At 37.4% G+C, this 144,179-nt stretch overlaps 1 protein-coding gene and 1 pseudogene across 1 annotated transcript; one reads left to right on the top strand and one right to left on the bottom strand.

Moving 5' to 3' along the window:
• Positions 1–13,183: 13,183 nt before the first annotated feature.
• LOC149238509 (protein EXORDIUM-like 3) lies at positions 13,184–14,933 on the bottom strand. Its single transcript, XM_089373056.1, has 2 exons — positions 14,786–14,933; positions 13,184–14,634 (listed from the first exon to the last, which is right to left on the bottom strand). Exons 1-2 carry the CDS (start codon positions 14,800–14,802, stop codon positions 13,593–13,595), a joined length of 1,059 nt encoding a protein of 352 aa, XP_089229182.1. The 5' UTR covers positions 14,803–14,933; the 3' UTR covers positions 13,184–13,592.
• A 10,184-nt stretch (positions 14,934–25,117) lies between these two features.
• On the top strand, positions 25,118–136,167 carry LOC149238508 (chromatin-remodeling ATPase INO80-like; annotated as a pseudogene).
• The last annotated feature ends 8,012 nt before the right edge of the window (positions 136,168–144,179 follow it).

The following is a 144,179-nucleotide window of genomic DNA, read 5'->3' as shown; positions in this document are numbered from 1 at the left end:
AGTAACCCAGACAATCAGATCCACAGATCTGAACATGCGCCAAGAGATCTCGGTCCATTAATAGATTCGCCTTCATTAGATCTAGACCAGATCTTACCTCATAAGATATTCAACCCAAGACTTGCCAAATCCAAATGATCTCCTTTGCTTTATATAGGCAAGCTCCTCCTTAAAACATGGAACAATACCACGAGCCGACACCATAGAAACACAAAACCGTCGGCTAGATACCACACAAGAAACCCCCACGTGCTTTTCTCTGCCTTGAAATGTGTGCACTGGGTAGACGCACCCCCTGAACGGCTGGCCGGCGTCCCTGGACGCGGGTTCTGCTTGGTATACCTGCGGGGACGCACTTTCTGAACCGATTTCCTGCGTCCTTCTTAATTTTTCAACAAACTGAGAGCCTTACCACTGGAGTTGCCATCAAGTACAACACTTTAGCCATAATGCCAACAAAAGGGAGAATAGGAAGAAATAAAAAAATTGTACCACTTGAGAACTCATGTAAAATATTAAGTAGATAATGTACATAAGTTTTTGAATTAGTAAAAAATGGGGAGAGAGACATAGAGTTAATTATAGAGATTAATCCTAAAATAGTTAAACTTCGTTAAAAAAAGAGGGTGGTGAATAAAAATAAAGATTAATATATTAAATTAAAGAAATTTAGAGAACCTTCATGTAATAAGAGCCAACATAAGAATATCCATCTAAGAAGCAAATTGAGTTAAATTAAGATGCAGTTAAGGAACCAAATTTGAGACTTATCAGTTGACTTTAGTAATGAACACAAACTAAGGAGTAGAAAAAGGGGATCAAGAGACAACTAAGAGAAGAAATATGGAGTCTTGTTAGGAAAAATATTATTTATTGAATTAAATTTTAAGTAAATAATTTTGGAGAGCCTTGGTGAGAGGGTGACACATGGGTGGGTGAACAATCAAACCTTTGGATTAATAAAAATAATTAATTATGCATGAAGTGTCAAGTATCAAGTGTCACCTATGAAGCCTCCTATAAAAAAAAGGAAAAGATATGGGAGGAGGAATCTTTTTTCCCTATTGTTGGATGGATGAGAGAATGTCATTGTGAGTAACTATGAACTATAATGAGTTTGGCGAGGTGGAGAACATTCGAGAGGGGGCTCTTGAGCCAAGACTTCTCTTCTCCATCAGCTATCTTTATTCCTCTATTACACCGCCCCATTGCAACATGGTGGTTCACAAGGAAGAAGAGTGCCTAAGGAGTGGGCTAGGAGGTTAACTAATGGGTCACAAACATTCATTCAGAGCATATCATCATTCACACTTGGACATTGGTGACAACAAGAGAGTGCAAGTAGCAGCAAGGCCAACATCGAATATCCACTCCAGGGTGAATGGTACTCATTGTATTCATGATGTTTTATTGCATGATTTTGTTGTATCTATAGTTATCAGAATGTGAAAAAAAAAAATTATGTGGAATGCATTGTAAATTATGGATGTTTGATGTGAATGCCTTAATACCTATGTGTTTCCAATGTTGGTGGGTGTTTAAAGTATTATGTGATCTTGGTATGGATGTTGCCAACAAATTATTAATTAAATTGAAAATACTTATTTGTTTATGGTTGCATTCCAATTTGACTAAATTATTTAAATTTTTAGATAATAATAATAATAGTGGCATAAGGACGGTCCCTTCATCGTCTGCAGTCGTGTGGTGTAGGTGGATGTAGGAATCTTGTGGGATAGGGATCGGGCTATTGTCAAATATGCTTTTTCAAAGAGGGAGGCCTAGAGGGGGTGGGCCCACTAGGTCAAGGTATCAGCGACCCAATTGCTCAATTAGACGAGGAAGATATGGTGCAACCATAAGAGGCATCTCTGGGGCCTGTGGACCTTCCACCACCATTTGACTCTTCAGAGGCCCAAAATCGAGTTGTAACAAGGGCAGTGGAACAATTGGAAAGAGACTGGCAACATGATCATAATGAGGTAATACGTTTTCCGCATGATATATTGCACAATCAACAACAAATCTTGGATCGATAAATTTTCCTTCGTAGAGCCCAGAAGCATCTTTAAGAGCAGACAGATGCTTACGCAAGAAGAATGGCATATATGGAATCACATGTGCACGAATCTTATCGATGCCCTGGAGGTGGAGATCCTAATCACCCAAATCGAGGTAACATGGTTGGTTAACTATGATTTTGGGACACTTCTTGCTTTGTGGACAGTTCTAGTCACTATGGGTTATTAATTTTTGATCTTCTTGTTTTATCTAGTTCTTCTCTATGTTTTTTTTATTGTACCTAAAGGCCAATAAATCTAGGAGTGAGGCCTCAGAGATTTTGATATGGTGTCATACACGATGTAATCTTCTTATAAATTAATAAAAAATAATTAATTTACAAAAAAAATAGTATTCTCTCTTATTATTTTATTCTACCTTGATTAATTTATGTTCAATTATGTTTAATTTATTTTAATAACTATTTATTTATTTATTTTTACATAACAACTAATTCTTTTCTCGAAATTCTTCTCACAATGGCCTTTAAATTTTACTTCATGAATTCAAAGTCCCTACACCATTAAATTTTACTTTATAAATTCCAACTCAGATTTAAAAAACCAAATAAGTTGGATCTATCTTCAACCCAGAATCTATGAAGCACCAAGATGCATCAAATTTGTTAATGTGTAAGTTCTTTTTATATGAAGAGATTAAATGATAAAAATATTTATACATTAAGAAATTTAATATTTCTTGCAGATTATGATTTTAAATGGATATAAGATACTTATAGCACTTAATACAATAAGAAATCATAAATTAATGGTGACAATGATGATAATTGATGTTCATTAGGACCAAGTTTAGTTTATTAAGGAAACAGATTACTTAGATTTCTTTAACCTTCTATATCCATTATCTAAAATCTTTAAAAGATAACATATCTAAATCACCATAATTTTAATAAAAAAATGTTTAGAAAAATCAATACTATAATAAATATCTGGAAATCATAATTTAAAGGGAAAAATGACTTGGATTTCTTTAACCTTCTATATATATTATCTAAAATCTTTAAAAGATAGCATATCTAAATCACCATAATTTTAATAAAAATATGTTTAGAAAAATCAATGCTATAATCAATATTTGGAATTATAATTTAAATAGAAAAATAATGTACGTATCATATTAAAGGTATGCACTAAACTATACTATTAAGGAAATGAAATGGGACTTTTTATAATAGCAAAAGATGATGTTCGAGAGATTGCGTGTCATGCCCATGAGTCGGCGTTGGATATGTGTGACGAGTTGGGGGACATGACTCTCGATTAAATGCGACAAGTCGTGTGCGACGAAAGCACGAGTCATGTGCAACGAAATGCGACGAAGGCACGAGTCGTGTGTGACGAAAATGTGACGATGGACGAGTTTATATGAGAGGCGGAAAACCGCACAGTTGAGTGCATGTTAGGCCCCTACACTAGTAGTATAGGGGCCTAACAGTGCAGCCAACTCATGAGTTGGGTGAGCCAACTTGAGGAGAGGGCAAACCGACATGTTGGTGGCCGAATTGTATGGTCGACCTAGGCAGGCTGACCCATCGTTATTCATGGTGGAACCGTATATATGGGTGGAGGACACATGGAGGAAGTGACATCAAGCATCAATGCAAATCATCCAAAGCACACCAAGCGAACTTGGCAAGCAAAGGAAGAGGAGCATAAGGTGCAGGCGGACGGGTCGTGCCGGAGCATAAGGCCAAAAATGCAGAAAATCGAACAGCAGGTTGGCCGGTGAACCAGGGCGAGGCTACCTGGGTGAGTCAAGCGGACTGCCGCAGGGCGAGGCTACCTGGGCGAGTCGGGTGGACTATCGCAGGGTGAGATGCCAAGGGTGCACCTGCTCGGAGACCTGCACGGAGTTTGAACGGGAGTTTACCACCGGGAAAATGGGGAAACAATCGGCGTACAGTTCGGGGGATAACAGTCGGGCGAGTGGAGGTTGGGCACGTGCAAATTTGGGTGAGTCGAACCCGAGTTACGGGTGGACTGCACGAAGAAGCGAGCCCCCTGCCCACACGCTGGGGCGGTGTGACACGGTCCACGGAGCTACGAACACAATGAACCGGGGAGCTGGGCACGACGAAACAATGTTTGGGCGTGACAGGCAAACACATAGTGGGCATTACTTCCCAACCCGCAACAAGTTGTGCAAAGACATTGGGCAGAGTTGCATGACAAGCAAGTACGAGTCTACACAACAAGCCAGGGCGAGTTTGAACGACGAGCCAGGGCGGGCCTAAACAATAGGTTGGGGCAAGCCTAAACGATAACCAGGGGCAAGGTTGAACGACGAGCTGGGGCGAGGCTGAACAACAACCGAGTTGGAAAGCGAAGTTTGGTAGTTTTGCCAAGGTAATTTTGGGGTTGCCTTGTAAAGGCTGATCATTGTATAAACTTGTAAAAATTGGATTATTATATATTGTTGGGCAAACTCTAATCAGGGAGTTTCCCCTCCCTTTGAAGAAATATTGTACTGTTTTACTTTTATATGAATGATGATAAAGATGAATGTTTCCGTTGTGTAAAAGAATGATGAATGCTTAGTGAAGTTGAAAAATATTCTAAGTATTGAATGTTAGGCGTAGTCCGTACTTGAAAGTATTGCTGAAAAGAAATCGAGTAGCGGTGCCTTACCTACCTATGTGCGTTGAAATACCATCACCAGGATAGGGGCATGACAAATGGTATTAGAGGATAGTCCTTTGATCGAATTACAGAAGTTTGACAGGGGCAAGTAAAGGGCCAAGTTGAACAATAGAAGAAGTATATGGCCGCTACTAGATCACAAAGGAAGCTAATGGCGAGTCAAGCAGAGGAACCTCAAGTTATGACAAGGGAATCTATCAGGGATGTTGAACCAAATCTTATGGATCAAGTGGTGGATAGGATTGAGGAATTGGCTTCTGACTTAGCTTCGGTGAACTCTGAATATTCCGAACATCGGGATATGGCAGCAAGGTTGCAGGTTGAACACATGTAGTTGAAGAAAGATTTTGAAGACCTCAAAATCCGATACGAGTATACGGAGTGGTTGTATACACAAGCAGAGAAAGAAGTCAAAGATTGGAGCTGCAAGGGACCAAGGTTTGGCAGAAATCTTGAAGTTGCAGAAAGATCTTGGAGATGCTCGAAATGAGATAGCAGTTCTGAAGAAGGAAATTGGGCAAAGTTCTGGTGGAGGAGTTTCTCATGTGAAGGTCAAAGAACCCGATTCTTATGACGAGACAAGAAGTGCGAAAACTCTTGATAACTTTCTATGGGATATGGAGCAATACTTGGAGCGTTTGGGTATGTCTGATGATGAGGCCAAAGTGAAGGTAGCTGCTCAATTCTTGACGAAGGATGCTAAGATGTGGTGGTGAAGGAAGATGGACCAGATTGCTAATGGCGATGTTGTGGAAATCACTTCGTGGGATGACATGAAGAAAACTATGCAAGCTCATTTTAGTCCACAAGACGAGACATGGGATGCAAGAATGAAGATAAAATACATAAAGCAAACAAGGAGTCTACAAACATATCAACGAGAGTTGTCAAGTGCAGTTTTGGAATTACCTGATATGGCAGAAAGGGACAAGGTGTTCAATTTCATTATGTTGAAAATGCAACAAGATGATGGAGCTTAGTGAAAAGAAGTCGCCTTCACTAAGTGGGCCCGCAGGCTATTTTTGGCGCAAAGTCTATTTTTAGACATATGGATCATGGTCTATGAGTTGCAGGATGCTATTTATGGATGATTGGTCATGTTGGTAAAAATATATGGACCTCTATTTTTAGACATATGGGCGGAGTCTATTTTTAGACTACCAGTCTAAAAATAGAACAGTCGAATATTATTAGCTCTTAATAATATTTGGACTATAAACATTATCTTATCCTCTTGCAACGCCTCAGTTCGAGCTACAGATGTGGCACATGCAACTGCCAGAAGGAAATACGTTTTTCCTATGGGTTAGTTGAGCTATTGCATGATGGACTTCAGTTAGAACTCAAGTGATTGAGTTTGGTGGAGTTGATTGAGGAGTTGATGGAGTTGTGTTCAATTTGACTTAGTCGAACTAGTTGTATTTAGTCTAACTGCCAAATACACTAGTGATGAGTGATGTGAATTAATTATTAATTAATTCACTAATTATTAACTCATAAATCAACTAAAGAATACATCAGTTAACTCAGTGCATGGACGGTTCAGTGGAGACAAGTGTTAGAGGTGGGTGAAAGGGTGAGACTACTATCAGTTGTGACTATAGCTGTGCATGAGATTTGCACAATCATTGATTTGAGATTGCCAATGAGGATTACGCAGTACATGCCAAGGGAATTCGAACTTGGATCTGATCTATTCTCAACTTGGATTGCGCAGTAGAGGTAGGCAAACAGTGGAGGAGATTTGAACCCGTGACTTGTTCAGATCTGAGCTAGTTTGTGTGTAGCATGTGGAGATAGTACTGAGTACTTGTGAGGAGTATTGTACTATGTATTGTTACATGTTCTCTATCATTATAATATACAGATAGTTGGGGGTTTTCAACTGTATGCTTTCCCCATTACATACTGTGTTGATATGTGTGATTGATGTTTCAATGTGCGCATGCGATTGTTTTTAATTCCGCAAATTGATGATCAATGGTAGAGGAGGTTATGTATTATGCATGCATTCCGCAAATAGTGTATAATCAGGATAATCTCTATGAATAAGTGTTATATTATTCAAGTTTCTACACATTATAGGATTGAAACCTTGGGCACGCAATGAGATGAAGAGGCAAAATATTAAGACACTTGAAGAAGCTTTTGCAGCGATTGATCGCTTGGTAGAAAATTATGATGAAGGAACCGAAGAGAGAAAGAACACTGTTAAGCCGAAAGAGAAGTCTACGAAAGAAGATCCTTCGAGATCGTATGACAAGACGAAGACGAAGAAGCCCTTGAAGTGTTGGATATGTGAAGAACCACATACGGTGAAGAATTGTCCTTCAAGACCAAAAGTGGCAGCGATGGCACAATCCGATGCAAAGAATAAGAAAGAAGAAAATTTTGTTGGAGTTGTGCAGATTTTAGGAGATGAAGTAGCTATGGAAGCGATCTCACGAATAGATCCCAAAAGGAACCAATTGGAATAAGTGGAGATGAAGGTTGGAAAAGGCACTATTCTCACTATGGTGGATAGTGGTGCAACTCATAACTTCATGAGTGAAGATACTGCAAAGAAGATTGAGCTGAAATTTATACCAGTTCAAGCACAATTGAAAGCGATGAATTCTCCACCTAATTCTTTGATTGGTGTAGCTGAGAAGGTCGATGTGACACTAGGTGAATGGACAGGGAAGGTCGATTTCACAATGGTGCGGATAGATGACTATGAAGTTGTACTGGGCATGGAATTTATGAAGCAATTTGAAGCTATGATAGTTCCACACATGAAGAAGTTGTACATTTATGACGGGCGTGAGGAAGTACCCATTGGTGTACCAACCATAGGGGCTACGACAGCCGAATGTAAGTTGACAACGATGAATGTGGAAGGATTCAAGCGAGATGAGGAAGTATATAAGAGGTTGTCTTCTACATAGGCAAAACTTATGGAGCAATCACAAGTGATTAGAGCGTTGTCTGATAGTATCTTGGATCTATCAAGCAGACTAGAGGCAATGGAGAAGGATGAGGATGCTAGACCGGATGATCAGATGGAGAGTTGAGAAGCATACTTGCAGAGATTAGAGGTGGAAGATCCTGATAGATGGATTGAGCTGATATGTGAGGAAGAAGGAGAGCCTTCGGGCTCCACTTCCTCCCCCTTTTCTTAGACTATCATGGAGATGAGGCTCATTGTTAGTTGCTCAAGGTAGTGAGTCTCCAACATTTTGAGTAGACATCTGGGGTGAGATGGACATGATTGGCAGCAGTGTGCAGTGATGAGTCATGATGATATAGGGGCATGTGTTCTTATGGAGGCGATACATGGTTGGATTAGCTACCCAACTAGTCACCGACATGAGGGGTACCAACATATGATTTTCTTGCAGAATTTGGCATATCTTTGGAAAGAGTCAGGTCAAAGGAGGACACATCTGGATTACCCATACACATATTTGCGTGGATTGGAGTCTTGGCGATGGTGGTTGCCAGGATGATGTTGTCGAGGATGACAACCGTTTAAAGTGGGGGAGTATGCCACGCCCACAAATCGGCATTGGAGATGTGCGACGAGCTGGGGCACACAACTCTCGGTTAAATGCGACGAGTCATGTGTGACGAAATGCGACAAAGGCACGAGTCGTGTGCGACGAAATGCGACGCATAAGTTGTGTGCGACGAAAATGTGATGATGGGACGAGTTTATATGAGAGGCGGAAAATCACACGATTGAGTGGAACCAACCCATGAGTTGGGTGAGTCGACTTGAGGAGAGGGCAAACCGACGTGTTGGTGGCCGAATTGTATGGTCGGCCTAGGCAAGGCGACCCATTGTTATTCATGGTGGAACCGTATATATGGGCGGAGGACACATGGAGGAAGTGACATCAAGCATCAACGCAAATCATCCAAAGCACACTAAGTGAACTTGGCGAGCAAAGGGAGAGGAGCATAAGGTGCAGGCCGAGGTGCAAGCGGGCGAGTCGAGCTGAAGCACAAGGCCGAACACGCAGAAAACCGAACCGCAGGTTGGAGGGTGAATCAGGGCGAGGCTGCCTAGGTGAGTCAAGCGGACTGTCGCAGGGCGAGTTACCGAGGGCGCACCTGCCCGAAGTCTGAACGAGAGTTTACAGCGGGGCGAATAGGTGAACAGTGGACAGACAATTCGGGGGATAACAGTCGGGTGAGTGGTGGCTGGGCGCGTGAAGAGTTGGGCAAGTCGGACCCAAGTTATAGGTGCGCTACACAAAGATGCGGGCGCCCTGCCCACGAGCTGGGGCGATGTGACACATTGTTGCGGAAACGATGAACCAAGTAGCTAGGTGTGACAAAACGAAGGTTGGGCGTGGCAGGCAAACACACGATGGACGCTACTGCCCGACCCATGACGAGTTGTGCGAAGACGCCGGGCAGACTTGCACGACGAGCCGGGGTGAGTCTGAACAATGAGTCGAGGCAAGTCTAAACGACGAGCCAAGGCGAGCCTGAACGACGAGCCGGAGCGGGCCTGAACAATAAGTTGGGGTGAGCCTAAACGATAACCAAGGGCAAGGCTAAATGACGAGCTAGGGTGAGGTTGAACGATAGCGAAGTTGGAAAGCGAAGTTTGGTAGTTTTGCCAAGGTAATTCTGGGGTTGTCTTGTAAACACTAATCATTGTATAAACTTGTAAAAATTGGATTATTACATGTTATTGGGCAAGTTCTAATCAAGGAGTTGCCCCTACCTTTAAAGAATTATTGTACTGTTGTACTTTTATATGAATGATAATAAAGATGAATGTTTTTGTGTAAAAGAATGATGAATGCTTAGTGAAGTTGAAAAATATTCTTAAGTATTAAATATTAGGCGTAGTCCATACTTAAAAGTATTGATGAAAAAATCGAATAACGGTGTCGCACTTGCCAATGTGTGGTTGAAAGACCAACGCCAAAATAAAAAGCGTGACATTGCAAAACCTGAGTACCTCGAAATATATATAACCGAACAAAAAAATATATAATTATCCATTATAATTTATTTATTAATTAAAATATCTTATTAATAATATATTACACTAAATTCCATACATATATTTTTCTTAATAAATAATAATGATATAACAATGTTATTTTATCATCTTAAAAATAATATATCAAAACCTTTCCTCGTAACATTATTAATATATCAATATTATTAAAATATATATACATATATAATTTTAAAAATATCGAATAAACTAGTAGTTATCATACACTAACAATATTATATAATCAACTAAAATATAAATTATAGGAATATTATATAATCAACTATAATATAAATTATAGGAATATTATTTATATTTTTATTATAGGCGCAAAAAAATACTAATTAAAATATTTATTAATAATATATAATAATGATATCATTACAATTTTATCATTTAAAAAATAATATCTCAAAACCAAAGTCAAAAACACATCCAATAAATTATTAAATTATTAGCCACTTCATAAATTTGAAAATATATTTATGATTAAGAAAATACATTAAAATAAATAAATAAATATTTTTAAAATCATCTATCAAAAGCTGAGCTCAATTTAAAAAATATATAACAATTTACTATCTAATAAATTAGCCACCCAAGTTCGAATCCTGCGAGGTTGTAAAAAGTGGAAAATGAGAAATTGTAAAAAAGTGTAAAATGAATGGGTCCTACCGAAGCTTACAAAAAAAAAAATTAGTAAATTATTAGGCACATTCATAAATTTGAATATACTTTTATAACCAAAAAAATACATTAAAATAAATAAATATTTTTAAAATAAAATTACTAGCCACATTCATACATTTGAATATATTTTTATAACCAAAAAAACATTAAAATAAATAAATATTTTTAAAATAAAATTACTAGCCACATTCATACATTTGATATATTTTTATAACCAAAAAAATACATTAAAATAAATAAATAAATATCTTTAAAATAAAAGATCAAAACCAAAGCCAAATTTAAAATTGGTGTAGTATTATTTGTATCCGCAAAGATCGCATTGATAAGTTTTCATGGATTCATTGATAAATATATGTTTAACCTTAATAAAGTCTTTATGTTAAACATATATTTATCAATGAATCCATGCATTAATACAAATAATATGACATCAACTTTATTATGGTGTTAAAAAAAAAATTAAGCATGCCAAACGTACTTTTTGAACGATCACTAATGTTCAGAGTCGACCAAAGTTTAAAGTAAAAAATGACAGTTTATAGTCCCCAGGAAAAAAAGGCAAATGCTCTTTTTAATGATGAAAGAGAATCCTGTATTAACTAATATAAGAGAACCTGCATAAATGGATTATGAGATAGATTAAATTGATTTTCTATTGAAGATCAGATAGTTTGAATTAATTATTTGTCATTCATTAATCAATTAGGTCAGAATAGGATAATTGTTGAGTAGAGGTGGGTTTCTGGACTATAAACTATTTGTTATTCATTAATCAATTATGTCAGAACGTGAAAACGTGAAAATTTAGAGGTTGGATTTTCGACTAAAAACCAAAAAAAAATCATACATGGGCATTAAACATTTTTTCTTTTCAAATTAAATTATTATTATTTTATTTTAAAATAGAAAAACAGGAATACGTATTTTATTTTAAATCATTAAAATAACAAAAAAAATTAAAAAATTAAAAAAAACATAAATAAAAACAACATAATTGCGTATGAAGATGAGCAAAAATATGGATCAAAGAAATATGAGTAAAATATTGTAAAAACATGGATGGAAACAAAAACATAAAGACAACCCCGAAAAGATATTAGATGAAAACAATACAAATGTGTATGAAGATGAGCAAAAACATGAATCCAAGAAACATAACTAAAATTGCAGAGCAAAGCAATGTAAATAGAAAAAGGAAATGTAAAAATTTTGGTGTTTGGAATTGATTTGTAAGAATTTTATCTGTCTTCAAATTTTTGGAGGTGTTGGAGGTGTCATTTATACGCCGGTAGTGGAGGAAGATATAAGCAATAAGAAAGGAGGTGTCATTTATACGCCGGTAGTGGAGGAAGATATAAGCAATAAGAAAGTAATCTATACACGGATAGTATAGGAAGATACAAGTAATAAGAAAGCAAGTCCCATCACCAACTCCAGTTTCTGGAGTTTTAGTGTTTGAAATCGAAAGTAAGTCCCATCACCAATTCCAGTTTTTAGAGTTTCGGTGTTTGAAATCAAAATTAACTCCCATCACCAATTGCAGCCTCTAGAATTCTGGCGTTTGAAATCAATTTACAAAAGTCCTACCAGTAAGCTTCTGATTTAATATGATTTAATATATAAAATTCTGATATGAAATGAAAAAGACATAGATGGAAACAGCACAACTGTGTATAAAGATGAGCAAAAACATGAATCCCGTCATATTGCAAAAACATGGATGGAAGCAAAAACATAAAGATTCCCCAAAGATAGATGTGAGAAAAAATATGGATCCAAGAAATATAACTAATATTGCAGAACAAGGTGAACAGAAAAAAGAAATGCGAGGCAGCAACATATTAAAAGAATGAGCTTCTCATTTGAAATAAAATGAAAATCGGAGCTGGCACCTCTTCCAACTTATTAAGTGAATGATTCGTTTAAAACCCATTCTGATTTGAAACCCATTCTAATTTGAAATGAGAATGAGCTTCTCATTTGAAATGAAATGAAAATCGGAGCTGGCACCTCTTCCAACTTATTAAGTGAATGATTCGTTTAAAACCCATTCTGCTTTGAAATGAAAATCGGAGCTGGCATCTCTTCCAACTTATTAGTAAATGTTCTTACAAAAGTGTTGCCTGTCATTAACTGATATAAAACACACTCCTTTGATACAAAACCTACTCTACGCTGCTGCTTCATGTTTCTGTAATGCAACATGTTTTAGTCATTCATGGAATATTATTAAACAAGCATTTCATTTAACATTATTAAACAGAAATTTCATGGACTTGGAAAGCTTTTACTGCTATAATCTGGAAATTTGGGTGCTCTAGGAAACTAGAAGAGAACAGACTTCGTTGCCTCTCAGATATTTAAGAATCAGAAAATCAAATGGAGCTCTTAATGATTCAATCCATTTAGCCATTTAGATCTTATATGTCAAACAGCTATCCACTATATCTACTAAAAAATTATGCACTATATCTACTAAAAGTTTATGCAGATGTTGAGGGGCTTAAAACACCATTCAAAACAACAAATGCCATTTCTAAATTCTTGGATATGTATCCAAGAGAGTCTTGACTAGTGAAAAAGACACAGCATTGACATCATTCTAGAATCCTGTCACCATAAATGGAAATTCTAGTCATGTGCATAAGGAATTACTCCTCTACTTAATCAAAATAGATCTGAAAAATTCAACAGACATGTGGAAGTACTCCTCTACTTAATCAAAATAGATCTTAAAAATTCAACAGACATGAATGCTCATTGCTCAAGATTTCTCTGAATAGTCTAAATATATAAAGCTGTGTAAACAAATGCTCTCTGTTCAAGATTTCTCTGAATAGTCTAAATAGATATTTCTCTGAATAGTCTAAATAGATAAAGCTGTATAGACACACGCAAGCACACAGAGTGAGATGACTGTTAAAAGAAGAACAGTCACTACATACTGTCAAGAAATAAAAATGGGATTAGAGCCTCCAGTGTTCCAAAACACTTTTCTGCATTATTGGGTACAGTAATCCTAAGGCATATTGAGGTCTATACCAATAAGAAGCCATGAATAAGCTGTCTAGATCCAACCCACAAATAGAATTTGTGATAGTAAGGCTTGAGAAAAACCCCCGAGTCTGACCATAACACTAGCAAACCCATTTTCCACTAACAAGAGCACTAGAGCACCTTCAGCTATCCAATGCATTTGGTCCCGAGCAGGCATTCAAAATAGGACTCCATATCCATTGCACTAAATACTTCCTCCTAATGCCATTGACATTGTAATTAGCCCCAAATTTGTCTGTCAGGACTTGTCCAGTGTAAGATCCACCGCCTCCAGTCCCATAAAGACCTTCACAGAGATCTGCAATCTCAGTAGGAGAAGTAGGATCCTCACCAGCATACCAGGCATTGATCAGGGGATTCGACGAAAGCTCAGCCAATTCATGGGCAATCACACTTATCATCCCATCGATACCAACATCCCCATTAGGTGCCTTGAATGCCTTCATTCCAGTCATGTAACTTGGCACTGCAAAAGGATAAGCACAGACTTCCGGGCACTGTTTTCCAGAATGCCCAACCCATGCATAAGGCAGTGTGTATCCTACAATGGATGGGAATGTAAAATAATGAAATCCACAGACTGCTCTGCAGAAGTCCTGGACAGCAACATCACTAGAAGTGAGGAGGAGGTAAAGACCATTCTTGGGATCAATGGGAAGGGGACTACTCTTGGCGGTTATGGCATTCTTTATCACTTCCTGAACAGTAAGCCTACTCAGTACCTTACCATGGGAGTAGTAATCTTCGTGCTGACTAGTAATCACTATGTTTCTACTAATATTGGCACCAGTCTGATCAGTATATAGCTGCACTGTTTGCCACCACTGACCCACAGAAGGGCTCTTTGTATTATTAGAGATAGATAGCAGAAACTCATTGATAACCCTCTTCTCCTTCTTACTCCACCTGCCATACCAAATTGTATGGACATTGATAGCAGAAGTCAGCACAGGCCCCATGTGGTACTTCATATTCACATATGGTGAGGACCCTTCATTCTTCTTCGAAGTCCCAAACTGCAAATCTGCCTTATTGGGCTGTTGTCCCAGTCCCAAAGCAGTAGTATTCTGATTGAAATATTGAGGCCATGGCCTCCATGCTTCAACTGAGGATAATACAATGAACAAAAACAAACCCACACATGCAAACACACCCATTTTCTCTCTGGAACAACACACAGCAACAATGCAATGGATACAATGCAATGAGATTCAAACCCTTTATATAATACTCAAATGCTTGAGGAATAGAGTGTTCATGTGACTGTTGTTATGGGGAATACAAAACAAGACTAAAAACATAAATCCTGACTCACAGAGCAGAGCGCGCCATTCAGTGGGGGTTAGCGGAGATTGTAGACAGTAAAGCCAAACCCACCCTCCTCCTCATAATGCTCGTGGACTGCAGTTGGACAGACAGCACATGTTGTATTGGGTCCCCTTGATATCGTTTGATGTTCGCTGTTTTGAAAGGTATGGACAAAATTTCGGTAGATTACAGCTGGGGGCACTGCCTCCTGATACGGACAAAGACAGCTTGCAGGCGATGCCCGTGGAAAGGAGGGACCAACTTGCAGGTGCCATCCAACTTTCCCAACCCACCAAGTTAAACGGAACAGTGCGGTTCGTTACCCCTAGGTCCGCATCGATTTTCTTGATTGTATTTTATTTTCCCCACCCACCAAGAGAAAACAAAACAGTGCGATGCGTGACCCGTAAGTCGGCATCCATTTTCTTCCCCATTGACGTGTATTTTAATGGAAAAAGCGTTAAAGCGCGTACGTGACAAAAGTGGGAGTAGTTGAAATCAGAGGTTCAGAAACTGGGCGGTTTAGTTTGTTCCAGGCAGTATTCATCCAATCTTCTGTGCAAAGTTTGCCAAACCGTTCAAATCCCACTTTTGCTTTGGGAAGTGTGCAAGATATCCGAATTTAACTCGTTAAAAATCATTTTCTCCCAACTCAATGGATTTGAGGTTCGTCTGGAAGTGCCCGATTATATTAAGTAAATGGGAACATTGAATGGAATTTGAAACGGAGTAAAATAGTCTTTTAATTTAAAGAATATCGTACTTTTTATTATTATTTAAATTTTATGTATAATAAAATGATGTATTTAGAGTTTTGTTTCATTTTTAATCATTTAGTTTATTAAAAATTTGATGGCAAGGGTTTTAAATATTAAAAAAAAATATTAGGCCAGGTGTTAAAAAGAAAAGGAAGAGAAGTTATTATTAAAGGGAAGTTTGCAACAAAATTAAATGGCCAAGAATTAGGAATGGGTATGGAGAATTATGTGAGCCAGCATGGGCTTAATTTTTTGCATCTTAGGAAGGGGGACTACGAACTAGTCGTAACTAAATTAGGAGCTTATTGTAAAACCCTTGATCTCTTTTTCATAGTTTGTGATAGCATTGAATTTAACTTGAATAGGACTCGAGTTTATAATGGTTTTCATAGTTTTAGAGCTTCTATATGAATCAGTTACGTGTTGGTTAATTTTTTTGCATATATTTTTATGATTTGTTAGACATGCAATATCACTAAATTTGTAATCTATATAATAATTCCCTAAAATAAGTAATGTTGGTTAAGTTTTTGCATATATATTTTATGTAACGATTTGTTAGACATGCAATATCACTAAATTTGTAATTTCCTAAATTTGATCATTTGGTTTTACTTCAACATGGGTATTTTATTATTGTATCATTGTTATCTAGATATATTTAATATTGTATATATTTATTTTTCAATTAATGAAGAAATCAAACAACTAATTGAATGCAAGTGCCTATAAGAGTTATGATACCATGAGTGGAGAAAAGTGAATAGGCCTAAAACAAGTTTCTACACGTCAAAATCTCTAGCCACCTTGTTAAATTAATTTTGTAATTAACCATCTATTTTTCCCTAAGGCAATCATTGAATACATGTAAGGGGTTTGTGGAACAAGTCACCTCCCTAAGTTATAAGGACATGGGAAAAGTACCTTCATGATAATAATTCCATCATTGAATGCATGTAAGAGGTAGGTGAAAGAGTGACCTCACCAAGCCATGAAGGTATGGAGTGACTATAATCAATCTAGGGAATTGTCAGAGTCAAACATGCTTGGGAAAAAAGGAGAGGAAAGTCAACTAGAGGGGAGACCTAAGTTAAAGAAAAATTGACGAAGAGAAAGGAATCCAAAGAACAACCATAAAAGCAAGTGTTTAGAACATAGAGAAGAGCAAGAAACTTGGATGAAACTAATGGAGTTACGGGAGTGGAATTGGGACCTTATTGAGCACACATTGAAGAGCACTAAAGAGAGAAAATTTTAAGGGATTGTGGAGTAGAGGAGGGACTTCTCTCCTTGTGTTATGTGGGGAAAGCATTTGGGGTACCCAAGAGTTTATTTTGTTCCTAAGAAATTAGTCGTAAGATTTCTAGCAATTAAAATTGTTACTTCAAGTTAGATAAACTACCCAGAAATCCCTAAGATTGCCAATTTCTCTCTTGTGTTATCATGGCCTATGTATGGGGTAGCCCATTGTAGAGAGATTAAAGTGCAATAAAGCCTATGGCTATGTGAAAATTTGCTCACCCTAAGTGAGTTGTTGGACAACTTATAAATAGCAGGGTCTCTCATTTATGTTACGTAAATTCATAGGCATGTTTAGTTTATGAAAATATGCATGGTTATGAAGAGAAATATGGTTCCTTGGTTGGAATGTATGTTTTATATATGCAACAATGATTTATTCAATAGCTATATCTCTTCAAATTTATGCTACAACAAAACTCAAAATAGAATTATGAAAAGAAACTAGGTTTAAAACTTATGGAAATACGAATTGTCACCAATGTCCTTCCCCCCTTCTAAAAATAAAAATGCGTTAAATTTATGGTGTCCTATATATGGAATTGTTATAGTTTTGGGTATGCTTTGTTGTGAATTCGTAAACTTAGAAAGTAGATAGTTATTCCCGCACATACACCATGTACATTAGCATGTATCCCCTTTAATTTGATGATGCCACCCCTTTACTTATATTTTTAGTGATTTGATTATGGGATGTATGGTTCATTGGATGAAATGAGTTATTTTGGCCATAAAACGATACAACTATAGTCACAGACTTATATAGAGTATAAGCTCAGGCCTAAGGATTTTAAGCATCTGGCTATGAAAATGCTCTTGAAACCATTGTATATTTTCCTTATAGAGTTGTTTTTAATCCATAATGTATTGTAAATTCACTATGTTTTTGCTTGAATGGAAGCTAATGAAGAAATGAAATAATTATTTTTACTCTAATTTCTTTATAAAATTTAGCGCCCCCTTTTTTTTAGTGATACAAGGTGTATCATATCAAAAATAAAATGATTGCAAAAGGAAATTTTTGTTAAGGTTTTTACTATATTTCCTGCTAAATATTAGAATAATTTTATTTTAGTAATCAAACAAGAATGATACAAGCTAGTGTTAGGGCTAATCATTGAATTAGTGAAGACAAAAACTTTGCACCTCATTACTTCAATATTGTATAGGGTGATTGGGTACGTAAGAAAATTGATATGTAAATTAGGTTAGTTTGCCAAAAAAATATCTAAATATAAACAGCTATGCTCATTGTGTGAGTATTTTTTTGTATTTTTAATGCTTTAACAAAAATAAAAATACATAATTAGGATTCTTTAAATACCATGACATATGAAATCGACTACAATAACATGGAACACACAATGAAAAATTTAATATTCCTTAGAAAGACATACAAGAAAACCAACATTCATTAGAGTATTGTGCCTTCCATCCTCTTATTTTATGGAGATTACAATACATAACATAAAGTTGTCCAAGTTTTTAATGAAATTATGGGATACTATGATCTTCTATAACTCTCTACAATATGTTTTTGTCTCTCTACTATGTTAGCATCTCCTCCACACCCTGCACATACTTTGGAATAATAGGCAGTAGGTAGAAAAATTATCCCTTTGCTAGGATTTTGATAGTGAGATTAAGATTATGGTTTTGAAACCCTTATTATGCTTCAAGAAGCATTTACCTGATTTCCACACATTACTAACTCCCCATATTTGAATTATGGTGCATGACATGGTTGTGAGTTAGATATGCAAAAATATTTGGACCATTGCTTAAGCCACAACTTTTGATATGAAATCTATTTTAGGAACATGATAGCTCATTGGAAAGATTTTAATAAAGCAACCAATTTCCATCTTGAATAAAGGTCCTAAAAGCACTACTTAATGCCCTAAAAGCACTACTTAATGCCCTAAAAGCACAAGGTCCTAAAAGCATTACTTAAGGTCTAAAAACACGTTAATTTAATGACCTAGGTTTTGACAACCCAACTCCATATCTTAAATGCCCCAAATCCTAATATCCTCTATCTACCACAAAAAATATATATACTTATTTAGATTGTTTTTAGATCCTAATAAATTGTATAATTAAAAAACTCACTTAATGCAAATTAAAAAATATTCTAGAGATGAATTTAAATGTATTCCTATAAAATAAAAATAAAACTATCAAATTCACCATATAATTATATCTACACATCATGATTTACGTTTAAAAAAACTAATTATGATATTCCCTATTAAAGTGGCCCTAATAAGTGGCATCGCATGACCAACTTAAATCCCGGACACACCTATTTAACTTGAAGATGCACACCGCATATACCAAGTAATGAAGTGTAACCAAAGGCCAAAGAATTCGGCCATCCACCTTTCAGTCTTGAAGGGACTCAAACTATAGCGCAACGAGGAATCACAATAAAAGATAATCATAAAGATATGCTACTCAATAAAAATACCAAGTAAGAACCTTCATTCATTAGAGTAATGATGCTCTATGGCTTCCCAAACTAATTGCTATCAAGTGTGTGAAGGATGAGCTCTCAACTATTGCCATCACTACCGACAACTCTTTTTTAGGGAAATGCGTAGTTTACAATCATAACTATTAAAATTTGTTTGAGAGGTAGACGATGAAGGAAATGTGTACTTTATAGTTGAAAATTGTTTTTAAAGGTAGACTAGGGAAAGAAAGAATATATACGTAGTTACATGTCTTTTTGTTACTCACTTTTTTGCAATTGCAAAGTGGATTATCACCTAATTAGTTTATGGAGTTTAGAGTTAATTGAATTTAAAGATTTATTTGATAATTCACAATAAAGGTGATGTCTAATTCTATCTATGTTTAATGATGTAGAGTTGACACATGTTTTTTTCTAAATATAAATAAAATATTTTTAAATAGAAAAGTAATATCAGTGATAATAAATAACAAAAATAAATTTGTTATTCATGTTTAGTTAGTTGTTCATATGATGTAATTGTGATGTCTTGTCCTGTAAACATTTTGATTCGGTCCAAATACATAAAAACTAGTACAACCACATTAAAAATATTAATGTGGTTGATATAGTCGAAAGCTTCATTTATATCTACCATTAATAAATATATAACAAAATAATTATTGCAATAAAAATATTATTATTAATTTTGACTTTACTTAACCTTTAAGAATCCCAGGCCATGATAAAAAATAGAAGCGTTGAAGAGTTTCTATCCTTTACAACCAAAATATAATGCAATTTTTCTAAAATTAGGTATGCTTTGAAAATTCCTAGGAAATTGGTGGGTGGGGAGTCACGTGCCACAAATCTAATTTTTTAGAGTGCAACCTAACAAAGTGTGTAACACACTACAACGGTTGATAAGCATTTAGACGAAACATATTCCCTTGAGAATCAATCTAGGTCATCAATTAAAAAATAAAATTAAAAAAGTCAACAAATCTACATGCACCTTAAGTTGAAATAAGAAGCTTTCAGCAATTAACGTATGTAGGGACCATAATGCATGCTTATTATGTCCATAGGCATATATATATTAGACATGTATATTTTGGAATAGGTCTTTCAAAATTTTGATTTAATTAAATTTAATCTCTACATAACACTAGTACAACCACATTAAAAATATTAATGTGGTTAATATAGCCGAAGGCTTCATTTGTATCTACCATTAATAAATATATAAAAAAAAAACTATTGCAACAAAAATATTATTATTAACTTTGATTTTACTTAACCCTTAAGAATCTCACGTCATGATTAAAAAACAAGTGTTGAAGAGTTTATATCCTTTACAACCAAGATATAAGGCAACTTTTCTAAAATTAGGTATGCTTTGAAAATCCATAGGAAAATGCTAAGCATATTCCCTTAAGACTCAATCTAGGTCGTAAAAAAATAAAAATAAAAAATCAAGGGGTCCTCATCCACCTTAAGTTGAAATAAGAAGTTTTCGGCATTAAAATTAGAATTAAAATTAAATAAAAAAATTAATGTAAACATTTTCACTCCATCAAAATAAAATAAAAATAATCCTATGTTAAAATATAAATTCTAGTTTATTATTATTTATTATTAATTTTTGTCGAGTAGTTAAGGTAAACTTGACTTGGTCAAGTTACCAATGGTTTTTTAGCTCCAAGTTTATGAGAACCTGTGGTATTCATGTGGATTCTAGCCTATTTAAAGGGGGGGATTAAACCACCCTAGATCCATCTTAACTATGGATCTACCAAGCCACCAAAGGGATAAAATCTCTTGAGATGGAAATATCTTAAGATGCAAAGACATTTGATCCCTCTAGGTGTTTGGTAGATCCGGAGTTAAGATAGATCTAGCCGGGTATAATTTCATGTAAAGTAATTAGAAGCAAAAAAAAATGTGAGTAAGATGTTTAAACCTTATACTTTGCAAAAATATTATGTAATACCCCTCGTTGCATAAAAGATTACTGAGATCATTAGGTGAATGTTTTACTAAAAGACATTCTAAATATTATTATATTTTGATGAATAATATAGATGGTAATTACATAGATTATAGTTAGAAATACTTTATAAAAAATAAAACTATTTTTTTATTTAAAAGAAATAGTGACCCTCTGCCTGAGAAGGGTAATATAGAGAGGGAAGAAGAGCAAAAAATGGTCCTAGAGTTGGGTGGAACAAACTAGTGGGAAATTTGCTCAGTACAATCGACCAGAGAGTACAGAGATAGTGGCTAGACAGAAGTCCTGAGGCCCATAGTACTGACTATGACTGGACCAAATCCAGCGTAAATAATAGAAGGTGCTCGAGGGAGATTCTGGACATGATTGCTAGACTCGTGGTTGGGAGGAGAGACCTTTCGAATACAATTACATTACAGGTTTTTCAAATAACTGAGATATCAAACTTTTAAGGAATTTATTGCTGAACTATAACTATGGTTTTGTAGAAGAAATATAAAATGTAATGTCCAGTAGTTATGCATATCTATTTTACAGGTTAGCAGTTGTTGAATAGTAGCTTTTAACAGTTAAATTATAGGTAATACATAATGTAGATGTTAATTGTTGCACGAATAATGAGAGGGTGATTCGGCAACCAATAACGACAAGACAATTACACCTATATTCGAAGTATCCATCTATCGCATGAATGAAATTAAGAAAAGGTCTTGTGTGCGATTAAGAGCAGCATACTGATATAGAACCCCCTACTTGAATGCAGTCATTTGCATTTAATCTATTGTTGCAGTATTACAACCTATCTGTAGAATATGTAAAAGTTGTAACTATTAACGAAAACAGAAGAAAATAGCCATTAATCATCATTGTATGGTGGCATTGATAGATGACATCATAAGTAATCCATATACATATATATAAATATATTGAAACTTGTGAATCCTGTAGGAATCTGTTGTAGAAATTAATACAGTAACACAAATAAGAATCGCAGTAACTATTTATAACACAGTAAGGCCAAAAAGAATACAGGAGTTTATAATTGTTTAAACATAATAGACTAGACAGTAATGAAGCCATAAGGACAGCCGAATTAACGGCCTTATCGGCCTCCTTACAAACCTAACGAAAACAACCATTATAGTCTCTACTCAGCATAATCAGAAGCAGGCTCGAAGGCCCTTAAACCGTTGCAAATTACATATCAAAAACTGGAGAAAAGATGACAGTCGTAGCTGGTCGAACAACCTAGAACTTTTCAGTTCAAGACTACAAGTGCTTAATAAAAAACTACCCTATTGCGCCATCAGAGAAACCCTCTTTTGAAACCCTCATCTTAAACCCTCAAATAACTTAATTGCGAATGAAGACCAAGGGCTTAGTTCCAACCTGAAAAGCCATGGAAACGCCATCAGTGTCTATGAACTCAAGGGTTGCGGTCCCAAACAGTAAACCTTCTGGCAGATGGCATACCTACATTCAAAGATCCTGAATTAGTCACTGTTGACAGAGGCAATAAATCTATTATTCTACACATAGCCTCAACCCAAAATTGAGATGGGTTCTTACCTAATTTAAGAGTGTTGCCTCGGCGAGTCGCCAACTTGCAAAGACAGGAAAAAACATTCAGTATTATAACCATTTAATTAAAGAACAAGCTAGAATGTTAAACCCTCCTGCAATGTGATTGGGCTCAAACTTTCAACAAGGGAATTTGCCTTATGATGTGAAAATACCTGTTGTTGATGGCCCTGTAAGCATTTTGTCTTCCTTCATGTCTGGAACTGTAAAATTCTCCCCTAAACAGCGGTAAAGCTTTATCATAGGCGTAAAACCGATACCTAAACTCCTAATCGACTTCCAATACTAGAAATCAAAGCTTCGAGTTGTAGAGCTGTGAGGTATACCTGCTATGATGGTGGTATCGACCTCCTCAACCATCACCTCACGCAAAGCACAAAAACCAGAACCCTCATAGAGCAGCGCAACAAAAAGGAGTGACAACAATGAGAGCTCAGGGTTTCATCGCCCAAAGTTAGTTAGGTTAAGCCCTAGCTCATCTCCACCGTCCGATGGCCAACGGAGGATCAACGACGGACAGTCACGACAAATGGCAAGGTTAGATGGAGTTGACATCCCACAACATAGATTGTTACCGCGTGGAGCTACAAACGAGGTCCCATACAACAGAGGTAACCATAGACTCATGTGCTTAGTTAACCAAAAGGATCCCCAATCAGAACTTCCCACCTATCCAATAAATTTATCATTTAAACGCATTTAAGTGTTGTACAAAGTATCATGATGTTGTACATTTCCATGGATACAAACCCCTTAATAACAGTGTATATTTATGGTTTAATAGGTTATGAGTCAATAGTTATCTGCCACAATAATTTTTTTTTATGATTTTTCCTAAAGTTTATAATGGAATTGATGTTTAGATGTTACAAATGGTATTAGAGCTCAAGTTCGTACATTGAGACTCTTTGGGAACAGTTATGTACTGGAACCTCGTGCTGGTGTTTTTTTTTGTTGTAAACTAAATAAACTTACGTGTGAATACAGATAAAATAGAAAAGATCACCACAACAATAGAAAAGAAATATCATCATGCAAAGGGACTCCAGACCACCGGAATCACCCAGAACAACTTATGTGAATGCCAATCTAGATATTTGGATACAGCTGGGTGAGGAATCCTGGCAAGCTAATGCCATGTTACTCGAAACTGTGCAGCAATTGTGGGTGGAAATGACCAGTTTGAGGATAGACAATGAACGAATGCGCTTAGAACAAGAAAGAATTCTAAGGAGTTTGTCCAATAGACAAAATCAGCGCCACCCAGACCCTAGTGCAGAAGATCGGGAAAAGACTCCAACCGCTCAACATGGAGAAGAAAATGCTGAGTCAACTGAAAGACATAGAGAGGATGAAGAGGGACATTCAGATAATGTCTCTGACCAGTGTAAAACCAAGAAACAAAAGTCAGAACAAAAATTAGAACAGAAGTCAGAATTACATTGAGAATTTAAGAAAATTAAGCCCTCACTCTTTGAGGGAGAATCTGAAGAAGTTGCGGAGGCCTAGTTAATCGATATGGGCAAGTACTTTTAGATTTATGAGTACATTGACAAACTGAAGGCATGATTGGCGGTTTATCAGTTAAGAGGAAAGACGACTCTCTGGTGGGAGGAAATCAAGACAGTAAGGAAAATTGATGAGGAACAAGTTACGTGGAATGAATTTCAAAAACATTTCAAGGACAAATATCTAACTGAGCACTATTATGATGAAAAAGTGAAAGAATTCCATGAGTTAAGATTGGGAACCTTAACCATGGATGAATACATGACTAAATTTACGTCCTTACTATGCTATGTGCCTTACATGCAAGAGGAAAAATCCAAAATTCAACGTTTCATCAGCAGTTTACCAAACTTCATGAAGGAAAAACTAGAATTTTATTACCCCAAGGCAACAGACGATGCTATGCAGAAGGCCCGCATTTTCTATCAGCAAATGAAACAAAAAATTGAAGGGCCGAAAGGGGAATTAAAGAAGAAAGGTAGAAGTCTGATTCCTAATAAACACCCAAAATTCGCTAACGATAGGAATGCGCAGCAAAAGACATTCAACAAGTTTCCAATCAGAAATCAACCCAGAACTGCATACTCTAAAAACAAACCAACTGAGGGAGTCACAAAATCTGTCAATGATCAGCATTCAAAACTGTCACTACAATGTTGGGGATGCGGAGAACCCCATTATTACAAAAATTGTCCACAATGAGCTAGAACAGAACAATTATCAAATATGCAAGAAGCATCTACAGTTGGGGAAGTGGCAAGGAACATACCCAGAATTAATGTCGCTTTGGATGATCATCAGGCTGAATTTCAGCCCACAATGATTGAATGTGAAGGTATGATCGCTAAGCAACCTGTCTCTGTTTTATTTGATCCAGGTGCTAGCTTAAGCTATGTCAGTCCTAAAGTGGTTGAAAAGTGTCAGTTAGTGAGCAGAAAATTTTCAAAACCTTGGCTAGTTCAACTAGCCACTGGTACAAAGAGAAGGGTTAGTGCCAAGACAGAACGTTGTCCCATAACCATTTCTGGACAACCTATTTATGTTGATCTTAATATACTTCCTTTGGGTTCTTATGATATCTTAATTGGAATGGACTGGTTGGAAAAATGTTGGTCTCTAGTAGACTGTAAACAGAAAACTGTAAGTTTTATTTCAGAATCAGGTCAAAGAAAAGAACTGCAGGGGATAAAAACCAGTACCAAGCTACGTCCTATTACTACCAGTCAGTTAGGAAGGTGCATTAGAAAAGGGTGTCAAATATATGTTGTACAGGTGGGATTTTCAAACTCTAAAAATAAAATGACTTCGCTGGAAAGTATTCTTGTAATTCAGGATTTCGTGGATGTTTTTCCAGAAAACATTCCTAGTTTACCACCAAGGAGAGATATTGACTTCACCATTGAGTTAATTTCGGGTGTAGCCCCCGTATCCAGAGCTCTGTATCGCATGAGCATACTTGAACTAACAGAACTCAAAATGCAGTTACAGGAGCTTCTAGATAAAAAATACATTCGTCCCAGTGTATCCCCTTGGGGAGCTCCCATATTATTTGTACAGAAAAAGGATGGAACCCTCAGATTGTGCATCGATTACCGACAACTAAACAAACTAACCATTAAGAATAAGTATCCTCTACCACGTATCAACGATCTATTTGATCAAGTGAAAGGGGCTAAAGTGTTCTCGAAAATCGATCTAAGATCTGGATACCATCAGATAAGAATAAAAGTTGAAGACATTTACAAGACAGCCTTCCATACACGTTATGGTCACTACGAGTTCGTGGTTTTGTCGTTTGGCCTCAAAAATGCCCCAACCACCTTTATGAGTCTGATGCATGGTATTTTTCAGCCTTACCTGGATATATTTGTGCTGATTTCTATAGATGATATTCTAATATACTCTAAGGATCCATAGGAGCATAAAGAACACCTAAAAATATTATTGTAGACATTAAGGGAAAATTAGTTGTATGCCAAATTTAGCAAGTGTGACTTCTTCAAAGATCGAATTTAGTATTTGAGTCACATTATATTAGCAAAAGGCATTGTAGTAGATCCAGAAAAGATCAAAACAATCATGGAATGGAAAACCCCAAAGAATGTCGCTAATATCAGATCATTCTTGGGATTAGCCGGATACTACCGTAGAAGTTAGAAATAACTAATTTCTACTTGTCTATGGTTGTAATTCTCCATTTGAGGAGTTTGTTCCTACATAATAGGAATAAGCTAGAATATAGTTTCTCCTAGTTTAGTGTGTGGTTGAGAGAATCTCTCAACCACACTATTGTACGTCTAAGATAGCATTCCTATCTTAAGACTATTGATTGTATAAATATGTGTGTAATTTCCTCATTCAATATAAATAGAATATATTATTGAGTGTATGTAATTTTATCTTGGTATCAGAGCCTGTGAGGGCCTGGCCCATCCTGGGCTTGGCCCCTCCTGGGCTGAGGAAATAAAAGAGTAATTTTTTTTAGTTTGTCCATCGACCATCGAACAGGGTTCCGGTGAGCTGGGCGGTGTTCTGGTGCACTGAGTTGGGAGAGGTAGTTGCTGCTCCTGCCTCATTGTTCTACTGCTCCTCCTGGTCCTCCTCGCTGGCGTCGCCGATCTGGTTTCCTGGGTAATTTACAGGCCCAAGCTGCCTAAGATCTCGCTAACCTCTGTGCAGGTCCCCAAATTCAACGTCACCGCAAATTCTACCCTTACCGGGAATTCTACCCTAACCTCTGAATTCATCGTGAAATTGCTCGCCGTCAATCGGAACGAGAAGCTGAGCTTCATTTATGGCAATTCCTCGGTGCAATTATCGTCCCGAGGCATCGAACTTGCGGCGGGAACCATTCCCGGTTTCTTGAACCAGAAAGATAACAGCACGGTCGTTACAGCCGACCTGAAGGGCGATGGCGTGGCACTTCATGACTCGGACGCCAGGAGACTGAGGGCCGCAGGGTCCAGCAGGGAGATCACGCTGGACATCCAGGTGGTGACTCACGTGGGAGTGAAGATAAATCAATGGAAGTCTCACAAGCTAAGAGTGGAGGTCAATTGCAAGGGAGTGTCTACTCAGATTTCCCCGGCGAATAATAATTCCTCTGCTGGCAGCGCTGATTCGAATTCCAAATGCAAGTTTAAGGTCAGGATCAAAATCTTCAGGTGGTACTTGTGAAGGTTTTAATTTGCATGTACATGGTGATTTGAATCCGAATCGTTGTAGAGGATTCGAATCCATGTGGAGATTCCACCGAGCCACCTGAGTTGAGAGCTGATCTGCCTGAATGCCATAGCTCGACCATGCATTGGAGGAGAAGGGCTCTTTGAGGAGGAGTCTGCGCTGAAGAGTAGGAATCGAAATTCTCTGAATTGTTTTGTGAACCGCTGCTCCAGGATCACTGCCCCAGGATCGTTGATCCCTGATTGACAGCGTGAGGAAGTTGCTCAGAGATCGTGGCATCGGTTGCAGATCGGAGGAGGCCGGACATGCCCGAAGGCCGCGAGGAGAGGCCGAGGAGGCCGGATCTCTGTTTTTTGTTTGCAGGCCGCAAATTTTTTTGTTCAACAGATCTGTTGCATCATGATCTGGCATGGTTGATTCTCTGATATACGCTTGTCTGCTGACTGGCGTTCTATTTACTGTATCATTCAAGGGATATGCTCCAATTAATCTCTCAGATCGGCTCCATCAAGTGTTGCGTTGGGCTCTTGGATCAGTAGAAATTTTCCTGAGCTGCCTGCTGTATGTTTGCTCACTGGAAAATTTATAATTCCAGAGATTAGCAATTATGCTAGTTTGTGGTTTATTGCTCTCTTTGTGTGTATCATTACAACTGGTGTTTTGGAGATGCGATGGAGTGGGGTTGGTATTGATGAGTGGTGGAGAAATGAGAAGTTTTGGGTGATTGGGGGTGTATCAGCCCATCTTTTTGCTCTCCATTTGTCCTCCAGCAAGGGCGACCTGGTTTCTACTCTCACTATTTGGCCGTGAAGTTTATGCTATTGTCAAAATGTATTTGTTTAATTATCTGATGATGCTGCAATATATTGATTAACTGTCATGACAATGAAATTGGTTGTAATTTAAGTGACAGTAGTATGACCAACTATTGTCACAATTTTGAGTGTGTGTTGGAACTGGTCATTCCAACACTAAGCAAATTTGCAGGGAATGGTGAATACATGACAATGAAAAAGACATCAATTGGAGCTACATCAGAGATTGGAGGTTGATCAAGATCGTGTTGCAGATTGTTAGCGAGCATGAGGCAGTATGCTTAAAAATAGTGACTAGCCTTAATACTGTGAGTAGGGGAAGTGGCATTATGTTGTGATGCCAGGAGAATTGGATACTGAAATGCGATGGAGGATTGGACCGTGGAGTCCTTGATTACTGTTCTTGAAGGGAAAATTGTGTTCTCTTCGTGTGGCTGTGAGTGCCTATGTTCCGGTTTCTTTATCAGTGGGATAAAGGAGCAGCAACAACGTTTATGGTGGACAGCAAAATAAATGTTTGTTTGAGTTAGTATGGTTTGTGGAATAGACTCCCTAGCATTTTATAAGCAAGTCTAGTTGTTGTAATAGTCATTGTATGTACCCAGAAACTCCAAAATGTGGAATCAGATGTAAGATTTTTTAAAGGCATTTGAAAGTTCGTGGTGATCTTAAAACCACTTTGTAATGGTTTATGGTCAGCCTGAAACCATCTTTTGTCACTGTAAAGTGATGGTTGGTGGTGAGCCAGAAACCATCTATATAGTCTTTGTGACTGAAGTGCCTTTGTGGCCAGCTTGCCTTTGTGGCTGAATCGCCTATGTGGCTTGAGGTGCCTTTGTGGCTGGAATCGTGGATGTCAATGTGTTGTTTGACAAGTTGAGCGAATCTTTCTCTGCTTGCCTTTGTGGTTGTGTGTACACGAGAGCTTTGTGCTCAATTGAGCAGGTGGACTGCAGAACACCTGGCTCGGACTTAGATGATTTTTATGAGTAGAAGGGGATTGGCGTGTTTTTCGCGCTGACAGCAGCGTCAGGAAGGCCAACTGGCACATCTGTTAGGCCATTAATCGCGCCAATGGGCGCGGGTTTTTTGTTAAGGATCACGCCAATTCACCTTCAAGGGGATCCGCGGGATCAGAGAAGTTGTGGATCTGTCCGAGGGCGGCAGATTGTGTTTTTGGAGGTTTTGTACATGCAATTCGCCTGATGGTGGTGGATTTGACTATCATGACAAGTAGTCATTAAGGGGGGGAGTTAGAAATAATTAATTCCTACTTGTCTATGGTTGTAATTCTCCATTTGAGGAGTTTGTTCCTACATAATAGGAATAAGCTAGAATATAGTTTCTCCTAGTTTAGTGTGTGGTTGAGAGAATCTCTCAACCACACTACTGTACGTCTAAGATAGCATTCCTATCTTAAGACTATTGATTGTATAAATATGTGTGTAATTTCCTCATTCAATATAAATAGAATATATTATTGAGTGTCTATGATCATTCTTGGGATTAGCCGGATACTACCGTAGATTCATTGAGGGGTTTTTAAATATCGCTTTTCCAATGACCTCATTACAGAAAAAGGGTCGCGCTTTTCACTGGACAGCTGAATGTCAGCAAAGCTTTGAAAAATTAAAGCATCTACTCACCACTGCACCAATACTAAAAGTAGCAGATCCAGGAAAGTCTTTCGTGGTTTGCACAGATGCGAGCAAAGAGGGTGTTGGTGGTGTGCTAACACAGGAAGGAAAGGTGATTTCTTATGAATCTCAAAATTTGAAGGAGTATGAGCAACGATATTCAGCTTATGACCTTGAATTAACAGCAGTAGTGCACGCACTTAAAATGTGGCGACACTACCTATTGGGGAAGAAATTTTTGCTGCTAACAAATCATAGCAGTATTACCAATTTCTTCAATCAGCCTAACTTGAATGCTCGACAGGCCAGATGGACAACTTTCTTAAGTGAATTTGACTTTGAGATGAAGCATTTAAAGGGGAAGGAAAACTGTGTGGCCAACGCATTGAGTAGAAAATTACATTGTATTTATGAAGTCCAAATGAGCCAAGTAAGCTCAAATATTCCTGACCTCATAAAGGAAAAAACCAACAGAGATCCAGAGTATACTTTCCTTTGGCAACAAACAAAAGCAACCTTGTTGAACAAGGGGAAAACAGAATTTGGTATCAATCCCAATAATCTCCTTACTTTTAAAGACAAAATTTATATTCCAAATCAAAACTCGATTAAATTATTGATATTAGACGAGTTTCATAAGAAACCTTGTGTGAGCCACCCCGGGTATCAGAAAATGTTGTCAGCCATAAAAAAAAGTGTACTTTTGGCCTGGATTGAGAAGGGACTTTGCATAATATCTATCCAAATGTTTGGAGTGCCAACTGGTGAAAGCAGAACACTAGCATCCTGTCGGATTGTTACAACCTTTGCCCATTTCGGAATGGAAATGGGAGACCATATCCTTAGATTTCATCACCGGTCTACCCCGTACAAGGAAGCAACATGATTCAATTATGGTGGTGGTAGACAAATTGAGTAAAACAACTCACTTTATACCTGTAAAGTCCACATTTAAAACCGTGGAAATCGCAGAAATATTTATGAAGTAGATATTTCGCTTACACGAGATACCCAAGGTGGTGATTTCAGATAGGGATGTGAAATTTACATCCACCATATGGAAGTATCTTTTTGCAGGATTAGGTACTCGAATCCAGTTTAGTACTGCCTGCCATCCTCAAACAAATTGGCAAACTAAATAGGTAAATCAGGTGTTAGAAGACATGCTACGTATGTTCGTGATGCAACAACCACACAACTGGTAGGACTACCTCCATCTAGTGGAATTTGCATGTAATAATGGACATCATGAATAATTAGGCATGAGCCCTTTCGAAGTGTTGTATGGAATAAAATGCAGAGTACCCATAGATTGGAATAATCTAGTGAATAAGCTAGCACTGGGTCCTGACATGCTAACAGAAATGGAGGAGGCTATTAAAAAAGTCCGACAAAATTTGAGGGTAGCCCAGGATAGACAGAAGGTGTATGCAGATAAGAAGAGGAATTACAGAGAATTTCAACTTGGAGATCACGTTTACCTGAGGGTGAAGCCCCAGAAAAGTTCCTTGCAGTGGCGGGGTTGTGCTAAACTAGCACCCCGATACTGCAGGCCTTTTCAAGTCTTGGAAAGAATTGGACGGTGGCCTATAAGCTTGCGCTACCAAGCCACATCTAAGTCCACAATGTATTTCACGTATCTTTACTAAAGAAATATGTGTATAACCCCGAACACATTATTGATTGGGAAAATATTCAGGTAAAGAGGTTAATGGGTATAAGGTTGGATATATCTTTTTGTTGTATTTTTTTCGGAAATAATTGAATTTTTGTTTTTGGTGCAGGTCGAACCAGAAGGAGAGTTCCTAGCAGAACCTCTTCGTATTCTCAATCAGTGGGAAACCAACTTGTGGAAGCGAGCCATCACTTAGGTTAAAGTGCAATGGAAGCACTTTGGCCCGGAAGAGGCCACTTTGGAAGAGGAAGAATTCATGCGAAAGGCTTATCCAACATTGTTTTCTGAAAAGGTAGAGAACACCGGGGACGATGTTCCTCTTATGGGGGGGAGATGTAACACCCCTAGTTGCATAAAATATTACTGAGATCATTAAGTGAATGTTTTACTAAAAGACATTTTAAATATTATTATATTTTGATGAATAATATAGATGGTAATTACCTAGATTATAGGTAGTAATACTTTAACAAAAATAAAACTGTTTTGTTTATTTAAAGAAACAATTGCCAAGAAACAGTTACCCTCTGCCTGAGAAGGGTAATATAGAGAGGGAAGAAGAGCAGAAAATGGTCCTAGAGCTGGGTGGAACAAACCAGTGGGAAATTTGTTGAGTACAGTCAACCAAAGAGTATAGAGATAGTGGCTAGACAAAAGTCCTGAGGCCCATAATACTGACTGTGATTGGACTAGATCCAGCGTAAAGAATAGAAGGTGCTCAGGGGAGAGTCTGGACGTGATTTCCAGACTCGTGGTTGGGAGGAGAGACCTTTCGAATACAATTACATTACAGGTTTTTCAAATAACTAAAATATCAAACTTTTAAGGAATTTATTACTGAAATATAACTATGGTTTTGTAGAAGAAATATAAAATGTAATGTCTAGTGGTTATGCATATCTATTTTACAGGTTAACAATCGTTGAACAATAGCTTTTAACAATTAAAGTACAGGTAATACATAATGTAGATGTTAATTGTTGCACGAATAACCAAAGGGTGATTCGTTAACCAATAACGACAAGACAGTTACACCTATATTCGAAGTATCCATCTATCTCATGAATGAAATTAAGAAAAGGTCTCGTGTGCGATTAAGAGCAGCATACTGATATAGAACCCCCTACTTGAACGCAGTCATTTGCATTTAATCTATTGTTGCAGTATTACAACTTATCTATAGAATATGTAAAAGTTGTAACTATTAACGAAATAGAAGAAAATAGCCATTAATCATCATAGTATGGTGGCATTGATAGATGACATCATAAGTAATCCATATACATATATATAAATATATCGAAACCTGTGAATCCTATAGGAATCTGTTGTAGAAATTAATACAGTAACGCAAATAAGAATTGTGGTAACTCTTTCTTAACACAGTAAGACCAAAAAGAATACAAGAGTTTATAATTGTTTAAACATAATAGACCAGACAGTAATGAAGCCATCATGACAGCCGAATTAATGGCCTTATAAGCCTCCTTACAAACCTAACAAAAACAACCATTACAGTCTCTACTCAACATAATCAGAAGCAGGCTCGAAGACCCCTTAAACCGTTGCAAATTACATATAAAAAACTGGAGAAAAGATGACAGTCGTAGCGGGTCGAACAACCTAGAACTTTTTGGTTCAAGACTACAAGTGCTTAATCAAAAACTACCCTATTGCGCCACCAGAAAAACCCTCTTTTGAAACCTCATCTTAGACCCTCAAATAACTTAATTGTGAACGGAAACCAAGGGCTTAGTTCCAACCTAAAAAGCCATGGAAACGCCATCAGTTTCTACGAACTCAAGGGTTGTGGTCCTAAACAGTAAACCTTCTGGCAGATGGCATACCTACATTCAAAGATTATGAATTAGTCACTGCTGACAGAGGCAATAAATCTGCTATTCTACACATAGCCTCAACACAAAATCGAGATGGGTTCTTACCTGATTTAAGAAGCTACCTTAGCGAGTCACCAACCTGCAAATACAAGAAAAAACATTCAGTATTATAACCATTTAATTAAAGAACAAGCTAGAATGTTAAACCCTCCTACAATGTGATTGGGCTCAAACTTTCAACAAGGGAATTTGCCTTATGATGTGAAAATACCTGTTGTTGATGGCCCTGTAAGCATTTTGTCTTCCTTCATGTCTAGAACTGTAAAAGTATCCCCTAAAAAGCTATGAGAAAGCTTTAGCACAGGCGTAAAACCAATACCTAAACTCCTAACCGACTTCCAACACCATAAATCAAATATTCGGGTTGCAGAGCTGTGAGGTATATCTACTATGATGGTGGTATCGACCTCCTCAGCCATCACCTCATGCAAAGCACAAAAACCAAAACCCTCGCAGGTTTCGGCGCCCAGAGTTAGTTAGGTTAAACCCTAGCTCATCTCCACTGTCTGATGGCCAACTGAGGATCAATGACAGACAGCCACGACAGATGGAAAGGTCAGATGGAGTTGACATCCCACATCATAGATTGATGTCGCGTGGAGCTATGGACGAGGGCCCATATGAAAAATAAAACCATAGACTCATGTGCTTAGTTAACCAGGAGGATCCTCAGTCGGATCTTCCCACCTGTCCAATAAATTTATCATTTAAACGCATTTAAGTTTTGTAAAAAGTATCATGATGTGGTACATTGTCGTGGATATGAACCCTTTAATAACAGTGTAAGTATATGGTTTAATAGGTTACGAGTCAATAGTTATCTGCCACAATTTTTTTTTTTTTCTATGATTTTTCCTAAAGTTTATAATGGAATTAATGTTTAGGTGTTACATATTTCAACAGAGTATTTAAATAAACTATTTGAAAATTTAATGTAATTAATTTATTTCCATAGCAACTTCATATGTATCTATATGGAAAAAAAAGGTTAAAATAAAATATTTGATATTGTATATAATAAAATATTCAATATGAAAATAAAAATAAAGTAATTGAAAGTCTATGTTGTGTAAAATATTTTAATGTCAACTGTATATATATTATATATTGTTTAAAATTTTTGATGAATATATCATATGAAGCAATTGAAAAACATAAGTTTTATGGTTAAAAGTTACAAGTAGAACATAAGTTTTATGGTTAAAAGTTACAAGTAGTCTCAATATTTTACAGTTTGGTATTTTTTTAGGTATATTTTTTTTTGTCCATATACTTTATATAGCATTCAAAAATACAATTTGAACAATGAAAAAATACACATTATATATATGGACAGATTCATTGGGATCTTTTTACACTCTAAAAGAAGTTTATCCTTGAAGGAACTTAATCCCTCTGGGCTCATGTTAGATTCGTATTTAAGATTAATCTATACCGGTGTAAACCAACATTATCATGGTGACTCTTGTCTAGGGATACAATTATATTAAAGAATTTGCGATTTTCACATTATTGAATATATGTTATAAAGAATTTACTTTATAATGAATTAAAAAAAAAAAAGTTCTCCTCTTTAGAAGAAAAATAAAATTTACATTTCTATCTTAATATTAATATTATATTATAATAGATTAAATAAAATTAGTAGTCTTTGGAGAGCAGTTCAATTGGTGATGACTCTGTAAATGAAGTACTATGTGTGAGGATCCTCGATGGGGTATGCACACGTTTGGAGGGGGGGCTTACGAGCTTGTTCCCACCATTTCACCCACTTCATCATTATTAAATGAATGAGGCACGATGTGTCTTGGGCATGTTGCCACATGTAGCCACCCGAAATCTAATACATATGGACATGGGGATGATGGTTTGTTTTTTTGTTTGGGAGGTGGAGGTGTTGGGCTGCCGCAAGTGCTAGGTTGAGGAGTTGACCTCCTTTCCCCTTTGGATTGTCTTCAGTGTGGTGAATTCTTGGGCCAATTCCATCACTAGTTTATGCTCTGTGAGGGGGTTTTCTTGTCTGGTGTTGGAGAAGTGGGGCTAGGAGGGTGTATTGAATGTCTATGGTGTGGTGAATTTCCAATACAAATTTCATTCCTGATTGTGCTATGTGAGGTAGTTTTCGTGTTTTGTGCTAGAGAAGTGGTGGGAGGAGGGTGCCTCTAGCAATAAGAGAGGATTTCGTAGTGGAATATTGGTTTTCGCTGGTGGAGCTTGGGTGTGGTAAGAGAAAGGAGGTCTTGTCAACTTGGTGCTAAGTCGAGGAGGAATTCTCAGCAGCGGAAACCATGCCACTGGAACATGATCTCGTATCTCTAGTGCAGTCACGTGAACTAGTGGGCGACGTTTGAATTCAACAACTGAGGTTGGTGCTGGTGTCGAACAAGGTGTGCAGAGACTAGTTTGCTGGTATCACTTTCTCGTCTTTTATTTGTTTACCTTAGAAATTATTTGGGTTGTATTAGCCATGTTAGTGTCAACCCATACTTTGCTATGGAGTATACATTTATGTGGGGACTTGGGCCTAGTTTGGTTTGGGGTGAGCCTTGGATGTTTCGAATTTTTGTGGGTAAGGGCCTTTTGATGTCCAATAGAATAGATGAAAACCCACCTTCTCTATGAGCCCATAGAGTGCTCCCTTCTGATTAGGTCATATTAGATCGTTTCAACTATGTAACCCCTAACCTTTTTTGATAATATAAAGTATTTTAATTTACAAAAAAAAATGTTATGTGTGAGGAGGTCCATGGTTTAAATCCCCCCAATTCACTTGTGTGTGTGGAAGGGGTGTACATACGTACCTATAGTTTATAATGGTAGTAGTTGGAATCAACCCCATGTCATGTGAGTATGAGATTGACATAGTGCCAATTCCTCTATATCCAAAAAAAAATATTAAATAAAATTTGTAAATTTAATTTAAATTATTTAAAATAAAATAATATAATATAATTATTAACCAGCATAGATCTATCTTAACCTCGGATCTATCAAGTGCTGAAAGGGATAAAATCTCTTGAGGTGCAAACTTCTTTTTTGAGTGCAAAACTTGAGGAAAGGTTTACACCTCGAGAGATTTGATCACTCTCGGCGCTTGATAGATTCAGGGTTAAGATGGATCTAGGTTGGTTATATAAAACTCTATAATATCTATATTTGTATTTGTGCCTCTTTCTTATTCCTTCTCTCTATCTCACCCCCCAAAATATACACAATCTCTTTTCATATCTATATATCTCTCTCTCCTCCTCTCTTTCTCTCTCACTCTCTCTCTCTTCCTATTCTCTCTCTCTCTCTCTCCCCCTCACTCTCTCTCCATCTCTCCCTTGTCACTCCCTCTCTCTCTCTCCACCTTTCTCCCTTTGTGTCTTTCTTATTCCCTCCATCTCTTTCCCCCTCCAACTCCATCTCCCTCTCCCTCTCTTTCTCTCTCCCCCTCTCTCTCCATCTCCTTCTCTCTATTGAGTCCCCTCTCTCTCTCTCTTTCTCTCTATTGATTCCTCTCTCTTCCTTCCTCTCTTTGGCATCCTCTCTCACCTCCCTCTATCTCTCCCCCTGCCCATCTCTCTCTCTCCCCCTCTCTCCCCTCCTTCTCTCTCTCTCTCTCTCTCTCTCTCTCTCTCTCTCTCTCTCTCTCTCTCTTTGCCTTCTCTCCCTATCTCTCTCCTCTCCTGTCTCTTCCCTCCTCTATCCCTCGCTCTCTCCCCATCTCTCCCTTGTCACTCCCTCTCTTTCTCCACCTCTATCTATCTATTTCTTTGTTCTTTCTTCCCTCTCTTTCCCCCTCCAACTCCATCTCTCTCTCTCTCCCTCTCTCCTTCTCTCTCTCCCCTCCTCTTTGTCTTCCTTCCTCTCTCTCCCACCCCTCTCTCTCTCTCTCTCCCCCCATCACTCTCTCTTTCTGTCTTTCTCTCTCTCTTCGCCCTCCAATTTTGTCACTATCTCCCTCCCTCTCTCTCTTAAATTTGATTCCATGATATTGTGTTTAAGAAAGTATCTAAATTAAAAAAACCTGATTGGTTGTAAAATATTAAACCTATATTTTGGATCAATCATATCAAAGAAAATACAATAATGAAAATTTTAAAACAATCATGCACTATCTTTCCTCTATTATTGTTAGTCAATTTGTTTGCTCTCATAGCTTGGATCCTTAGTTAAGATGGATCTATGTCGGTTCTTAGTAATATTATTTATAGTATATATATTTCACATCTTCATATATAAAGTATTCTCATTTTTTAGTTTTTTGAAGCCTTTTAATTTCTATGGGAATCATTTTAGTAGTTGTGAGGATAGAGGGTATAGATATTTCTTTAAAATAATTCTCCTTTTATATTTAATTAAAAATATATTACAAAAATAGATTAAAATAAAATAAAATATTTTGATTGTGAAATAAGTTATGTTTTTTGAGCATATAGTATTGATAAGCCATGGTATTGGCCCATGGTATTGTAACAATACTCATTAACGTGTTAATAATATCCACGGTAAAGTGGGGGTGAATATCCATGATTAAGGATCATGTCATATTGTCGTAAAATATTTTGATTGTGAAATAAATTACGATTTTTGGGCATGTGGTATTGATAAACCATGCTATTTTCCCGTGGTTTAATAACAAAACCTATTAATAAGTTAATAACAAAATCAAAATATAACAAATTGACTTTAACTTTAACTTTTTATTATTAATTGAGTCAACATTTAAATGTTTACGGCCTAGGCATCGACCTTTATATTACTTTTAACTTCTTTTTTTAGCCAACATATAAATGTTAAATGTTAAACATTTACACATATACATATACCCCTATACTAGGTCAACATTAACATTAAATTAAATTTGTTAAATGTTAAATATTTACACTTGACATCTATCCCATACTCATTTATACAACACTTCTTGAAGCAATTAAATTATATATATATATATAATCATAATTAAATTACTATATGATTCTATTTATAAAATTAAGACCAAATTATAAGAAAAAGTATATGACTCCATTGTATTTCCAATAATGAAAATATAATATATTGACTTTCTTATTTATAAATATTATTTAGGTTGAAAATTTTTTTAGCCATCTAATAATACTTAACATTATTTTTATTTGAGTCAAGTCTTATCTTCTCTAAATATATTATAGCATATTAACAATCCAATACTTAAAGACATTTCACCAGATTGAAAATTTACATTTATTTAACATAATTTTTTAAAAATAATAATGATAAATTAATTTAATTTATAAAAATAAAAAATAATTATGCTTTTTATTATCGATACATAATTATTAAAATAAATGTTATCGCCATATAAAAAAATTTAAATTTAAATTTAAATTTAAAAGACAATTTTAATAATAAAAAAATATATAAATGAAATTTATTTTACAAAATTAATATTTAATTCCAAAAAATATTTCGTTTCACTAATGTTTAATATGCGTAACCTTTTACCTCATACAAATCAAATTATATGTGTATTAATTAGATTAAATTATTAAATAAAAGAATAAATTATATATAGTTAAATGCTATCATCAAAATTATATAAAATTTGATTAAACTTAAATATTAATTCTCCTAAAAAATATAAAATTTGATCCAACTTAAATATTAATTCTCCTTAAAAATAATTTGCATCATGAATCCTTCCTTACGAGGTTGAAAGTAAAACCTATTAAAGACTAGGATCTACTCAAATAACTAATCAATATGTATTTGAAACGGTGCAGCTAAGTAAATTCAATTGAATATATACGCTGAGTGAAGAAAGAGCATTAAAAAAACTTTATACGTGATTATTATTGAGGATTTCATTGAAAGTTATTTGGTAGGGATGAATATATATATGTATATAAACTTTATACGTGATTATTATTGAAGATTTCATTGAAAGTTATTTGATAGTGATGTGTATCTATATATATCTTTTGATGAAGATATTTATGATCTATTTAAAAATAATAAGATATTTAATTGGAAGAATGATATTTTAATTTTGGGAAGAAACTATGATTGATAATTTTTATGATGATTATGACCTAATATGATGATTGTGCCTTAGCAAACAGGTGTAACTTGTCACATGTTTCTATTTTTTAAAATTTATTTTATTGATTAAAGATTTTTAATGTAATATTTGTAAGCAGTGGAGTTAAATTTTATTAATGTGGTTGATTTCATATTTTTATAATTTATATTGATTTAGTTAATTAATCACATTATTATTCATGGGTTAAAGTTTCAAATTATTTAATTTGCATTATGAATAAATTTGGAAAATTAAGTTATTATTATTATTATTTGGAAAATGCATTTTGTTTTTGAAATGAACATTTAGAATTAAAATATTTTGAAAATAAATATTAAAAAATAAAATATTTTAATTGAAAAGTAAACTTTATGTAAAATCAAAATAAAAAATCAATAAAGTGATCAAAGTCATTAGAATAATTGAATTTTAAAGTTTCTTCTTATAAGGTGATCAAAATTAGTAATTCATAATAATTAAGGCTTGAAAAAAATCCAAGTCGATAGAGGCTAAGGCCCAATATCCCTAATTATCTCTAAATAGTAAGTTAAAAAAAATCCAAATCCATATAGGCTAAGGCCAAATGTCCCTAGTTATCCTAAATAGTAAGTTAATCTGTAAGTAGCAACCACAAAAACATACCTAAGTAATAACCAAATAAAACAAATATTACTAACCACCATCCTCTACCACGACCCTTCGAACACATACATAATCACATGCATCTCCCTTACCCAAATGACTTAGTGCCTATGACATACAATTTAGGGTATTTTTAACATATAATTTTATTACTAACCAACATCATCTAACATGACCCTTCGAACACATACATAGTCACACACTTCTCCCTTACCCAAATGACTTAGTGCCTATGACATATAATTTAGGGTATTTTTTTGAAGTTTTTTTTTTTTTGTGCAAATGTTTTTTAAAATGAATTACAAAAAAAAGTAAAAGAGGAGTTTTTTGTTTTTTGTTTTTTGTTTTTGTTTTTGTTTTTGTTTTTGTTTTTGTTTTGTTTTTTTTTTTTTTTTCTCTAAAAAGTGGGTAGCAATTTTTATATCAAAATCTGGAAACGGGCCAGGTTTGTTACATTCTTAAGAAGAGAAGTCTCAGAGATTTGTAGGAGATTTTTCAGTGAGACAAGATCGCTACCTTTCTTATTTCTATTGCCTAATATTACATTAAATATACAATATATTCTCCAAAATACTCTGCAGAGCTTAACTGTTTGGCATAACATAAAAATTCAAAGGCAGACTACCCGCAACCAACATGCTCCTTGGAATCCTGAGCAAATTCCATCAACTGGCTTAGATTTGTAGTTTCCTCAACATCAGGCTCCTCACTGCTATTCACAACATCCCTAGCTCTCATCGCCATTGGTTTAGGTGCATCGCGGAGGCCGAACACCTCCTTCAACACTCCCACCATTGTTGTTTCGACCTTGACTTCAATATTCTCCATTGAATACCTCATATTTATCATGCTTACATTTAGCGTTTCCATAGTCTTCTGAAGCCATATCTTTTCCAAACCCATTCATATGCGCCAACAACACCGTTATCTGGTCTTGAATCTCTTTTACTACTAGCTTTGGTTGAATTATCGATCAACTGTGTTATGTTCCCGCTATGCCCGAAGTTATCAGCTTCATTTCCACTACTTGAGTTTGTTGATGCCATTTTCTTCGCCATTCTTGCCTGCACCAAGACTATTCTGCTCCTAATATGCATTGCCCAACTCTGACTTATAATCAAGAGACCTGGTTGCGATGAGACTCCCATTGCTTCACAATTAAATGGGATCCGAACCTACAAACATGTCATGGAACACTCCTTCAATCGAAGCATCGTCACCCTGTAAGCGAGATGATATGCCAAAGTACTAGAAATAAACTCACCTAAAACAATGTTTAATAATCGGCTTGGTAAATATGGCTTGTCCCATTTCATGGTTACTAAACTTTGTCACACCCACCTGTTATTAAATGTGTTGCCTCCCTTGACAACTGCCACCATTCCCGTAACCAACCCTGAGGTGATAATTAAGGAGTTATACCTTGAAGCTGCTCTTATCTCAATAATCGACCTGTACTCCATTGTAATTTTATTTAATCCGCTCATTAAGGGACGTGAAAAGAAGAGTATTTTTATTAATAGGCAATTTCCCTTTAAAAATACACTTAATTTAACATTAAAAATTCTTAAGCTCATAATATTTATTGAACTTTACAAAAATCAATTATAATTTAAATATTATGTATATAAATCCAAAATAAAATAATTAATTATAATACTACACTTGTATATAATATTTATTAATCCTTAAAAAATAGACATTTCAAAATTACATATTAAATCAACACTCCAACACTTAATTAATATGTATATTTAAATTATATATTGATAATAGTGATTAAAATCATTGAATTTTAAAGTTTCCTTTTATAAGGTAATCAAAATTGGCAATTCATAATAATTTAGACTTAAAAAAAAATCCAAGTGGATATAGGCTAAGGCCAAATGTCCCTAGTTATCCCTAAAGAGTAAGTTAATCCGTCAAGTAATAATTAAAAAAACACACCCAAATAATAACCAAATAAAACAAATATTACTAACCAACATCATCTACCATAACCCTTCGAACACATACATAGTGACACACATCTCCCTTACCCAAATGACTTAGTGCCTATGACATATAATTTAAGGTATTTTTTTAAAAGTGATTTTTTTGCCAATGTTTTTTAAAACAAATTAAAAATAAATAAAAAAAATTAAATTTCCCTTTAAAAATACACTTAATTTAATAATAAAATATACCTAAACTTATCATATTTATTAAACTTAAAAAAATCAATTATAATTTAAATATTATTTATTTAATCCAAATTAAAATAATTAATTATAGACAACACGCTTATTGATAAAAATAAAATAAAAATATATATTAATAAAAAATTAAAATTAAAAATATATGTTGATAAAAATAAAAAATATATATTTATATAGCATACTCTAAATTATATTTTTTTATTCTTTCTCGAACATAGGTTTCCATAAGTTTTATTTGAATCTAAATATAAATGATTAAATAAAGATTTAAATGACTAAATAAAGATTTAAATGACTAAATAAATATAAATTAAATATCTCAAATTTCAGAATCCTAAATATTTTCCTACATTTAAAAATATATTTTAAATAGCTAAAAATAACAATCTTATATCTTTAAATTAAATTAAAAATAAATAAATCGCTTAGACCTCACCTTTCATTTAATCCAAATAAAATATCAGGCTTCTTATTATTGGAAAAATCACAATAGTAAAAAAGACCCAGATAAATACCACCGATAACCGACACAAATAATTACCACCATCCCTCGGACACGAGATCCCACAAGGTAATTAATTATCCTTTACTTTTGCTTTTGGACGACAAGCTCATGGGTACGCTACTTTTGAAATGACACGTAACTTTAAACCCATTGACCCGAGAAGAATTTTTTGGGTTCAAGATGTTCATTCATATTCTACCCGTTTAGAATTTAATTTTGTATTACATAGTTAACAGCACCACGATATTTTATGGTCGTGCCGCGTACATTTAATAATAATGAATGCAATCTGGTCAACCACTTATTAAGTAAAGCACATGGACTTCATTGACAGCGCCTAGAATTTTGATCTTCTGCACGCTCATATGACTCATCGACCGTTGCCTCCATACTAGACGATTTCTATACATTTTGGATTAAATTAAATTAAAAAAAGTGTAGATTTGTATTTTCCGCGTGCAAGCTGCTATCACTTGGGAATTCGAGATATCAAAGTCTCATATTTTAATACACTCGCAGTCTTGACCGACCGAACAGAGAGGGGATATTATCAAGCAGCCAATGAAATGGGAAATCTATTTGACAATGGAGGTAGGTTGTGATGTTTTTTTTACACGGTGTAAAATTTATTTTAATTTGACAAGATTGAGGAGAGTTATTTCTAATTGTTTTTCGTAAATGTAGGTTGACTTATCACTATTATTCAAGAAAAACCACACTACTTGAAATAATCGTAATGGGCAGGCTTTCTTGTTTTCAGAGGCTTCTGGATCTTGGGCTGTTACCTTATTTTCTTAAGTCCGAGGAAGACTAGCTCTTAACTATCAAACACATTTTTAGGGCATACTCCACTCCAATAAAAAAACAGTTTGTAGATATTATAAGAGTTAGATATTTATATTATTGTTTGTTTTTGTCTTTATGCAGAAATAATGTTTATCAATATTATAATTTTAAACTATTGAAATAATTGAAAATTATTAATATTTAATTGAAAATTGATTTAATCTTTTTGAATATTTTTGTTCTATTTGAATAATATTAAAAAAATCAAATTATAGTATAGTTAAATTATAATATTTTTAAAAAATAATTTTAAATATTGTAATAATAAATTTCATTATTTTGCTAATGTAAATTTTTTTTAATTGAATTCCAATTTAAAGTTATTAACTATTTTTTAAATTACCAACTAATTATATATAATTATTATTTTAATTATAAATTAATTTATACTAATATAAATTTAGAAACTCTTTAAGTTGAGGGTGAGCCTATTCAGCAAGATGACCCAAAATCAAATCTCACGAAAGTGGTTGTGCCGAGTACTAGGGGAGGAAACATGCTAAAAGAATAATAAACTAGAAACTAGTAGCTCCTCAAACCTAAGATCAAACATGAAAAATCACACACAACTTGACAAATAAAAGATATAAATCTAAAAACTCAAAAACTTAAAATGAAAAAATTAGACACTAATAATATATAATGTATATATTTTTAAATTATAAATTAACTAATTTTAATATAAAAGAAATAAAAACCAAAAACCTTACAAAATAAAACTTCTAAAACCTACAAAATAAAAATGCATTTTATTAAATTTTTGTTTTATTTCTAAAACCTACAATAAATATTATAAATCAAATTATACATAACTCAGTTTTTCAATACATTTTTTATTACAAATAGATTTTAAAAATCTTAAATTAAAAATAAATTTAAAAAATCTAAATTTTATTTGATTATAATTATATTTAAAAAAAAACTAAATTTGTTGAAATTTAACATAGCCTACACAGAAAAATTAACCCTCCTCATTATTATTTAAGATCCTGGAAGAAAATGGAGACAACCTTATTTATCGAAAAAAAGAGAGGTAAGCTCATTTTTATTTCACATCATTGAAGTTTATTGCGGTAACCTTATTCTTATTGAACATTTTTTTAAAAAGATAAGCAGCCTCAATTTGATTTAACATAGTTTGTTTGGTTTGTTTTTTTTTTTTTTTTAATTGCTTTATTTTACTGAATATTTATATAAAATAGCACAAAATTATTTTTTTCCCATATAAATTATTAAAGCATTATAAAAAAATATAATAATATATATTTTTTTCCAATATAAATTTTAAACAATAAATTATCAAACCATTATAAAAATATATATAATAGTATAAATATTCGAGGGATTAATTTTTCTCAAATATTCAAAAATAAAACATAAAATTAAAAATATATATAATAGTATAAATATTCGAGGGATTAATTTTTCTCAAATATTCAAAAATAAAACATAAAATTAATAAGTTGAAAAGAATAATTTTAAATAAATGAAATTGCAATTTTTATTTATTTATATTTTAAAATCAAATTAAAAAAAAATTATTTAATAACCCAAAACCATTTATATATTATAAATAACAATTTTAATAATCTAAAATTACAATTGTAAATTTTTAGAATGATAAATTAAAAAAGTCAAGATTATAAAATAGTCAACCTTCTATCAATGAAATAATAATCAACCTTCTATCAATGAAATTAATATAAAGTTCGGAAAAAAAAGACATTTGTAATTTGTTTATAAATATTTCCAAAATAAACATTTTTTAACTAATTATTAAAAAATTGCTTTTAGATTTAATAAATGTATAAAATATATGTATAAAACTCGTCCATATTTTAGATAATAATACATATAATCCAAATAACTATACCTACCCTTTCCCCTTTTATGTCTTGAATCGGCCTCATCAAATTTGGAGTTTCTTTTAAATTCCCCATAACTCTACTTCAAACCCGAGTGAACAAGTAGACCACTTTTGATAGTTTCAATGTCAAATGTATATTCTAGGCATCACATGGAAACTCAAAGGTGGAAGAAGGAACCAAAGCATGGGGCATAACCTTAGGTAGGCATAGGGTCTTAAAAGTAGGAACAGGGTCTTAACTTTTAGGTTTATTCTCCCTAGGTCCAATAGAGCTAACCAACATAATGATTTATTAGGTATTTTTGAAAAGCTATTATGATTGGCTCATATATTCCATAGTCACATCCTATTATAAAGCTAAGCTTGGTAAGGATCAAAGTCATATGGGAATCCACCTCCCACAATCAAAGGTGAGTTTTTAAAGAAGCACATGATATGATGATGATAGCACTTTCTGAATGGTTGAAATTTTGACACATCCAACTTTTCATGTGATTTAAAGTTAGCATATTACCATTCTTGTTCACACCAATCTTGAAAATATCAATGATGATATGTTTCATATAAATCTTGAAAACTTTACTCAATATCTATGATACATTATTTTATGATTAACTATTGTTTATGGTTAGATGATTGTTCTACTTTGTTCAGTCAAGAACGCATATTATCCTTTTTAATCATGGTTAAGCTTTCCAGTGTATTTAGATAGATTTAGCGACTTTTAGGTGTACCAATGCATTAAGAACTTTATAGGTTCATGATAATTAATGTACATGTGCTCGTTGGTTTTTTAATTATTTATTTTGAGTGCAGACATCACCTCTCTACCAAGTTACGTATGACTTCACACTGAAATAGCATAATGTTGAAGTATTTTATGAGTAATATTATGCATTTTTTTAAAACCAAAATAGAATTATTTATTAATAATATAGATTATGAATTACAATTCGTTTAAATTGTGTTAGGTCTTTTTGGTAAACATGTGTATATTGATTAAAAAATATTATTTTTTCGGTAAAGCAGGTTTAATATCATTTAGAAATATAAAAAGCGTTATATAATTATTTAAAAATAATCTATGTATAATTAAGAGTTTTATTATCAATATAAGTGTAATAAAAAGCGATAACATTATCTAGTGATATAAATTGAATTAGCCTAGGTTAATCATCAAAGTATGGTCTTGAAGTAATGGTGGACGATATCCTCTTCATGGTTGACTCCATTTGCTTCTTTAATTTAGACAACTACCATGTTGCCATACATTTCTCCTCTTTTCCTTGTTATAATAGTGTTCTCTTTTCTTTTTCTTTTTCGTTTTCCTTATATATAGTTCCTAATCTCCACATGGGTGTTTCAAACATTTTATCCATCTTGTTCCATTTATGCATAACAACTCATTGTTACATGTCCCTTTTCTACATAACATAGGAGATAAAAGCTTTGTATGTTAATATAGATTTATACTTTTCATATATATTATCTCCCTACATCTTAATACCCCGTATTCAAATCAAAATCTTACGTCACATCTCTTTGAGAAAATATTTTTGCCCTTTTTATTTAATTTTATTTTCAATTCTTTCCACTTTCTCCTTTAACTCAAAATCTTAGGTCACATCTCTTTAGAAAATATTTTTGCCCTTTTTATTTAATTTTATTTTTAATTCTTTCAACTTCCTCCTTTAGTAAAGTGTTTATATGACCTCAAGGGGCACATATATGATATTAAATGTGTATGATATAATCCCAGGGGCACATATATGGGGTTAAATATATATGATATGACCCCAAGGGGCACATATATGCGGTTAAATGTATATGATATGATCCCCAGGGGGCCACACATGGGATTAAATGTACATGCAATGTGTAAATATATATGTATTAGGGTTAACATAATAATAAAGAGGCCACATGTGCAATGTGTGAAAAAGGTATATATAGAGATCATGTAGTCATTATTTAGGACAAGTGATTTGGATGTATGAATGTGTTATCGCTGCTACAACACCCTCCAAAATTTCACTACATTCGAATTTTGGAACCTACTATCGTTGTCGTCTTGATCATCAAGCGTCGTCTCATGTTATTCTATGTGTTTCAAAAGTCCTTGAATGGTCTCAAGTGTTGTCGTATTGGTTAGAACATCTTTAGGTGCATTTCATGGTCGTAGCATCTTTATTGTTGTAAAATGACACTTTTGGGTCGCAGTTGCATACACTTCACTTGTCGTACTTGGGGAATGTGTACAAAGTGGAATTTTGATGTATATTTATCATTGTTCAAGCTTGTCTAAGTTTTCTCTATGAGTTGGTATGAGTTGCACATGGTTTTATGTCTAAAATCATCTTGTTCACCTGTCATCCTAACATCTTGACTTAGACAAAGCTTTGGTTTCAAGGCAAACCCATTGAGGCCAAGAGCACATGAGTGCACTTGATCGGGAATCCTTCATTGTTAAGAAGTTCTCATTGCACCCTCCAAGACCCTTAAACCCTTTCCCCTTCCTTGTTTCAAATTGCACCCTTTAAGAGACAAAGTCTTCCTTTGAGCGCACTATGAAGGTGTGAAGCTCACCCTTCAACCTTCCATAATACGCCATGCATCCTCCTGGACCCTTTGAGCCCATGAGCACACTTTGAAGGCATAAAGCATCAACCTTCAACTTTTATACTTGCACCATGTGCCCTCCTGTGCCTCTTGAGCGCATCCCGAAGACTTGAAGAATTCCTCCTTCCACCTTCGGGAGTGCGCCCTGTGCCATCCTTCTCTCCCTTGAGTGAACAACACACTTGGGAGCCTAAAACCTTCTCCTTCATCCTTCGGACTTGCAACATGCACCCTACCTTGATTGTCTTTCTCCCTTGAGCGCAAACCGAAGACCTTAAGCCTTCCCTCTTAACCCTTAAATCCTTGGAAGTGCGCCAATGCACCCAAAATCTCTCCTGATCCCTTTTAAGTGCACTAAAAAGGAATGAAAAAAAATATATGCATAAAACATGTTAGAATAGGATATTTTCAAGCTGATGGTTGTTTGTCATGAGTGATTGCAGATACAGGTGTTCCAGAAAATAACATGGCAAACACATATGAGGAATATCAGGCAAATAACACACATAAAGTAAGCATCAAAGAACAAAGAGAATGGTAGAAGCTTGATGATCGAAGCACCTTAAAGACTCCAAGACCAAAGACCCTTTAGAGGGTAAAGGCATCAATGATCAGAAGTTGTATGAAGAACGAAGACCAGAGTGGTAGCCATGTCACCACTGAAGAAAGTCCATGTCATTAGTCACTATTAGTCCCAATCATAAAATATGGTGACATATCATGTCTTCATCATATGATGACGTGGAAGTTGTCATGTAATGTTGTAATCATGTAAAGACAAACAAGTAGAAGTCCAAGAGTCATGTATGGACAAAAGAGCCATGGAATTAAAAAAGACATGTAATACCAAAAGCCATATGTAATTCCAAAGGTCATTGGAAGTCCAAAGGTTGTAGAAGTCCAAAGGTCATTTGGAAGTCCAAAGGTTGTAGAAGTCTAAAGGTCATTTGGAAGTCCAAAGGTCATTTGGAAGTCCAAAGGTTGTAGAAGTCTAAAGGTCATTTGGAAGTCCAAAGGTTGTAGAAGTCCAAAGGTCATTTGGAAGTCCAAAGGTTGTAGAAGTCCAAAGGTCATTGGAAGTTAGAAAGTCAAGGGTCATGGGGATGTGAAAGGTCATGCCTCAAGTTAGAAAAGGATCCTCATTTCTCATGTAGAGGACTTTTAACCTTGGTTTCTCTCATAAGGAATTAGAGAGACAGAGTTAGTACTTTTTGAGAGCAAGTAGAGGCTCCAATGCTCTACTATTGGTGCAAGTGATGTCCATTGTATTTATGTATCTTGGAACTTTTTCTTAATATTGAAGCCTTTTTAGGCCAACACAGTTTCACACATGGATTGTGAATGTTTCTAAAACTATTCTTTGAATGTTTATGGTTCATATTTGATTTCACCTGTACTGGAGTAATTGAACTATTTTAGTGACTTCGGTGCTTAACTTATTGGAATTGTTTTGTAATGTTTATGATGATCGTCGCATTTATGTGAACTATTTCGCTTGATGTTAGATGAGACTTTCTCTTTCTATGTGTGTCTCCATTAGTGTAGTACTATTACTTCTCCCTTAGAGTCTCCTTTGTTTCCCATCTGTAGTGAAAGAACCTTGATACATCTGCAATCAGACAGTCACAAGGCACACTCGCTTGGTCATTCGAAAGCACATACACACTTCTCTCTCTTGCTGACAACTAAAGCCAAGGAATATATTTAAGTAAATGGAAGTCGTGCCATATTCTGGATGGGACTCTTACACCAAACAATGTGAGGTCTAATTGGGACCTTATATCAGGGAGATCCCCTGTATGTTGGCGATATCCGACACCATCAATATTCTGGTGTTATAGGGAGGGGAGACGGTTTTTTATGGCTGATAACTCCACACGCCCTAACCATTCATCTTATGGACAAGGTAGAAATATTCTGAGCACCACTCTGACCCCTATTCTTGAAGTAAGAGGGTCTTCTCAGCCTAGCACGAAGTTGACATATGAAGTTACATACAAAAAAATCTGGGCACTCCAACCTATAACCTGTTGGTTTGCAAAGGCTATTGGATTAATTCCTGGCACACATAATCTCCCACATTTTTTAAAGAAGAAAGAAACAACTTGTACCGATATATTAGTTTCTACAGTGGGAGATTTGGTTTTTTCCACCCTTGAAGAGTTAGCAGAACCCTTAGAAAATACAACGTCTCAAGATCAAATTCCACCCATTAACGAAGGGTACGAGGATAACATTGTTCTTTCTGACAACATTTTTGATGGTTTAGATGGTGAAGGAGAAGACTCCTCAAATCATGAAAATGAAGAGGAGATCAAAGATGAAGACATGGCTGACTAGGACTTGGATTGGATGGCCCAAGGGCCTCTTTCTCTTCTGGACAATCTTCATAAGATGCCTAGACATCCACAAAAGTTGTTATCGAAGTTCGATCCAGACAAGAATACAAAGGCAAAAGATCACATTGATGAATTCTACATGAATCTACGAATGTTATAGGTAAGGTATGATGATGTTGCTTGCAAATTTTTTCCTTATACATTAGAAGGTAGAGCAAAGACATGGTACCATAGTCTCTACCTCTCAATTCAGTTCATAGTTGGAGGGAGTTTAAGAATTTATTCCTAGAGAAATTTTCTAATGACAAGAACCTTGCCATGTTATCGAAAGAACTTGAAAATAGTAAAATGGGGGAAAAACAAAAAGTGAAAGACTTTAATCAAAGGTTCAAATGTATATTGAATAAGTTTCCCTCAGGAACGCAACTGCATGATTCAATTAATATTGATTATTATACAACTGTCTTTCCTGCTAACATTTCCCAATTCATTAAAAGAGCTGCAAAGGGAACATTGGCATTAAAATTTGCAGAAGTGATCATCGTCAAGAAAGACCTGTGTGCTATTGGAGTTATTACTAATGATGACGAATCAAAGGACTCTAAAGAAACTAGTAGGAAGTCTCAACCTTCTTCTAGTAAGGCTAAAGAAAAGGAATCATCAGATATTGAAATCTTGACCAAGATGGTGAAAACACTTACCAACGAAATTTCAGAGCTAAAGAAGAGGCCAAGCGAGACTTCTACTAGTAGAAATCCTCCCGAATCCTTCCCTTTTCGAAGGAATAATAATAACAACAACAATCAACCCGCTAAGTTTGCCTAAAGCTTGAATGTTGTGATGAATATATAAAGTATTGACATGGATAATTATTGTTCTTTCCACCAGGAATATCACTCAAAAAAGACATGCCCATAGTGGAACCACAACATGAATGCTCTGGTTACACACATTGTGGATTCCCTATTAGCAGATGAGCATGCGGAAGAGATAGAAGAAATAAATGAACCTGCAACGATTGAAGAAAGGAAAGGTATTGGACATGGAGTGAATGATTTAACTATATTTATAACACTGATAAGAAGAACACTAAAGAACCACCACAAAGTGAAGCCCCTCCTCCAAAGAAAAATGGTCAATACAATTTAAGGAGTAAAGGGCACATTTTTGATCAGGAGGTGATGAGAAAAAAATCAAGGGAGAAATTGTTAAGAAGGATCATACCAATGGTCAATCCTACTCAAAGTGCACATAATAAGTCTGGAAATACAACCACTTCCAAGAACGCTTCCTTCGGCCATAAAAGTAATTATACCACTTCGGAAGTGTCAAATAAAGCTACTCCTACAAACACTTCAGCATAGCCTACTAAAGGTGAAACAATTGATTATAACATTATTGAAGATTTGAAGAGAGCGCACGCTAATATTTCCATCTATGAGCTCCTGAGGATCACAAACTAACATGAATTAATTGTCCAAGCCTTTTCACAACCTTTTCCAGGTGTTAAATCTTCTTCTTCTCAAAAGGTGTTTGGTAATTCATCTGGTCCCCTCGAATCTGTAGTTAATTTGTAACATGAGAGGCTGACACTCTTTTCCCTCCATTTTTATTGACTTTTGAAATTTTAAATTACAATGTCCATACTTGTTTAGTAGATTCTGCTGCATTTGTGAACATAATGCCATTATCTCTTGCAAAGAAAATAAATGCTAAATGGAACAAAGTCGATGCATAAATTATTCAGTTGGACAAATCTCTCATCCAAGATATTGAAAAACTCAAGAATGTGCTTATTAGATTATCAAAAGATGATCAAGTTCATTAATGTATAAATATTAATTGTGGACATCCCAGAAGCCTATGGTGTAATCCTCAACAGAGATTGGTCTAGCAAATTACAAGGGTATTTTGTGATAGATTGGTCACATTTATGGCTTCCATACATGGGCAAGAATAACCAGATTCAGGTGGAGAGTGAGCCATATATGAAACAAAGTGTGACACCACTTGAGGGCCACAATGAGCTTGTTGGTTTTACCGATCTAATCTTTGGGAATTGTTTCCTAGAAATTGACCTTAGGTGTTATCAAGCATAATCATCACCCATTCCACCAGATACATAGCTCGAGCTCCTTCCTTGTTCTCCAACTAGTGCAGATGAATCATGTAATATAGATGTAAATAATACTAGTAGTAATGGTAGTATAGGAAGTAACCTAGTAGCTGATAATATTTTCACTTTATATTTCGATGGTTCAAAGATGGAGGATGGCTCTGGAGCTAGTTGTGTACTTACATACCCATGTGTTGTAGCAACTACAACCACCCTCCAAAATTTTTCCTTAACATCGTTTTGGATCCTCCCTACCAACCTTTCACAGCAGCATGTCTTTCTTCGTCAAGTACACAAGCTTCAGTGTTTTTCTTGTAGAAAGGCAGCCTTTCTATCAGAGCTTGATGCATCCCCCTCAAAATCTGTTTATATGGACTTGGTCCAACTGTAGGCTGAGCAGATCCCTCAAGAAATTGCGTAATTATGGAGGGAAACCAACCTTCCCTCTAGAAATTGCTCAATTCAGTCTGACAGCCTGCTGGGCTCCAGAATTGCACAATTCTGCTAGTCAGGCTTCATCTAGAAAATTATGCAATTTTTCCCTGCAAGGCTGCTCAGCCCAGGAATTACACAATCCTGGGTAGCAGTTAGCTGCTCTACCTAGTAATTGTGCAAATATCCTGGGCAGCTAGCACAACTCCCTTCCAAAAATGCACGTTTTCTCCCAGCAGTTAAGCAACCTCTTGCATGTGCAGTTGAGTTGACCAGTTCCCCCCAGGACCGAGCAAAACTGATTTGCATGCATGGGCTGCTTCTCTGAAGGTAGCATGCAAATGCATCCCTTGATTCAGGGATCTAATTTTAGTAGTTGTAGGTTGCATGCAAGGATTATCTCAGAAACATCCCACCAAGTGTCGCTCTTCCTAGATTTGTGGCATGCGTGTCACATCTTCAATTTTATCAAAAATCATGAACTGGACGCTAAAGAGCTCATTCATAACATCAACCTTGTAGCTCTGACATCCCACATTGTATCTAGGAGACGTCAGCATATTCAGGTCAACTAGTTTTGGGTAAGCTCGCTTTCCATGTCTTGTGTTGCATTTCTGGCGCTTTTTGTGTTTCGCTTGGTATGAACGTTTTCTGCTTGATTTCAGTGAGTGCTTGCTGTCGTTTCGATACATACTAGCTTGTACTAGCGTCGTTTCAGTTTTCGTTAACATCTCACTGCTGTCGCATGCATGAAACTATTTTTTGCAAACGGTCGCCAATTCGGCGACTCGCCTCATCCACATGCACGTTGTTCTGTTTTCTGAATATTTCATTCACTGTTTGCATGCATGATCATTCACTTATGCTTACACTCAGTATCGCCATGCATTCGCATTCACATTCGCTTTCAGTTGCTCGTCGGCGAGTCTGGGCAGCCTTGGCTCAGACTCTGCCTCACCAAGACAGTACTGCGCAATCCTGAGAGGGAATGCTCTGTCTTCGTATCAGGAAATGTGCATTTCTACCCATGAATATCCTCTAGTCTTGCATTGCGTAATTCTGAGGGACAGTGACTGCTGGCTGAGAAAATTGCGCAATGTAGTCATTGAGCCTATAACCACTAGTAGCTGAGATTGTGCATTGCACAATTCTAGTAGTCAGCATCTAGACTGGACTGTGCATTGCGCAATTCCAGCAATTAGCATTTAGACTGGACTGTGCATTGCACAATTCTAGTAGTCAGTTTACCCAGACTATGCCTTGCATAGTCTTGGCAGTCAGTCTCTTGACCTCCTAGTGAAATTTGCGCAACCTTCATGATTAGTCACATAGGTATGTTGCAAGTTAGTTCTCAAGTTAATTTTGGTTTTCGACTGACATATTTCTTGCCATGAGTGTTTCCATTTCTCCAGGTATCGCAGGTGTTCATTTGCCTCTCAGTAGTACAAGTACAATGGTTTCTAAGAGAGCAGAGCTGAAGACACCATTCAGAGCACACTTGGGAATTATTACACAACATTTTGTCACTGTCCTTGTACTTCTCGTTCCTTGATCCTGGAGGACCTCTACAGTGAACCCTTCATGCTTTCCCATCATAAAGAAACTCCTATTGTGTCCCTCTTCATGAGTAGAACAATTACCCTTTGCATCATTTTCCCAAAATCTTTTGTTTTTCCTGGTTTACAAGACTGGTGCTAATGACCCGTGTCCTCCTCGCGTCAATATGCGGGGATTACAACTATCCCTCGTGCCGACTAGAGCGACTGAGCCTTTTCCTAGTCATGCTGATCCTCTTTTAGAATTTTTTTTAAATTTGGAGCTAAAGCTTCCAACCGTAGAAGCTTCGTAATGGAAGTCTGGTAAATGGTTAGGCCAGATGGAGCCAAGGAGGTCAGATTGGGCTCCTTATCCCTATTAGGATGGAACTATCTCAAGAGATAATACCTTCTCCCATGAGAAGAGGAACCATCTGCCATGAGAAGAGGAACCATCTCCCATCCATTCAAACTATATAAACCTCCACTTTTCCCAAGCACAAGCTAGTGTGTGTGTGTGCTAGTGCTAATTAAGTTCTGTTTGGAGTAATCAACAAGTTATCCATACTTTGTAGCTCTCTAGTTTGTGTTTAAGGGAGAATTGTGAGTTGGTTTGGTGTGAAGCCTAAAGGGAAGAGCCTTGAGATAATCATTGTTGGGGCCATCCACGGAATGCTAGCAGAAATGTGTGGGAACCTAGATTTGTCAGAGGAGAACAACAATGTTAAGACGCTGGTTGTAATCTCTTCTTGATTTAATAAAGATGCAACTATCGATTGATTTCCTACATAAGATGTCATTTCACATGTTTATGACTTAATGTTTCTTGACTTGTTAAGTAGGTTGAATACAATTTGTATATTATCACGATTGTTGTCTGTTGTTGTCTACTTGTTTCAGGTGTTCGCAAGAAGGAACCGAAGATAGTTGGAGCAAGGAAGCAAGGTCATCATCAAATGAATAGCGTACTTAGAGGTAGGCCCTCTTAATTGGTTATAACTTAAGGAAATATTCCATAGAATGTCTTGTTTGTGTCTAGACCCGCTCTTGGGCTAAAGGAATTGTTTGTGTCCCACTTAGAATTTTACCTGCACCACAAATTGGTGACTCCGCTGGGGACCAATCCTTCTTTTTGCTTGTTTGTAATTCCATGGTTTTGTGTGAACTTTTCTAGTATCATCATTTCCCTTTAGTTCCATCTGCTCTGCCCTGTTTAATGCTCTAGGTTTGAAATTTATAGTAGCAAGTCTAGTCTTAGCCTTTGAATTTTTTTATTTTTTCCTTGTATCCTCGGCTAGCGCGCTTACTTCGCTGATAGTTGCGACGAACGAGGTGATATACTCAGGAACAATCACATCGACCCCCTTCTGGAACTTGTTTTCAGTTAGGAAGTCGCGTCGATGCCTGTAGGTGAAGATTAGGGTTTACCCCAGATCTCGACCAGTGTGTCTTGCTCCCTTGATTTCTGCCTTGTAACCTATTTATACTGTTTTCTCACTGTCTGGAAAGCTACATTTTGACTTGGTTTATTTTCTTGTTGACTTGCATTCTTTTTACTTGATTTCTTGAGTCTGTGGATGGTTTGTAGCCCTAGTTCATCTAGGTGGTCATCCATTCAGTTGATTGTGAACTCGGTGAGTCAAGCTGTTGGTGAATTTACTCCTTGCATTTCGTTTGTAGTCCTCTTCCTGCTTTGGTCTCCATCACACAAGTTTGAAAAGTTTTGTTTGCTTGTTTAAACATCTCTTTTCCGGCATAGGTCACATTGCTTGTGTTGTTTTTGGTAGATTCATTGCTTCATTAGTTTTAAAGAGATTCTCTTTTGTGCCTTTTCATTTGCTTGAGGATTGATTGTCTAGAAAATTTTTTCATTGAAGTATTTGATGAAAGATTCGTTTTGTCATTTCATGAAAAGCACATAATTCTAGTTTGTTGCATCAATATGTTATGTTAGTTAGCATCATTGAATACCAGGGTTTCATTTTCATTTGAAAAGAAAAAATAATTCTCTTTACTTTTGAAAGTACTATTTGGAGTGCACTTGTTAGGAAACTAGGAATTGGAAAGAGTTTTTTCATTAGTTTATTTTCAAAATGTAAAGTAGTGAAAATACCATTTTTGCTTTCAGTTGCTTGGTTGTTTGCATTTGATTGTGTTTTCTACCCTCTCTAGTTGATCCGAGTTGAATCAACTCCCAGATTTAACCAAGATCTTTTGCTTTCGTGATATGATTACAATTGCATTAAAAATAGCATAAAGGAATAGATATGCATGCTGTAAAGAAGAAGGAACATAATACAAAAGACGTTGATAACAGAGTTTGTCCAAGAGGGAATATGTCTCTGGGCCTCAGTGTCAAGATGGTGTAGGCCACTGCATTAAGTGCTAGAAAGAGTGATGATGTACATAAGGGGTGACATCACTATCATACAAGGAAATGCACTCATGCAGGAGTGGCTCCACGAGATGTTCCGCTATAGGAACTCTCAGTAAAAAAAGACTCCTATCAGTATGACATAATTACACATATGAAAATAATGAGCATCCTGCCAACATGGCATCAAAGGGGTCTCAATTCAGACATACATGGCGACAACATGAGTATCCCATCAACATGACGACAAAGGGATATCAAATAAAACATGATGAATCACGACAAAAAGTACATCCCACAAATGATTCCACGTCACATCAAGCAGGAATCATGAAACAAGTAAGAAAACAAGATCCCACATCAAACAACAAACATGGATCTATGCAGCACAATGCATCTCATAGCAAAAAGAAGTACATGAACATGCTGCATATACCTCACATCCTGGGGCCATCTGAAGAAAAGGATGTCAAACTGCTGAAGTTGGTCGTACCATCAATCTCGTGGTGTTGGATCTCATGGAAGTGACTGCTTGCTCATGAATGTTGACACCTGCACTCCACTTTGAAAAGTGGTCGAAAAATGAAATGATCAAATGGAAAATCTGAATGCACCATCAGATTTGTGTCATCGAATAATGTAGAATTGACTATCAAATTTCTGAATTCTGAGAAAGTGGAAATCTGGGGCTACATGAATCTTTTAGATTGCCCCTAGATTCCTCAAATATTCCCTCCTCTGGGCCATCTGAAGATCTGCTTCTTAGATCAAAATTCTGACTGTTCCATCAGGTTCATGTCGCCGAGAGGTGTAATATCGACATAAAATTTGTCCAATTTGGACACTGGCAAAATTTCGCCCTCTTGGAAATTTGGCTCAATCATGGTTCCGCTTGTGCTTTTTCCAGAATCATGGTTCCACCTGCAAAACAATTTAAAAAAATGCACCTCGGTTTCCGCACTCTCCTTGGCCTCCATTCCACTCTACATAACGGGGTTCCATTCCTCCATTTGGCACTTCCGTTCTCCCCCTCCTCGTTGTGGAAATGAACTAAGCTTAAGTATTTTACATTGGGCGGATAAACCAAGGAATAGGCCGTTGGCCTAATGGTAAAAATTAGGAATGAAAAGCATGGGGTCAGGGGATCAAATCCTACCCATGCCAAACTTGGCACGTTAACCATAACTATCCTTTTTAAATAGAGGCGCGGTTATGATTTGTTATAAACAGTTTGAGTTATTTTTGAAAGCGGCGGAGTTTGAAACATTTATTACCATTTTGGTTTGGTGTTTGGTTGGCATATGCCACAAGGGTTGTTGATGTTGTGTGGGTGCCCGAGTGGTGGGCCAGCCATTTTGGCCTGGTGGGTTCGAACCCTGCCACCCACGGTTCATTTATTATATGGCCATGTCGTTGGGGTTTTTGGGTTGTGGGCTGGGTCCACCGGAGGTTGCCGAAGCAATAATGATTTGTTGGCCTTGTTTTCGTAGCTGGGGTATTGTATCCATCTTGATGTAAACTTGACCTCCGAGCATGTGTTATAAAATCGTGGCAAGTGTGGGATGCTTGGTTCATTGGTTGGTCATGTAAGTCAAGCATGTAATTTGCAAAACAATGTACTACAGGTTGCAGAGGTGGCAGGTGTCGGCTCATCGCTTAAGGCTCCGAAGAACAAAGGTGAAGGAGATAGAAGTAAGACCTTTTCAGGATGCTTGTGATGTAGACAAGGTACATAGTAGTTGTAGATTATTGTTCATGCTTTTGGAGGACCAAAAGCTCCTTAGTGGAGAGGATTGATCCAGGTGGCTCCAGAGACACACACAGGACAAAGAGGGTTTATGGAAGCTCAAAAATCAAAGTGATCAGAATTCTTTTGAACCAGGACCAGAGCATAGATATTTTTGTCTTGATCGTAATGGTGCAAATGGTTCATCAATCCGAGCTCATATGAGGGAGAAAGAGCTAGTCAAAGTTTTGGTCAAAGTTGGGTTGTGGGCCAGGTTTAAGTGTCCTACAATTTGATCGGCCCTGGGGCATGAAACCTAGCTCCCGAAAGCAGGTGAATTTGTTGGATCGTTAATTTGTCTAATAGCCCTTATATTAGACAAATTTGAAAAATATGGCTATTGTTAAAAATAAAATAAAAATATATAATATGGGTGGCGGGCCACCACCCCCGCCACCCACCAAACCTCTTTACATATATAAAACAATTTTTAAGAAAAAATCAAAACAGGCCAACAAGCCATAACCCCGTCGGCCCCCCTCAACCATCACATTACAAATTGTTTAATTAAAAAGGGGTGGGTGGGCCACCTCCGGTGGACCCGTCAGCCTGTTTTGATTTTTTTCTTAAAAATTGTTTTATATATGTAAACAGGTTTGGTGGGTGGCGAGGGTGGTGGCTCGCCACCCATATTATATATATATATATATATATATATATATATATATATATATATATATATATATATTTATTTATAACAATAGTCATATTTTTAAAATTTTGTCTAATATAAGGGATATTAGACAAATTAACGATCTAACAAATTCTCCCGCTTTCGGGAGCTAGGTTTCATGCCCCAGGGTTGGTAAAATTGTAGGACACTTAAACCTAGCCCACAACCCAACTTTGACCAAAACTTTGACTAGCTTGTTCTCCCCCACACGAGCTCGGATTGACGAACCATTAGCATCGTTACGATCAGGACAACAAGATATACGCTCTGGTCCTAGTTCAAAAGCATTTTGATCACTTTTATTTTTGAGCTTCCATAAGCCCTCTTTGTCTCGTCTGTCTCTGGAGCCACCTGGATCACTAGTGTAGATGATTCATCGAATTGAAAGAGTCTTGTCTCATTTAGTTGCATATAGGAATTTTCGAGTCACATCGCTAAGGCCTGAAAACTGAGACATAATTCAAGATAAACTTTGAAATGAACTCAATTAACCTAAGGCACATTTGAAACCTCACAATCAATTCTAGAAGTTCTAGGCTAGAAATGTGTTCCGGTGTCTTTAAACCTAGTAGCTGTTGTTAGCTTCGGCACTAGACAGTGCTAGTACGGACTTGTGCTCTTCGTATCGTCAATTATATAAAGGGAGACCCCACTAGGCTGCAATCCTTTATCTATAGGAAGCCGAGCCTACTGTCTTGTAAATGTGATACACCAAACACAACATTCGGGGAGATTGCCTGCCCGTACTTCTCAGTTCACCAGGAGGTATTCTGCATTTCACGGTTACTTGGTAATCCTTTTTACCTAGATCATCTAGAGTAGTCATTTGATCTTTTTGACTTATTAAAATTAAAATATCATCCGAGCGTTTGTCCTTTCCATCTCTTTTCCAATCGAAAGTGATAGAGTCATCTTTGCTTCTTTCTTGACTCTTAAAACACGAAAGTGAACCAATTTATTTATGCATATTTAAAAATTGTTGCCCATGATATTATAACATCCTGTTAGTCTCTTCAAGAACAAATCATGTGTATTCCTTAAAGTACATTTTAAAGCCTTGAAATTTACTCTCTTTTCTTGATACTTGAGACAAAGGCATCGTGGTTGAACCATCTGGTTCGCCTAGTTCCTCTTCCTCTCCTCCGTCTGAAAGATTGTCAGAGGAGCCATTTCCTAAATTACTGCAGTCACTTGAGGACCAAAGTGTTTAACTCAGAATTGTTTTGAGCATTCAGAATTTGTCATCTCGTCCTCCACCTCCTTCAAATACTGGGTCACTTTCTGATATCAGCCCGGAATCCTCGAACAATCCTATCCAGACTCCTGAGAGTTCGTTGATTACTAAAAGTCAGCTTGGACTAGTTGTATATCCTTTGAATCCTTTGTTTGACCCTGTTGAGATATCACCGCAGCATCCGTACAGTCCGTACGATCGGCCGGGTACTCCTTTGGAATTATCCCCTCGAACATCTTCAGTAGTTTGTCGTTGCTTGTTTCCACCCATGGAGCCCGAAGGTGACACTCCAGTCTCCTCTCCGGATCACTCAAAGGTTTCCACTCCACACACTATTGAAGAGGAAGAACATCAGTTTCCTCCTGAAGGTTTCCCTTACATGGGAAGCATTCCTATCAGTATTTATAGGGATTTACCCTGTAATTATGTGACTTTAGCACAGTTGGTCTCAAGCACACCTAGTGCCTCATCACTTTATCATAACCCTATTTGGGCATCTGGCACTATGCCTACCACAGGTCCGTTCATTCAGAACCCGACCTCCCAACAGATGGTGATTTCTGCAGTTACCTCAGTCCCAGTGCAACCCACCATTCTGAACCCTCTTGTCTCGTCCATCCAAGTCACCCATCCAGTTCAACTGACAGTCTCGAGTCATGTTGCTGTCAGTTCTTCGACCCCTCCAGTAAGTGGAAAAGCTATACCACCGCCTGGGGGGAAAAATCTGAGTGTTTCTATGGTGTCAGGCACAACCAATGTGAGTAGCTCACAACCTCACATGGTTGGGATGAACCAAACTTCTTCTGGTGCTCTTCAAAATCCTGCTGGTCCTACTGGATCAAGCAATGTCCATTACCAACAGGTCCAAAATCCTGTTGGTCTGTCTAGGTCAGGCAATTTCCAGTATCAGCAGCCTTATGAGACTCAGGTTCAGTACCAAACTCCTTATGTTCCATATGGTTCACAAGGAATGTTCAATCCGCCCTACGTCCTACAACCTAGACAATATGTTCAACGTGGTCTATCCTCCTTTCCTGGTGGTTATAGCTAGATACAACTTAGAAATTTTCAAGGTCTCAATCTAGGAACAGTTCAAGTACCTTTGCAGCAGTAAGGACAACCTCTGCAGCAACAAGGGAAACATTTTTTGCAGCAAGGTCCATTTGTGCAGTAGCAAGGGCAGATGATGCCGCAACAAGGACAACTACAACAACCGCAGGGGCAACCCTCACAACAGTTGTAGCAAATTGTGAGCTGCAAATGCTGTATGTTCAGTAAACGTCCTAGCCTATGTCTTCACAAGGCAAACCTCTACAGCCGTAGGGATAGCCTTTGCAGATGCAAGGTCAACCCTTGCAACAGCAGGGCCAACCTGGGCAACAACAACCCTCATATACATATCAACAGAGTCAACCCTTGTAAGGACAAGGTTAGGGTCAAGTCCTACAACAATAGACCCAAAATCCTAATGTCCAAGGGAACCATGTTCTGAATCCTTTTGTCCAAGGGCAATAGGTCCAAAATCCCTATGTCCAAGGGCAACAAGTGTAGAATTCTTATGTCCAAGGGCAGTAGGTCCAAAATCCTCTTGTTCAGGGGCAACAGGTTCAAAACTCGTATGTCCAGGGACAACAGGTGTAGTATCCATATGTCCAAGGTCAACAGGCTCAACAACCTTTTAACCCGTATGTTGCTTATCAACAACCTATGGCTGGATAGTTTCAAGGCTTTCAAGGTCAAAATCCTCCCTATGGGTAAGGTAACCTACAGTGGGGGAAAAATAAAATGTCATATGGATAGAACCCTCCACTATGGGGCCAAAATCCTTACTAGCAGGGATGGGCTCCTCCGATTGGACCCGCTTATCAACCTCCAATTCCTTTCAATACTCAATTTTCATTCTTGGCTACACTAGAGTTTCCAGATGTGTCTCGGCTTACGAATGATCCAATTCTTCATTCACCATATTGGCCCCTAGTTCCATCCAAGGTCCCGAGTGATTGTCCGAAGTTCAATGGAAAAGCAAAAGAAGATCCCCAAGCCCACGTGATGACATATCACCTCTAGTTCTCTTCAAATTCTTACATTGATGATTCTATTCATCTTCGTCTTTTCCAACGAACTCTTACAGGCACTACTGCCAAGTGGTACATTGCGCTCCCTCGAAGTACTTATCATGACTTCAACTCTTTAGCCATGGCTTTCCTCACGCATTTTCAGTTGCCAGTTTGCTATGAAATTGGCACCTATTTGCTCACATCGCTCAAGAAAAGTACTTCGGCACACATCTCCGATCACATCCATGAGTGGAGACGTAGGTGTCGCATGATCAAGTTCGAGATTGCTGATCAGTTACTAACTGAATGTTTTACCAAGTCATTTGTCACTCCAATTGCTTGCGATATAGATATGGGTGGGTGCATTACAAAGGAGAAAGCCATTACTCATGCCCAATACCTGGATCTTGTTTACTCTCAGTTTGGCACTTTGTATGAGTTATTACTTGATGCTCTGAGGCCATCATCTGATCCAATGACATCAAAGTCATAGGCTACACCTCCTGTCGATGGAGTAATTGGTTTAGTGTCTCAAGTCCCTGCAAAATCTTCTTCCAAACAGAAGTTAGTCTCAAACACTGCTTCCAATAGTCCCTCCCAAATTTCACCACACTCTGGTAAAACCTCAGAGGTCCATGCTGTCTAGTCTACTGCAGCAGACAAATCCTCGAAAGGTAAGAAGAAATACAAAGGCAAAGGTAAAGTCGATGCCCCAAAACAGGGTCCTCCTAAGTCATCCGTTGGTGATGCTTCACAAAAGAAGCCTAAGTATTTGTGCCTCATTTGTGAGGAGGATCACTATACTAAGGATTGTCTCTGATGATCCGAAGTTAGTTTCTTGCTCAAAGGGACCCCAGCTGTCTTGAAAGAGTCGTTTCCGTCTCAGCAGACTCAAATGGTAGACTAGCCTCAATCGTCTACTTCCTCAGGTTCACAAGTGTTCATTATGAGTAAACCAATTAATGTGGCTACTATATTAAAAGATTATCAAACTCCTGCTCCGACAGTGGGGAAAGAGAAAGAGGCCACCCCTTCTTCTTCTACCCTGCCGAGTTATGGTCCTCTCCATATAGAGCAACCTAACCCTGATTCTGCTATTCGTCCATCTTATCAAGGTGTGGTAAGGAAGTCCTCGTATAACCCCAACGCTCGAGCTGATAAGCATTATAATATTGTTGAGGATTTGGCTTAGGCTCCATCAGCTATGTTTGCTTTCGACAAACTTCAAAGTTGTTCGTCCCAACGGAAGTCATTATTGTCGGCTATTGGGGGTATTGATCCTATTGATTCTAATATGATATGTTTTGATCTAGAGAACCACGTTCACGACTACCTCATCAGATCACCTTCCTCATTCAGGTAATCATTAATGAGAAAACCATTCATAGGACCATCATCGATGAAGGTTCCTCTACCTCCATCATGTCAGTTGCTTGTTGGAAGGAAATTGGTTCTCCTACTCTGAACCAATCCCCTAACACTTTGGAAGCTTTCGATGGGCGCGATTCATGACCATTTTGTGTCTTACCCAACCTTGCCATTAATTTGGAAGGTAAGACAATACATGTCGAGGTAGATATTGTCGACGCTAATCTCAATTATAATATTCTACTCAGACGGAGTTGGACCCATGCCATGCATGTTGTAACATCCTCCTTGTTTCGTGTGATTCGTTTTCCCCATCAAGGGAAGATAGTATCTATCGACCAACTGTCTTTCTTTGCCTCTTCCTCCTTAGATGGTAATGTTTTGTATGTCAAGCACATTGGTGCTCCTTATGAGAGTGTGGGGGCTGGAATTTTTAAAGATCCCGCTTTGATGGGAATTTTTCTGCTCCCACCTCCTCATGTTTCCTCTGTCAACATGATCTCAGTCAAATTTGATCCTTGCGTCATACCTTCACCGGATCTTCTTGATACGTAGGGCAAGGTTATGCCACTTAGTCCCACCAAAATCAATTATGTGAATTTTGTTTGGCCTTAAGTTCCATATCCTCTAATTTTTCTGTTTCGAGGACATCTCTCGATACATATTCTCAATCCCTGTGGCTTGGTGCTTCAGAATCTCCTGATCCCTTAGCCAAGAATTTTCTTTCTGATGAGAGTATCATGGAAGTAATGTCTATGGAGGAACGACCTTGGAGTGATACTCATCATCGTTCCTCATTCCTACCTAGCCCGATGGTCATGTTTACTTGTCTCGAAGAGTTCTCTTCTCAGTTACCTTCCCTACCACTTCAAGCGCCAATCATGACTCATGAAGTATGGTTAGAAGGAAATTTGGGTAAAACTACCCAAATGATGCCAATTGATATTTCTGTCAAGCTCGGTGTCGTTGAAAATGTCCATATCGGGGTAACTTGTTCTCCAGATGAGATCAATCTCTATACTCGTCTGTTCCAAGAATTTCGTGATGTGTTTGCGTGGTCATATGAGGAAATGCCTGGCATTGATCCTAGCATCCTCGTGCACAAAATACTGACTTATCCTCAAGTGAAGCCCGTTCGCCAATGGCTTTGTCCAGTGCACCCTAGGAAAGCGGGCCACTATCAAGGGTGAAGTTCAAAAACATCTCAAAGCTAGATTTATTTATCCGATCCCTCTCATAGATTGTGTGTCAAATATTGTACTGGTGGCAAAGAAACAAGGCATGATTTGCATTTGCGTTGATTACTGTGATCTCAATCGTGCCTGTCCAAAGGATAACTATCCCACTCCCTTCATTGATCAGATCATTAGTGAATGTGTTGGGAGCGATTTTTTTCCTTTATGGACGATTTTTCTGGTTACAAACAGATTAACATTGCGTCGACAGATGAAGAAAAGACAATTTTTATCTGTCCATGGAGTACTTTCGCATACAAAAAGCTCCCTTTTGGCCTAAAAAATTTTGGGGCTACATTTCAGAGGGCGATGTCCTATGCATTTCACGACATTCGAAACAACCTTACTTGGATGAACTTCCCACTCATTCTCGTAAGCACCATGATCACCCTGATCATCTTCAACAAATTTTTCTTCACTGTAGGCACTACAACATTCGGTTGAATATGCATAAATGTGTTTTCTGCGTCGAATCCAGACGACTCCTCAGCTTTATTGTCTCTAAGGAAGGCATTCTCCTTGATCCTCTTAAAGTCGAGGCCATTGTTAATTTACCCCCTCCATCTTCATTGCACCAACTACAGAGCCTACAGGTAAAAGAAAGTTTCCTCTGTCGTTTCATACCTAATTATGCTGAGCTAGCTTCAGGGTTTACCGGTTGCTCAAACAAGGAATGCCCTTTGTTTGGGATGAGATTGCCCAAAAGTCTTTCGATGACCTTAAGGTTGTCCTCATAAATTCTCCTTTGTTGCATCCCCCAGATTATCATTGAGATTACTTTCTTTATCTAGTTGTAGCCTCTAATACCATCGCTATGGTGTTGGTACAAGACAATGACAAAGGAAATGAACATGTTATTTACTACCTCAGCCGCAATCTCCTCAACACCGAAACACGTTATGATCATGTCGTAAAGTTGGCTTTGGCTGCCATACAGGTTGTTTAGTGCTTTTGGCACTACATTCTCTTATGCACTACCACTGTGATTTCTGAATGAAACCCCATGACCTACATCCTGACTCGTTAGTTGCTGGGGAGAAAGTATTCTAAATGGATTGTCATCCTTCAAGAATTCGATTTGGTGTTTACTACTGCCAAATCTAAGAAATAACTGGTTTTGGCCGAGTTGATTTGCTCCCTTCCTTCTATGTATCTCCCCACTGGTGTTGATAAGTAGCTCCCAGACGAGACTCTTTTCCTAATTAGCACCCTCGACCCATGGTACAATGATATCATCGTGTATCTCTAGATTTCCACGTTCTGGTTTGTGTTGACTATGGATGATCACCGACGCATTCGGAATTAATCCCAACCCTACCGTATTATTGGAGATACTATATACCATGTCGATGGCGATTCATTTCTTCACCGATGTCTTACTCTTGAGGAGGCTGCGATAGTTCTCAATGACTGCCATTCTAGGGCATGTGGCGGTCATATGTCTGGATATGCTACTGCTTAAAAAATCCTTCGCGTTGGTTATTTCTGGCCATCCATCTTTAAGGATTGCATTCTTTCCATTCGCAAGTGTCATGAATGCCAAATTTACCAGCGGAAGATGCGCACCTCGCTCGCTTACCTACACCTCATTACCACTGTTGGTCCTTTTTCCAAATGGGGCATTGACTATATGACATGTAACTCTCTTGCGGTCAGGGAGCATGGTTATATTCTCATTGCTGTGGATTATTTCACCAAATGGGCTGAAGCAATGCCTACATACTCTGCAGACAGTAAAACGGTGGCTCAATTTCAATTCAATCATGTTATTTCCAGGTTCAGCATCCCTCAATCCATTGTCACCAACCATGGATTCCATTTCTGAGATTACATGATGGCCGAGCTCACCTCTATGTTGGGTTTGTGCCATGATGGCTCAACCCCGTACTATCCTCAGGTTAATGGCCAAGTTGAAGCTGTGAACAAGGTCTTGGTTACAATGCTTCAGCGTACTATCGGGATGCATAAGTAAAATTGGCATCTCATGCTCTTTTCAACTTTGTGGGATTACCGAACCTCGACCAAGGATGCAACCGGTTTCACACCATTGTAGCTAGTCTATGGTCTGGAAGCAATGTTACTGATTGAGTGCAAAATCCCTTCACTCAAGCTAGCTATCGAACTTCTCCTCGAAACCTCACCTCAAGAAGAATGCCTCTTGTATTTAGAATGGCTGGATGAGACTCGTCATCTTGCTGCTTTGGTCATAGAAGCACAAAAGAAGCAAGTCAAGTCCCATTTCGATCAGTCAGTCTCCCCTCGCGTGTTTTCTGAAGGAGATTTGGTTTTACTATACAATCAAGCTAATGATAAGCTGGGGGTAGGCAAGTTCAAACCTATGTGGCACGGGCCCTACATTGTTAAACATGTGTTACAAAAAGGGGTCTATGAGCTAATTGATTATGAAGGAAATCCTTTAGATAAGCCCCGAAATGGGCTCTATCTTAAAAAGTACTATGCTTAGGTTATCTTGCATGGTCACTTATGTACATTAGTGTGTCATTCATTTTTGTGTAGTGTGGTTTGGTGTGTTGGTTTTCAAGCAGTTTTCATGCTCACTATGTTTTTACCTGCTTTGCAGATGTTTGTGACTCCTCACATTGGTTTCACTGATGGTGCTTGCCATAGTACCCGGAATCTATCCTCCGTGGCATGGGCCATTTATGACCCCCATGGTGAGTTGATTGATCTTCAAGATATTTGTTTAGGTCGAACAACCAATAACAATGCTAAGTACAACTCAGTTATCGAATTGTTGTCGGAAGCCATCTCTCTTGATATTTGGGAATTGGTTGTCAACCTAGATTCACAACTTCTTGTCCTTCAACTCAACGGGCTATATTTCATCAAAAATCCTAAGATATTGAGAATGTATCTATGTATTCATATACTGGAGAGAAATTTTGTTTATATTACATATCATCATATTCCTAGACATATGAATACATTGACAGATGCATTAGCTAATTATGTGCTGGATAGACATTTACGAAACATGTGAAAAGAAAGAAAAAATCATTTGTATCATAGTAAGAAATAAAATACAACATATATATATGTGTGTGTGTGTCCATAGTGTTTGATACATCCAAAACCCCAAAATAATATGTGTGTTCAAATAACATCCATGGCTTGCAAGCCTCATATATTCGTGGCTCGCAGGCCTGAAAACGTGAAATGTTGGACCTAGGAACTAATCAACATGGTGATCATGGTAGCATGTAACTGCTCGTGCCACACGAGTTAGCAATCGGTGGATCTGATCAGATACCCCCACCGTATGACTCTAATACTAGCGTAGGATATCTCCCACCGAGCATACTCTGGGATCCCATGAGTCAACCCCTTGAGGTTCCTCACGATCTCCTCCTCATTGTCACCTCCATCCTGATAAGTAGCAACATCGAACTGACGTGCAACACGTCTGGAAATTGGGGGCATCCCACCAAGATGCTCTAGTCCAACATCTACATTGATAAAACAAAATGTTATGAACATATATATCTAAAAAATAATTAAAAATTGTTGGTTTTTACCTTCATCGTCAAAATCCTCCCCCTTTGGGAGCGGCATATCCTGATCCCTGTGGAAGTCGGTACCACTCTAAGGCCAATCCTCCACTACGATCAGCTTCTGTCGTAGCCATGAGAAAAAGGTGGGCTTATAGGACATCTATTGGCCCCAAGTGATCATAGGCATCAAATGGTTCCACTGAACATCCGTGGGTCTCGTGGCATCGACAGATCCACCTCAGCTAGTTGGTATTGGAACAGCGGAACCCGCTCCAAGAAGAAGGTCACTAGCACAGATCTAAAGCAAAATTGCTTCAGGTTCCCCGCCTTAGCTTTTGACAGCTGGCGTTTCATGTTGGTCTTCATCACTTCCACCTAATTGAAGATCGTCGGTGCTGTACAGTCGATAGCATACATGAACTTCGACTTATTGGTTTCATGCTCTGCTTGGGACTCAACCACTCTATTGATGGTCAACAGTAGCACTCTTAATGTAATATCTCAAATAGACATAATCTCGATCTTTCTACTTTTGTATTTGAGGGCTTCTGGGCAATATTCGGCAAGTAGCATGGATATACTTGCCTCGATCGACGTCAACCCATATAGGTTGACTAGTTCCCCCCTCCAGGACAGTCCTATGATGAAATAAATGTCTGAAGTTTCTAACTCCAGTTCTTGGTAACCAATGACGAAAATCTCTTAATTCACATCCCAGAGACTAATCAGATATTGTAACAGATCAAGTTGAGCCCGCATCCCTAGAGAAAGGAAGAACTTGAGGATCCCATAGTTCCTCAAAGCATCCAATGAATTTGGATCAACCATTGCTTGTGTGTCAATGTTCTCATGTTCATGTTCCTTCCAATCTACCATTTTCGATGATTCTTTCCTGTAAAAACCATTTAATTAAGTCAATAATCATCTTTGGCCATTGAAATTTGGATTTAAATTGTGAATTAAAGAGAACACATCAATTTTTCTTTATTCATGGGGTCGATGCGCCTGTTTTAGAAACAATTGCGTCAACAGTGCGGTTGGTAGTTTTAACAAGCCCCAGCTAGTGCAATTCTGTGCCTGGAAATCGCGCCGACTGAGGGAGTCTGCTTTCAAGCTCTTTTTCGACCCTTTAAACATGAAAAGATTTCCGATCTCTTGTCATTTTGAACTCGTTAAAGGCTGCGAAACGTCATTTACCCAGTATACGTTTACACCTTTTTGGGGCTGGGATGAACTATTTACGAAAAAGGTACTCCTTGACTAAAATGGTCAAGCGGTTCTCTCGAGTATCATTTTCTACCTTTTTAGGCTCGAAAGACACAAATGTACGAAAAGGGACCATGTGGAGTTCTCTTTTTCGTGTCTTTTTCAAATTATCTAAACATGAAAAAGATACCAAGTTACGCTTTTGTCAGATTTGTTAAAATATTAAACGACATTGGATTCGTCACTATGACGAACATGCGCTACTCCTTCCTAGGGCTCATTAAACTGACTAGGTCGGATTCATCTGAAGGATGAAATTACAGTGCAAGCATATGCTATCCCCTTCAAGCTTGATATTAAAAAATAATTGGGGTATCTGCCAGAAATGGTTGGGAAAAATGGGAAATTTTATCAGTCGTGTCGGAAGCTCACTCTTGAACATGACACTTTCTGCTTCGTGTCGGGTTGGGATATCCTCACTCCATCATTGACTTTCCTGGGTTGGGCCTTTCATTTTTTCCATCCATTTGATCTCTGTCACGTCATCATGACCACCGATCCTATGGATCTAAAGGCTGCCAAACTCCGCATCGTGTTGCTGCTATGTTCAAGAGTTGTCCTTCTGCAATTACCCTTACCTCTGATTCTCTGTATCAATCAACGTAAACTTTGAAACAGGAACTAATACTATTACCCGTTTTGTAGAGATAGCAAAAAAGTGAACCGATTTTGAAAAGGGGTGATTTAGAACACACATGTTTTTTTTAGAGCACAGTTTTTGGCACTTTAATTTTTTTTATGTACACTGCGTTTTAGAATGGTAGTGATTTTCATACTGATTTAAAAAAGTGGTTATTCTGCATCAGACCATTTTTTTAAAAGACCTATTTTTTGACTTTAAATTTTCTAATGTATGAAATGTAAATAGTATTTTGTAAATTTAATAATTTTGGAAGTGGTCTTCTTCTTCATATTTTCTTGTTTTTATTTTTATTTTTATTTTTTTTGTAGTGAAGTTTTTATTGATTTGCATATTTAAAGAAAAAGGTCGATATTTTGCATTTTCGATATTCTACATATTTATACATCGTTAATTAAATTTTCAATCCACATGAAATAATTGTTTCTAGAAAACAAATATAAAAATATATATAAAAAAGAGAAAAATAAAAAATAAAAAATGTAAAAGAAAATTATCTCATAAACCATAAAAGAATTTGGAAAATATCTATATATATATATATATATATATATATATATAAGTAAAAATTGAGAAATTAAAAAAAAACATTAGCAAAAACTAGGAAAAAAAATTAAAAACAAACTAGTTAAAAAAGAAGAAGAAAATTAACGAAAAAAATTAAAAAAACTAGTAAAATTAATATTAAAAAAAACAAAAATAAACTCAAATTATAAAAAAAGACCAAAAAATTATGAAAATGGCGTAAAATATATGTCTTTTCAAATGAAGAATTTTTTTTTTTTTTTTACTTTACAGTTTATAAAGAAATGTCTATTTTTTATTCAAAAAAAAAATTAATTCAAATTATAAAAAAAAAAACCAAAAAATAAATTCAAATTAAAAAAAAAAAAAAAAATAATGCGTATTTTTTTATTAAAAAAATGTAATTATTTTTTATTAAACCTACATTTTATATTTACAAAAAAAAAAAATTAATTTTTTTTTAAACAATTTTTTTTTTTTTTTTTTTTTTTATTTAAAAAAATATATATATATATATATATATATATATATATATATATATATATATATATATATATATATATATATATCTCATTAAAAATATTTTAATTTTTTTTAAACAAATTTAATTTTTTAATTTACAATTTAAAAAATTATTAAAAAAAAATTAATATTGGTTTTTTAACGTGTTTTTTTTATTAAAAAAAATAAAAAATTATGGCGGCCCTCCGCCCCCCGGCCGCCCGTGGTGGCGTGGCAGTGGGCGGGGGGGCCTGCACGCAGGCCCTCTGCCCACGGTTGGGGAGGGGAGGGGCACGCTAATTTATTTATTATTTTTTTTTAATAAAAAAAACCAATATTAACTTTTATTTTTTTAATAATTTTTTAAATTTTAAATAAAAAAATTAAATTTGCTTAATTTTTTTTTTAATGATTTGTATTTTTAAATAAAAAAAAATTGTTTAAAATTTTTTATAAATTTTGTTTAATTAAAAAAAAGATTGTTTAAAAAAAATAAATTTAATTAATTAATTTTTTTTTAATAAAATATGTATGTTTAATAAAAAATAATTACATTTTTTAAAAATAAAAAATACACATTTTTATTTTTTATTTTATTATTATATTTTTTTTTATTTTTTGTTTTTTTTTTTTTAAATATTAATTTTATCAGTTTTTTAATTAATTAATTAATTAATTTTAATTTTAATTTTTATTTATTTTTCCGTTAATTTTTATTTTTATTTTTATTTTTTTTTATTTTTTATTTTTTTTATTATTTTAATTTCTCTATATTTTATATATATTATATATATATATATATATAATTTATTTTTCTAATTTTGTTTTGTTTTGTTTTGTTTTTTTTTTTCCAAATTCTTTTATGGTTTTGTGAGATAATTTTTTTTTAACATTTTTTATTTTTGTCTTTTATATTTGTTTTTTAAGTATTCAGCATTTTAATCTTAATTTTAGTAGTTTTTATTTTTTGTTTTTATTTTGTTTTGTTTTTTTTTTTATCTTTGCTTTTGCCATTTTTTTTTTACAAGATAACTTCTTCTTCTTCTTCTTTCTTTCTTTCTTTCTTCTTCTTTTTTTACTATTTATTTGTGTATAATTTTTATTTTTATTTTTGTTTTTTTAATTCTTATCATTAATTTTGTTTTTTTTTTTTTACAATTTTATGATTGTTTTTTTATTTTTTTTGATATATATATATATATATATATATATATTTTTTTTTTTTTTCTTCGTTTTATATTTTTATTTTATGTTTTGTTTTTAGTATATATTTTAATTTATGTTTTGTTATTTATTTTTTAACTTCTTTTTTTTGTGTTTTTTCATTGTTTTAATTTTAATTTTATTTTATGTTTTCATTATTTTTTTAAATTTAATGTTTTTCGAGGTCATGATAAAATATTTACGCCATTATTCCAAAATGTTGAAATTTTACTTTTGAAAAAAAAAAGTGTTCTCCGAGCATTAACACTTTTCCTTTTGAGGGTGTTTTTTGGATAATTTTTGCACAAAAAATTGGTTTTCACCGCCATTTTTAAAACATGTTGAAAATTTACCCAAGAAAAAATGTGTTATTCCAGCATCAACATTTTTTTTTTAGCACTCTTTTTGATGTTTTTTCGGGGTTTTTTGGTCAGAGTTCCCGTTTTGAGTTTATAGTTCTCGTTTCAAAGTTTACATTGATAGATTCATTCAAAATCATGTGCATCCCTTTGTCTCATGTCGATGATGTGGGATACATCATGGCCCTCCTTCGACACAGTCACTTCTTGTCGAATTCAACTCATTATCCAAGAAGTTGATCGAGATACTTCTCTTTAGTACCTTGGAACTTGCATGCCCTAACGGCAAGTTCTTCGCACTCGATGATAAGTTCACATCATGGGCTTTTGATCGAGTGATTTCACGGGTGTTCGACTTCAGTTTCTTCATTCACATTCCATGAATTGTGCTGCTAGTACCTTGAGAACCATTGTCATTATTGGTGGTTTCTCTCGCGCTCGTTAACAATTTACATCATTGATTAGTAATCAAGTGATTTTCTAGCATGTTCGACGTCAACACATCTATTCACATGTTAGAATCTGTACTTTGATCGTGTTGTGTTGGAGCACAAGACCCTGGGATTAGATTACAAAAGTCTAGGTTGCAAGACGATGTGACATGGTTGTGCTAATATACATGTCTCTTTTAGATGGATGGTTGTGACCATACCATGCGTTGTCATATGTGATCCTTCTCATTATTGGATGGATGCAACCATACCTTGGTTTCGATATGATCCTCTTTATCGGATGGATGTGCCCATGCTTGGATCCATTTACATAATCATTCTATGGATGACTGCATCCATGATCCTCTGTACTTGCTTGCAGGTTTTCCAACGACAGACTTCGGTTCCCCGCATTGAGTTATAAAGCATTTCACCCCTCACTCTAGTTCGACCTTCATGCTTTAGGGGGCATCTGTTACATAGAATTTTGTCACTGTCCCTGTACTCCTCGTTCCTCGATCCTGGAGGACCTCTACAATGAACACTTCATGCTTTCTCATCATGAAGAAACTCCCATTGTGTCCCTATTCACGAGCAGAACAATTCCCCTTTGCATCATTTTCCCAAAATCTTCTGTTTTTCTTGGTTTACAAGACCGACGCTAATGACCCATGTCCTCCCCGTGTCGATATGTGGGGATTACAACTGTCCCTTGTGTCGACAGGAGCAACTGAGCCTTTTCACATTCACGCCGATCCTCTTTTGGAAAGTTTTTTAAATTTGGAGCCAAAGCTTCCAACTCTAGAAGCTTCATAATGAAATTTTGGTAAATGGTTAGGCTGGATGGAGCCGAGGAGGTTAGATTGGGCTCATTCCCCTATTAGGATGGAACTACCTCAAGAGATAAGACCTTCTCCCATGAGAAGAGGAACCATCTCCCATCCTTTCAAGCTATATAAATCTCCACTTTTCCCAAGCACAAGCTACTGTGTGCGTGCTAGTGCTAATTAAGTTATGTTTGGAGTAATCAACAAGTTATCCATACTTTGTAGCTCTCTAGTTTGTGTTTGAGGGAGAATTGTGAGTTGGTTTGGTGTGAAGTCTAAAGGGAACAACCTTGAGACTATCATTGTTGGGGCCATCCACGGAAAGCTAGCAGAAGTGTGTGGGAACTCGGATTTGTCAAAGGAGAACATCAACGTCAAGACGGCGGTTGTAATCTCTTCTTGATTTAATAAAGATGCAACTATCAATTGATTTCCTACATAATATGTCATTTCACATGTTTATGGCTTAATGTTTCTTGGCTTGTTAAGTAGGTTGAATACAATTTGTATATTATCATGGTTTTTGTCTGTTGTTGTCTACTTGTTTCAAGTGTTCGAAAGAAGGAACGAAAGATAGCTGGAGCAAGGAAGTAAGGTCGTCATCAAACAGATAACGTACTAAGAGGTAGGCCCTCTTAATTGGTTATAACATAAGGAAATCTTCCATAGAACGTATTTTTTGTGGCTAGACCCGCTCTCGGGCTAGAGGAATTGTTTGTGTCCGCACTTAGAATTTTACTTGCACCTTAGGGATGCAGTCGATCAAGTGTCTATGGACTTGCCTACCCACGAAGACATCAAGTTATTCGTAGACAAGGACATCAAGGTATGACATCATCAACATCACAGCGAGAAACATCATGACCAGCAGTTGAAGGCAACATACAGGATGCAACAAATGCAAGAGGAAGGTTGTTGACAACACATAGGCAGAACAAAGTTGCAAGCTCAAGCAGATCCACTTGTGGTGAAAGCAACTTTGGAGACTTAGGCTATGAGGTGATGGCGTGACATGAAGATCACGCGAAGGCAGAGAACAGAACAGAAAAGGAGTTGCATGTGCTCAAGTAGCAACTCAAGGAAGAACAAGAGCTGCATAGACACGAGAATAAGTTACAGTAAGAAATGGTATAGGTGCGGGCACAACATGCACTCATGGATGAAAATATGCCTGTACAAGTTAAAGATCCATCCTAGTAGCTGGCATGTAGCAGACATGGTGATCAGTTTTGTTGATCACATGCAAAGGAATTCATAAGCATGCATGTCATCGTGTACATGCTTGCGATCCCACCCATTAAGCACACTCACCGAGGCAAAGACAAGAAGCAAGTCCAACTGGAGCTGAACATGTAGTTGACAGTTGATGCGCATGATACCAACACACAGTGGTGGACCAACACAGGCACTATGCATCAATGTGTTGCTGGTTCGATCGCACCCAAGAAGACCATGTGCATGTTAGCAGATGAGTTGGATGGAGGAGCCACACCAATGCACCCGGATGCAAAGAAGGCAAGAGTTCGCTTCAGCAAGATGTCACATTGGAGCGCATGCACACTATCATGGATGACCAAGCTTGGTATCGGCTCACCACCTTCACCATCACAAGCATGTCAAAGAGTTGGTCTCGCCATAACGGACCGAGTGTCAGTGATGTCTTGCATGTCTTTCTCAAGCCATTTTGTCTCACATGGGCACATGTGCATTGTAATGTAACGTCTTGTCAAGTGGAAGTTCAAGTGTCGATAGTTGGATGTAACGACCATAGAGTAGATGAAGAGTCATGAGGGTAGATGAACTGTCAGAAAGGGGAATGTCAAGGGTCACCCCACCCTTTGCTATAAATAGAACCTCATAACCCATTGTAAAGGCTTTTGGTCAGCCAAGCTTCCGATAATACTATCTTGGAGAGAGCTTGGATAATATCGTCTCGAGTGTTGGCTTCTCCACTGCGCAAAGCTAGTATATCTCTTTGGAGGAGCAGGCAGTTGTGGTTGTAACATTCCGCTGTTGGAACTAGTGGTTGGACATGGATGTATTTTACGACTGGAACTCATGCTTATTAATATAACAAGAGCCATCACGTTTCATGCATATGTTGTATTGTATTCTATGCTATCTGGTTTACTCTAAATGATATATGTATTGGTTTTCTTACACATGCATGTATAGCTATGTATGTATGTATGTATGAATCTTTCTAAAATGTGCTGTTGATTTAACCATCACTTTGGATTGCTTGCTAACTCTCTTTCCATGTTGTGATGCATCTTCGCTCGTGTGTTCCCTTCTCAATTGCGTGCTATCACCGGTTTCCAAGGGGCGCACTCATCTCAACCCCCGTGTGTTAAAACCTCTCATGCACCTTCCTTGGCTCACTACAGCTATCACACCCTTGCTACCAACAGAGTTATCTTACTTGCCTCTGTGCGAAATAACGATAAAGGCATTACCATATGAACCACTGCTAGGACTCCCGCACCAAATGGTCTGAGGTCTAATTGGGACTTCTTATCGGGGAGATCCCATTACATGTTGGTGAGTCCAGCACTGTCAACACCATGCAACAAGAAGCATATCATTTCATGTCGTTTGGAGTTCAAGTGTACTAATAATATTGCTGAATATGAAGCACTCATATTCAAATTAAATAAAGTTAGTGACATGAAGGTAGAGATTCTTTACACTGTGTTTCCCCGAATCTAAAAAAATACCAGTAGGAGGTATGGTGTTTAATCAATCATTTCAAAGATTTCAATATTAAGTTTTGTTCTTAGAGTTAGAAATGTTGTAGCAGATGCATTATCAAATGTAACCACTAGGATGTTGCCATTGAGAAATGTTTTGTTTTGTTTTTTTTTTTTTTTTTTTTCCTTCTGTTGAAATTATATATAAACCATATGTACCAGATAATGTCACTAATTTACATGTTTTCAATGATGAAAAATAGATATTGTACTCTATGGCTAATGAAGATGTATTCAAAGATGTTTCCATAGATGAGGATGAGAATGATTAGGATTTGCAGGAGGCATCCAGTGAAACGAAAGGAAACACTATGACTATAAGTGTGATGCCCCTGGAGAAGTTATATGATCTGCAGAACCATTTTAGAGGAGGTCCAACCAACATGAAGACTCAGAGCTCAAAGTTATCATCTGAACAAGTCAATCTAGGAACACAAGAAAATCCAAAGTATGTAAACCTCGCTACGTGTTGTTATCTAAGGAGCGAAAAACATTTATCTGCTTATTCAAACAATACTGTGATTCATTTGCATGGACATATGATGATGTAAAGACATATGACACTCATATTATCCAACATGTTATTCATATAAAAGAAGGGGAAAATATTTTCCAGCATAAATTACGAAAGGTTCATCCAACATTGGAACCCCACATCCAAAAGGAATTGAGAAAGTTGTTTGATGCTAAGATCATCTTTAAAGTCAGACATTTCACTTGGGTTCCCAACTTGGTCCCAGTTAAAAAGAAGTCTAGTGAAATACGTCTATGTGTTGATTTAAAAAACCTCAACTAGGCTTTCAATAAAGACAACTACCCTGTGCCATCCACGAAACATATCCTTCAGACAATATTTGGGTCTGATATTTTTTCACTATTAGATGGCTTCTCTAGTTATAATCAAGTGTTAGTAGTAGAACTAGACAAATTGAAGACTACCTTTAAGACCAAATGGGGAACATTCACCTTCAAGAGGATTCCATTTGGGCTTATCAACACTAGTGCAACTTTCCAAAGAGCGATGGACATCACCTTTCATGGCCTTATTGGTCAGACTGCATTTTCTTATTTGGATGATGTTACCGTGTTGTCTAAGAAAAAATTAGATCACGTACATCATTTGAAACAAATATTTGGGTGGTGTCGAAAGTATGGGATTTCTCTTAATCCCAAGAAGAGAATCTTTGGTGTGTCTGGAGGGATTCTCTTGGGGCACATCATTGTAAAAAGAAAAAATAAAATTGATCTTGAGAGGGTCAAAGCCATCACACAAATCCTATTTTCAGTGAATAATAAAACCATGCATTCTTTCTTAGGGAAAATTATTTTCCTGAGAAAAGTCAACTTTGATTATGCTCAAATATTCAAGCTCATATAGGAGATGATTAAGAAAGATGTAGTATACAAATGGGATAAACTAGAGAAGGAAACTTTCGCTCAAATTAAGAAGGCTATTGTTGGTGCACCCTCATTATTCAATCCATATTATGGCAAATATTCTCTACTCTATACATTTGCTTCAGATTCGTCGATTACAACTGTATTGACTCAGAAGGATATTGAAGGAAATGGATGACCTATCTCTTTTATTAGAACTAGCCTACAAGGGCCAAAATTAAATTACCCTACCATTGAAAAACAAGAATATGTTGTATACTAGGTAGTTAAGTATTTCAGGCCCTATCTATCAAAATATCACATGATCATTTTGTAGAATTTCCCACTGTAGATCACCTGATAATGCAATATACTAAAGCAAAATACTTCATCTACTTCTACAAACAAACTTGCGGAAGCTTAATCAATTTTGAGCAAGATCAAATAAAACACATATAACAGAGAATTAGAAATCAATCACACATGAACACAGAAGAATACTCTGGGGAAAGTCTCAGCTAAAAACCCCGATCTCTGTATTATCATACAAGTGGAAAAATGTTTGGATTACACAAAGCTTTAGCTCACAAGCTATCCAGCTCTCAATACAATCCCTCAATACTGCTCATAGATTGAATAGACAAAATATGCATTCCCTCAGTTCTCCAAGCCTCCTATTTCCTTGCGCAGTTTCTCTTGGGTCCTCTGGCTGCCACCTGTGTGAATTGACCTCTCACACAACTCACCAAACTCAGAAGTAACTGTGCAATCTCCAAGGAATGAATTCCTTCTGCATGCAAGAGATATACTCAATGGAATATTTCTGCAACTAATAGTACACTGTCCCATCATCTGATCTCAACCGGGTCTCTGACTGAACTGACATGCATGAGTTATTTATGAGAGAATATTCAGTTATCTTAAGTGCAGTAGTTACATGCATGCATGCATTAACTAACTGAACTCACAATCAGTTCCACAAATTGTTGGAACTAATCTAACTGGACTTAACTCAGTTAACTGAGCTAACTAATTACAAATCAAAGTACAACTCATCCTGATCTCCTTAATCAAGGTATAACTTCCTCAATCAAAGGGGAAACTGCTGCATGTCTTCACATAGACTTCATGTTTGATTTTCTACAACTAATTAACTGAAGATGAATTAATTCAAAGAGCTGCTAAAATTAATTTCGAATTTTAATTCTCAATTTTAGTTCAGGGTCTAACTAAAATTGGAATGTATCCCGAAATGATATTTATAGCAATTTATTTTTAGCACTTCTATATTTAGCATTTCTTGTTGCTATTTTCAGCACTCCCTCTGAACAAGAAAGGGATTATCTATCACCCCAATCCTGTCTCTGTGGAACTCGAACTTGCATTTTGACAATGCCTTAGTCAAAATATCTGCATCCTGTTCCTCGGTCGAAACATATAGCAACAACATGATCCTCTTCACCACACAGTCTCGAAGATGATGATACCGAATATCGATGTGCTTGGACTTGTCATGAAATACTGGATTCTTAGAGATTTTGATACAACTATGATTATCGCAATAGATCATAGTTGGATCCATCCTCTCACCAAACAATCCAAATAGAATCTTTCACATCCAAATGGCCTCACATGTTGCCCGACTGGCAGCCATGTATTCAACCTTTTCTGAGCTAAGTGCAACTGACCTCTATTTCCTGCTGTACCAAGAAAATGCAGTTGAACCAAGGTTGAAGATTCCTCCTGAAGTGCTCTTCCGGTCTGATGGACTCCCTACCCAATCTGCATCTGTGAAGCCCTGAAGCTTCACTCCCTCTATCCGTCTATACCACAATCCATACTGAGATGTGCCTTTGAGGTATCTTAGCACATGCTTTGCTGCCTTCCAAAATAGCTTGGTAGGCTGAACCATAGCTTGACTTAGCTGGTTCACTGCAAAGCACAAGTCTGGTTGTGTGTTCACTAGATACATCAATGAACCCACAAGCTACCGATAAATAGTAGCATCTACTACCTCACTTGAAGTAGCATCCTCCTTACTCCAATTACCGGCTAGAGGAGTCTGCATGGGCTTGCACTTCTCCATGTGGAATCGCCTGAGTATCTCATTGGCATACTTGCCTTGAGACACAAACACTTCCCCATCCTTCTGCCACACTTCCATGCTTAGAAAGTAGTGCATAAGGCCCATGTCTTTCATCTTGAACTCTCTTGCAAGGTTCTCCTTGCAAGACTTGATTGACTGATCATCACCTGTCAATATCAGATCATCAACATAAAGAACAATGATCAATGGCTTACCTTCTACCATGATGTGGTAAAGTTTCGCATCTGCTTCACTCTTGGTGAAGCCCAACCCAGTGAAATAGCTGTCGATCCTGGTGTACCAAGCACGAGGTGCTTGCTTCAACCTGTACAAATCCCTCTTAAGTCGGCACACATGCGACTCACGATCGAAGGTATCAAAACCTTCCAGCTACTCAATGTACACCTCTTCCTCAATCTTTCCATTGAGGAAAGCAGTCTTCACATCCATCTGATGGATCTTCCAACCCATCTGAGTTTATAGCGCCAACATCGATATGATAGATGAGTATCTTGCTACAGGAGCAAAAGTATCATCGTAGTCGATCCCATCGACTTGTGAGAAACCACGGACAACAAACCTTGCCTTATGTTTCTCAACACTACCATCAGCTGTTTGCTTTACCTTGTAAAGACATCGGGAACTCACCACTGACTTGTCCTCTGGTCTTGGGAAAACATCCCAAACATAGTTCTGAATGATGGAGTCATACTCCTCCACCATTGAATCAACCCATACTGGTTGCTGCACTTCTTCCTCAAAAGAAGAAGGTTCGGTCTCTACACACTCCCCAACCAGGGCCATGTAACCAGTGTACCGCTCAGGCGACATCCTTTGTCTACGCTAAGAAGATGGCTGTACCACATTCTCTCTTGCATCTAGCATCAACTTGTCAGCTTCCCTTGAGCATTTCCGCCCATCTCTGGAAGACTCAGCATGAGTGGATGTATCCACTCCCAGATCCTCTACATGCAGCTGCTCCGCATTAGTCTGAGGCTCCTCCTCCTTAGGAACTAAAAGTTCCTCCTCTGCATGTAACTTGAGCTCCCTCTCAAGTGATACTCGCATGGCTTTCTGCTCGTCAAACTTCAGATCTCTGCATACCACTGTCCCCTGACTAGTATGCAAGAACAACCAATAGTTGTGGGGTGTATCTATGTACCCCACAAGTATCCCCAACTTAGCTGTTGGATCTAGCTTCTTTCGGGCATCTTTGGTCACATGGCAATAAAATGATGATCCAAAGATCCTGAAGTGACTCAGATCTGGTCTCTTCCTGGAAAAGGCCTCCATTGGTGTCTTCATTCCCAGTATACGATGTAGGCTTCTATTCTGCAAGTATACTATTGTATTGCATGCCTCAGCCCACAAATGAAGTGGTAGGCTTTGGTCATGCAACATCTCTCAAGCTACTCCCACAATTGATTTGTTCTTCTTTTCGACCACCCCATTTTTCTGTGGGTTATGGGGTGCCGTCAACTCCTGTTTAATTCCTTCTGATGCACAGAAGTCCTTAAACGGTTGGGAGACATACTCTCCACCATTGTCACTTAGCAAGGCCCTTATTTTCTTTCCAAATTCTTTCTCTTCCAAGGCTTTAAACTTACAAAACCTTGAGAAGGTTTGATCCTTCTTCTGCATAAAGTAGATCCAACATCTACGAGAAAAATCATCAATAAAAATAACATAGTACCTTTGTTTAGCAGTGGAGGCTGTAGAGAATGGTCCACACACATCTATATGAACTCGTTCTAGGATTTCTCCAGCTCTACTGTCTCGATCCTGAAAGGAATATTTCACATACTTACCCACGGTACAACCTTTGCATGTATCCATTTGCTCCATTTTTCCCTTGGGAAGTTTGGTAGAAATCTGCTGCATGATCTTCAAGGCCCCATGGTGTAAGTGGCCCAATCTTCTATGCCATAGCTCGCCAACATCTTGGCTCTGCACCAACTCTACTTTGGAACTCAATGTAGCACAGTCGTCTACCCCCAACTTGTAGAAATTCTTAACTTGAATCCCAATCCTCTTGGTCTGTCCAGTGCCGATATGCCTCAAGAGTGCCTTTCCTTTACTAAAGACTACATCATAACCTTTGTCTTCCAGCATAGCGATGGACACAAGATTCTTCTTCAGACCTGGCACATGCTTTACATCAGTCAGGGTGAGAGGAGCTCCATGCTCCCTCTGAAACACAACTGTACCTTCACCTGAAACATGATACTTTCCATCATAGCCCATATCGATCCGCATCTGGGGATCCTTATCCTCCAAGGTATTAAAAAGATTCTTATTGCCAGTCATGTGGAATGAAGCTCCACTGTCCAGGTACCAAACACACCCCACCTGTTATAGACAATTTTGTGCCTTACAGCAATAAGCATGAATTGTCAATAATCCAAGGGATCCAAAGTTCCCTAAACATGATGTTCCTACCCCTAGAGGAACAAGGTCAGCAAACCAACAGCTCTCAGATCAGTTCTCCACCTGAAAACACTCAAAAACAAGCAATCCTGAAATCAAAGCAGGTGCTCCACTAGGCTTCTGCGCTGAAACACAACTGCTCCATGGTGTACCTGCGTTGCAAAGCAGGTAGAACAAAGCCCACCTGCGTTGGGCGAGTTTGGACATGTGGCACAGTGAGTCATTGCTTTGGAATCTTCCAAAAATGACACTTGGGTCAGGTATTTCGCCTTGTAATGAGTCAGAGGCTTTGTTTCTCCAAGTGGAAGCAAGGTTCACCAAGTGGACTCAAGAACTGAAGATCAACTGAAGATTAACTGAAGAGAGAGAGGACACAAGGCAGCTACACATCAGTTGCAAGCTGACTCATCCTTTCTCAATTCATCTATATATTGAGCTCTCTCCTATGAGCTCGAGAGGCTGGAATTTTGTGCAAAGTAATGATATGCTGTTGGTTTCATTCTTGAGTTATTGGGTGATTGTTTGAGAGAGGTGAAGAAGAGCAATTCTTTCTGCTGGGAGGTGTTGCTGGGTTGGAGCCTGCAATGGTTGTAATCCTCTCAGAACCTTTATTTCTTCATTAATAAAAGCTATTGAGGTTCTTCTATGTGCTCTTGTTTCAATTATGTATTGTGATGATTGCATGTTTGGTTTACACTAATCCATGAACCAGTTATGATTGCATGCCTCTTGTAGTTTCCTTCTTTGTCATTGTGCAGGATCTCATTGTAGCCGGGCGAGCAGAAGGACAAAGAGCTAGGAACAAGCGGCCAAAGAGGAGAGTTTGGATTCGACATTAAGCGCAAGGCAACGGTTAGTGCTTTCTCCATCCTCTTTTGCTTTCATAAAGAAGTAAACCTTCAGTAGTTTGTTTTACAATTGTTGCTAAGGAACTGTCACCCTTAGAGTGGGTTAGGGTCATCCGAGTCGGATACTTTTCCCTACAACAAACTGGCGACTCCGCTGGGGATCGTATCCGTTTGATTGTCTTTGTAGTATCTTTGCTATTCATTTCCTGAAGAAAAGAGTACCAAATCGAAAAGCTTTTGACTATATCAAAAGCGAAGTAGAGGGCAGCTACTCTTGCTCATTTTTTGAGCAGATTCATGATTTGAAGAGCTGATCTACAAAGATCCTTGTAAGCTCTTAGTGATAGCTTTATACCTTCTAAATCATCCCTTTGAGTATGCTTGACTGAATGCTTCTGATTTGAGCAAAAACCGTGCATTTTTGAGAAAATTATGACCCGGAAACTGTGAAAACGCAACTCTCGTTTTCCAAAGCAGGTAGTACACAGGCTACCTGCTTTGCAACGCAGGTCCCGAACTAGCTACCTGCGCTGAGAGCCAGTTTGACTGTGCAGAGCCTGCGTTGACCCAAATTTGCTTAGTGCATTTGGGGTTTCCTCCTTTCTCTTGCCTGTTTTCACTTAGTTTTGCTGCTAGGTGTCAGTCTTGTGCCTGTTTTGAAACCAATATTACTTGCCATCATTCTGCCTCTGTTATATAACGAAATTGTACTTGTTCTTTGTATTTCTTACTCATTTACAATTTCCCATAACGAAAAGTAAACTAGTCATGATTTTGGCCTCTTAGATCTGAACCTGTATTAGGCGTTTTGCTGGTCTAAAGAGTTAGCTTGTTTGCTGTCCATAGCTGGTTAGTCATTTTACTCTCGTTCGTATGGTTTGATTTCATGTATTTCCAGTGATTAAGCAAGTGAATCTTAAGGTGTCTTTTGATTTTGGACAAGCTTGTTTACTTTCGCTTTAAATCGAAATCGAAGTTATATAACCACTTTCTTTTTGTATCCATCCACATTAAGAAAGGGAAAAGAAAATACATGCATTGTGCATTTTGCATTTGAAAAAAGTTTGCATGATGATTTAGGAGAAAGTGCATTAGTTTGTGCTGTATGAACTGTGTGAAAAGAATTTGCCTTCTTTCTCTCTCAGTAGTTAAGATTTTCATCAGTCAAAAAGATTTGAAAAAGCTTGCTTCTCATCTTAGGCTGCATTTAGGAATTTGTCATATACATCTCGTGGTGAACCTTGAAAGGCAAACTTTAAAAAGATCAACTTAAAATATACTGAATGAACCTAACAACGCATTTGAAACATAACGCAAACATCTAGAGGTCTAGGTAGAGACGTGTTCCGGCGTCGTTAAACATAGTGACTGTCGATCTCTACGAAGGTGGGTGATTCCTCCTGAGAGTCGGTGGCACTAATACGGACTTGTGCTCCCACGTACCGTCGAGTATATATTGGGAGACCCCTATAGGCAATTATCCTTTATCCATAGGAAGCCGTGTCGGCCGCCCTACTGATCGCGATGCAGTGAACACAGCATTCACGAAGATCGACCACCCGTACCGTAAAACGTATTCTGTGGTTTTGCGAAAGGTTTGGCACACCCTCTGCCTAGATCTCCAGAGCAGTTTCTTTTGGCCCTTTTCAAACTCTATAACTGAAAAGGTCCAACCGAGCATTTGTCACTTCGGGCTCGTTAATACATCGAAGGCGACTAGAGTCATCTTTAGCTTTTTCTCGACTCTTAAAACATGAAAAAGCAAAGTTATGTTTAAAAGCGTCTAATAAAATTCATTCAAATCGGAAACACAAATTTTCCCCTTTATATTTTAGTTGATCGAGTAATCCGCAATCGTGGAAGAAAGTCAATTGAATATCCGTCGTTCTCGGAGGCTTGCGAGTCAACCATCTTTGTCTCCGGAATCGAAAACAATCCGGACAAAGCGAGCTCGTCGAACCAGTTCAAAATCTCCTTTAAAAGTTAGAACAAGCGTTCCAACAACATCTGAGATTTTGGTCACTCCAAACATTTCTGGAAACCCTGCCTTAATAGAAGAAGTTCAATCGCCACAAAGGGACAGTAATACTGATCCTAGTTTGGGGGCAAATACTCGTATGACTGAACCAGTTCCATCTGTAACCGGTCCAGAGAGTTTTGTTCCTCAAACATCCGTCGCGGTCGATACAACCCCTTCTTCGGCACCGGAAATCTTTTACGGACCTGACGGTCTTCCTCTTCCACCTGGTTTGATTGCGATAGAGGAAATTATAGAGGAACCGCAAGTATCCACTCCAATTCAATTTGGAGTAGGGGTCACTCTATTTCCTGCTACAACAGAAGTTTGTCCATCACCAGTGGAAGTTCCTGTAGAATCACTAGGTGATCAATTGGATAGACTAAAAATGACTGAACAACCGTCGACATCTAGGACTGTGTCGAATGACACGGCGACGACAGAATTACCTGCTGCAAATCCAACAATGTTCGCCGGCATACCATCTGTCCCAACTAGCTCGCAGTCGCTAGAAGGAGTCCATCAAGAGACTATCTCGACAGTATGGTCTGTTCCTGTTTGTTCCGGAGTAATGTCTGGTAACTCTCATGGTGAGGCTCATCAAATTGACCCTTTTGGGAATCTAATTAGGCCATCCAGTCCTCCAAGGCAGGCAGTTGCCTTGAGTTCTGGGTTGCTACCGTATGGGGGGCAGTACCCATACGGGAGCTCTCAACCTTATTCAAGTTATGGCAGAATTGCAACGAGTAGTTGGGTACCTGTGCTATCCCAGCCACCGAGAGTTGTATATTCTATGCAACAGTGTGTACCTGTGACAAACATCCCAACTACACCGGCTATTGTGACCGTGTCGCAAGTTCAAACAATGCCTGTTGTGTGTCAACCTCAGATTGCTCAGGTTCTCATGCAACAACCACTTGACCCTGCGACCCAACCACAATCACCTACTGGTGGGACAACACAAGTACAGTTGGGTACGACTACCCCACATCTTGGTCCAATGGTTAGTGTAGCGCAACAACCCATGGTGTCGCAACCGTGGATAATGCAATACCAACAGCCGCAATTCCAACAAGTGTACCAAGGTTCTGAACAGTAAATATTTGCGAATACTGGACAACCATATATTCAAAATGGTCAAAATCAACCACTTTATAGTGGCCAAGTCCATCAACCGTATTCATCATACCAACATCAACTCCATTATGCTGGTATGCAAAGACCGACTGTTCAGGCGATTCCATCGTATCCTGGTTACGCTTCACCTAACTTGAACCAGCAGTTACCATTCGTGGCGACTTTAGAGTTGCCTGATTTACATCGGTTAACAAACGATCCAATTGCTTACGCCCCTTGGTGGCCAGTGATTCCACACAAACTCCCGTCCGACATTCCTAAATTCAATGGAAATCCAGGTGAAGACCCATCGAATCATGTGATGACATTTCATCTATGGTGTTCGTCGAACACTTTGAATGACGATTCGATAAGGCTTCGCCTCTTTCAGAGGACATTGACAGGTCCGGCGGCAAAATGGTATATAGAATTGCCTAGAGCTTCGTTCGACAATTTTGGCTCCCTTGCCACAACTTTCTTGACCCACTTTCAATTACCAATAAGGTACGAAACGGGAACAGAGATATTGACTAACTTCAAACAGACAACCGCAACTCATATATCAGATCATATACATGAGTGGCGACGTCGACGAAGAATGGTTAAAACATACGTTCCTGATCAACTTTTAGCTGAGTGGTTTATAAAGTCATTGCTTCCGGCTATAATGGAAGATGTAGCAAAGGGAGGAGTCGTAACAGAAGAGCAAGTTATCGCTCGTGCACAATACTTGGATTTAGTATATACTCAGTCCGGCACGCTCTATGACAAAATACTAGACGCCCCTAGACCAGAGTTTTCAATCCCTCCTCCTCCTAAATCAAACAGTGACTCTCATGCCGGTGATGGTGTGATTGGCACGGAAAACACGAATCCGAAAAGGACCAATCAAAAGAAGGCCCGTAAGGATTCGAATCAAAATGCGCATGAAGAAGTTCTTGCTTCGGAAGTAAATGCCGTATCGACAGATAAGGGCAAAGAAACCAATCAACCAGTAAGCAGGAAGAATCAAAACAAAGAGAAGAAAAAACAAGGAGATTCATCTCCTCGAAAAACTTCTTTTGGAAAAGGGAAACCACCTTCTGGGTGTCAGATATGTGATGAGGATCATTGGACAAGAGATTGTCCATATAAAGCCGAGTTTAAAAGATTCTTAAAGAATTCACAAACCCCAGCTGTGTTGACTGATCCGTTTCCCGATCCAAGTCAAAATCTGGTTAATAGTGGAGATACTTCCCGGTGCCAGGTGCTAATGGTGTCGACCTCTGAACAACAGAATGATGCTTTGATTTCGACAAAATGCAAAAACTGCGGGAATCCGCAGTCGTCGAACGGTAAAAGAAATGATCAACCAAGCAGTTCGACGACAACTTCGACAAAAGTTGTGCCACCATTTACTACGGGAAGCATTCCTATGATCCAGGGAAGGAATCACTCTCTCCAAAATGTCGGAGTCATTTTCCTAAAAGACCCTACTTTAATGGGTACTTCCGCATTGCCGCCTTCAAGTAATCTGGCGGAAATGACCACAATGGAATATGAGACCTTCTGTTTCTAGCGGATCTAAAAGATCGAGGATAGTTCCTTTTTCAAGTCAACCTCGTTTAAAAAATGAAATAAGGAGTAAATGAGGATAGTTCTTTTACGATGTCAACCTCATTAAAAAATGAAATGTCCTCTTAAGATTTAGAGGATATATGCCTCGTCTGCATTTTTATGCTGGGGGCATCAGGATTGAGCAAGGTTTGAACGTATTCAAGCTCGTTAAAAAATGAACTGCCCCTTTAAGTTTAGGGGGCATGTGCCTCGTCTGCATTATTATGCTGGGGGCATCATCGAGCAGTTTTTGTGCAGAAGTTCATGCTCGTTAAAAAATAAACGTAAATTGTGAGCAATCTTTCCCTAGCAGTTCAAGCTCATCCAGAAAAATGAACCGGTAAACAACCTCGAGAAATGTAACCTTTGAAAGCCATATTAAAAGCCCTTGGTCGTGTTTATATGCCATCACCTCCATCTGTTCATTTGGCCAATCGTTCACCTCCATATGTTTGTTTACCCATTTTGAGGAACAGCTGCGAAGAGTGATTTCACTTAGCCATCCTTGTGACACTGCCGTGATTGGAGAATTCCAACCTGTACTTGGAATCTGCTGCTATCCCTGTTCATCACTCGTTCCTCAAAAGACGAGTCTTCTTTGAGCTCTTTTCACTGACTCGTAAAATATGAAAAGTTTGCCGAGTTTTGGCCTTCCAGCTTGTTAAAGCGACCGGAAAGCTATCCCTCCTCTAGATTTTAATCTTTTTGGACCTAAGGGATTATTGCACAAAAAGATCGAGCGCTTGTTTGTTCGGCTCGTTAAAGCAACCAAAAATTCATCCCTTCTGTATTGTTTTAAACTTTTTCGGACTTAAGGGATTAGATGACGAAAAAGGAATTTTGGAGTTAACTTTTCGTACCTTTTCAGACTCTCTAAAAATGAAAAGGACCGAGTTTTCCTTGTCGTTAGACTCGTTAAAATGATTAAATAGCGACAAACTTGTCTTTAGACGAGAACGAGTTTCCCTATCGCTAGGCTCGTTAAAACATAGCGATGGGCTTGCCCGAAGGGCAGGTTATAGAACAAGCATATGTTATCCTCCTCAAGCTTGACAAAAATAAAGAGGTACTGGTCAGCAATGACTGGGGAAAAATTGGGAGAACCTCACAGCATTAATGGTAGCAAGTCGCTCTTGAACATGACACTTTGTCCTCCGTAGCACATCGGGTTGGGTTGTTTCATTCACCGGTCGCAGAATCATGGTCCTCGCCACACCATCCACCATTGGGGTAATGCTACCAATCCATCACATCAGTGTCGTTATATGTTCAAGAGATGTGGTTCTGTAAAGAGTCAACCGTGTTCCACCCACTGCCATACATTATCCTTCATCCACTTCATGACCGCCACCCTGAATCATACATCACAATTTGTTTTCACCTCATCATAATCACTAGCTCCGTTCCGTGTCACTGATGTGGGATTCATTAAGGCCCTCCTTTGACGGATCGCTCCTTGTCGACATCAGCTCATTATCCAAGGAGTTGATCTAGGAACACCCCCCTCAGTACTTTGAAGCTTGCATGCCTCAATGGCAAGTTTCTCACTTCCGGCGACAGGTATACATCAATGACCTTCGACTAGAAGATTTTGCATGGTGGTCGACGCCAAGTCCTTTATTCCCACCATGTAGATTGTACTGCCGTACCTTGAGGGTCATCATCCTTATCGGTGATTCCTCTCGCGCTTGTTAACGGTTTACATCATTGACCGGTAATCAAGCGATGTCTTTCCATGTTCGACTTCAAGAAATTCTCACATGGATCGACTTGTACATCGAGTGAAGATCGGAAGAGTTTGAAGACCCCGGATCTAGTTTCATCCATCCGGGCTGCGATATATATTCAGGACATAAAGAAATTTGATATGTACATCATTACAGCAGATGATCATCCTTCTCAAAGGATGATAATTTCGGCAGAGGAATATCAGTCTACATCAGACGATCGTCTGTTCTATGTACCAAAATGTATTTATAAAGCTGAGCATGGGAATGCCCGCCTCAGCTAGATCATGAAAAATGTATGAAAAATAATGTATTGTATTGTATCTTATTACAGGACACTTCTCAGTAGATTGAATGAACTTCGGATCCTCTCAATAAAGCATTTCACCCGATAAACGACCTCATACTTTAGGGGGCATCTGTTATAGACAATTTTGTGCCTTACAACAATAAGCATGAATTGTCAATAATCCAAGGGATCCAAAGTTCCCTAAACATGATGTTCCTACCCCTAGAGGAACAAGGTCAGCAAACCAACAGCTCTCAGATCAGTTCTCCACCTGAAAACACTCAAAAACAAGCAATCCTGAAATCAAAGCAGGTGCTCCACTAGGCTTCTGCGCTGAAACACAACTGCTCCATGGTGTACCTGCGTTGCAAAGCAGGTAGAACAAAGCCCACCTGCGTTGGGCGAGTTTGGACATGTGGCACAGTGAGTCATTGCTTTGGAATCTTCCAAAAATGACACTTGGGTCAGGTATTTCGCCTTGTAATGAGTCAGAGGCTTTGTTTCTCCAAGTGGAAGCAAGGTTCACCAAGTGGACTCAAGAACTGAAGATCAACTGAAGATTAACTGAAGAGAGAGAGGACACAAGGCAGCTACACATCAGTTGCAAGCTGACTCATCCTTTCTCAATTCATCTATATATTGAGCTCTCTCCTATGAGCTCGAGAGGCTGGAATTTTGTGCAAAGTAATGATATGCTGTTGGTTTCATTCTTGAGTTATTGGGTGATTGTTTGAGAGAGGTGAAGAAGAGCAATTCTTTCTGCTGGGAGGTGTTGCTGGGTTGGAGCCTGCAATGGTTGTAATCCTCTCAGAACCTTTATTTCTTCATTAATAAAAGCTATTGAGGTTCTTCTATGTGCTCTTGTTTCAATTATGTATTGTGATGATTGCATGTTTGGTTTACACTAATCCATGAACCAGTTATGATTGCATGCCTCTTGTAGTTTCCTTCTTTGTCATTGTGCAGGATCTCATTGTAGCCGGGCGAGCAGAAGGACAAAGAGCTAGGAACAAGCGGCCAAAGAGGAGAGTTTGGATTCGACATTAAGCGCAAGGCAACGGTTAGTGCTTTCTCCATCCTCTTTTGCTTTCATAAAGAAGTAAACCTTCAGTAGTTTGTTTTACAATTGTTGCTAAGGAACTGTCACCCTTAGAGTGGGTTAGGGTCATCCGAGTCGGATACTTTTCCCTACAACACCACCATCGATGAAACCATACATGCGATGAAGGTGAAATCCAATTCAACCTGTAAGGCCAGTGCCTCACCATATGATCCCTTCGAGGATCCCTTCTTGGATTTCTTCTGTGGACAATTTGTAGCATAATGGCCCACCTTATGACAATGAAAGAATCTCACTTTCGATTTGTCAATCTTCTTCCCACCATGGGAAGAACTGGATTTGGAATGGACACCTTCCCTTTCCCTTTCCTTGCCTTACTCACTAAGGCTAGATTTTATTCATCATCTTGCTTTGATGAAGATCCATCTCTGGTGCTTCTTCTTATATCCTCCTGCATCATATCCGACCAAAGTCGTTCCCAATCTGGCAGTTTCTCTTTTCCATTTACCGAGTCTTGGTAGTTATGCCAACTCTTAGGAAGACTGAGGAGAGCAAGACTCACCATGTCATCATTGGCTGTCGTGATCCCTAAACTTCCAAGCTGATCCCTGCAGGTGGTGAGCTTGTTCAGATATGTAGAGATCATGTCACCCTTTTCACACTTAATTTTCCTAAGCTTTTCTTTTAGTGCCAACTTCCTCTGATCGCTACTGTTATGATATAGATCCTTCAATGTTTTCCACATTGAAGACGGTGTCTCCTTCCCATGGAGACTTGAGACTATGTGGTCTTGAACTCCCTCCAGAAGGATTCTCCTCGCTCTAGCCACACATTTCTTCCATTCTGCCAATTCTTGGGCATTAGCAGTTGCTGGCTTGGGGACTTCTTGATCAATGAAGTCCTTCAAACCGTTGTCCTCTAATACCGCTTCCATGTGATCCTTCCAGGCTATATAATTCGAGCTGCCATCAAGGGCATACTAAAGTCTCAAACCATTTAACGCCATTGGTGAAATTTGAGATGTGATAAGAATTTGAATTCTATAATCAGGAGCTTCAAACTTTGAACTTCTCCCTTCTTTGTATACTGTTCTTTGCTTTGATCACTTTTGCTCTGATACCATGTAGAATTTCCCACTGTAGATCACCTGATAATGCAATATACTAAAGCAAAATACTCGATCTACTTCTATAAACAAACTTGTGGAAGCTTAATCGATTTTGAGAAAGATAAAATAGAACACATATAACAAAGAATGAGAAACCAATCACACATGAACACAGAAGAATACTCTGGGGAAAGCCTCAGTTAAAAACCCCGATCTTTGTATTATCATACAAGTGGAAAAATTTCTGGATTACACAAAGCTTTAGCTCACAAGCTATCCAGCTCTCAGTACAATCCCTCAATACTGCTCATAGATTGAATAGACAACATATGCCTTCCCTCAGTCCTCCAAGCCTCCTATTTCCTTGCATAGTTTCTCCTGGGTCCTCTAGCTACCACCTGTGTGAATTGACCTCTCACACAACTCACCAAACTCAGAAGTAACTGTGCAATCTCCAAGGAATGAATTCCTTCTGCATGTAAGAGATATCCTCAATGGAATATTCCTGCAACTGATAGTACACTGTTCCATCATATGATCTCAACTGGTCTCTGACTGAACTGACATGCATGAGTTATCTATGAGAGAATATTCAGTTATCTGAAGTGCAGTAGTTACATGCATGCATGCATTAACTAACTAAACTCACAATCAGTTCCACAAACTGTTGGAACTAATCTAACTGGACTTAACTTAGTTAACTGAGCTAACTAATTACAAATCAAAGTACAACTCATCCTGATCTCCTTAATCAAGGGATAACTTCCTCAATCAAAGGGGAAACTGTTGCATGTCTTCACATAGACTTCATGTTTGATTTTCTGCAACTAATTAACTCAAGATGAATTAATTAATTATTTTTCAAACAACTGCTAAAATCAAATTCGAATTTTAATTCTCAATTTTAGTTCAAGGACTAACTAAAATTGGAATGTATCCCGAAATGCTATTTATAGCAATGCTATTTTTAGCACTTCTATATTTAGCATTTCTTGTTGCTATTTTCAACACACTTTTGTACCTCATCCAATAGTAAGAACACTGCTCGTGCAACAACAATTGAATGTGAAGAAAGCTAGTTGGATGACATGTTTACAAGAATATGATTTGGAATTCAAACCAGTTCACACCATAAAGGTTCATGGTCTCTGTAAGCTAGAAATTGAAGCAAGAGATGCTCTCGAGCAAGATCTTTTAGATTGGGAGTAGGAGATAGCAATGTACAATATTGAATATGTTCCTCAGTCCAAGTGTAAAACACCATGGTATTCAAAATTACGACAATTTCTAGAGCATGGCATCTTTCCCAAACACTTATCGAATAAACAAAAGAGGGAAATCCATTTAAAAACTCTATATTACTAGCTAGTCCATGGAGTTCTTTTCAAAAAACACCACAATGGTGTTCTGCTAAGATGCCTTGAGCCACAAGATACAAAGAAGGTACTCAGAGACTTGCATGATTGAATGGAAGGTGGCCACTATGTGGGAAACACTACAACACATAAATATATCAGGGCTGGTTATTATTGGCCCACTCTATTCAAATATGCTCATGCCTATGTCCGCAAGTGCCAAGCTTGTCAGAGATGTGCCAGTCACAATCAAAGGTAAACTGTCCCACTGCTTCTAGTAGTAGCTGAGGAATTATTCCAACAATGGGGCCTGGATGTTATCAGAGAAATATTTCCTCACTCGTCAAAGCAACATCGGTATATCCTAACAATGACATATTATTTTCCCCAGTGGTCAGAATTAGTTCCCCTCAGACAAGTAAATGACCAGGAAGTCATCCACTTCTTACAGCAGAACATTATAACCAAGTTTGGTATTCCTACATCACTTGTCTTTGATAATGCAACTTACTTTTCATGATTAAAAATTTATGATTTTTCATTAGAAAATGGGATTGTTTTAAAACATGCATTTAATTATTACCCACAGGGAAATGGTTTGGCTAGATTGACAAATAAAAATCTTATCCACATAATCAAGAAAACCATTTTCTCTGAGAAAAATAACTGGCATACTGCTTTGACTAATGCATTATGGGTTGACCATGTAATTCCCAAGACTTCCTTGAAAACATCGTCGTACTTTCTAGTTTACGGTAAAGAAGTTATCTTGCCTCTGAACATGTATCCTCTAGCCTTGTAACTCTCCCAAGAGTAACAAGGTAGAACTTGTCTTTTGGTTCAGAGCAAGATAGACACTTTACTCAAACTCAAGGAAGAAAGGCTCAAAGCCAAGGATATATTTGTTGTGCATAAAAACTGTGTAAAGTGTTGGTTTAATAATAAGATTGTAGGGGAAAAGAACTTTGATGTGGGCGACCTAGTACTGAAGTGGGATAAACCCCATGAAGAAAAGGAAAAACACACAAAGTTCCAACATTTGTGGATTAGACCATTCACTATTGAAGAAAATACTAGTCATAATACTTTCAAGCTAAAATCCTTGGATGGGAGGATTGACCCCCTTCCCGTAAATGGCTGAGATTTGAAACATTACTTTCAATAACAGCTACAAGTTGTACTTCCTGTATAGTTGTTTGTTTCCTTTCCCTTTGTTTATATCAGTCATACATGTCTTATGTTAGTCGTGTCTTATCTTGTCATGTTTTTTGGTCATTGTACATAAATAAGACCTTATGAAAAGGTGCATGGCTAAAAAAACTTTGTGGTATAACAAAGGAGAAGTGTGACAACCACAATGATTGTCTTTCTGTTGTTCTCCTTCTTTATTTACGAAAATGCCATAGGTTGAGCTAAGTACAGATGGAAAATATGATTTTTCCAATAAGAGAACCTTGAGGGAACCTATTAGATCTGTGCCTATGCTAGTATCAGAACCACTCAACTTGGTGTAAATCTACCTATCTGCTAACGCTTGTCCAATCTAGCAAAAAAAGGATAAGGGGAAATCTAAAGCGAGCAAACCAATATCAGAGGTCTTAAAATACTTCTGTGAAGGAGCAACCTCCTATGATCTTAATAACTCAGTATCCCTCTTCCACCCATTGAAAATAAGTGTCGATGCACAATTCTATTAAATAAATAAATAAAGGGTGAAAGAAGAGAAAGGATTCCTGCATAAGAAGGTGAAGCAAGAGACTTCGTCGTGGTACTGTCAAGGCTCACTGGTAGCGAATCAACGTTTGTGCTCCTGAAGTGACTTTGCTGAGGTATTTTCTAAGACTACCGGAAGCGGAGAACACCAGAGATGAAAACTCATACTATGAATATCATAAAATTGCTGCGCACATTACCCTTTCCTAGATTGAAACAATTTTGATATGGTGTATCTTTTTTTGTGTCCAACCAAGTAGAGAAACATGAGATGTTATGTATTAAATTGATCGAAAGGGGAAATCAAGGCAATCAATAATTCCTAAAGGCATGACTCTTAATCGAAACCTATTCTTGGATAGAGAAGCTGAAGTCTTCTTATTTTGTCGCTAAGTGTTGTCGCTGCTACAACACCCTCCAAAATTTCACTACATTTAAATTTTGGAGCCTACTATCATTGTCGCATTGATCATCTAGTGTCCTCTCATGTTATTCTATGAGTTTCAAGTGTCCTTGAATGTTATCAAGTGTTGTCACATTGGTTAGAACATATTTATGTGCATTTCATGGTCATAACATTTTTGTTGTTGTAAAATGATACTTTTAGGTCGTAGTCACACACACTTCACTCGTTGTACATGGGGAATGTGTAAAAAGTGTCATTTTGATGTATATTTATCATTGTTCAATCTTGTATAATTTTTCTTGATGACTTGGTATGAGTCGCACATGGTTTTATGTCTAAAGTCATCCTATTCACCCCTCATCCTATAAACCTAACTTAGACAAATCTTTATTTTCAAAGTGAACCCATTGAGGCCAAGAGCGCATAAGTGCACTCTAAGGACTTGATCAGGAATCCTTCATTGTTCGAAAGTGCGCCATGCCCCTTCTAAGAGCATAGAATGCACTCCTTAATCCATTTCCCCTTCCTTGTTCTAAACTACACCCTTCAAGAGAACAAGTCTTCCTTTGATTGCACACCCTGAAGGCCTTAAGCTCAACCCTTCACCCTTCCAAAATGCACCATGCACCCTCCTAGACCCTTTGAGTGCATGAGCGCACTTCGAAGGCACAAAGTATCAACCTTCAGCCTTTAGAATTGCACCATGCGACCTCGTGGGAATGTTGAGCACATGAGCGCATCCTAAAGACTTGAATCATTCCTCCTTCAACCCTCAGGAGTGTTACCTACACCCTCCTTCTCTCCCTTGATTGCAAAAAACACTTGGGAAGCCCAAAAAATCCTCCTTCATCCTCCGGACTTGTGCCATTCATCCTACCTTGATTATATTTCTCCCTTAAGTGCATGAGAAAATGCCGAAGCCCTAAATCCTTCCCTCTCAACCCTCCAACCTTTCGAAGTGCACCAATGCACCCAAAACCTATGCTTTTCCATTTTAAGCGCACTAAAAGTGAATGGACAAGAAATCTGCATAAAACATGCTACACTAAGAGATTTTCAGGTTGATGGTTGCTTTTCATGAGTGATTTCAGATATAGGTGTTCCAGAAAAAACATGGAAAGCACACATGAGGAATATTAGGAAAAGAACACACATAAAGGAAGCATAAAAGAATAAAGAGCATGGTAGAAGCTCGATGATGAAAGCACTTTAAAGACTCCAAGATTAAATACCTTTTGAGGGTAAAGGCATTGATGATCATAAGCTTTATGAAGAATGAAGACCAAAGTGGCAGCCATGTTACCACTTAAGAAAGTCCATGTCATCAATCACTATTAGTCCCAATCATAAAATATAGTGACATATCATGTCTTCATCATATGATGACGTGAAAGTCATCATGTAATTTTGTAATCATTGTAAAGACAAACAAGTAGAAGTCCAAGGGTCGTGTATGAAAAAAAGAGGCATGGAAGTCCAAAAGAAATATAATACCAAAATTCATATGTAATTCCAAAGGTCATTTGGAAGTCCAAAGGTTGTAGATGTCCAAAGGTCATTGGAAGTTTGAAAGTCAAGAGTCATGGGGATGCGAAATGTCATTCCTCAAGCTATAAAAGGATCCTCATTTCTCATGTAGAGGACTTTTAACCTTGCATTCTCCCATAAGGCATTAGAGAGACAAAGTTAGTACTTTTGGGGAACAAGTAGTGGCTTTAACACTCCACTATTGGAGCTATTGATGTCTGTTGTATTGATGTATCTTGGAACTTTTTCTTAATATTGAATCCTTTTCAAGCCAACAAAGTTTCACACATGGATTGTGAATGTTTCTAATACTATTCTTTGAATGTTTATGGTTCATGTTTGATTTCACTTATACTGGAGTAATTTAACTATTTCAGTGACTTCGCTTCTTAACTTATTGGCATTGTGTTGTAATTTTTATAATGATTGTCACATATATGTGAACTATTTCTCTTTATGTTAGATGATCCTTTCTATTTCTGTATGTGTCTCCATTATGGTAGTACTATTACTTCTCTCTTAGAGACTCACTTTGTTTCCCCTCCATAGTGAAATAACCTTGATACATATGCAGTCGGATAGTCACAAGGCACACTCTCTCTCTCATTTGAAAGCATGTATGCACTTCTCTCTTGTGCTGACAGCAAAAGACAAGGCATATCTTTAAGTAAATGGAAACCAAGCCATATTCTAGATGGGACTCCTACACCAAACAATGTCAGGTCTAATTGGTACCTTATATGAGGGAGATCCCCTATATGTTTCCAGTATCCAACATCATCAATAGAATGTACAAGGATATTTGAAGGAAGTCCTTCTATTCCTTAATGAGTTATTGTGTAACTCATCTATCTTATGTATATTTAAGTTGTGGTGTGTACTTCTAGTTTATTATGATATTTTCTATATTTGGATCATAATAAGCATTGGTGGTAACACTTCCCTATTACCAAGGCTTCCATTTGTGCTCTAGTGGCTTTATTGCCCTTCCCCATTACCCTATGTTACTTACAAGACTGATGCTAACTACATTTGACTTTGCCCTATCTTTCTTGAACCTAAATACTCTTCCTACTTTCCATATCTATTTTCTGGTCCTTTAACCTTTAAGAATTTATGTAATTAAACCGAAAGATAATATTATTCGTAACATATTAAAAATAATATTAAGTATGTTATTTATAAAATACCTAATAATAATATTCTCGAATCCAAAGGACATGACCATGGTCTTTGAAAATGCCCCCTATTTTTTTCAATAATGTCGGTTTATTTACTAGGTTCTAGGAAGAGTATTACAATTGTAAGAAATAACATTTTTTGGCAGCCTCAGTTTGGGTGCAACTATTCTCATGACCAAAATACTTCTGGGAGTCTAACATTCTAGAGGACATCAATAACTCCATTGGATATTTTATGAAAAATTATGAGGATAAAAAGAAGTGTCAGTATACCTCTTACGCGATAATATACATATACATGAATATATTGAAGCCCCTTCTAGAATCTATTGAAATATCTTACCATGATGAGGTTTGGACTCAATCTTTGGAATATGAGAATGTGCTCTTAAGGTGCTTGTGATGCCGTGCATATGACCATCTGATTAGGGACTACCTAATCATGAAAGTGGAGATGCAAGAGAATATCCCTTAAATGAACCTAGAAGGATTTCAAAAAGTGTTGAACAAAAGAAAAAACCCTAAAGATCAACCATCTCAGCTGCCTCAACATACCTAATCAGAAACAAAGACCACTCCAGTGGCGACTAATCTTCGATTCTTACATATTAGGAGGTTAACACTTTTCTATTGGAGGACCTTATGGTAGTAGAAAAAATCAAGGTGGATACCCAGGGGAAACCTATATGTAAGAAAAAAATCCCTTTAAGCCCTAATAGAATGTCCATAATAAAAGAAATGGTCAAGACCCTTAAGAATTCTATGGAGACAAAGGAAAACTAGGAACACCTTAGCCTAGATAAGTAGTTGATATTGGAGATTATCAAAGATTGGGCCCAATTAAAGTCAAAGATTCTAGATAAACAAAAATTAATCTCCATAACCTATATCTCCAATGGAGACAACATCGTCAGGATCGAGAGAGAGAAACTAGACCAAAAATATAGGAACATATGACCCTCCTTAGAGAGACAAAGGTAAGGAGTGAATAAATGTGGAAAGCAAGAGAAAGGGGAGGAAAACAACCATAGAAGAAATTTACAAAGTGGGTGATTTACTTATTAACTAAGGACAAGTGAATATGATCATATAGCTTTCCCGCCTTCTCAACGTCCTTCCCAATGAAGATTATCACATGGGATATATGTGGCCTCAACAACATTAAATAATAGAGGAACCTTCGTGATAGGATAACAAAATAGAGGCTTGTAATAGTTGTGTTACATGAAATAGAGATATTAGATGAAAAAGTCAAAGATATAATGGATTGATGCTAGAAATGTTGCAAATATATGGCCTTGGATGAGAATGGAAGTGTTGGGGCCTTGTGGATAGCTGAACCCCTATTTAGGTATCCTTTAAAGACTGAATTGTGTGCCCTCACATTTTTTCTAGTAGATTCCATTATGTGGGAGCTAAGGAGCTGGTTTGTCTCACAGTGGTCTCTGGGCCTCACATTTTAGCTGACAAATTGACCTTTCTATCAAATATATGTGAAATTGGAGCTCTCCACCGAGATGAATTTTGGAATGTAGGAGGAGATTTCAACCTCATTAAAATTTTGGATGAGAAAAAGGGTGGTATCAAAAGATTGGATCAGGAGGCTCAAAATTTTAGGGATCTTCTCTAATATCTAAGGGTCATTAACCTGATACTAACAATGAGATATTCACATGGAAAAAATATAGAGGAGGGAGGTGCCATGTAGCAATTCGACTCAACTGATTTTTGATTTCTAAATCTTTACTAGAGCAAGATATTTTCATAGAAGAAACTATACTTCCTTGCTTATGGTCAGATCATTGGCCTACCTGATTAGATCTAGATTTGAAAGTTTCCACAAGAAATCGCCTTTTAGGTTTGAATTTTTCTGGCTTTAGAACACAAAATTCTTAACAAAATCCAAGAACTAGTGGGAAGAGATCAAATTTGTAATGAAGAATTGTATGCATTCCAATTGAAATTAAAGGATCTCAAAACAAAAATAAAATATTGGAATAAGCGGGAGTTTGGACACATCTTTAAAGAAAAATAAGCATTGGAGGTGATCATGCAAGCAACTCAACAAATAATTATTTAGGAAGGGCATTTTGAGGACTTGAAGGTCAGTTGATTCACAAATTGGAGCAGAGGCGTAAGTAAGAGGAAACTATATCGTGACAAGAATCCCACGTCCATGGCTAAATGAGGGGGAGAGAAACACAAAATTCTTACACAAAGTTATGATTAAACACTACCATCACAATAAGATTTTATCTTCATGTTAAGAGGGGGAGGCGGGGGGGAAAAGACTCCTATGGCATGAAAAATTGGAGAAATAATTGGTTGCACGCTACCACGATTTTCTCACAGAACTTGATCCCAACAAACATGATGTAATCAAATGTATTATGACACACTTCCCTCATCTAATTCACTTAGATTAGAATGATCCCTTAATGTAGGAAATCTCCTTTGATGGAGATGAAGAAGTGGTCATGGCTATGCTTAGTAACAAAGCCCCTAGCTCATATGGTTTCACTATATGTTTTTTCAAATTATGTTGATCTTTCATTGGCTTGAAATTCCATGCCCTTGTAAAGGAGTCCCAACGATCTAAATAGGTATGGATAGGGATGAATGCTACTTTACTCACTGTCATCCCTAAGCTAGGTGAATCTGATGACCCTATTGGATTCTAGACTATTTCTCTTTGTAATGTGGTATACACAATTATATCTTTAGTTATTGTGAATTACCTTAAACCCCTACTCAATAATATTATCTTTCTTGAGAAAACTGGCTTTGTAGAAGGTTGTAGAATATTAGAAGGGGTAGTAGTTGATCATGAAATCATTCATTCTCTTAGGAAATTTAAGAAGGATGATATGATTATTAAACTAGAACTCTCCAAAGCATATGATAGGCTAAACTAGGATTACCTCCTACATGTTCTATATGCCTTCGGTTTCTCCCCTCAGTGGATTGCCTAGATCAAGTCACTTATTTCCACCCCCCTTTTCTCTATCCTACTCAATGGTTCTCCTACTAGGACTTTCAGTCCCTCTCGTGGTTTACGAAAAGATGACTCCCTATCCCCATTCCCTTTTATTTTTGCTACCAAAGGAGTCCTCAGAGGTATCTACCTTTATGAGAATGATCTACCTATCACCCATCAAGAATTTGTTGATGATATTATGTTTTTTTGTGAGCCTTCTCTTCATGAAATTAGGGCATTAAAAACTATCCTTTTTGATTTCATGGAAGCCTCTAGGACCATGATAAATGGAGATAAATCTAATATATACTTTTTCAATGCCAACACATTAGTGCAACATCATTTGGTGAGGCTTGGAATTTCAGATAGGAAGTCTCCTAGGTAGATATTTGGGTGTTCCTCTATTGGTGAACTCCTTGAGGGCATCATGTTAGCAGTATATTTTGTAGAGATTGAATAACAAATTGGTTAGTTGGGATCCTTGGTTATTGAATATAACAGGGAGGGTGGTTCTTCTTAAATATGTTTTGAAAGCTTTATCGATTCACCAATTATCATATATACCAACCCCAAAACTTATATTACAAGCTAACACTACTAAATATAGAGATTTCATTTGGAAAGGAGCTAAACATGAAAATAAGTGGGAACTAGTTGCGTGGGATAAGCTATGTACTCCTAAGTTTGCAGGGGGATTAGGGGTGTGAGACCCTGAAATTTTGAATAAAGTATTAGGGATTAAATTATGTTGGAGATGGCTACAAGGGGGTCAAGAGCTTTGGAAATAGATTTGGGACAAAAATATAGTCACTCTCTCGCTCTCTCTCTCTCTCTCTCGAAAATAAATTATGGGAACTAGTCTATCCTCCAAGATCATTAGTGTGGAATATGGCCTTCATAATCATGTTTTCTAGGAAATAAAAAATGGTAGAATAACTCTCTTTTCAAAAGAACATGGCAAAAATGTAACAAACATATATATATTGACGAGATATGTCCCAAAAGGCATGACTATTTGTAAAGGGGCACCTTGCCTAATATATAAGCAAGGCCCTTATTGTAACATTCAATCATCTATTATTCTATTATCTTATATAGATATATATGTATGTATGTATGAATGTATGTAATTTACAATACATTTGTGTACAAATACATTTTAAGTACAAACAAAATATTGTTTGTTTACTATAGTGGTATTAAAACATTTCAACCCTCTTGCCATTATCTATTGGATAGTTCGTCCATTAAGCTTTAGTCCCTGAAATCATGGAAACATATTCCCAAGCAGTATTGGATGACCATAAAATTGACCGAGAATTATTACATGAAATGGGAGAAATACTTATAAAATCGCTAAATCTTCTTGAAACACTAGATTCAACACTTATAATAGAAGTTGACCTTAATATCAAAGAGGATGAAATTATTGAAAATTCAATATCTAAAAACACACTTATCAATCAAACTAGAACTTACCCATTACCCCATTACTTGTTTTTTTGAGTTAGCAAAAAAATTACCTGAATTTGAAAAGTGGTTATCCAGAATACACCTTTTTTTTTGGAGCATATTTTTGACACTTCAGATTTTCTTACGTATCGTATGAACAATTTTTTTTAAATGTTAGTGGTTTTCATGCTGATTTTGAAAACTATTGATGCAACATCAATCCATTTCAAGTTGTCTTATTCCTCTTCTTGTTTTTTGTTCAAGATATTTGTTTTTTAAGGATTTTCCAAACCTGTGTTTTTCGTTTTTCTTTGCAATGTTTTTTTATAATGATTTTTTTTGCAATGTTAAAAAATAATAACATTAATATTTAGAGGTTAGGATTTTTTATATATTTATTTATCACTAATTAATACTTCAATACACAAATAATAATGGTCACAAAAAAATAATAATTTTAAATACTCGACAAAAAATCCACATTTTGCATATAGATATAATTAAGAAAATACGTATTTCAGGACATTTTTGCTAAAAATGACATGTTAAATAAAAGATTTTTATGAAAAAATTGAATAAAAAAGTTAGAAAATAACATTTTTTAAAAATGAATTTATATCCAAAAATGATGACATTTGAAGTTTTTATCAAGAAAAAAAACAATTTGTAAAATTTTAAGTAAAAATAACAAAAAAATGTATATATATATATATATATATATATATATATATATATATATATATATATATTAAAAAATAAAAATTTAAAACATAAAATATAAACAATACAATTAAATTAAAAAAAAACATAACAAATAATAAAAACATCAAAAGAAAAAAAAAAACCTTTAAAATAAAAAAAAACATAAAAGATTTTTTTTTTTTTCCAAAAATTAAATAAAAAAAGCATTAAAAAAATTGAAAAAAAAACATTATTAAAAATATAAAAAAAACATTATTAAAAATAAAAAATAAAAACATTGAAAAAATAAAAAAATTTAAAACGAGAAAAATTTAAAATTTAAATTTAAAAATCTTAATTTTCTTTTCTTTTAAAAAGTAATTAAAAAAATTAAATGTATTTAAAAAAAACAAAAACAAGGGTTACACAGTGGCTTGCCACTTCGCTTAAATATAACTTAATTAAACAAAAAAATAATTAAGGCAAATTTCATCACGAAAATAAAACAACTAATAAAATATTGTATTGTTGAATGCTATCACCAAAAATAAAGAAATATGATTAATTAATATTGTTTATATTGTTTATATACCATGTGTGTCTTATATATATATATATATAATTGTTTAGAATTAAATTTATTAAAATATGTTTTTAATATAATAATAAGTCATCTTAAATTAAATTAAAAATATGGTGAAAAAATTATAATTCATGAAAATATAAATAATAGAAAAATGAAAAATAAAATAAAAAGAAACTAAAACAATTTTTTTTTAGTAACTAATAGAAATGGAAGTTACTAAACAACCCATAATAAGGCCTCAACCAATCACCTTACAATTAAACAAATCTAAATAAAAAATAAAAAATAAAAAAATTGAATTCTTAATGTTAAACTATGGATAAGCCTCATAAAATTTTTGGTCAAAGACAAACTAATACACAGTCAAAGGGTATAATCGTAGTAAAAAATTTAAATTATAAATATATATATATATATATATATATATATATATATATATATATATATATATATATTTTAAGATTGGCCCCAGATTCCCATAATCGACCTGGGCTGACTAGGTTGATTCCCTAATTTTTAAATTTTTTTTCCTAAATTATGTTTTTTTTTTTTTTAAATAATTTATTTATTTTTGTTTAAATTTCTATCTTTTGTAAGTTAATTTTGTTTTTTTGTTTTTACATTTTTTTAATGTTTGATTTTATTTTTTTTGGTTTATATATATATATATATATATATATATATATAATGGATTTTTTTTGTCATGTTTCTTAATTTTTTAATGTTTTAATATTTTTTACTTGTTATTATTATTATTTTTCTAGTTTTTATTTTTTCAATGTTTCTATACTTTGAATATATTTGATTGGATATATATGTCAAAATAAAAAGTATGTAGAAGTAATAAGTCTAGGAGACAATTTTTTGTTGAAGGTGTACAATAAGATTCTGGAAATGACAAGTTTTTTTTTTGCCCACTTTGAATATGTTTATTAGTTTTGATTTATTAAATTCAAAAGAAATACTATATATATATAATATATATATATATATATATATATAAACAATTTGCAAATTTCAAAACCTTATAATTAATTAAAAATATCCTGAAAATCGTTGGAATTTTAAGATTTCTAAGAGACGTGATATTTTATCTTTAATGTCATGCCTATCGTTGGATGCTAGATATCTACCTACACCTCAATTACGTATGGTATTTCTTGACTACAACACTATTGGAGATCATTACTTATCTTATTCCTTTGGTACTTTATTTTATATATATTGCCATGTCATTAACCATAATATGATATATTTTCATTTCACATTCTCCTTAGTATTTGTGTATAGTGGTAAACAAGCACACCTATATTTAAAGTCTAGCATTAACATTATTGATTCACTTTGTATATATCACCTCTTGTTTGAATAAATTCAAACCTATATATTATTTAGTTTACACTTGTCTACATCAAAGGGATAACTAAGTCGCTATTTGTTGGGATGTAAACCTTACCCCTCCTCGCTCGATTTCCTTCTTGGTTTGTGTTGATCATTGAACCCTTGTAATACATTATGGTTTTATGTTATCCCTAGGTCGTTGAATAGTTACACATGGCTATATTGAGTATTGACATGCCTATCGCATGGTTTGGAGTTAATGAGGCTTAGTCCACTATTACACCCTCTACTTTACTTAGTCCTTACTGCTCATTACAATTGTTCTCCTATATACCCCTCCTCCTATCAGCTTATTCCATGCATCCCAACCCACATGAATAGGTACTAGGGCACATGGCCTCAACCACTATAGATGTGATGGGACTTCAACGACCCAGATCTACTGCCTCACATCTAGGGTGTACATTGCCTTGTCTAAACCCTATCCATTTGCTATGCCCTCATTTGGCTTGTCACTTTGCTATTGGAGCCAAGAGCTTTGCAACCCTGGTTTGTGTCACCATTCTCATTCTCTGTCAACCAACTTCGACAGTTGTCTCCACCTACAACTGAGTAGCACCACTTACGCTATACCCATCCACGGTGGGTTTTTTTTTTGTTTGGGAGCTCAATAACCTGTTTCATCCATCTTCCATGCCCTTTTTCCCTTACCAAAGAGAGGGAAACAAATGCAGCACCAGGAAGCTACAGGTCCTCATCCCACACCCAAGTAAAACATTTTCTTGATGTTTCAGTTCAGTATTTGTGTTTTTATTCTTTAGATGGCTCTAAATCATTTTGTGTGTGTAGGGGTCTGGGGTATGAGTCGCCTAAGGGATAGTGTGGGGCTTTAGGACTCCCACTTAAAATCACCCTTGTTACCCCAGAACCATGGTAAGGTCTCCCCTTGCTATCCACGACTTGCTTGGTAATTACTTCCTGCACATACATACAAATTTTCTCTTCACATTAGAGATTTCCTTGTTCCCTTTGCTGCACAGGTCCAACTATCTCCAGAAGATTGTTGTCCCGCACCTAGTATAAATGTATTGATATGCTTCCTAAATTTTGTTTCTTTTCTTGCGCCTAAGGGTTTACTGCTTGTTAATTTATGTTTGTTCGTTCCCACCCATTGCTAATACCATCGTCCCTGTGTTTTAATCGGTGCAGTTATTTCTCCATCCTTTTCCCAACCTAATATGAAGTTTACCATATGTAGGTGCCTACCGATATAGCGTTCGGATCCCTCCACGTTGGTTTCATTGTACAAACCCCTTCCTCCTCGGGATGTTGTACTACCACTGAGAAATGAAATTGTTGTTTTGTTAATGGTTTCCTTACTATTTCAAAACTTTCAATGCCAGGCATGCTCCTCGATCTTGTATCAATCCACTATTCAGGAACTGTTAGTATGATACCCCGATTTGAGGGTATTAGTATTCTTTTAAATTTTCAATTGCATTTGGTGTTTAAGAAGGCCTCCTATAGCAGGGCTAGAGTTGTAATGAACTCGTTAATGAATGTTATGTTTTGCTTATTTTTTGGCACTGAAATAGAACCTTCACATATGGATGTACTATAAATTCCTAATTCCTATGTGAGGGAAATTAGTAGTATTATTATGTTATCATTATATTTAAATGCTTCAGAACCAAATTTTCCTCTATTCTGTTTGTATCTATCGGTGGTACTTCTGGCTCACTCACATCCATGATCTGCATAATAACATAAATAAAAAATACAATTTACTCACATTCATGATCTGTATAATAACATAAATAACAAATAACAAATAACAGAAAAATGAGATCTCTAACCCGCAATCCAATTTAGAAATTTTGTCTGAATCACACTGATCTACACAACCATGAACCAATTCTCTGATCCCCCCTGAGCTAAGACGACCTTGCCAAAAAATAGTAATCTCTACTGATTCAACATAATGTCTTTTTAACATTATTCTTCCCAAATATTTTTCCTTGGCAGCATCCTGCCTTCCAGGGATTTGTTACCCCTTTAGCTTAGGCTTTTCTTTAGTTTTTCCAAAAAAACTTGCTTTTATCCCCTGCAACGCTTTTATCGATATTTATCTCCCACTGAGTATATCTATATATATATATATATATATATATATATTTAGGAATTTTAATTCAAATATGATTTACATCAGATTTGGGCAAGCATCTTTTACTCTAGTGTTTCTGTCTCCACAATTTCCAGCTTTATTCCAAAAAGTTATTTATTTAATTACATCAACTGTTCTTGATGATAAGCTCATCATAGCTCATTTTTCAAACATACTAATAATAGTTACATATAAAAATAAATTGTTTCTACAATAATGGGGGTCTTACATCTTCCCTCTCTTGAAAAATGACACCATCCTTGGTGTTTATCAACTCTTTCTTTGCACTGGAACAACACTGGGTACGCTTCCTTCATAAGATATTCTCATTACCAGGTTGCTTCCTCAGGTGTAAAGTTCCTCCAGTGCACCTTAATTTGAGCAATGACTCGATTCTGGAGCACGGTTTCCTTCAGCTCCAAGATACAAAGTGGCTTGGGCATGAAATTGATCCAGGTGGATCTTGGTGGCCACCTGCCAAGTCCACTTGGACCCCCACCATTGTTTCTTTCAGCTTTTCAGTTTCCTTAATTGTAGCACAATGTACTGTTTTTAACCGTTTTTCAGGTCCTGAACTTCTGGAGCCATTTTGAGGCCCTAAATGACATTTTTTGGGAAAACTGGGAGAAACATGGGTCCATGGATTGATGTTTCTCTTCCCAAAGTTGTAGTTCTCGGATAGATATTTCTAACGAGATACTGTGCGCGTCAAACGGAGATCGTATGCCAAAGTTACGACCCCGGGAAGTTGATGTACCAATTTACCCAAACGGGGCCCACAGTTTGGCGTCTCATCTTCTAGGGTTAGGTTTTTGGATGTTTAGGGTTTTCCATTGTTTCTCAACAACAAATAGTTCTTCGAGCCTCATTGTAACATAGTTCAGAGGCATGTAGCAGCCACATCTCTTCTCAGAGATAAGTTACCATCGCCCTAGCTGGTTTATTTCCATTTCTGTTTGTAAGCATATTTCAATATTTTACATTAATGAAATGAAGTATTATTTCCGCTGCATCTTTATGTAGATGGTTATCTCTGTTTTTCTTTGCATGTCCCCAATGAGGTCGGGATATAAGGAGTTAGGGCTTGAACTGGTCGAACCTTTGCAAGACCAGCTTTGCAAATCTCGATGGCTTCCCATGGCGGATGAAAAGAAAGATGAGGGGGCAGGAGATCCTATCAAAATCTTGCTCGATGAAGCCCTTGAGTGACAAAGGAGCGCGATGATGGACAACTTTGCCCAGATCCTTCAGCGGATACCCAGGGGTGACGCATCGGCTTCTAACAACTACTCTGGAAACGCCACACCATTTAAGGTACAAGTTAATTTTGAAATCCCCATATTCGAGGGTCAGATAGACGCAGATGCCATCGATAAATGGTTAAATTTGCTAGAGGGTTATTTTTCTGTTCATGATTTTTATAGTTGGGAAAAGATCATTTTCGCTCTTCTCAAAGCAGCCCCCCACGTCAAGGATTGGTGGGAAACCTACTACGAGCATAAGGATGAAAGTACAGGCTCACTATTTTAAGCCGCACCCACTTGGAATTCATTCTGGGATGCCATCAAGGAGCAGTACTACCCTATCGAAAATTAGGATGATCAATACATAAAGTGGACCACACTGCGGCAGGGAAGGGACCAAGACGTGCCAGAGTTCACCAATATTTTCCATACTCTTCGCACAAAGTTGGGTATCAAGGATTCAGAGTAGTATTTGGTACTCAAATACCGCAGCTACCTGCACAAGTACATCTAGGAAGAAATAGAATTCTTGAACATCACCTCACTTGCCACTGCATACTGATATGCCGTCCGGGTTGAGCAAAAGTTTAAACAGAAGAAGTGAGACTTGGATTTGCAAATCTGAAACAAGGGAAAGGTGCCCCGAAACCCTAGAACAAAGGACAAAGCCAAGGTGGGGCGACCCAAGACAACTTACCAAAGCTAAAAGCAAAGAACAGCGCCGTGAAGCCGAAAAAGGACACAAGAAAGTGGTGTGAGTTCCATAAGAGCTCCACTCACAACACAAGTGAGTGTCGGGCTAAGCAGTCATTGGTGGCTGAGCTAAAGGTTTTAGAATCGGATGCAGGTTCCTACTCTGAGTTAGAACCTGACAAGGGGAATGACAAAGGGAAGCAGATTATCGATGCAGAGCCCAACGCCACCGTTGCCACCACAAAGATCCAAAAGGAGGAACTTGAAGATCCAAAAGAGGAGGAGCATCTATTCCACTCCCAGATGTGGGTAAAGGGATCCCCGCTACAGTTCATTATTGACAGCGGGAGCCAAAAGAACCTCATTTCGGCAGAGGTCATGAAGCGACTAGGCTTACCGAACACAGCACATCCACAACCGTACACCATCGGGTGGCTTCACCAAGGACGGGATCTTCGCGTGAGCCAGCAGTGTTGCCTTCCATACAACATCAAGCCCTTCACAGATGAGGTATTGTGTGACACTACTCCCCTTGAAGTTTGTGATGTATTACTAGGACAACCATACTTGTGGAAGCAACATGTTGTGTATGAATCAAGGCCCCGTGCTGTTATTGTTACTTTGGGAACTAAGTTGTACAAGATACCGGAGGTAGCACCACCTACCACCATCTCTTTGATTACTACAAAACAATGTAGTAAGCTCGTTTCCAAAACCAGGAAATTTGTTTTCCTGATGATATGCCCTCAAGGAAAGAAGAAGACGGTGGCCACGACCTCCAGATAGGGCCCCTCTACACGACAACTACAGATGGACAAGGTCGTGGAGGAGTATGAGGACATCTTTGCCTCCCCCACAGGGGTTCTTTTGCACTGCCAGGTCAAGCACTCAATCGATCTGACCCTAGGTGCGCCACTGCCCAATGGACCAATCTATTAGTGCTATGTTCTGGAGAATGATGAAATCAAGAAGCAGATTCAGAAGCTGCTGTAGAAAGGTCACATCCATCCAAGTTCATCGCCCTGTGGGAGCCTGATTGTGTTGGTACAGAAGAAGGATGGGACATGGAGACTCTGTATTGACTATTGGGTGCTGAACAAGATCACTGTTCGAAATAGGTACCTGACCCCATGGATTGATGACGTCTTGGACCAACTGAAGGGGGAAAAACCCTCCGATGTGTGGAAGACTGCCTTCAAAGCCAAGGAGGGCTTGTTCGAATGGTTGGTGATGCCTTTCAGATTGAAAAATGCTCCTGCAACATTCATGAGGCTAATAGATGACATCTTGCGGCCATTCACCAACTCGTTTGTAGTGGTATACTTGGATGGCATCCTGATCTTTAGCCAGAGTTGGGAAGAGCACCTCCACCACATCCGACTGGTTCTCCAAACACTACGACAACACAAGTTATGTGCCAATTTCGAGAAATGCACTTTTGGCATGACCCAGGTTCAGTATCCGGGATACATTATTGATGAACAGGGGGTGCATGTGGATCCATCCAAGATCTAGGTCATTCGAGATTGGCCATCTCCAACCACTATGACAAAGCTTCGCAGCTTTCTAGGTCTTGCCAACTTCTACCGTAGGTTTGTGTTGGGATTTTCTCATATCACTTGGCCCTTGAGTCAAGTCACCAAGGGAGGAGCGAAAGAAAAATTCTTTTGGTTTGAATCTCAACAGAGGGCATTCATAGAGTTGAAATATCGCCTCTGCACGACACCCGTGCTCACATTACTAGACTTGCAACAACCATTTGAGGTCGAGACAAATGTCTCTGACTATGCTATTAGGGCAGTCCTTACTCAACACAGGCATCCAATGGCATATCACATTGAGACACTTTCAGACATAGTCCGGAAGTATCCCACTTATGAAAAAGAGATGTATTCCATTGTGCAGGCCTACTGACAATGGAAGCATTACATTTTGGGGAAGGAAACGGTCATCCACGTAGACCACCGACCCCTGTAGTTCATACAGAACCAAGAGAAATTGTAGAATGATCGCCATCAGAAGTGGTCCACATACCTGCAATAGTTCCATTTGAATATCAAGTATAAGAAAGGTAGCACCAATAATGTTGCAGATTGCCTCAGTCGACCACCAATCATGGCATTAACCACTGTGCTCAACTCTTGTGGGCACGAGACTTCTGATTGGCCACTTCTCTACAAAAGCGACCCTGAATTCGGCCACACATACCAGACACTCTTGGAGGGTCAACATGTTCCAAATTTTCACCTCCAGGATGCCTTATTATGCCACCTGGGTCACCTTTGTGTTCCTTCAAGCGAGTGTGCCAAGATGATTTGGGAAGCACACTACAGTTGGGCTGCTGGACATTTCAGGGTCGAGAAAATGGTGGCAGTACTACAGAAGTATTTCTGTTGGCTGAATCTTTGACACGATGTCGGGAAATACATCAGATCATGCACTGCCTGTGCCATTGCCAAACCGACCATCAAGAAGCAAGGCATCTATACCCCGCTGCCTACCCCTAGTCGACCTTGGGAATCCATCTCTGTGGATTACATGTCAGGTCTTCCTTCCACCAAGCATGGAAACGACTGTGTTTTTGTGGTCGTCGACAGGTTCTTGAAGATGGCCATTATGGCCGCCTACAAGAAGAATATCACAGCAGAAGCCACTACTAAACTCTTCTTTGAATGAGTGTGCGTACACTTTTGGATCTCACAGTCTATCATCTCAGATCGGGACAGCAGGTTCCTTAGTGCATTTTGGTCCAGTCTCTGGTCGATGCTCGACACCAAACTCACTAAGTCCAGAACCTTCCATCCTCAAACTGATGGCCAGATAGAGGTTGTCAATAGGATGATCGTACACATTCTGCGCATGTACAACTCAAAGCATCAATGCACATGGGACGAGAGCCTCCCTTATGTTCAACAAAGTTACAACTGGGCTCTCCACAGCTCGACTTGCCACAACCCTTTTTAGGTGGGATTGGGATTCTAGCCACTATGTCCCATTGATGTGGCCATGCCAATTGCAGCTATTCACGCAGATTTAGCTCATGTCCAGTCCAAAATAGATAAGGCAAACAACTTCATTGAGCACATCCAACATATTCACCAGCAGGCCCATGATATTCTAGAGAAATCAAATGCCAAATACAAGCAGCGACATGATCAACATCAGGTTCCACACAAGTTTCAGGTGGGCGAAAAAGTCTGGTTGCATTTGCAAAAGGAATGCCTTATCAGAGCCTATCGGAAACTCAGACCACTCTGATATGGTCCTTACACCATTACCAAGGCTGTAGGAGACAATGCATTTAAGCTCAACATTCCCTCATTCCTTGGCCTGCACCCAGTGTTCAATGTGGACCGCTTTCGGCTATGCTTTACACCATTACTCGACACATCCGACATTGCAGAACAACTCACACCCACAGAGTTAAATCCAAATTGCATGGAAAAGCTGCAACTGATTGGATCATGGACACATAGATCAAACACACTCACCAGCAGAATATCCAATTGTATAGAGTTGTCAAAGCAAGCCAACTCCTTCACCAGGGCAAGTGGCTTACCAGGGACCAAGTTCAACAGAAGTTTCCTCATCTCATGGAGGAACTCAACACAATGGGGACCATTGCTTCTTAAGGGGGGAGGAATGATCCAGGTGGATCTTGGTGGCCACATGCCAAGTCCACTTGGACCCCCACCATTGTTTCTTTTAGCTTTTCAGTTTCCTTAATTGTAGCACAATTTACTATTTTTAACAATTTTTCGGGTCCTGAACTTCTAGAGCCCATTTGAGGCCCTAAACGACATTTTTTCGGAAAAAAGGGAGTAACATGGGTCCATGGATCAATGTTTCTCTTCCCAAAGTTGTAGTTCTTGGATAGATCTTTCTAACGATATACTGTGCGTGTCAAACGGAGATCATATGCCAAAGTTACAACCCCGGGAAGTTGATGTACCAATTTACCCAAACGGGGCCCACAGTTTGGTGTTTCATCTTCTAGGGTTAGGTTTTTGGATGTTTAGGGTTTTCCATTATTTATAAACAATAAATAGGCCTTCGAGCCTCACTGTAACACAGTTCAGAGGCATGTAGTCGCCACATCTCTTCTCAGAGATAAGCTACCATCGCCCTAGCTGGTTTATTTCCATTTCTGTTTGTAAGCATATTTCAGTATTTTACATTAATGAAATGAAGTATTATTTCCACTGCACATTTGTGTATATGGTTATCTCTATATTTTATTGTGTTCCTGTTTAAATCTGGATTAGAAACCTCCTACTGGTTCCACCTAAAACAAATTCCAATCAATCATATGAGAGATGTCATGTACATAATTTTTTAATAACGACATGAAATACATTATGAACTTTGACATGACTGGGTAGAGCCAACTGGTATGCTACTAGACCCACTCATTCGAAAATTTCAAATGACCTACAGAATTGTGGTGCTAATTTAGCACAAATGCATGCTCTGAGAGTACCCTTCCAAGGTTTAACCCTTCGATATACATGCTCTCCAAATTTGAACTCTTTGTGTGTCCTCTTTTTGTCTGCATAGATATTTTGTCGATCTTGGGCTATTTTAATATTCTGTTGAATTTTTCACATTGTTTGCTCCATTTCCTATAAAACATCTAGCCCAAGAATCAACCTATCCTCAAGTTTTCTCCAACTGAGTGGTGTATGGAATTTCCTGCTATACAGGGCTTCAAAGGGTCTCATTTTGATAGACGTTTGATCGTTGTTGTTGTAGGCAAACTCAGCTAGATGCAAAAAAGATTCCCACTTTGTGGGCTTGTCCATTACATACATCTGGAGCATATCCTCCAAAATATGATTAGTCCTTTCAGTTTGTATGTCCTTTTGAGGGTGGTATGCAATACTGAAGTTCAACTTAGTTCCCAAGCCCCCAAAAAGGGCCTTCCAGAATTTGGAGGTAAATTTCACATATTTGTCTAAAAATATCATTTTTGGTATGCCATGAAGTCTGAAAATGTCTTTCATGAAAATATTAGCAACTTGTGCAGTCCCAAAGGTAAGCTATACTGGTATAATGCGTGTTGTTTTATTCATTGTCTCTACCACTACCATAATGGAGTCATGCTGATACTTGGTCCTTGGCAACCCAGTTATAAAATCCATGGAGATCACCTCCCACTTCCATTCTAGAATGGGTAGAGGATTCAGTAATCCCGCTGGATGTTGGTGCTCCACTTTCACTTGTTGACACTCTAGGCATTTTGCTAAATAATATGCTACCAATGTTTCCTTAAGGCTGTTATCATTTTCTGGTATCCTGGGTGAGCAACATATGGTCTTTTGTGGTGCTCATCCAGAATCATTTATTTCAATATTGCCACATTGGGGATATACAACCTATCCTGATAAGTAATTAGACCTTTTGGGTTTAAATCATACCTCAAAATTTCTTCCTTCTGCATTTTCAGCTATGTTTCTTGATACTAAGGGTCTTGTTGCACCGCTAGTTGCACCTGTTCTTCAAAATATGTCTTTATGCTGCTTCCTGCACTTGCTACCAAGAAATGAGCATGCCTACTTAGTGCATCAACAATCTTATTTCTTTTCCCTTAATATTCTTTATTTCAAATTCAAATTCACTAAGGAACATTGACCATCTTGCTTGTCTTGCATTTAGATCATGCCGACTAAAGAAATACTTCAGGCTGATATGGTTAGTTACCAAAACAATTTTTTCCCTAGTAAATAATGCCTCCACATTTTCAAGGCATGTATTACAGTAGTTAGTTCCAGTTCATATACAACATTATTTTTTTCATTTTTTTTTCCAGTTTTCTTGACTCATAAGCTATGACAACATTGTCATGCAATAGCACACCCCCCAATCCTTCTAAACAAGCATTCGTGCACACTGTAAACTCCTTGCTTGGATCTACTATCTTTAAAATAGGTCTGAGCCGTTGTCAGCATTTTCTTCAGTTAGTTGAAGCTCTCTTGGCATTTTTTTGTCCATTCAAACTTTACTCCCTTATTTTGTAGGGAGGTAATGGGGTAAGCTAGTTTTGAAAACCCTTCCATAAATCTTTGGTAGTACCCAACAATCCCCATAAAGGAGCGAACTGCTGATACAAATTTTGGTATTGGCCAATTCATAATGGCTTTAAATTTCTCAGGGTCCTCTGCCAATCCTTCTTTGTAGATAATATGTTCCAAATATTGAATTATGGGTTTGTAAAAATCACACTTACTGATTTTCGCATAAAAGTGATGCTCCCTTAATGTTTGTAACACCAATCTGAGATGCTCTTGGTGTTATTCTTCATTTTTAGAGTACACTAGGATGTCGTCAATGAAAACTAATAAAAATCAATCAAGATACTTGTGGAGCACACTATTCATTAGACACATGAAGGTTGCAGGTGCATTGGTGAGACCTGTTAGGGCTCCAAGAAACTCTCCTAAGTTGCAGATTGGAGATGCCTGGTAACATATAATCTTCAATAGTGTTCTCTGAACTATTGGAATGAATTATGGTTTGGATCAATCCAGATAACCATTTCAACTATCTTTTCACTCAAGACATGCATGAACACCCTCATCTTTCTAAGGATTTAGACCACTAATGTTCAATAGTTTGTAGATTCAATGGATAGATGGAGAATACTGACCATACCGACAGATGTATATATATATAAACACATATGAATGGCTCGCTACAGGTAGTAAAAGAAGCTTGCAAATCTAATTTATCAAAGCAGAGATAAGATGATAGTTATCTGGCCTTAGACACAAAAGAAACATGAACAACCTGTTCAAGTGCAAGCTTAGAACAGAAGAGAAAATGGACATTGAACATATAACAGCAAAAGAAGCTTATATTTGTTAGAATGAAGATGAGAAGCTTGAGTAGCAAAGTCTCAATAGTCTCCAGAAGTTGAACCTGTATTACATCTTACTTTTAGCTATTTATAGCTCTTTACAATGCTCCTGAGCTCTCAGAGGCTCGGAGTGTCTTAATCTATCCTTCATGTCTTGTTAACTATTTGATGCCCTGACTAGGAAAGCGTGGGCTCAGAGGATTATTCTTCTGACAGCAGAGGAACTGCCTTCTATGTAGTTTTCTGCGCTATTTGGGAGATTTCTCGTGCCAGAGATGCCCCACGACCATTCTGTTTGTTGGGATGGGCTGCACTGTCTGCTCCATGATCGCTTCTTTCATTTTTAGCTGAGATGCGTTGTCGATGCCCATGATGTTTCTGTTTCGGGTTGCATCGTGCTGTGTTGCGCTGTGCTACTCCACGATAGTTTTTGTTTGTTTTGGCTATGTCATGCTGTGCTATCGCCTTTCCACTTTCAGCCTTATGACTCTGTCTCCCGACCTCTATTAGGTGATGGAATGGGCCTGCACGCCTCTGTGATCCCTTTAAAATGCTTATTAATGATTGTTTTATGTTCTAAACAGAAAACACTGCAAATGTGAGAAATCTCGCCCATCTCTATTCTTTTCGGGCTAGAAAAGTCCTTAAACATGGCTTACTTTTCTATCGGGTCCGCCCTTTGGGTCATTGTCACCTATCACAAGTGGCCTGGTCCCTTGCTCACTTTGTATTTTTGAAATACATTTAAAAACACTGAAAACACATTGAAAATGGCCTTTGGCGGACTTCAAATATTATATATTTCCCCTTCTCAGACCCTTTTGGGTCTGGGTCTTATCGCATATCGCAAACCCAAGCCTCCCTTTGTATTTCGTTAAATAATGAAATACATTGAAAATGCATTAAAAATCGGCTTCCTGCGGACCTGAAATATTATGAAATAACACATATATAACTGTCAGGTCCGGTTATCGCATTGCGAATATGAATGTGTAAAGGCCCCGTTCCTTCGCAAATTTCTAACGCGATATTGTGATGTGACTTGTCGCAATCGCATATCACCCAGGCCAAAGGTCTTTATATAACACATCGTATGTTCCCGCCGATTGTGATTTTGCGACGCGATGTGGGTCGTCGATCTATGTGCACTTGATCGACGGTCCACATTGCATCGCTGATTGCCATTTCTCTGTGCATACTGTAATCGCCGATACCTCCACCGATGTGACCCGCTGATCCTATCATCAGAGATCGCTGATCGGTGGTGTCTTGCGCCGATTTCGACTGCTCACCGATCAGATCCGCCGATTGCGATTTGCCACTTAGATCTGGGCCGTTGATCAGCCAGATCTAATGCCTGCTGTGCATTTGGACTGTTAAGCCTGCGATACATGGTTTTTCCCTAATTTGTCAGTGTTTTAGCCTCCCGATAGTGTATTTTTTTCCTTCCAAGGGATCTCCTCTTGCGCTTAGTTCGATCTTTGGATGATCTTAAGCAATATTTGAAGACTTCAAGAGCATATTTGGATCCATTTTTGGGCCATTTGCCAACAAGGCTAACAATGTCTCCTTTTGGGGATGAAAGCCTCCTTGTGAGGTTTCAAGAACTACAGAACAATGCCTTTCCTGTAAAAAACAAGATAAAATATTCCTCCTAGTGTTGCATTGGGCATGGAGTCTATTTTGCAATGAAATAAAAACTGGAAAAAACATATTTACAATACCAAGGCTTTAAAGCCTTAAATGAAATAAAGTTTCGAAAACTGCCCATTGAATGGGCCATCAAAAACATCTCCTCCTTCCTTTAATGCATCCCTTTTGAGAAAATAGTTACCAAACTGAAAATTGACCCTTTTTTACCTTTCTATCAAAGGTTTCTTTCTCTTGGTCAATGTGCATATCAACAAATTCATTCCAACATTTGATATTATCAGCCAGAGATGGTCTATATTTCACCTCATCTCTGTATGCTTTCAGCCTTGGATGTTTTGCTTGGAAGGTTTTGTTCACCTGAAAAGTTAATATAAAATATGAATCAATGCATTCCTATGTGGGGGACATAAGGACTTCACCTGCTCCTGCAGCTTCCTTAGAGTAAGCCCCATCAAAGAACATGTCCTAGATCTGTGGGCCTTCTTCCTCTGTGATCTGGCAAATTGGTTTTTTAAGCTGTGTAGAGGCCAACTAAGATTCTTCAATCTTGTGAGTTGGAGCTTTGAGGATGATGGGATCAACTACAGGCTAATTCTGCTTATTAACTTGCTGTACTGCAGGGACAACAGATCTTTGAACAGGGGTTTCCTTGTCATTATTCGTCTTTGACCTCAGATTATATCTTTGATGATCTTCAACTTGTAGAACAGCTTCACCGTCCCACTCTTGGCTGATCTGGTCATTGAATAATGACCTTTCATAGGCAGCTTTGGTGAAAAAGGGGGCACTTCCTTTGTCTTCAAAACAATGGATCACATCATCTTCCTCAAACTGCTCTTCTTCCATGACTGCATTTTGGAAAGGTGTCTTCACCCCTTAGTCTTCATTGGCATCTTTTCTTTTTTGCAAAATGTGCAATTGCTCATTTGCTCTTCTATATGGATTTGGATTTGGAGGAGCAAAGGTGTTAGCAACTCTTCCTTTCCCATGGTGCTGCTCAACCTTTAGTTTGGAGATCTCAGAGGCTAATTACTCTATCATCTTAGTCATTTTATCGATCTTGGGATCTGAAGATGATGAAGACACGCCCCTCTGTCTTCTTCTATCAACACTTCCTTTGAGCTTCTCAGCAGCCATGATGTTTGATTCTACTTCCAAGGTTGCATCCTGCATATCAACCAAAGTAGTACATCGCCTCTCCCTCAACAATAAACAGAAGTCAGAATCAAAGGCATTGACATAGATGAGTCTAGCAGAGGTAGAAGTGGGTTTTACTTCAGCTGGTATCTTGCTGTACATACAGTTAAATCTCTTATTGAAATCAGACAAAAACTCACCATTTTCCCTCTTTAAGTTCCCAAACTTAGTATGGTAGTAGAGGAGATCCTTCTTATCCCCCCAATGCTTTAGAAATGCATCATCTAGAGCCTCAATATCTGTATTGGATCTTGGGTACTAAACCATTTTCTAGCCTCTCCATCTAGGTTTTGGACGAATACTCTCATCCAGACATCATCTTCACTAATGTCCAGGTTATCAGCATAGCTATAGAATGACTCAAGATGTTCTTCAGCTGTAACACCTTCAGTCCCAGTGAACTTAGGCATATACTTCTGATATTCTCTAGTAGGCATGGCATTCAAAGGAGTAGGCAGTATTAAAGGTCAATACCTAGCAGCTATGATTCTTTCCATTTTGGTGGGTGCTTATGGACTTGCCATAACTGTGGTGGCTAAAAGAGTACTGGCAGTCTGAATGATAGAGGGATGAGGAGTGATTGATAAGAATGAAGGAGTATGATGGATAGGAGGTGAAGTTTCCTTTGGGCTTATAACGAAAGGAAAACCTAAAGAATAAGGAGCATTATGAATCTCTAAGGGTTTTTCTTTGCTGCTAGTATTAGATGCTATACTCTCAACATGTATTTGTTCTATTGCAGGATTTTCTTGAAGAGATATATGAGATTGTTTAGATTTACCTGAACTTGATGCTCCTTTCTGCAATACCTTTCTTTCTTTGATGATCTTTTTAGGGTCAGGTACTGGATCAACTTGTGATTTTTGAGGATTTCTCTGAGTATGCCTCACAAACTGAGCCAGAACTATGAAGTTGAGTTGCCAAGAGGTTCGGCCTCCAGTAGAGTCACTAGATAGATGATTACAACCAAAAACGTGCCCAGACTTTGTCTATCATCAAAGCTGGATCTGTGTCATTTCCCAGGGAAGCTGAGCTTCAGTTTCCTCTCCCTGGTAACGATGCCAATTATGTTAGGGCTCCAGGAAACTCTCCTAGGTTGCAGATCAGAGATGTCTGGTAACATATAATCTTCAATATTCTTCTCTAAACTATTGGAATGAATGATGGTTTGGATCAAGCCAGATAACCATTTCAACTATGTTTTCACTCAAGACATGCATGAACACCCTCAGCTTTCTAAGGCATTAGACCACTAATGTTCAATAGTTTGTAGATTCAATGGATAGATGGAGAATACTGACCATATTGACAGATGCATATATATAAACACACATGAATGGCTAGCTACAGGCAGTAAATGAAGAATACCAACCATACCAGTAGATGCATATATAAAACACATATGAATGACTAGCTACAGGCAGTAAAAGAAGCTTGCAAATATAATTTATCAAAGCAGAGATAAGATGACAGTTATCTGGCCTTAGACACAAAAGAAACATGAACAACCTCTTCAAGTGAAAGATTAGAAAAGAAGAGAAAATGGACATTGAACATATAACAACAAAAGAAGCTTATATTTGCTAGAATGAAGATGAGAAGCTTGAGTAGCAAAGTCTCAATAGTCTCCAGAAGTTGAACCTGTATTACATCTTACTTTCAGCCATTTATAGCTCTTTACAATGATCCTGAGCTCTTAGAGGCTCGGAGTGTCTTCATCTATCCTTCCTGTCTTGTTAATTATTTGATGCCCTGACTAGGCAAGTGTGGGCTCTGAGGATTATTCTTTTGACAACAGAGTAACTGCCTCTGTGTAGTTTTCTGCACTGTCTGGGAGCTTTCTCGTGACAAAGATGCCCCACGACCATTCTGTTTGTTGGGATGGGCTGCGTTGTCTGCTCCATGATCACTTCTGTCGTTTTTGGATGAGCTGCGCTATCGATGCCCATGATGTTTCTGTTTCAGGTTGCATCGTGCTGTGTTGCGCTGTGCTGCTCCATGATAGTTTCTGTTTGTTTTGGCTGTGTCATGCTATGCTGTTGCCTTCCCCTCTCGGCCTTTTGAATCTGTCTCCCTGCCTCTGTTAGGTGATGGAATGGGCCTGCGTGCCTCTGTGATCCCTTTAAAATGCTTAATAATGATTGTTTTCTATTCTAAATAGAAAACACTGCAAATGTGAGAAATCTCGCCCATCTCTGTTCTTTTCGGACTTGAAAAGTCCTTAAACATGGCTTAATTTTCTATTAGGTCTGCCCTTTGGGTTCCTGTCACCTATTGCAAGTGGCTTGGTCCCTTGCTCCCTTTGTATTTTTGAAATACGCTTAAAAACACTGAAAACACATTGAAAATTTCCTTTGGTGGACTTCAAATATTATATATTTCCCCTTCCCGTACCCTTTCCGGTCTGGGTCTTATCGCATATTGCAAACCCAGCTTCCCTTTGTATTTCATTAAATAACGAAATACATTGAAAATGCATTAAAAATCGGCTTCATGCGACCTGAAATATTATGAAATAACACATATATAACCGTCGGGTCCGGTTATCGCATCACGAATATGAATGTGTAAAGGCCCCGTTCCTTCGTAATGTTCCGACGCAATATTGTGATGCGACTTGTCGCAATCGCATATTGCCCAAGCCAAAGGTCTTTATATAACACGACGTATGTTCCCACTGATTGCGATTCTGCAACGCAATGTGGGCCGTTGATCTGCGCGCGATTGATCGAAGGTCCACATTGCATCACTGATTGCCATTGCTCTACGCATACTGTAATCGCTGATACCTCTGCTGATGCGACACCTATCCAATCATCGGAGATCGCTGATTGGTGGTGTCTTGCGCTGATTGCCACTACCCGTCAATCAGATCTACCGATTGTGATTTGCCACTTAGATCTGGGCTATTGATCAGCCAGATCTAACGACTGCTGTGCGTTTAGGCTGTTAATCCTGCGATACATGGTTTTTCACTGATTTGTTAGTGTTTTAGCTTCCCGATACTGTATTTCTGCCCTTCCAAGGGCTCTCCTCTTGTGCTTATTTTGATCTTTGGATGATCTTAAGAAATATTTGAAGACTTCAAGAGCATATTTGGATCCATTTTTGGGTCATTTTCCAATAAGGCTAACAAGACCGAAAGGTAGCACAACAAATTCATAATGGCCATATAGAGTTCTAAAAGTTGTTTTATGAATATCCTCGTCTTTTATGTGTAAGTGATGATAACCAAGTCACAAATCAATCTTTGAAAAAACAGTTACCCCCCTCACTTGTTCAAACAGATCGTCAATCTGAGGTAGAGGATATATTTTTTTAATGGTTAATTTATTCAGTTGATGATAATCAATGCAAATTCTCAATGTTCCATCTTTATTTTTAACAAACAGTATAGGTGCCCCCCATGGTGAACAATGGGCCTGATATAACCTTTATGCAGTAGTTCCTGTAACTGGATCTTCAATTCTAGTAGTTCCAGAGTACTCATTCAATATGGAGATATAGACACAGGGACAACACCCGATACTAAGTCCATGGTAAAATCTATGTCCCGATGTGGGGGTAATCCTAGAATTTCTTTTGGAAACACATATGGAAATTATTTAATGACTAGTAGGGTATCTAGGCTTCCTATTTCTGTTAGCTGATCATTGGTTTCCACCTACACCAGGTATAGTTGGAATCCTTTTCTGACACTTCTTTTTAGCTGCAAAGATGAAATTTTCCTGACCAACACTAGTTTTGGCTTTCCCTTAATTATCATGGTGTGTCCATTCTGATTAACACATGTAACCATTTTTTTCTAGATAGTTTATAAAAATTGCTTTCTTTTCTACCAAATCCATGCCTATTAATAGATCATAAGATCCTAAAGGAAGGATATTTAAACCTGCTATTGTAGGATACCCATTTAAATTCAACAGACATTGTTTTACTTGACTGATTACCTTCCTTTTGGTCCAAGTTGCTAACTGGACCAACCATGTGTTTTTAAATTTTCTATTTTTAATTTACAATTTTTCGCAATTTGGGGGTTGATGTAACTTAAACTAGCCCCCAGATCAATTAAAACATAGACATGTTGGTTTAGTATAGTACCTTCAATTTCAAGCATAATAGACTGGTGCTTAGCATGTCTATCCTCCAAGGCTTCGCTGATTCTAGGAATATTTCGAGCAATATCATTCATGGTAATTGCCTCATGAATAGCCTGAATGTTCTAGATAGACCCTAAATTATGTGGACAGTCCCTCATCAAATGTGGCTCTCTACAGCCCCAGGATTTCAATGATTGTCTTTCTTTTACGTTGCTATTTTTCTTGTTGTTTAGTTATGTTGTTTTTGAACCCATATATGACTATGCAGGTGGGGGTGCATTTCATTTGGTAACTTTCTTCCTTTGATGATCCTTACCGAAATTCTTGAGGTAGTAAGGTTTTTGTCTTTTCATGCCCCCTCCCACCTTGGCGCTTTCTTTACTTTTCCACACTTTACCACTTTCAATTTTAATCCTGAATTACTGATAACATAATCTATCCTTCCTCACCACTTCATTCATAGTCTTCAGATTATGAAACTCAATTCTCTCCTTGTACGAAGCTGGCAAACATTTTGACAACCGTTGTATTTTAACCTTCTTCTCATTAAGGTATGGCACATACCACAACAGGTTTGTAAAATTTGCCAAAAATTCATCCATGGTTAACTCTCCCAGCCTTAATTCGTGAAATTCTTTGGCCTGATCATTGTAGTAGTGCTCTCTAAGATATTTTGACTTGAAATGTTTCAGGAACTCCTCCCAAGAAACTATGTTTCTTCTAGCAGCTACACACTTTTCACCTCCTCCCACCAGAGGGTAGCTTTACCAAGCAACTGATAAATAGCTAGGCGTGCATACTTGTACACCTAGAATTACTTAATCATATTTGGAAACCATGCCTTTGCATATTCTTCTCTTTCCCCATCAAAAGTAGGGGGTTTGATCTTCCTAAACTCCCCCTGTAACTCCATTTTCTTCTTTCCCTTATGTGCTTTTGGGGAGATACGACCCAACTCTTATCCAATTCTGATTTCTTCAGACTCTATCCCATTCTTCTTTCTCTTTAATCCTTATGGATCTACACTTTTGTTTCTATATTTCTCGTTCCAATCTCTAATCAACTTTTTCTGTTCCTCACTCACTTTCAGTAGTTGCTCATTGCTATTCTGAAGCTGCACTAATTCCTATTGCATATTCCTTACCATATCCATGAGCTGGGAAGGTAATGAAGTGCTACCTTCCCCCAGATCCACATACAAAACTTCCCCACCAGTAATAGATGGAGGTGAGTTCTCCATTATTGCACAATAATCTGCTTCAGCTTCGCATCCTACGAAATAAACCAACTAATATCAGTGATTTGCAATTTACTACTAGCCCTGCGAATTCAGTAACTATTGATGGTGCCTTTTCTGAAGCCCAGTGTAATACTTGGGATCTGATACCATTTTTCAGATACCAACCTACAACTTAAATATTTTTTTGTTTGTTTTGTTTTGTTAATACATGTATGGTATTTCTTAATAACAACATTGTTGGAGATCATTACTTATATTATTCCTATTGTACTTTATTTTATATATGTCACCATGTATTTGACCATAATATGATATATTTTCATTTCACATTCACCTTAGAATTTGGGTCTGGTGGTAAACAAGCACACCTATATTTAAAGTCTAGCATTAACATTATTGATTGGCTTTGTATCTATCATCTCTTGTTGGAATAAATTCAAACCTATATATTATTTACTTTGTGCCTGTCTACATCAAAGGGATAACTAAATCACTATTTACTGGGATGTAAACCTTACCCCTCCTCACTCGATTTAATTCTTGGTTTGTGTTGATCATTGAACCCTTCTCATACAATATGGTTTTATGTTATCCCTAGGTCATTTCGTAGTTACTGATGGCTATATTGAGTATTAACATGCCCATCACATGGTTTGAAGTTAATGATGCTTGGTTCAGTATTACCCCCTATGCTTTACTCAGTCCATACTCCTCATTACAGTTGTTCTCCTGTATACCCCTGCTCATACCGGCTTGTTCCACGCATCCCATCCCACGTGAAAAGTTATCAGGAGACATGGCCTCCACCACTGCCGAGTCGATTGGACTTCAATGGCCTAGATCTATAACCTCACATCTAGGGTGTAGATTGCCTTGTATAAAACCTATCTGTTTGCTCCATTCGCTATGCCCTCATTTGGCTTATCGCTCTACTACTGGAGCCAAGAGATCTCCAACCCTGTTCCATGTCACCATTCTTATTCTTTATCAAATAACTTCAACATTTTCTGCCACCTACAACCGAGTAGCACTGCTTACGCTATACCCAGCCACAGTGGGGTTGTTTTGTTTGGGAGCTCAATAACCCGCTTCGTCCATTGTCCATGCCCTTTTTCCCTTACCAAAGCAAGGGAAACAATGAGAAGCTATAGGTCCTCATCCCACACCTAGGTAAAACCTTTTCTTGAAGTTTTGATTCAACATTTTTGTTTTTATTCTCTAGATGGCTCTAAATCATTTTGTCTGTGTAGGGGTATGGGGTACGACTCACCTAAGAGATAGCACAGGGCTTTAGGACTCCCACTCAAAATTACCCTTGTAACCCCGAAACCACGGTAAGGACTCCCCTCGCCATCCATGAATTGATTGGTAATTACTTCCTGCACATACCCACAAATTTGTTGTTCACATTGGCAGTGTCTTTTTTCCCTCTACTGCGCAGGTCCAACTATCTCCAGAAGATCGTTGTCTCATGCCTAGTATAAAAGTATTGACATGATTCCTAAATTTTGTTTATTTTCTATGCCTAAAGGTTTGCTTCTTGTTAATTTACATTTTTTCATTCTCACACATTGCTAATTCCACCGCCCTGTGTTTGAACTGGTGCAGGTACTTCTCCATCCTTTCCCCAACCCAATATGAAGTTTACCATATGTAGGCACATATTGATATGGCATTCGTCTCCCTCCAGGTTGGTTTATTTGTAAAAAAACCCTTCCTCCTTGAGACACCGTACTATCACTCGAGAAATGAAACTATTGTTTTGTTACTGGTTTCCTTATTGTTTGAAAACTTTCAATGCCAGGCACACTCCTGGGTCTTGTATCGGTCCACTATTCAGGCACTATGAGGAAAATACTTGAATAGCTGATGAGAGTGTTGACCTTGTTATGAGGAAAATATTTGAATAACTGTTTAATGAATAGTTGACTAGCTAGTTGAGCAAAAATTCTTAATTTAACGTACCATAATTTTTTGAGAGTTTTTCTTTGCCACACGCAGTTCCACTCAATATTCCCAATTCCGGGCGTTTTAAAATAGCTTTGCGAAGTATATTTCATCTGAACATTCCAACAGTTCTAGGGTTTTCTTGTAATCTTGCCATGAATGTTTTCTGGTAATTTTTGAACACTTCTAGGCATTTTCATTCCCTGCGTAACTATGCGGATTAAAACATAATCTCGTTGTTAAGAAAATAATTGACTTTATATTGGGGATTTGTTTGGGTAATTTCTTGAGGAATAATTTGACTGGTTGATCAGTGCATATCAAATGAAATTAGAGCAGCGGTTTAGTGTTTTTATGATGAATGTTTCCACCAAACGTCTTAGTGATTCTAGCATTCTTAGTAAGTTCGTAGAGAATATATTCCACTATATACTTTTGATACCTCCTCTCGTCGAGAAATATTTTCTTGCATGCATTAGCAGTAAAGGATATTTATAATTGCTAATCTACATTCTCTCATTTAAAATTCACACATGCAACTACACATGTAATCTTACCTCCTATAGTTCTCTAATCTTTGATTATGGTAACCATGGATAACGTAAAATATGCAATTTTCCTAGTTTTATAATAAATATACTACCAGAACCACTTCTACCCTCAACTTGCAAACTAGGAATTTCTAACATAATAGTAAGACCCCATAATAGTTTAATATGAATTACATTAATAAATTCACAGCTATCATTTCCACCTTGGAAAACTAGCCTTACGTCAAATTACGTAACAAATACAATTTACTCACTTCTATGATCTGCATGACAACATAAATAACACCATGATCTACATAATAACATAAGTAATAAATACAATTTACTCACATCCATGATCTGCATAATAACAAAAATAAAAAATACAATTTACTCACATCCATGATTTGCATGTTGGGTTGTGTTATATTCTTTCCACGACTAGCCCATGTCGTTAATCGGGGGGTTAGAGAGGGGGCGGAGCCCCCCCTTCGTTGCGCCGATTGTGTAGCGGGGGGAGTCACAGGGGTTTTGAGGGGTGCAGGTAACCCCACTCTATGGGGTTCAGGGCAGCGACACGGAAAATTTTGTTTTTGGACCCTATATTAGGTTGGGCGGACCTACCTATGGTTTTGTGCATGATTTTCACACATGGTTTTCGACGCGATGGTTTTCGGTCCATGGTATTAGATGCTTTGGCACGTATAAATATGTATTGTAACATTGAAAGGAACATAATGAAAAATCAAGCTAGTAGTCCCGGTTTTGGTATCTAGGGGGAAAGTCTCTGTGTATATGTGTTTTATGTGTTATGCCCTCGCATTGTTTATTTTCTGTGTTTTAGAATTTGTATGTAGGTAATTTCTGTACAGGGTTAAACCTACATTTGGTATCGGAGCTGCTTTTGGCTTCAAGGGGACGCCTTTGTTGCTAAGGGGTTTTGCTCGGGCCTGTGGTAGACCCTGTTCAGTGAGAGATCTGGGAGATCAATTCTGGTGGTGAAAGAAGATGGCGAGCAGTGGAAAGATAGAGATTGAGAAATTTAATGGTCAGAGTTTTGAGTTGTGGAAACTCAAGATGGAGGATCAATTGGTGGATAAAGATCGGTGGATCGCGGTAGATCCAGGTACTAAACCAACGGGAGTGTCTGATGAAGAATGAAAGAAGTTGGATCAGAAGGCAAAGAGCACAATACGATTGTGTGTCTCAGATTCAGTATTGCTGAATGTATCAGGGGAAGCTACGGTGAAGGCTTTATGGGACAAGTTAGGGACTTTGTACCAATCTAAGTCTCTGGTGAATAAATTGTTCCTACAGAAAAAGTTGTATAACCAGAGGATGAAAGATGGAGACTTGGTGACAAAGCATCTAAACACATTTAATACCGTGGTAAGTCAGTTATCATCTGTTGATATAAAATTTCAGATGAAGATAAGTGCATCAGTTTGTTGTGTTCTCTACCAGATTCGTGGGATAGTCTGGTTATTGTAATAGGTAGCAACGCAATTGCCTTACAGTTTGATGAAATAGTCTCATCCTTGCTGACGGAGGAAATGAGATGGAAAAATATGAAGAGCTAGAATGGTGATGCCTTGTTTGTATGAGGACAGTCCCAGAATAGAAACAAAAATAAGTCATCGAGTGGGAGGTCTAAATCTAGAGGGAGATCTAAATCTCCAGGAAAACTTGTAAAGGTGATGTACTGGAAATGTGGAAAAGAAGGGCACTACAAAAGGGACTGTAAATCTAAAGCTCCTGATAAAGGAAAGGGATCTGATGATGCTCCTTCTGTAGAGGCGAAAACCACCTCAGATGAAGGTGGGTGTGTGTACTTGGCTTCTTCAAGTACACATGTAGATCACGAGGCATGGTTGATTGACTCAGGTGCATCCTTTCACTTCACTCCCCATAGAGAGTGGTTTTGCGAATATGAGAAATATGATGGTGGTGATGTCTTCTTGGGGGATGACAGGAAGCCTAGAATCGTTGGTCCTCGAAAATTAAAGTTGAAGTTGCAAGGTGGAAGGGTTACAACACTTCTGGGTGTTCTGGATATTCCTGCATTAGCCAGAAATCTGATTTTTGTAAGCAAGCTGGATGATGCAGGTGTAAAAACAGTGTTCAAGAAGGATACTTGCAAGATGGTTCGAGGGGCACTGGTATTGATGCGGGGAGTTTGAATTGGAACTCTGTACAAGCTGCAAGGTAGCACTGTTGTTGATGGGTGCAATAGTTCTGTGGTTCCTAAAAGTGGAGCAGAAAACCTAATGGTCTCTAGAGAGAAGACCATGCTGTGGCATCAAAGGCTTGGACATATTAGAGAGAAGGGTCTTCGAATACTTCATGGTAAAGTTATGGTATAAGGTATGAGTAATAGTTCTCTGGATTTTTGACTTCTATGAAAATTGTGTATATGGGAAGCAGAATCGGGTAAGTTTCCCCTATGGTGGTAAGAGGGCGAAACATATATTAGAGCTTGTCCACAGTGATGTGTTTGGACTTGTGAAGGTTCCATCATTGGGTAAGTCTGTGTACTATGTATCATTTATAGATGACTTCTCAAGGAATATATGGATATATTTCCTTAAGAAGAAATCTGAAGTCTTTGACAGGTTTAAAGAATTTAAGGCTCTGGTGGAAAACCAAACAGAGAAGAAGATAAAGGTGCCGAGGATAGATAATAGTGGAGAGTTTTGCAGTAAGGAATTTGAAGAATTCTGTAAGAAGTGTGGTATAGCATGGTAGAATACTACTCCATATACACTTTAGCAAAATGGAGTTGCAGAAAGAATGAACAAGACGTTGATGGAAAGGGCAAGAAGCATGCTCAATGGTGTCGGGTTAGGATAGGAATTCTGGGCAGAGACATGGAGACAGCATGTTACTTGGTCAACAGATCCCCTTCATCAACGTTGAAGGATAAGACTCCACAAGTGGTATGGACTGGTAAGAAACCCTCTCTTTCACATCTAAGGGTATTTGGATGTGATGCATATGTACATGTTCTAAAGGAGAAATGAACCAAGTTGGATAGTAAATCTGAAAAGTGCATCTTTATTGGGTATAAGGATGGTTTAAAGGGTTATAAGCTTTGGAACCCAGTAACAAGGAAGGTTGTGTACAACCGAGATGTGGTGTTCAAAGAGGTGAAAGATGTTATTAAACATGAAGTCCAACCAAAGGAACCCGAGAAGATAGAGTTTGAGCTAAAGGAGGAAGAATCAGACTCTACAACAGAGGAGGAATCGGAAGATGAAGAGACACAAACTCCAGGTGTGAGAAGATCAGTTTGAGAAAGAAGGAAACCAGAAAGGTATAGTCCATCTGCTTTCTGTTCAAGTTTTGCTTTATATATTACTGATGATGATCCCAGAACTGTGAAGGAAGCAATAGATTCAGAGGATGGAAAACTCTAGAAAAATTCCATGGTTGATGAAATGGCATCTTTGCACAAAAATGAGGCTTGGGATCTGGTGGAGTTGCTGGCTAGAAGGAAAACCATTGGCAGAAAATGGGTGTTCAAAAAGAAGACAAATGCAGAAGGAAAGGTGGAGAAATACAAAGCTCAGTTGGTAGCAAAAGGTTATTCCCAGGTGTCGAGAATTGATTTTGGTGATATTTTTTCTCCTGTTGCCAAGGTAACTTCTATTAGATTACTTTTATTTGTTGCTGCTGCTTTTGATTTTGAGGTAGAACACAAGGATGTGAAGACACCATTTCTTCATGAGGATCTGGAAGTGGAGATCTACATGAAGCAACCTGAAGGATTTGTAGTGAAGGGTAAGAAAGAACTAGTATGCAAGTTAAAAAAGTCTCTGTATGGGTTAAAACAATCACCAAGGATGTGGTATCATAATTTTGATGCATTCATATGGGGACTTTGCTTCACCAGAAGCAAAGCAGATCACTGTGTGTATTTTAAATTAATTGGTGACTGTGTTATTTATCTGGTCTTGTATGTGGATGATATGTTGCTGGTTGGAAATGATAAAGAAATTATCTAGGATTTGAAGACCCAATTGTCCTCCAAATTTGACATGAAAGATCTTGGTGCTGCAAACTATATTTTGGGCATGGAAATTAAAAGAGATCAGACAAAGAGGAAGCTCTGGTTAAACCAGAGGAAGTATGTCAAGACAATATTGCAGAGGTTTAATATGTAGGATAGTAAACCGGTGAAGGTTCATATTCCTGTAGGTGTAAAGTTATTTGCTAAACAGTGTCCCAAGACACAAGAAGAGGAATAGGAGATGTCCCGTGTTACATATGCAAGTGTAGTCGGTAGCCTGATGTATGCGATGGTTTGTACTAGACTAGACATTGCACATGCAGTGGGAGTATTGAGCAGGTTTATGTCAAAACCAGGGAAGGAGCACTGGACAACAGTGAAGCGGGTTTTCAGGTATTTGCGTGGCACTAGTGATTATGGTTTGTGTTACCAAGGAAGACCAGGATTGGACAGAGTGTTGGATATTTATGGCTTTGTTGATGTATACTGGGCTGGAGATCTGGATTAGAGAAGATCTACAAGTGGGTATGTGTTTAACCTATTTGGAGGTGTAGTCAGTTGGATGAGTAAGAAATAATCTGTAATGGCACTATCAACTACAGAGGTAGAATAAATGGCAGCCACTCATGCAAGCAAGGAAGTAGTTTGGTTGCAGAGATTGTGTTCAAGTATGGGGTTAGTACAGGGAGCTCTAAGGATAGAATTTGACAACCAAAGTGCAATTTTCTTGGCAAAGAACCCTGCATATCATTCAAAGACCAAGCAGATTGATGTTCAGTATCACTTTGTGAGGAATATGATAGAAGAAAAAAGGGTGTTGTTGGTAAAGGTGGACACTTTGAATAATGCTGCAGATGCATTGACAAAATATGTGAGCTCTAAGAAGTTCTCTTGGTGTAAAGAAACAATGGGCATTGCAGGGTTGGATAAATGAATAAGCTCTCTTGTGCCCCCCTGTGGAAAGAAAACAACAAGTGGGAGAATGTTGGGCTGTGTTATATTCTTTCCATGACTAGCCCACGTAGTTAACCGGGGGGTTAGAGGGGGGGGGAGCCCCCCCTTCGTTGCGTTGATTGCGTAGTGGGGGAAGTCACAGGGGGTTTGAGGGGTGTAGGTAACCCCACTCTAAGGGGTCTAGGGCATCGCCCTAGAAAATTTTGTTTTTGGACCCTATATTAGGTTGCGCGGACCTACCTATGGTTTTGTGCATGATTTTTGCACATGGTTTTGGACATGATGGTTTTCGGTCCATGGTTTTGGATGCGATGGTTTTCAGTGCATGGTATTGGATGCTTCAACATGTATAAATATGTATTGTAACATTGAACGGAACATAATGAAAAATCAAGCTGGTAGTCTCGGTTTTGGGATCCAGGGGAAAATCTCTATGTATATGTGTTTTATGTGTTATGCTCTCGCATTCTTTATTTTCTGTGTTTTAGAATTCGTATGCATGTAATTTCTGTACGGGGTTAAACCTACACTGCATAATAATAGAAATAACAAATAACAGAAAAATGAGATCTCTAACTCGCAATCTAATTTGGAAATTGTCTTTGAATCACACTGATCTACCCAACCATGGACCAATCCTCTGATCTCCCTGAGCTGAGACAACCTTTCCAGAAAAAAATAACCTCTACTGATTCCACATAATGTCTTTCTAACATTATTCTTCCCACAATTTTTTCCTTGGCAGCGTCATGCCTTCCAAGGATCTATTACCCCTTTAGCCTAGGCTTTTCTTTAATTTTTCCTAACAAACCTGCTTTTATCCCCTGCAACACTTTTCTCGGTATTTAACTCCCGTCGAGTGTATATATATATATATATATATATATATATATATATATATAGACACACACACACACACACACACATATATAAAGGAATTTTAATTCAAATCTGATTTACTTCAAATTTGGGCAAGCATCTTTTACTCCAGTGTTTCTGTCTCCAAAATTTCGAGCTTTATTCCAAAAAATTATTTATTTAATTACGTCAATTGTTCTTGATGATCAGCTCATCATAGCTCATTTCTCAAACATACTAATAATAATTACATATAAAAATAAACTGTTTCTACAATAACGGGGGTCTTACATTGGAATTTTAAAGTTTTTCAGAGTCATGATATTTTATCTTTAACGTCATTATTAAAAAATGTCAAAAATTTACCTAGAAAAAATAAAAAAAGACATTATTATAACATCAACACTTTTCATTTTCACGATTTTTTTCTTTTACTTCCATTTTAAAAAATGTTGAAAAGAAAAGGGTATTCTAGCATCAACACTTTTCATTTTCAAATTGTTTTTTCATGTTTTTTTGGGGTTTTTTAGCTAGATTTATTGTTTTGAGGTAATAGTTCTCATTTGATCGGTAACTTTGTTTAAATATGTAGAAGCTATACATGAGGAAGTAAAAAATTATACAATGAACCAACAAGATGCGACTCCATATGTAGTTGTAAGGAATTATTTTGAGAAAATTAGAGAGGACTAAACCAACATTGTGAAAAGTGACTTGCCAAAACATTAAAACTCCTTCTTGACATATCATAAAAAAGATCTTATGATGTTAAGAAGGTTGACATAAGGAAAAAGGAAGATAGAGAGGCAGGAAAAGCCTTAAATCATGAAGAAAAAATTAGAGAAGCAAAAAGATAACAACATAGGCAAAACTTTATACTCTCGCAGACAAAGCTATATAGTTATTTTATGAGAAACAAAACGAGTTCTCAACCAATTGTTGGAGATTATATTGATGGGGAATATGTAGCACAAGAGTCATACAACGTGACATTAACAGATGGTAAATGTATAGAAGAGGCCGATTTGAAAGAGAAATCCTTGAGAGTTGCACAAAACGCTGCTTCCAAAAAAAAACTGCATTTGATAGTAAATGCCTGAAGTTTCAAAATGTGGGTACTAATGGGTTGTCACAAGAGAGTATAACTGACGTATCTCATTACATGGACTTTCTTAATCCTTTATCAATGCCTCAAAATTTCTCTATGCAAACACTAAATATGTTCAAAGGAATTCTAAAATAATACTAGTTGAAGGGCCTTCAAGGGCTTGTGAATTGTTATGAATATGGATTGAATGACATCCTAGCTAATGAGACAGGTTTGAGAAATACAAGCCAAGTTATTGCACCTGCTTTTGTCTTGAATAATTGGTTTGATGAAATTAGCAATTTCTGCCCCTATTTGAATGTAATCCCTTATTTGGGTAGAATTCAAGAATGCATTACTTCGTAAAAAGATTAACCCTAAGCAACTTTATCAAAGGCCAGTAAGTTGCCATGTACTCATTACAAGTTACCAGGTTGCAGTAACTGATGAGAAGAACCTCGAGCGAGTTAAATGGAAATATATGATCCTAGATGAAGCTCAATGCATGAAAAGTACCCATAGTTTACGGTGGAAAACGCTCCTCAGTTTGAATTGCTGAAATTGTCTCTTGATTACTGGAACTCCCATTCAAAATAACATGGAAATATTTTGGCATTATTTCATTTTATCATGCCAACTTTATTTTATAACCATGAACAATTCGATGAATGGTTCTCAAAAGGCATAGAGCATCATGCAAAGCATGGAGGTGCATTAAACAGACACCAACCCAATAGACTACATGTTATTTCAAAACCTTTCATGTTTCTTCGAGTTAATAAAGACATGATTATATAAATGACAAAAAAAAGGAAGCTATTGTTAGTCGCACCTTGAGTTTTCGTTAATAAGCATTTTATATGGCCATCAAGAATAAGATCTCCGTGGATGAACTATTTGATATCATTCAAGTTCGTCTCAGGAAGAACAATGTTTGTAACCTCATCAACATTGTTATGTAGCTAAAGAAGGTATGCAATCATCCATATTTATTTGAAAGAAATGAAAGCCACACATTCTTACATTTTGGACAAATCCCAAACTTTATTTTATCGCCTCCTTTTGGTGTATTGGAATAAATATACTATGTTGGAAGTCGAAGCCCTATCTCATACAAGATTTCCAAGTTGATTTATAAAGATGGTAATAAAAGCCTACCTACGCCTTGTAGTGGATCAACTCAATGGTATCAGTAGAAATGGTTGGACAACCTGTTGAATGCGTTTTCTACACAGTATGTTCATACATCAACTTTTCCACCACAGTTCTCTTGGATATGAACCTGAAAACCATCAAGCCAAAATAATTTGCAAGCGTCTCAGTCAAACAAGCCCCTGGTGGTCATGACCATATGAATTTTTATGGTGACTATTAGGCATAAAAAAATAAAACAACTTTAACAAATTGAAGTCACTTTATAAAGTCATTATAAAATCACTTTATTAAATTATAAAGTTACCTTACAATAAATTTTTGTAAAGTCACTTCAAAACACACACAAAAAATAAATTAAAAAAAAGGTTCAAAAGGGAAATGGATAAATCCTAATTCCGATATAGTTACTGATAAAAATTTAATACATTGAGGCGATGTGAACAAATATAGATAATCATTTTCATTATTCTTTGAGGATAGGGCATTCCTTAAGAGGGTAGCAATGTAACAAACATAAATATATATTAAATCATAATTAGTTTTTGAAGAGACATGTCCCAAAGGACATGATTATTTGTAAAGGGGAACCTTTCCTAGTATCTAAGAAGGGCCTTCATTGTAACATTAAATCATCCTATTATTCTATCACCTTATATATACAACATACATTTGTGTGCAAATAAATTTAAAATACAAACAAAATATTGTTTGTTTACTACATAACGATTTAGTCACTTTGGAAATCTAGAAAACTTAATTGATCTTAAGGACTTTACTAAGAAGCAGGAGGTTGACACAATAGTGGATTTTGTGAATACAATAAAGTATATAATACATGGTGGGAGTGTAAGTCAAAAGAAGACTAGTTGGAGTAGAAAGTTCTAAATTCATGGCTAGTCCTAGCACAAGAACTTTGGGAATGCAAAATCCTATAGTGCAAGATCAAGATAAATTAGGTTGTGGACATCAAATGAAAGGTATGTTTACACTTAAATAAGTGTATTAGGCTATCAAGACTTACCTAGGGAGAATTTATAGAGAAAAAGTTGGAGTCATAATTTATGGCCAAAAGTTGCACTTCTTGTGGTTAGTGGGAAGAAGAAAACTTCCTACATGGGATCATACCTGTTAGCTCTGCTATTGATCTTGACATTCAAGGGTTAAAATGCATGCTTGATCAGGTTTTCCATGAGAAAGCAGGAGTTGCAGTGGCCAGCTCGCCTCTTTCCCCTTCACTCTGCCCATGTACTCATAACTCCCCCACACCTCCGTTTCATCCTTCCCCTTAAATTCTCCTCATTCCCCTTTAAACTCCTTTGTCCTTGTTTTCCTCCCATAAACCCGCATAAACCATTTTCTCGACATCTGGGCACTTTTTGTTTATAATTCCTTTAAACCCCGCTTAAGCCCTTTTTCGGGCTCCCGAGCATTTTTGTGTTTTAACACTATTAAACCCCATATGACCCATTTTTCCCTTTGGTCCCGGGCGCAAAACTAAACCTTATAACCTTGGATTATATAACCGTGCATATAATAAAAATCATAACGCGCCGTCGCCCTCACTTGTCACATCAAACCTGAAACATGTGCTAATCTTGGGCCGTCCGATCCTCCATCACATGATCCGACAATGTACATAGCCCCCGCCCCACGAACTTGGACGTCTGATAGCCCGTGGGGAGGTGGTTTCCTGTCGGACCTGCCTGCCACGCGGAACTATTTCATTGGATCGAGCCATCATGTACATAAACCGCCTACTACCGAAGGGCGGTGTGGGGAAACCGTTTACCGCCCTTCCTGTATAGCTCCCCGCCTATTAATCGTCATGCACATTTCACTCCCATCAGCCATTGGATCTGCTGCCTGTGATCCAACGGCCATCGTTCATCCCTTCTCGTTTACGCTCGATAGCCCCCTAGATCCAATCTCCGCCGTCCATTTTGTCATCCAACGGTTAATATTCATGCCTAGTCCAACATCCATTTTCAATGTATTTTTCAGTGTTTTACACTCTGCACATGAATTCCTCAGCTACCACATTTAAAGAACAGCACGGTCAAGGATGAGAAGGACGATCCTGAGCAGCTCAATGACTGCAGCAGTTATTGAAATTCATTCAAATAATTCTTCACCTGTTTAAGAAGGACATCAAAGTACCAAAGAGGCTGATTTTGTTCATTTAAACACTCAGCTTGTAGTAGAAACCCATATCTAATTGTAAATGCGGTTGGTGGTCAGTTATGACCCCTCCACTCAGAGGTTAGCAGAGATTTTTTGTCAACAAACTCTATATATACCAAAAAGCAAGATGTAATCGGATTGATGAATGTTATTTTGATGTAAGCTTCAACTTCTGGAGACTGTAACTATTGTGACACTTGCAGCCTCTGGTCTTCATTTCCAGCTAATACAAGCTTCTTTTGCTATTAATTGCTCACTTTCCACTTCTTCTTCTTTGTTCCAGGCTGTGACTGTTATACATTTATTCATATGCTGTTGATGTTTAGCATTAGAGGGGATGTCATCCTACCTGTGTGTTAGAATTTAGCATGTATTATTGAATATGTATGTAGGTTTCTGTTGTTTTAATGCCAGAGAGTTGTCATCATGTTTGTCCATTAAGAAATAGATTGATAGACCTTTTAACTGGTTGTAGCTGGCCATCTCAGGGTCCTGTGCATCTGCTAGTGTGATCAGTCTTCTCCATCTTCAAATTTTCCCTAAAACTGTGAGTAATTGGTGGTCCAAAGCCTTGTAGTCTGGGGGTGTTCACCCATGTCTGGGGTTAAACATAGTAGAAGTGGTTATCTGGCTTGAATGTGCAGCATTTATTTCATTCATCCACCATTTTCCAACATTTTCGTTGAGTTTATAATGTTCATGAGCATCTTTGATATACAACCTAGGAGAGTTTCTTGGGGTGATAACATTAATTGGCGCCGTTGCCGAGGAGAGGAGAATTGAAGCTCAACTTCCCTGGGGGGAACGACACAACTTCAAGCTTTGATGATAGACAAGGTTTGAACAAAGTTTTTGGTTGTAATCATCTATCTGGTGACTCCATTGGAGGAAGACCAACCTTTGGCGACTCCACATTGAAGTTTTGGCTCAGTTTGTGAGACACACTCGAAGAAATCCTCAGAAATCACCAACTGAACTAGTACCTAACCCTGAGAGGACTATTAAATTGAAGAAAGCTTCATAGAAAGGGGCATCAGGATCAGGTAAGCCTAAGAAATCTAATTCATCTCTAAAAGATAAAGTTGTAGCTGAAGATGACAGTTTGAAGATTTAGAGCACATCACTGTTATTAAGGAAATTCCTTCAGAGATTAATTCAGCGCCTTGTGCAGTTAGTTCCCCTTTGAATCTCAGTCCAAAGAAAGCTTCCCATTCAGTCCAAAGCATCCCTTTATCTCTACCATTAATCACATTACTCCCTACTATTCAATCTGCTAGTATTCTTCCAAATACTCCAGTCATGGTAGGACAACAAGCACCCACGAAGATTGAGAGAATTGTTGCTGCTAGATATGGACCTTTAGTCTTGCCCGTTCCTTTAAATCCTATGCCTGTGGGAGAATATCAGAAATATATGCCTAAATTCACTGGAACGGAGGGAGTGACAACAGAAGAACATCTTGAAGCTTTTTACAGTTATGCTGATAATTTAGATATAAGTGAAAATGATGTGTGGATGAGAGTTTTTGTCTAGAGCCTTGATGGAGAGGCTAGGAGGTGGTTTAGAGAATTGCCCCAGAGATCTATAACAGATATTGAAGCATTAGATGATGCATTTTTGAAGCAACGGGGAGATTGTATTATCAAACTGAGTTTGGTAATCTGAAGAGGGAAAATGGTGAATCTTTGCCTGATTTTAATACAAGTTTCAATCGAATGTATAGTAAGATACCAGCTGAGGTAAAACCCACTCCCACCTCTGCTAAACTCACTTATGCCAATGCTTTTGACTCTGATTTCTGCCTGTTATTGAGAGAAAGGAGATGTGCCACTCTAGCAGACATGCAGGATGCAGCCCTAGAGGTGGAATCTAATATCATGGCTGCAGAGAAACTAAAGAGTCAAGCTGATAGAAGGAGACAGAGAAATCAGGCTTCTACTTCTTCTGCATCATCTTCAGAGCCTAAATTAGACAAAATGACTAAGATGATAGAGTCATTGGCTGCTGAAATTTCTAAGCTGAAAGTTGAACAGAATTTAGGGAAAACAAGGCAGCAAAACACATTTGCTCCAAGAAATCCAAATCCTTTCAGAAGAGCAAATGAGCAGTTACAAATTATGCAGAGGGGTGAAGATTCAAAAAAAGATCAGAAAATTAAAGCTCCTTTCCAAAATGTAGTCATGGAGGAGGAGAAATTTGAAGAAGATGAGGATGAAATTCACTGCATGGAAGATAAAGGCAGCACTGCATTTTTGACTTTGGCCGCTTATGAAGAGTCTTTGTTGCAGGAACAAGACAATCAAGAATGGGATAGAGAAGTTTTCCGACAAGCTAAACAACAGCAGAGATATAACCTGAGGTTGAATGCAAAGAATGTCAAAGAAAATTCTGCCCAAAGAGCTGATGTCCAAACAAAGTCACAGAATAGCAGGCAAAGAAGACCAGCGGCTGATAGAGTCATCCTAAAAGCTCTAGTTCAAGAGGTAAAAGGTTCTAATAATTTACCTTCTTCTTTTAGCTTTGAGTCAGAAGTTCAGAAGTTAAAAATATCTATGCCTCTCATAGAGTTGGTAAAGAGTGAAGTATTTAGAAAGCCTATCCTTGAAGCCCTTGAGCTAGAAACCAAACAAACCTCCACTGACTCTGTTAATTTGCAAGATGACAAGCCTGCCATTGTGCTCAGCCCTATGGTTGAACCTGCTGATAATAATTTTCCATATTTTTATGTCTCCTTGACCATTCAGGACAAAATCATCTACAATTGCCTGCTAGACACAGGGGCCAGCCATAATTTGATGCCTAAAGCTGTTATGGAAGAGTTAGGCCTTGATATCACTAGACCCTATCATGATTTATTTTCTTTTGATTCAAGGAAGGTGAAATGTCTTGGATTGATTAAAGATTTGGCCGTCACCTTGAATTAGCTGCCCATGAAGAGTATGATGATGGATATTGTGGTAGCAGATGTCCCTCCTAAGTTTGGCATGCTACTGTCCAAATGGTGGATTAAGAGACTAGGTGGGACATTACAGAATGATCTATCTTATGCCACTGTCCCAGTTTTTGGAGGAGAAAGAAGGAGGTTATATAGAGAAGCACAATTGGCATATATCATCAGTGATGAGAAGAATCCTACAAATCATCCCATTTATGCAGTGGACATTGATTTTGGAGCATGTATTCTCGAAATAGAAGAATCTCAAAGGGCCTCAATGCAGATCAGGAAACCAACAGTTCAGGCTGAGGAAGAGCAAGGAAGTTAGGTTTGGGATATGTTTTTTAACGGAGCATGTTCCAAGGAAATTGCAGGAGCAAGGGTGGTGCTGATATCTGCACAACAAGAAAGAATTCAGCTGTCTTTTAAGCTGGTTTTTCAAGTCACAAACAACATAGCAGAATATGAAGCTCTTCTATTGGGCCTTAATGTAACAAAAGACAGAGGAATCAAGAATCTAAAGGTATTTGGAGATGATGATTTGATCATTTAGCAAGTAAATAAAACATTTCAAGCAAAGCACCCAAAGCTGAAGGCATACAGAGATGAGGTATGGAGAATTAGAGATTCTTTTGATTACTTCTATATTTCATACATTCCTAGAGCCCAAAATCAGCTTGCTGATTCCCTTGCTGTTTTTGCTAGTCTATTTATACCTCCCATGCCTCCCAGACTGGTTTATGAAGTCCAAATGAAATATAGACCATCCTTGCCTGATAATGTCCACCATTGGAGAGTTTTTGAAGATGATGATGAGATAAATAGGTTCCTTCAAGTCATTGATGAGTTTTCTGAATTGCAAATTGACCAAGAGATTGAAGCCTTGCAAGAAAAACCCCAATCCCCACTTAGAAATAAAATTGGTAAAAACAACATTGTTCAGCTTCCTAGTAACCACATTCCTAAGGGTCTAATTCCCTTGGAAAGATTGTTTGACCAGAATGATGTGCCTTACAAAGTTTCCCAAAAGGAAGACCAATCTGCAGTCTGTAAGCATGATATAAGAAGTCCAGGTCAGCCTAGATATGTAAATCTGTCCACTCATTTGTCAGTTGATCAAAGTGCTGAATACTGCAATTTAATGAGGCGATTTGCTGATGTGTTTGCCTGGGAGTATAGTGACCTAAAAACATATGATAAGAGCATTATTCAGCATAAAATCCCTTTGGAGAAAGACACCATTCCTTTCAAACAGAAGCTGAGACCAATAAATCCTATGCTTCTTCCACTAATTGAAAAAGAAATTAAAAAATTGCTGGCTGCCAAGATCATAGTCCCTCTCAAGTATTTAAAATGGGTAGCCAATCTAGTGGTGGTGAGGAAGAAGAGTGGAGAAACCAGACTGTGTGTTGATTTCCGAAATTTAAATAAATGCTCCAAGAAAGATAACTATCCTTTACCGAAAATGGAGCTTTTGCTGCAAAAGGTCTCAGGAGCCAAAGTAATGTCTTTTTTGGATGGCTTTTCAGGCTTTAATAAGATTGCTATGCACTCAGATGATCAAGAAAAGACTGCATTCACCACTCCTTGGGGCACTTTTATGTATGCCAAAATGCCTTTTAGATTGATGAATGCTGGAGCCACCTTTCAGAGAGCTATGGATATAGTATTTGTGGGAGAGAGGGAAAAATTTGTGCTTATCTACCTTGATGATATAACAGTTTACTCCAGCAGCCATCAAAATCATTTGCAGCATTTGAAAAAAGTGTTTCTGAAGTGCAGGAGGTTTGGAATATCAGTCAATCCCAAAAAATCTCAATTTGCTTTAAATGAAGGCAAGCTGTTAGGACATATTGTGTCTGCTGTAGGTGCTCAGATAGATCCAGAAGGAGTCAAAGCAATTTAGACTTTGTTTGTCCCTAGATCAAAGAAGGATATTCAGTCTTTTTTAGGCAAAATAATTTTTTTCATGAGGTTTATACCAAATTTTGCAGAACTAGTGAAGCATATTACCTCCATGTTGAGAAAAGGGTCAGAGGTAAGATGGACTAATGCAGCAAGAAAATCATTTAAGTCTATTAAAAAGGCCATTATGGAAGCTCCCACATTAATAAGTCCAGATTACAGCAAAGAGTTCCATATTTTCTCATTTGCTTCTGAAGAAACTGTTGCAGCAATTTTATTGCAGCAAGATGAAGAAGGTTCAGAACATCCAGTGGCATTTTTCAGCAAGAATTTGAGGGATGCTGAACTGAGGTATGATATTATTGAGAAACATGCATATGCTCTTATCAAATCCTTAAAAGCTTTCAGAGTTTATATCTTGCATTCAAAGATAGTTGCATATGTACCCTCTGCTACAATTAAAGATGTCTTGACACAACTTGATGTTGATGGTGTTATACTCCTATAGTTATAGGTGTCATATTTCATGATTGACTAGTTGAGCTCTGTAATATGTTCATACCTTTCCTTGCTGTAAAGGTTTCCATATTATCAAAAAATCAAAAAAATTAAAAAATGTAAAGAGGGTATACCCTAAAAGAAAAATCAAAGGGTGAAAAAAAAATGGTCAAAAGAAAAAATGAAAAGAAATGAACCCAAAATAAAAAAGACCAGGAAAGTGTGCAAGTCCAAATGCCACTACTATTTCATTTTCTATAAATAAAGCATCATGTACAACTTGTTGAACTTTTTCCACAATTGATGAATGGCCAAACAACTTAATCTTGGCCAGTTCATGTTTGAATTTCATGTTTTAGAGATAGAGAATAAAAATTTGTCCAAACTGTTTAATCTTGGCAGATAAGTAGATAGGTAGAGAATCAAAGGAGCTCAACTGTTTAATCTGAGCCCTTGGAAGAAATAAGTGTAGACTTAGGTAGGCTTATCATGCAAAAGAAAAGAAAAGTTGATAAGGGTTTGCCAGTCTAAGTGCACCCAAGTGAAAGAAGGAAAAAAATTCTAGGCAAAGTAGGCTAGATAGGTAGATTGCAATTGCAGAATGAGACTTGTGATAGG

The sequence above is a fragment of the Pinus tabuliformis genome, chromosome 8 (assembly GCF_031772625.1).
Source record: "Pinus tabuliformis cultivar Carrire ecotype Pingquan chromosome 8, CPIR1, whole genome shotgun sequence".
In the NCBI taxonomy this organism is placed as follows: domain Eukaryota; kingdom Viridiplantae; phylum Streptophyta; class Pinopsida; order Pinales; family Pinaceae; genus Pinus; species Pinus tabuliformis.
Note: the sequence above shows the minus strand (reverse complement) of the source record. Positions and strands in the feature narration are given on the sequence as shown.